This window comes from Tachypleus tridentatus, chromosome 7, assembly GCF_004210375.1.
Source record: "Tachypleus tridentatus isolate NWPU-2018 chromosome 7, ASM421037v1, whole genome shotgun sequence".
NCBI lineage: Eukaryota > Metazoa > Arthropoda > Merostomata > Xiphosura > Limulidae > Tachypleus > Tachypleus tridentatus.
In genome coordinates, this window is record NC_134831.1 from 123,605,096 (window position 1) to 123,749,274 (window position 144,179).

At 33.5% G+C, this 144,179-nt stretch overlaps 1 long non-coding RNA gene across 1 annotated transcript; it reads right to left on the reverse strand.

Annotated features, from left to right (window-relative positions):
* Window positions 1-47,631: 47,631 nt before the first annotated feature.
* On the reverse strand, window positions 47,632-114,791 carry LOC143258097 (uncharacterized). The gene is made up of 3 exons (XR_013032140.1): window positions 114,649-114,791; window positions 106,427-106,515; window positions 47,632-48,031 (listed from the first exon to the last, which is right to left on the reverse strand). It is a non-coding gene; the product is annotated as an uncharacterized LOC143258097 (long non-coding RNA).
* Window positions 114,792-144,179: the final 29,388 nt, after the last annotated feature.

Sequence of the window (144,179 nt, forward strand, 5' to 3'; positions counted from 1 at the left end):
GTTTTACTTTAAAAGATGATTGCCACTCACCTTCATTTGTTTCAACAAGAAACAGTTGCTAAGATACCAAGCCAGAAAGTGACCAATCCACAAAATTGTTCACCTCTTCTCTTGCTTCAGACGAGCTAACTCTCCAAGTTCTTTAAGACTAACATAAATTTAAACCTAAAACCCATTTACGTGTTTCTGGTCGGTGTATAATGTTATCGCTTATTTCTAATAACAGGCAATAATTAAAAGAAACAACAACATAATTCTAGTTTAAACTGTGTTATTATTACCCCTTGAAGCTAGCTTTTTTACAAACATTTGATCCTTGTTTAAAATGCTTTGTACACTATATAATTGCTGTCTTTATGGAGCCATCCCCTTTATAAATAGGTGGTGAAGGAGTAAAAATAGACTCAGGACACATAACATTAACACACAGATTCACAAAATAAACTACAGGGGGAGAACGTCACAACATGAGTAATAAAAAACATTCTGTAAATGTAAATAATGTATGTATGTCAGTGATGAAAATAATGCAAACGAAAACAAAGGGACGATAGAGTTCTACATAGATCACCCTTACCTTTAAATGTAATGATACACTGTGAAATGTTTACTTGAATTTAATATTATTGTAGTTGGAAGTTATATATTATTGACTGCTGGCATGTTATTTGTTTATGGTAATATCATGGTTATGCCAATGTCATGTAATTATGACCTGGGACTTACGTACAAGGAAAATCAAGTTTGAGTCAAAACATGTCTGATTATTATACACCGTTATAGGCTCTCGCATCAAGGTTGGTTGAATTACTCGACCGAGCAACCAATTTGTACTTGTGCATTTTTAAATATAACGTTAAATTCTACTATTTAAAGTCATGTAGAGATATTTTATTTACAACTGTATCATCCCTATATACTTGTTTGCATTCGTTTTGGCCCTGTTAACCCTACATAATTTTACATTTACAAAATGTTTATTATTACTTGTGTTAGTTATTAAACATCGTAGACGAAAACGTTTTTATTGTTTTGGATATTCGCGCAAAACTGCGCGAGGGCAATGTGCGATTGCTGTCTCTACGTTTGAACTGTTGAACTAGAGAGAATAAAGTTACTCAAAAAACACTTAACGCCAACCATTGGGAGTACATTAATTGAATAGTTGGATTTGACTACCCTCTTATAATCTATTCACTTTCCTAAACTGAGGAACGCGACTATTTTATATGTGTTTTTGCGCTAAGGATATGCCAAAAGTGGACGGACCTTCGGATCCCCAGACCGATAGGTCAACCACGCCATTAATCCACACTCAGCTTCAGCTTTATTCAGAATATTTATGACCTTAATAAAAACTAGTTTAGTAAAAAATAAGAGAAGCGACAGAGAGTTTTAAGTCAAAAACAAAAAGAAAAAATGTGCCTAAAGTCATAAAATTGCCTATTACTTGTTTTTGACCTTCATATATATTAAGTAAATGATATAGAAAAAGGCCCAACAACGCTCACTTCTGTGACTTTTACCACTCAAAAGTGAATTGACTATTATGACCTCTACCTTCAGAAATATAAGCCTTCTAACCAATCTTGGAATCTGCAACAGTTTTATAAATATTCACACAAACAAATAGATATAAATTGAACATTTAGATAACTACACTGAACTTTAAAGAAACAGTAAAACAAACGAATGAAAGCATATAATAGTATGATAACTCTGAACTTGTTTTAACAGATAAATTCTCTAATGGTTTCCGATGGAAACGAAAATGACTGTTGAAAGTCATTAATGTAGTTCTCTATAGGTATGAAATAACTGAGTACAATGTGAACATTTGAAGCAGACAAATTTCTATAAAATTATTCCAGCAAGGATGAAAGGTAATTGAGAACGTGTTTTTTTGAATTTCGCACAAAGCTACACGAAGGGTCTCTGTGAAAGCCATCACTACTTTAACAAAAACTAGAATGAAAACAGCTAGTCATGAACACCTACAGCCAACTCTTGGGCTCCTCTTATATCAACGAATAGTGGGATTAATCGTACATAATAACGCCCACATGGTTGAAAAAGCAAGCAGATTTGATGAACCTGTGACCCTCAGATTTTGAGTCGCGCGTCTTAACCATGTGACGATGCCGGACTCGTTGAGAGTAACTGTTGTGAAAACCACTTCAGTCTTCTGGAGGTACATAACGAGTCAATTCGATCAGTTCTTGCAAAGATATTAAACCTTTATAATAATAACTGCTCCACTAAGTTTGAAATAAAAAAGTACAATATCTTAGTTTGGTCTAAAAAATACAAACAAATTAATTAACAAAACTGTCGAAAATACTCTTTTGCGTGCCATTATACTAATTCCGATCTGTAATTTGGAAAGATTTTCTAAAGTTTTAAATTCATTAAATATGATTACTCGAATATTTCTCATTTTGGATGATTTATACGACGACTGATGAATAGCTGATAATGAAGAAAATTTGACACGAGTGAGTTGTGTAGTTTTTATTATCATTATTACGTAGTTCTGCTTTTCACCAGTATCAAATAAGGCCGTTAGGAGTTAGCTTTATTCTTCAAGTAAGAAAACAAAAAAATAAAATAAATAAAAGTGAAGGTATAAATGTCGCTTAAAACGAAATTAGGCAGGCGTTGCGATACCCTGAGGCAGGACACGTGAGCATAAATTCCGTAATTTGAATATATTTTTCATCAGGTTTGTTTCATGTGCGTGTGTTTGCGTATTTTAAAAAAATATATATATATTTTTACACTAAAACTGAAGGAGTGTTGTAAAGGGGATTCCCCCCACTACCCGAAAACGTAGTATCTCATAGAATATCAGAGAAATATGAAAATGTGGTGATTGAGACTTGGGACATGCATCTTAGATCTAATATGCAATTCAAACGTTTATAGTAATATCTAAAATAACTTTAACTGTGTAGGCACACTTTGATTTTTGTGTTAGAGGTCTGAAGTCTAAAGACATAGCGATATAAGAACTAGGGCAAAGAGCCGATAATTTCTGTGTTAGAGTAATGACTAGAAACTGAAAACATTAGAACAGTGCCAAGGACATAAATATATATATATATATATATAACCGTAGTAAGTTTTAAAAATTTGAGTTGCTTTCACAAACATCATGTGGATTGAAACAGTTTATTCCACCACTCATATTTATAGTGTGGATAAAATGTGATTTGAAGAAACGAAACTCGTCGTGTCCTTTTTATATCTACTCTATATGCAAAGCTAGATTTGAGAACTTTAATAATCTGCAATTGCTTGAAGAAATGGAGACGGCGTTTCGGTTTATGCAGTGAGCACTTAGTAGAGAAGACGAAACGTTATCTTTTTTTTCTTTCAACAGGCAATTTGTCCTGAATGGCTAAGCGGTTAGGATTCTCGGCTCTTAATCTGAGGGTCGCGGGTTCATATACCTGTCACATCAAATATGCTCATCTCTTCAGCCGTGAGGGCGTTATAATGTTACAGCAAATCCTACTATTTGTTGGTAAAAGAGTAGCCCAAGAGTTGGCGGTTGGTGGCGATGACTAGCTGCCTTTCCTCTGGTCTTACACTACTAAATTAGAAACGACTAGAGCAAATAACCCTATTGTAGTTTTCCGCGAAATTCAAAAACCAAACAAGCAAACAAATCTTTCAACAGGCAGTTGCAACCTATTAAATCTCTCAAACCTGCTGTGTTTATTCTGCTTGAAGTTTCACCACTGAAACTGAATGTCATTTACTTAAGAGTTCACACATGCTCGTACATTAACCAAAGTCAGATGGAAATTATGAAGAAATAGCACAATGTTGTAGGACAACTAACATTTTAACAACCTGTATAGATGTCTATTATGGTGACTATTGCTTCAGAATATAATATATACGTAGATAATACTTTTCACTTATAACGCCCCCCGCTAGTACAGCGGTATGTCTACGGATTTACAACGTAAAGTCAGGCGTTCGATTCCCTTCGGTGAGCTCAACAGATAGCGCGATGTGGCTTGAAAACACACACTCTTCACTTAAAACATTCTCAGTAGATTGACTCAAAACGTACATTTTATCTTTTTTTTATAGACCTGTGCAATTTATAATTGTTTCCTTTTTCAAGAATGTTTCATACCAGATTGACTACCCTAATTGTAATTGCCTCAGTTAATAGATAATGTTAAACTATTTATGTTTTCTACAGTTTGATGTTCCAACAGTGACTCAACTGTCCTTGACGGACAATTATCTATTAGAATTCAACGTATGGGTAAAAACATCCAAACTACATCCAGTAATAAAACAATATTCTACTAGTTTGTTGTAGACAAACAATACTCTACTAGTTTGTTGAAGACAAACAATATTCTACTAGTTAGGTGTAGACAAACAATACTCTACTAGTTTGTTGAAGACAAACAATATTCTACTAGTTTGTTGAAGACAAAGAATACTCTACTAGTTTGTTGAAGACAAACAATATTCTACTAGTTTGTTGTAGACAAACAATACTCTACTAGTTTGTTGAAGACAAACAATATTATACTAGTTAGGTGTAGACAAACAATACTCTACTAGTTTGTTGAAGACAAACAATACTCTACTAGTTTGTTGTAGACAAACAATACTTTACTAGTTTGTTGTAGACAAACAATACTACTAGTTTGTTGAAGGCAAACAATATTCTACTAGTTTGTTGTAGACAAACAATATTCTACACTTTTGTTGTAGACAAACAATACTCTACTAGTTTGTTGTAGACAAACAATATTCTACTAGTTTGTTGTGGACAAACAATAGTCTACTAGTTTGGTGTAGACAAACAATATTCTACTAGTTTGTTGTAGACAAACAATATTCTACACTTTTGTTGTAGACAAACAATACTCTACTAGTTTGTTGTAGACAAACAATATTCTACTAGTTTGTTGTGGACAAACAATAGTCTACTAGTTTGTGTAGACAAACAATAACCTACTAGTTTAATGTGGACTATTAAAAAGATATTTTTACGACATGTATGCGTGAGTCTGTGAGGGTGGTATTTTGGTACTTGGTCTTTAACTCAGAGGTAGCGCTCAATAAAGGCCCATTATTCATGGAGGAAGATCTTTACTGTATAATTTTTATCAGAGATGACAAGCTTTTCTTTGGGCTCGAAGAAGAAATGTTTATTTAAAAGCCCAGACGATGAAACTTGTATGATTCAATCATCAATCACAACTTTCATTTCCACAACAAATCATGGTATTAGAACAATACAAATAGTTTATTTAAATTTGATTGTTTGAGGCTGGTTTATTCCTATTGAGGGTTAATTATAAAATGAAAAGAAGTAAATAGAAAGACAAGCACATATTTTATTGTGAAGCTGGGTCACAGATGAGCTAATAAAATATGTTTTCTATAGAAATTTAGAACTTGTTTTTTGGGGGGATCTTCAGTATTGCCTTTCTATTTTGCTTCTCGCAGAGTTTTATTTTTGTTTCAATGATTAGACCTTGTAGTTTAGGTGCTCGAACCGAATTGCTTTCTGAGGATCGCACATTTTCCGCCGTGGGGGCATTATAATGTAACGATCAATCCCACTATTCGTTGGTAAAAGAGTAGCCCAAGAGTTAGCGGTGGGTGGTGACGACTAACTGCCTATCCTCTAGTCATACACTGCTAAATTAGAGATCCCTAGAGCAGATAGTCCGCGAGTAGCTTTGTACAAAATTAAAAAAGAAACCAAACCGAAACTGAATGATATATATCTGCAAGGTATGAGTAGATGAAGCTTCAAAATAGATGCGTTTTATGTTAGTGTAAATTATATTTGAATGTATTTTTGAACTATTGAAATTACATGTTTCTCATACACACAGTGCAGTACGCATACAAACATTCATGCACATATATATCTGTGTGTCTATTATTTGTTGAGAAAAAATGGCGAAATGGCAGTGACAGGAAGGAAGGGGAGTCCACTTGCCTGACCCTTAGTGATGGTAAAATTATTTACTCAAATTCGTGTGAGTTTCAGAGATATATTACTAATTACGCAAAAGGTTAAGTTCAGAAGTATTGCTTAAGGGAAAACATATATACTGTGATAATCGGACTAAAGCAGAGTAAAATTTGCTTGATAATATTGACTGGAAAGTAGAACTATTATGACAGTATTATATTAGAACTATTATGACAGTATTATATTAGAACTATTATGACACTATTATATTACAACTATTATGACACTATTATATTAGAACTATTATGACACTATTCTTTTATCAAGTACGAAATATCTGAAAGGCTCTACGAGTTATCTGTTAAACATTCGCGAAATTTTTGCCCTTTTCTCCAGCCACTAAAATTTTTTTGGGTTATATTAAATTTTCAATAACACTAATTTCATTTTAAGTTGGCCCCCAGTGGCACAGTGGCGTGTCTGTAAATGTATACTGCTAAGCTGGGCTTAGAATGACATTGTGGGCTGATGACAGATAGCCCTTGGTGTAGCATTGTGCTAATAACGAAAAACAAGTTTTGGATTTGTTCTATCAATTAGTTTTGAAGTTGTGTAAAATTTGTAGTTCTTAAAACGACAAATTAATTTCTATTAAAGAAGTTATTTTAAAGTCCCTGATGTGTTAGTTACCAATGTGGTGACTAATTTCATCTCTTGTCCAAATCGTACACTACTTGGGGTCACTTTGTGACATATTTTTGTCTCCTGTTCAAATTAAGTGCTTCTTCCCCCCCTTCCTTCCACCCCATAGGACGGTGAAAAACTAATCTACTGGTTTGAACAATCTGTTCAAACAAACTGAAGGTTATAGTTAACAATACGTGGAACCTGTTAATACGACAGACAAAAGATTTGAACATCATAGGAACACATAGCTCATCAGTTAACTATACCTAAAATGATGACATTATAGTTAACAATTCGTGGAATATTTTAACGGGACCAGGCAAAGAAAGAGAATGTTTACATCATGGGATTGGGAAGTACATTAGCTAGTGTCATCTTAAGTCGTCATAACACAGGTAACAATCCACAAAACCTGTCAGCGCCACCAACAAAAGAGGTAGAATTTTGACATCATGGGATTTGGTATCAGATTAACTAACTGCGTTTTAAGCAAGATCAACAGCATTTGGTAACTTTCATAAAATAAGATATATATCCCTAACATGACATGAATACTTTTGTAGCTTAAATATGGAGGAAATATGAAGAACTACAAGAACATATATTAAGCATCATTCATAACAGGGCGTGAACTTTCGACTGCATGAGTAACTAAGTTATATGATCATATGTAGAGAATTACCGTAGTAAACATAAGTTAAAAATAATGTACAGGTATGATATGCTTTCCTTCTATACCACAAAAGCTTTATGTAATCTTCGAAACTTAAATTGCAAAAAAAAAATAATAGTAATAGATACATTTGGTAAAGATGTTTTTCAGTAATAAATATAAGGTTCGAACCCTTCTTCAGATTTCTGCAGAACAGCAGTTGTACTAAATTTTATTAAATGAAATTGAATAGAAAAGAATAAACATCTACACAGCTCATCGGCTCTGTAAATGTCACGCTTCGACAATTTCCGCGAATTCTGTCACTTAATGATTTCAAAGTTTGTCTGCACAAAGATGGTTTCCATAGTAACCAACAGACCCGCCTCTGTCGTCAGTATGCTTTGGTCGATGTGAAACGCAGTCCAATCCGAAAGTTAGAATATCACACTACACTAAAGAATAGGGCGGGATTTATATCACACTCTTGATCGCCAAGTGGAACTGAGATATTTGAACATGACTGCTTGCTCAATAGAGTAAGTCAGCTTTCTTGTGGGTTTCCTTATTGAAAAGCAGGAAAAGTTTTGTTTTTTTTTATGTAACTGAAATGTTCTCTCTATAAAGAGACCGACAGAGGACACGGAAAAAGAGGTAAGTACAAAACAAAAACGAAATAAAAAATATTTATAGATTTCTTAATAGATGAAAAGATACATCTGTTTGCTATTTGTTACTTTAGGTAAGGCATACTTCTCTCAAGAGTTCTACCAATTTCGGGCTCCTAAACGAATCAAGAACCGTCAATGATTTCACCATTCCAAACCTATAATATCGTGGGTGAGTAGAAGTGATGTTTCCAGATGCACTCACTCTGATTCTCACTACCCTTCAGAATATCATGTGTAATACACAGAGTAAATAGGAAAAAAAATCTCGGACATATTTTGAAAGTAGACACATTTAACAGAATAAAAAAAAAAACCGTTATTTAAAGACAGCTGGTAGGTTTGGTTTGTTTTGAATTTCGCGCAAAGCTACACGAGAGCTATCTGCGTTAGCCGTTCCTAATTTTGAAGCATAAGACTAGAGGGAAGGCAACTAGTCATCACCACCCACCGCCAACTGTTGGGCTACTCTTTTACTAACGAATAGTGGGATTGACCTCACATTATAACGCCTCACGGCTGGAAAGGCGGGTATGTTTGGTGTGACTGAGATTCGAACCTGAAACCCTCAGATTACGAGTCGAGTATTTTAACCACCTGGCCATGCCCGAGCCTTGGGAGGTTAAGTTAGTCTATTTAATGTTATTTTGAAACACAGAAAGTTGTTATTCTAAACATGTCTAACAGCAAAACATGATAAATGTTGCGAGACTGGGTAAACCAAACTTTGGATCTGATAAAAGTCCTGTCCTAGGTGCATAAATAAAACTGCATAAATTACTAGAATTTTTGGAATGCATGAGAATGGTTAAAATAGATAAAATGTTATATATATATATGAAGTGTTACATACAAAACTCGTGTAAGTGTATATCTGTAATATAGATTGGCGAAATAGACCATTCCACTCACAAAGACGGCTTGGTATGGCTTGATGATCAGGGTAGTCAACTCACAATTTATAGGCTACGAGTTCGAACCTTCTCATTGAACGAATTCACTCTTTCTATCGTGAGGAGTGTTATAATCTGATGGCCAGCTAGGTGCAGTCGCTTTAGTCTATCACTTCTAAATTAGGGTTGGCTGGTCCAGACAGCCCTTGAGTAACTTTGAACCAAGTTTAATGAACAATTTACATAGGATTCGAAAATGCCCTCGTAGTTAATAAAATAAATACGGTTTACAAAAGTATGCTTTCATTTATTTGTATCGTATTTAGCGTATTAATTTTACGAAGTTTTCTATATGTTTTGAAAACAACGTATATTTCCGTAATTAGCGCACCTGAATTCACCGTCAAAAAGAAGTCTACCGCGTGTACATTTCTCGTTCTGAGAAACTTTTTCTGAACATGCGCATTGCTATTGACGCAATGAGACTTAATAGTGCCTTTCAGTTGCATTGACATTGGCTTATATCAGTAAATCTCTCGTAATATGAGAAAGCGCGAGATCTGTAAGCGCATATTTTCCTACAATTTTCTAACGTTCTTTGCCTGCAGGGTGTCTGATGAAGAATGAACGAAAAGGAATTGCTCTGTTAGTTAATATTCATGTGAGTTTATTCGATATATAATGAAATATATATGTGTATGTATATATTCAATTTCTTGTCCAGATGTTACCTGGTGATCGTGATAAGCTGTTTTCAATTTACAGCTAACTAAAAGATATGGACTAGAGCTTTAGATATATATATCATATTGTAGCGTTAACATTGTCCTAGAATTGTGAAAATAGGCTTTTGCTATATATTTTACAGAAACAAAAGTTACGAAATAATGGCAAACTTCCCAGTATTATAGCATATTAATCTCTTCCAACTGCGTAGATGGTTTTTGATAAAATAAGTTTTTTTTTAAATATTGCTTTCCAGATACGTCTCATTCTGTTAAGTACTTTTAAATAGCATGTGTAATTCGGTTCAAGTTAAACCCAGCAATGAAAAGGTCAACTTCAGGTGACTGACACCGATGTTTGAACTATCCACTAGTCATCATGGCGAGTTGTTATTACAATTTTGTTACAAGTCTTTTAAAACTTGTATTACATTACTTTCTGAAAATAGCCATAATGTCAAATAACTCAGAACCAGAACTGGAAAGGCCAACTTCAGATGACTAATGGTGGTTTTTTTAACTTACCTATTAGTCATTCTGGCGAGTTATGATAATTACATAACTGCTACAGAAAGTCCTTTTCGATTTGTATTACTGTAGTTTTTCTCTTACTGCTATAAACTGGGTGTAAACATTGGTTTTAATGCTATTTAGGTTTTATTTTACCTTAATTTCCTTTTATGAATTTCACTAAATTTACTTTAATTTTAACTTTTTAATGAATGTTTGGCGCAGATAGTCCAGCTGCTTTGTGCCATAAAACACTCAGAGGTCAAGTGTGTTAAGACGTTCGAGTCGTAATCCGAGAGTCGCGGGTTCGAACCCCGGTCGCACCAAACAAGCCCGCCCTTTCAGCCGTGAGGTGATTATAATGTGACGGTCAATCCCACTATTCGTTGGTAAATGAGTAGTCCAAGAGTTGGCGGAGGAGGGTGATGACTAACTGCCATCCCTCTAGTCTTACACTGTTAAATTATGGACGGCTAGCACAGATAACCCTCGAGTAGCTTTGCGCGAAATTAAAAACAAACAAACAAACCAGGGCAATTGAATCTTCTTGTGAAATGTGATATATTTCAGGACTAATACTGACTTTTTAAAAATAACAAAATAAGTTATAGGTCGTGAAAAGTAAGACACTGTAGATAATTACGTTTACAAGTCCAAGGGTATTTTTCTATTTATATTCAGCCTAAATTTTGACTGAGCTCCATGTCGAGTTTTGTGCGGGAATTATTTTTTGATATTAAAATAATTTATATTTTAGTACGAGCGTTGTCTTATATGAAGCAATTATTAGTCATAAAAGCCTGAACATTCGTATCTAAATACAAATATAATCTGTGTGTTTGGATGTAGGTAAATAATTTGTTAATTGTTTTTTTTTTTTTATTTCAGTTGAGCTTGTAGTTAAATGAACGTTAGATGGCGTTACATAACGTAGACAAGTATGGTTTGGTTTGGGAAATGAAAGTTAGTTTTGGTATAGATAGTGAATATTCATTATCTTATGCGTTAAACTAACTTTGACATGTATTTCTATTACTACAATAAACTCTACTCTTCTCACAGAGAAGTTTCTTTGTGTTTTTTTTAATTTCGCGCAAAGCTACACCAGGGCTATCTGTGCTAGTCGTCCCTAATTTAGCAGTGTAAGACTGAGGAAAAAGCAGCTAGTCATCATCACCCACCGCCAACTCTTGAGCTACTCTTTTACCAACGAATAGTGGGATTGATAGTAAAATAGTAATGCCATCACGGCTGAAAGGGGCGAGCGTGTTTGGTGTGACGGGGATTCGAACTCGAGACCTTCGGAAATAAGTATATAATCATGTAAATATATTTGTAATAGCTTTTAGCTCTTTGTAGTTTAAATTTACTTTTTATCACACAATACTTTATTCATAAAATAATCTTTAAATAAAATCTATTGATAGATTATAAAGTTTATATCATACACCTTTTCTCTTAAAGGTACCTAAAATATTATCCGATGAAAAATAATTCATTTTGATAAACATCAAATGAGAGTTACCATAGCGATTTGTATCCAAAGAAACTATGTGTTTATGACAGTGTTCCTACATCTATTCTCATCTTTTGTTCACATATCTCGTGTTTTCATATTCAAATTAAAAAAACAAGGATTTTTTTGTACATTATTTAATATTAAGTAAAGCTCATCAGAGATTTCGAGTCTCAGCTGATATACAACACAGTTTAGGAGTTTTTAGGAGTTGTTTATAAAATTCCGTCTAAAGTTAAGAGAAACGAGAGATCCGTTATGACGAGAAAATACACTCTGTGTTATGACATCCTAATTCGTGTTCCTCCAGGATATAAAATCTTTATCTGAACTATTTTGAGTGACGTACTTTATTACTAATATTTCATATTTTGTTAGTAGTTTAGCAAACATATCTGCATTTCTTTTTTAAAGAGAAGAGAGACTGAGTCAGATGTGTATACCTTAACATTCACGCAATATTTCATGGTGTTTGTGTGTTACGTAGCGGGAAGGTTCTTGCGTCTGTCGGCGTTGTCTAGGAAACGTTACAGAAACACTGCATTAGGAGCTGGCTTGAAATTACGTTTATATCGACTATCGCCACATTTAAAAAGATATTTCTTTACTAAAAATCGACATGTTGACACAAGTAAACCAAGATATAATGACTTAATATTGTTATCCCTTTCTGATTTTGTTTGAAAGTGTTTCAAAGTGTCTTCCAACAAAATCCCTTAATTCATAGTTGCCTAGCTTGATTTAATCAACACCCTTATTATACCAGTATGAAGCATGTTAACCGATGGATGTCCCCTTCCCCATTAGTATGGGGCACGTTAATATTATGTTTAACCGACAGATTTTTATTAAGCAGTTCCAGACGCACATATTAACAACAGCTGCTACAGAGGTTAGAAATGGCGGTTATAAAGAAGACAATATTTAAAACTTCATATTTCTACGCCCTGTAACCTTTGCTCATTTTGCTCTCGAAGAGTTTGTTTTGTTCTAAACTTCGCGCAAAGCTACACGAGGGCTATCTGTGCTGGCTGTCCCTAACTTAGCAGTGTAAGACTAGAGAGAAGGTAGCTAGTCATCACCACCCATTATCAGCTCTTGGGTTACTCTTTTACTAACAAATAGTGGGATTGACCGTCACGCTATCACGTTCCCACCTCTGAAAGGGCGAGCATGTTTGGTGCGACGGGGATTCGAACCCATGACTCTAGGATTACGAGTCGATCACCTAAACCACCTGAGCATCCCGAAGAAGAATTGTCCAATGCTCGAAAGTGTTTGACCTTACAGAGCGTTAGAAACTACTTCAACATTCTGGATTTCCCAGTAAGTTTTCGGACTTAGTAGATTTTCGCAAGTATTCGAAACACACATCGAGCATAAGACTATCGTATATTTATGACTGTACGTTCGTATCGTGATATCTTGTTATCATGGGTTCAGAACATATTTGTATTTGTGACCGTACATTTGTATGCGTGTGTTTTTCTTATAGCAAAGTCACATTGGGCTATCTGCTTTTAGCGTTGTAAATCCGTGGACATATCGCTGTACTAGCGGGGTACGTACCTTGATACATTGTTTAGTCAATATATTCTTTATTTCATGTTATTTCAGAGAACATTGAGCTTTGTAAGCGTTTTAAAGAACATTTTTATATGGCTCACATTACTAACATTTGCGCTTGAATTAATACGTGTTGAAAATGGAGACTGTTTTTTTTTACTTTAAACTGTTTAATTGTCTGCTTCCAACAACTATTGAACTAATTTTCAAAACCAGTTTTGATAATTTTCCTAGCTCACTTACTGTATCTCTTACTGTAGAATTCCCAACGTAAGCTATTAGTGAATTAGAATATGTTCAGCATAGCCAGTGTTTAGAGCACTCGCTTCGTCAGCTGGGAGTTTCGGGTTTGAGTCCCTGTCACACCAAACATTTTGCTCTTTCAGCCGTGGGGGCATTATAATGTAACAATTATTCTCACTATTCGTTGGTAAAAGAGCAGCCCAAGAGTTGGCGGTGGGTGGTGATGACTAGCTGCCTTCACTGTATTCTCACACTGCTAAATTAGGGACGGCTAGCTCAGAGAGCCATCGTGTTGCTTTGCACGAAATTCAAAAACAAACAAACAACTGAATTAGAATTCGATTCTAATTTCTATTTCAGTCTTATAAAATCTGAGATATGAGGTCAGTTCTTAACACTCCTACAAAAGTGGGCTCTAATAGGCCCCAGAGCAACTTGAAAGGTTATTAATATTAGGCTAATAATTTTGTATTTAAATGAAATTGCCATTTAAATCCATTAATGAATGGATTAACGAGATTCCCACTGTCCCTATCTACTATCTAGCGAAACCACAGCCAGGGGAGCGGGCTTGGAGAAATCAGGACTAGAAACGTCTTTTCGTAGGAGTGTTAAGCCTTTTTCCATGTGAATGAGCAAGTTTAAAGCTTTAAACATACGTAAAGATTAATACGAATCACGTGATTATGAAGATTATATATACTATTACAAATTGTATTTGATGCCAGTGGTACAGTGCAGTAATTTATCTAAGGTATCTTTCACTAAAAACGCATTACGTGGATTGAGTTTTCACATATACCGTAAATCCACTTAGAACGCATATCATTTTAAACAGATGTGTTTTAATGATAGAAAGGGATTGATACTGAATTTTAATAACAAGGATTTTTATCATTATTATTATACTGTAAACAATACCACACTGAATAAGTCATACACCCTATTCATAAATTACAACAGGAACTTCGGGCCTTCAATCTCCGTATCCAGGTTGTATTTGTACAATACATGAGCAAAAACTTCGTTTCCGTTGTTTAGTAACGAACACGTCTGTTGATTATGATTTCACCTTTAGTGTTTTCCTTTGTAATTTTAGACCTTAGAATATTCCATTTCGATGTTACATGTGGGCTAAATGACACACCAATAAACAAACACCTCTGGACACACCATTCTGAACACCACAACTATGGCCAAAATTACTAATGACAACATGAATAAAACTACATTTCTATTTGATGTTATTATAATTAGACTTCTTAAATATCAAATAAAATCACCTCAGTTCAGGCAGGTGATTTTAAAACAAATAGTAAAATGGCGTTTAGTTTGTTGGTTTCTACTGATCCAATGTCGTCTAGATTATTAGTGTGTACTGATCCAATGTCGTCTAGATTATTAATTTGTACTGATCCAATGTCGTCTAGATTATTAGTGTGTACTGATCCAATGTCGTCTAGATTATTAATTTGTACTGATCCAATGTCGTCTAGATTATTAATTTGTACTGATCCAATGTCGTCTAGATTATTAATTTGTACTGATCTAATGCCATCTAGATTATTAGTGTGTACTGATCAAATGTTATCCATTTTGTGCAATAAATAGTGAGATACCGTTTTGTTCATTAGTGTGTACTGATACAATGTCGTCTAGATTATTAGTTTATACTGTTCCAATATCGTATAGATTATTAATTTGTACTGGTCCAATGTTGTCCATTTTGTGCAATAAATAGTGAGATACCGTCTAGTCCATTAATTTGTACTTATCTAATGTCGTCCATTTTAAAGTTTTCATTAGTTACCGCTTTAGCAATTTTTTTTTTTCCAAATTATACTTGTTATAATATTGTATTGGTTACATTATTTTACTTGTTATAATATTGTATTGGTTATAGTATAATACTTCTTCTAATAGTATATTGGTTACAGTATTATACTTGTTATAATATTGTATTGGTTACATTATTATACTTGTTATAATATTATATTGGTTATAGTATTATACTTGTTATAATATTGTATTGGTTACATTATTATACTTGTTATAATATTATATTGGTTATAGTATTATACTTGTTATAATATTGTATTGGTTACAGTATTATACTTGTTATAATATTGTATTGGTTACAGTATTATACTTGTTATAATATTATATTGGTTACAGTATTATACTTGTTATAATATTATATTGGTTACAGTATTATACTTTTTATAATATTATATTGGTTACAGTATTATACTTGTTATAATATTGTATTGGTTAAAATATTATACTTGTTATAATATTATATTGGTTATAGTATTATACCTGTAATAATATCATATTGGTTGCAGTATTATACTTTTTTGGTTTGGTGTGGTTTTGAATTAGCACAAAGTAGCACAAAGCTACTCGAGGGCTATCTGCGCTAGTCGTCCCTAATGTAGCAGTGTAAGACTAGAGGGAAGGCAGCTAGTCATCACCACCTACCGCCAACTCTTGGGCTACTCTTTTACCAACGAATAGTGGGATTGACTGTACATTATAACGCCCCCACGGCTGAAAGGGCGAGCATGTTTGGCGCTATAGGGATGCGAACCTGCGACCCTCAGATTACTAGTCGTACGCCTTAACACGCTTGGCCATGCCGGGTCATTGTACTTGTTATAATATTATATCGGTTATAGTATTATACTTGTTATAATATTATATTGGTTTTTATTTAATTCTTTTTTTATCACTATTTAGAGTTTATGTAATTACAGTTTACAGAAATATATGTGTATTCATGTAACCCTTAGATATGTCTTTACCGTGAACATTTGAAAGAACTTTTGGATACGGTCATTTCACAATAGTTTTCACTTCACGAACACAGTATTGCAAATATAATTTCACTAGCTTGTTTGTACAGCGAAATGAAACGCTTTTCGATCAATGTTACTGTTTAAAGCAGTTTACGTGTTCATTAATCTATCGAAAGTGATTGGCTGTGAGTTGGGTGGATAACCAACCTGACGCGTCAGGCAGATGTTTGTCGGCGGAAGTTAGCCGAAGCTCGCCGAGTTTGTTCCAAGTAGTTTGAATGACTGCTACAACAGCTTTCTGTTTGCAGGCTCGTTGTATGAAGATAAATCTACATTTTGTTAACGCATTGTCATTCTCATCAGCACCGCCAGGGTCATTTTGTAATTGTACTAGGAGTAAAGCCGAAGTTTATTTGTGGACAGATAATGTAAGTATGAACTTAAGTCTGTATTTCTACGTATACATTAAAAAGGAAAGTTGCTTCTGATAGGACGAAGGTCTTTCCGTCTGAATGAACGAGAATTTCTGAGAAACCTGTTGTAGAGAAAAAAAAAAAAATGAAAGAACGTAAGAATATATATATATATATTATATATATACAAGATGGCGTAGAGGCTGTTATGCATTGTTTCATTCAGAAGATAATTTAACTTATAACGTCTTACATCTCAGGCTATTACAAGTTATAGAGCAGCTAATCCAACCCCATATGTCATTTCTTAATTCACGTCAGAGAACTGGGTACAGTTTCAGTATGAAACGTTTACTTGGTTATTAAATATCCACATATATTTTGCACTGGTTACAACTCACCTATATCAACTAAGTTTTTGTTGAATATCTGTTAACTGTGAAGTGAAAGATAAAAAATGTTTAGTTGGTTATTGTATAGAATTCTCTACAGACTTATATTCATTTTCGAATACAGATCAGAGGAAAACAGGTTCTATCAAAGACCTCTTGGAGGAAAATAGGTTGGTTTGTTTTTAATTTCGCACAAGTATTCGAGAGCTATCTGCGCGTTGTCATCGCACGAGTATTCGAGGGCTACCTGCGCGTCGTCTCCAATTTTGAAATCATTGACTATCGGAGCGGAAGCTAGTCAACACCACTAACCGTTGACCAACACATTATAACACCATCATGATTGAAAGGACGAACATGTTCATATACAGGATTCGAACCCGCGACTTTCACATAAACTCGGTATGTTCCACATCACGCATTCTGTGTGCTAAAACCAACATACAAATATATAAAGTCAGTACGTTGAACAATGTTAGATGATTGTAAGACTTATTTTATGAATTTTATGGAATTTAACTCATATAAATAACAAATCAGGTAAATATTTCGTAATCAATAATTCATTCGACACATTAGTTTATAAAATAAATGTTATTAGAATGCCAACGTGAGTAATACATTTAAAATACATAATATCTTTTAGAAAATTCAGTTTTTCTTGGACAATTAGAAACAAGTCTCTGACAACTCTAATATGATTATTTTCTCTATGTTGTTCTGCAAAGTGTACTTATAAGAGGTTTTTTTTATTTTATATAAGTTTACGTTCTGTTGCGAGAGTACTTACATGCTACATAAACGCCCTCTTAAGGTCGTTTTTTTATTTAGACTAGCCATCAGATATAGAAACAGAAATAAATATAAATCTCTGAAGATGTCTGTTACAATGAGCGAATAAATAATGTAAATATTCGAAATGTCAAAAAAAAATGACTCTTCCGGCAGGAACATCAGCGCCATGATGGTTAGGCTTAATGCGAGTATAATAAAAATAAATTTTGGAAAAGTAAAAACTTTCTTTGTTTAGGTTTTGTGCTTGAAATAATAAACTAATCGTTCTGATCCGGGTCGTGCATTGATAAGTAGTGTATGTGCAGCAAGTACTATGGTTAGTAAGAATTATTTTCCTTTTATTTGGATATCGTGGCACCCTTTAGTTAGTAGCAGAATGCGCACCGTATGAATTAGTTGATACTATCAAGTTGAGCAACGTCTATCTCCCTCACTATCTCTATTATACTCCTAACACATTTCAGGAACGTCTATGTTTAACTTAGATGGTGGATTGTGAACGAAGGCTGAACCCGAACCCTGCACGTTTGTTTCTCCAGGGTATTATTTCGTGGTAAATAAACTCAACAACCGTCTATTTTGATTCTCCAGAAGAAAAAAAAATCAGGATTTGTTTTCAACAGAACGATTTGTTATCATTTTTCTGTCCACGCGAAACTCTGACGTCTCGTGCACCTTATCGCCCACCCAACACCCATTTTTTCCCCCTCAAAATACTTGCTTTTGTTTGGGTCATTGATATAATGATAAAGTTTAGTACAAAGAGTAACCGGAGAAGTTGAGATTAATTCAGTGTCACACCTTAATTGAGTTCTAAACACATCATGTGTTATAGTTGTTGATCTGAATAAAAGAACTTGCAGAACCAAAAAACGGGACATATAATTCACAACGCCTAACTCTGTGCTACGTATATGTGCACCCCCCTGCTAATACAGCGGTAATTCTACGGATTTACAACGCTAAAATCAGGGGTTCTATTCCCCTCGGTGGGCTCAGCTGATGGCTCGATGTGGCTTTAATATTAAAAAAAACACACACACACCTACGTATTTGAAATATCATAACAAACAACATAGAATTTTTAACCATTAATGTTATACGATATCTTTAATGAAATAGACAGTAATTACTGATATCCAGACGCATTAGTATGTAATATTGATTTCACTGTTTAGGTATTTGGGACTTTAAAATGAACGCTCATGAATTACTGAATCCACGCAGTAAAATCATATTATTGTTTAAGGATGAGATAATTACGTTTTAAAACCGTAAGTTTATACTGGAGTGAAATACGTTGTTTGTTTTTTTTACTGAAACCTGGTAACATTATGTGCTCACGTTTATTGTTAGACTCTTCTAGCTTGAAAACAATTTCTCACTCAAAAGTCTTTGAAAAATTAAAAATGATAACGACCTGTTCCCAGAACGTATTTAAGACTAATAGGTCTGTAATTACTGGGGCGATTTTTATCACCTCCTTTGAAATTAGGAGTTACGCTAGTTAGCTTTCAATCCTCTGGTACCTGACCATTATTCAAGGACTGACAAAAAAAATGGTAGTGAGTGGCACACATATCCAACTATTAACCTCCTCAAAAACCCTCGAAGAAATAATATCTGAACTAGTTCAAGAAGGAATATCTTTTTAAATTCAACGATGGGAATTATTTATTTTCCGTATTCCAGAACTTCATTTTCCATCTTTAAATTTCAAAATATACACTTTGTTTTCTGACTTAAATTATCAACTAAATTCATATTTCAAAAATATTTGGTTTGTTTTGAATTTCACACAAACCTACAGGAAGGCTATCGTCCCTAACTTAGCAGTGTAAGACTAGAGGGAAGGCAACTAGTCGTCACCACCCACCGCCAACTCTTGGGCTGAGCTTTTACCAACTAATAGTGGGATTGACCGTGACGTTATAACATCCTCAATAGAACAAAGCATGTTAAAAACTACTTTCTGATTTCACAATACACTCCGATATGGTTTGACTTTAGAACAATAACTTTCAAATTAACTTAATTCACAAATGTGGAGACATCTAAGAGCAGTTAAATCGTATGTTTATTTATTAAAAATATATATCGACTGTAGATCAACTTATATTAGGACATTACAAACGTCAGAATACAAAAGCTATTTAGACGGCTTTGTGCCGGTCAACTGATACAGAATCTTCTATACAGAACGTTTATTGTGTTGATTTATTCTTTTGTAATATTTATTTGTTTTTGAATTTCACGCAAAGCTACACGAGAGCTATCTGCGCTAGTCGTCCCTAATGTTGCAGTGTAAGACTAGACGAAAGGCAGTTAGCCATTACTACCCACCGCCAAATCTTGGGCTTCTTTTTTATTAACGGATATTATAACGCCCCCACGGCTGAAAGGGCGAGCATATTTGCTGTGACGGGGATTCGAACCCGCAACCCTCAGATTACGAGTCGAGCGTACTAACCACGTGGCCGTTCTTTTGTAATGATATTATTTCAATATACATTAATGTTTCGAGTTTAATATACAGTTTTTCAAATAATGTAAATGTTATCTCGTTCTGACGATGTTTTACTTTGTCTATTTTATATTATTGAAGTCTAATGTAGGTGGAAAATTATTATTAATTTGTTTTATATGATAGCAATTATTATAAGTTACTATGAATGTTTTAAATCACTTTTCGCTTTAAACAACCCTATTCTTTATTTTAATGATGTAAAATAATATTTTGCAACTTCGTCGTTTTCTGTTACAAAAATGCTTTGTCGAATTCCATCTTTGGTTTGAATTTCGCTCATAGTTACACGAGGACTATCTGCGTTATCCGTCCATTTCGCGCAAAGCTACACGAGAGCTATCTGAGCTATTCGTTCCTAATTTATTAGTGAAAGACTAGAGGGAAGGCGGCTAGTCAACACTACCTACCATCAACTCTTTGGCTACTCTTTTATCAACTAATGGTGGGACGGTCCGTCACGTTATAACGGTCAAACGACTGAAAGGACGAACATTTTTGGTGAAGGAGGTTTGAATCAGTGACCCTAAAATTGCGAGTAGAGTTCTCTAACCACCTGGTCATTCCACATCTCGTTCCATCTTTCAAAACGTAGTCATTTTAGAAATAACTTACAACTTACAAACGGTAAACTGTCAGTTATTACCAGTTACTAGATAGAAGCCACTGAAAATATACGACAGAAACCATATTTCCTTTAGAAATGGTTAGGCGAGCAGTACTTTTAGAAATTTATTCTATGAAATATTGTGCATGTCTGCGGACTCACACCACTAGAATCCGGGTTTCGATATTCGTGGTGGGCAGAGCACAGATAGCTAGTTGTGCAGCTTTGTACTTAACTTCAAACAAACATATACCTTTAGAAATGAGATTGCATGCACATGTAGATATATGTTTGTATATCTTCTAGCTGTGAATACAAAAATTTATGGTTCGCATCCCGTTGCCGCGAAAAACTCATTCTACACCTTGGGGCAGTGGATGAGCTTCAGAAGTGAGGGGACCTTCATGTTGGCTAAACCACACACATGTATATTCATATTACATTTTATTTTTTAAGAAATATCTTGTTCATATATAAAGCTAGTTTCCTCCCCCATTTATTCAATGACATTTCTCAGTCCATTGGTAAGCAGGAATACTGTTGTTTGTAAGGTTCATTCTTTCTGCTGGTGGGCGCCCATCCTACACAAGTTAACAACACACCCATCCGCTCTTCTCTATTGTCCGTCAAGTTTTCCCGCTTCCCATGTTGTTCATCTTCCGGCAGGAACTTGCAGAATTAATTAGATATAACCAGCACGAACATTGTAACAGAAACCGGAGGCGATTTTTCTGATAAAATTTAAATTTTCGAATTGTTGATGAAACTACTTCGCATTTTTACGACTCAAATGTTGTTGGTTTTTGCTCAAACCGGTTTCGTTTGAGCCCTTAAACAAATCAAAACAATCAACCTGTCTGAACACGCTGTGTCTGCTGTGCATCTCAGTACTGAGCAGGTTAATCGGGCCTTAAAACTGTTACGTTATTATTTTTAAAATAGCTATTTGTTTCCCTCATGAGTTCATTATGGTACATTAACGTGAGAGATATAAGATATCATTTTGATTCGATGAATATTTATATGATTATTTTCAGACACCAACGTCATCTGTGTGGTGTTAAATTTCACGTTATATTACTGGGTAGACATGTAAAGTACACAGACTGTTCTCATGATCACTGACACACAACCAGGTAATAATTGAGAACCATAAGAAATTAGGTTTTGTGTTGAAAAGTGTAAAAGTGTAATGTATGGTAGTATAATATTACACAGTAGAAAAAGTAAACGTCTGTTTACATGGTAATAATATTACAATGAAAACTTGTCTGTTTACATGGTAATAATATTACAATGAAAACTTGTCTGTTATGTAATTAAAGAAAAAACAACACTGTTTGTATTTACATAAAAGTTGCTGTCTCTGTGTGTAAAGCTACACCGGTTAAATATCACATAACGTTTTTTGTTATTACAAGTTACAGAATTTATAATAAGTAAGTTTATTTTTCAGCACAGGTACGTCGTTTCGATCACTGGTACGATCATTCCCAAGTACGCAAGTTTTAGCAGTAAAGCAGGTTTTCTTAGTATTTAAATCAACATTCTAAAACTCTCTTGACTGAAATACGAAAATCTCCTTTGCCGGTACGATTTGTGTATTTCATAATGATCGTAACGTCTCACACCTTCTAAAAATAATCTTACTTACTCTAAAAGCTGTAAGTTGTAATAAAACGTTTTTAACCAGCAAGCAAACTGAAATGAAAACTGTATAACATTGTTGGTACTTGCATATAGAATGCTATGTATGTAGAGAACTACACGGATTAGGTGTTATGTATAATTATATAAATCTGCGTTTCGAATTCATATATTTTCGGAATGAATGCAAATCCACCCGTTTCTGACAGATGTGTGATTTTTATACACGTTATTGGATTTGAATAGACAATCTGCCCTAGAGTACATCAATTGAAAAAGCTAAAACACTTACAATCCTATGACTGTAATTATGATGCGTCACACCATTGTCCAGTCAAGGTTTATTTTGAGAATTTCTACTTAGTATGGTCCTCACGTCAGAAACTTTTCTCATTTCTATAGTGTATAACATTTTATTTATCTTCTGTTGTAACCTTTCACCTAAACAGTTCTTACTTTAAGTGGGCACTTCTGATTATAGTGATTAACTTAAAATAAAAGGATACAAAATCATGAAAACATTCCCATCTAATACCGTATGCATATGACTGATTTCTTTATTTTCTCTGATGGTAGGGTCGTAGTATCTGATTTGAAACAAAAGGAAAGGTCGACTGTGATTCATTAAGTAACATTATATATTATGTTTGAAATCTCTGTTCGTTCTAGACGTTTTCTGTAATAATTATGAAGAACTAGCAACGTGATATTACTATTTGTAATAATAAATATGTATAATATTATCACGTGTAAGGTTTAAAGTTTGTTATATCTGAAAAGGTGTGGTAAAGTTTCATATATTATGTTTATGTTTCAGAGAAATGTGTTTTTTTTGTAACGCCAGTTTTTTTTAATGAAATTAACATAAAGTAGTTTCTTAATCTCATAAGTTGTGGATTGGGTGTAGTTTGAAACACGTTAACCTCACGATGAATGTCAGAAGAGGAGGTTTTGTTGCAGATGGAAATCTTTTGTTTGACCTCTTCCATCCCAGCAACTCAAAAATGGTTTATGTTAGTTAGGTATATAAAGTGTTTATATATATATAAATTATTTAGATAATACGCGTGTAGCTAATTTGCTACTTGGACTAATCCACTAAATTAAAAGTAATATGCTACAAATTCCAGTCTTTAAAGGGCGGCTTAAACATTTTTGAGTCAATGGAGCGCCAGTAGGGTGGTAGTTTGTACAGACTTTCTTTAGTAGGTATGAAACGGAGATTTATTTTCACTCAATGTATGATTACAATTGTAATCGTTGAGTTAGGAAATATTGGATTGTGGGATATTGCACTAGAAGTTCCCTTTTCACTGAACATTATGGTATATAGTTGTTATTAATTTTGTCTTTGTGTAGGGTTCACTTGGTTCTTACCTGATTCAGCGATTAGCAGCAGTCATATGTTAAACATAGAAGTGGTCACGCTGAACAAAGGCTCTAAGATATGTGAAACAATGTTGCATATAAATATTTTCTATTTAACAATTTATTTTGGTTTGTTGGTTTTCCTTCCTTGTCAAAGATCGATTTATTTTTTACTTGACTTATCCTACAATCTGTTACGTGCTGTAGTCACTTGATACTCACGGGATATCACGTTATTTGAAAAAAAAAATTGAATAATTAAATTATATTTCATGACGAAGGATCTGATTTCTTATAACTTAGTTGGTACTTGTTTCCCTATTCCAACTGACTCTCATTCTGTGAAGATTGAGAGTCATGATCATTAAAATACACTCTTTGAGACAACGTAGAACTTATGGTGGAGAAGTGGAAGTTGTGGTTGACCACGTAGAAGTTACAGTGGAGAGGTAGACGTTGTGGTTCACCACGTAGAGTTTACGGTGAAGGAGTAGAAGTTGTGGTTGACCCCGTATAGTTTACGGTGGAGAAGTAGAAGTTGTGGTTGACCCGGTGGAGAAGTTTACGGTTTACGGTGAAGGAGTAGAAGTTGTGGTTGACCCCGTATAGTTTACGGTGGAGAAGTAGAAGTTGTGGTTGACCCCGTCTAGTTTACGGTGGAGAAGTAGAGGTTGTGGTTGATCACGTAGAGTTTACGGTGGAGCTATGGTTGAGAATAGGACAAGGAGAGAATCTCTCTCTCTTGGATCAAAAATTTTGGGCAGCCATGATGAGAGGTGTATTTACATTTTTGGTCAATAATCTTCAGAACTAAGAAGTTGACAAACAGAATATCTCTTTAGCAACTCGCCCAGTCTTCATTCCTTTCAGCATGCAGGGTCATGGGATGGTAAAGATAGATTTTGGTAATGAGAAAAAGCTCCTGAAGGACCATGGTAGTGAGTCATAGTCCTAGATAAGTCAGGGTATTGAGTGCAAGTTCTAGATAGGTCATAGTAATGAGTAGAAATCCTGACACTAAGTGGGTTTGTTTTCAATTTATCTCAGATATCAAGCTGATCGAAAGGAACATTGTCAGAGTCATTTAATGTGTTTTTATTGGCTACAGTATGTTTTCAGACAGGAATACAACACGTTTTCTGTATACTAATTTCAAGCTTGTCAAAGAACATGAAATCTACAACAAGATTCGATAAAACAAACTAGCAGTATTTTTATTTTGTAACAATATTTTTCACTGCTATTTTTACTTTTATTAACTGTATCGATTACAATGTTTGATAAACATATATGCATGCATATATTTTAAATACGTTTGTTTTGGGCTGTCTATGCTCTGTTGAATACTCAATAACCGAATTTTAGCGTTATAAATCCACTAACTTACTACTGCTCCACCTGGTAGTGGGCTTTACTATTTATATTTTATTTCTATGTATATATATATATATATTACAATACTGCCAACGACAATAGTACTCAATTGATGAAAGAGTGCATTGTAATCCTTATAGGTGAGAATATAAGAACAGTCTTAATTTTGCTATGTTCCTTTACAGGGTTGTTATTTCAGTCCTGGTCCATGTGAGTGGCTTATTACGATCATAATGCAGTATTTGTTTATTGGACTCCTTTACATTTATTGAGTAGGTGCTCGTAAGAATTCCACATGTGCATACAGAGCGAAAATGAAACATGTATGGTTGGTGGAGATTACACGAAAGAGTTTTAACGTCACCAGATGGGGCAACCATCGCCTTGTGTAAATCCTGTGGATTCTTGGAAATGTCAGAAGCATTTCCATATTGGCTTTGATTATGCTTTATTAGTACTTCTAGCATCAGAGGTCAAAGTGCAATTTAATATGGATGTGAAACTGCTTTATCCGCCAGCATTAATTTTACATGATAAATATGTGTCGATGCTGTTGTGTTGTACTATCTATGCTTTACACACCACAGGTATCGAAACCTGGATTCAAGCGTTGTAAGTCTTTAGAGACGTCGTTGTTCCACTGAGAGACATCCAGTACCCACCTGAAAAAAAAATCAAAACTAAATAAGAAAATTGTTATAATCTAATAATGTTTATTCATAGAATGGTCCTCACTTATTTAACGTATTTCATAAGGACAATGTTTTGAAATGTTCCACCAAGTGCTTACACATGTGTTAGGTTTATACTTTCTAAGAAGCTATTCATGTCTTGATTCTCTATCGGTAATTTTATTACTACAAATACCTCATTTGTAATGTGACAACGATGATATGTAGCTCTATACAGCACTCAGCTTTGAAAACATCAGTACAATCATGCTGAATATATTTTACATAGGTATTGTAGGTGTTTTCTTATAGCAAAGCCACATCGGGCTGTTTGCTGAATCCACCGAGTGAAATCAAACCGCTGATTTTAACGTTGTAAATCCACTGACTTACCGCTACACCAGCGGGAATATTTTTTTTATATATAAGAGGCTTTAGTATTTTTATTTTGATATAAAGTAACCAAAAAAATCAAGCAATAATTTGCCGTTTTTTACATATTAGCCAGTCAGAGTTTCCATAACGTGAACAAAGGCTTCAAATACAAAGTGTTGGACACTGTGAAAGAAACAAACACTTTTTATAACCTTTTCTTCGCCTCTTTTTAACGCCCAATAATATTTATGTGCTAGAAAAACAAGTTACCCCTTCTCTCCCCTTAAGTGGCTCAGCGGCAAGTCTGAGGGCTCACACCATTAAAAACCAAGCTTCGATACTCATGGTGGGCGCAGCACAAATGACGCATCTTTGATATGACATCAGGTAAGGATGTTTTAATTTAACAACTAAAGCAAGCTAAGCTGCGAGAGCAAGCTATTAGAATGATGTAAATCCCTTTTTATCTACTAGATAAAGACGAAAATACGTTCGTCTCTAACGGCTATATCTCGGCTGCAGTAGCGAGAGGCTACGTATCGTATCGACACGAAACGACGGCGCTCTCTGCCGCAGCAAGCAAGGTTGTGTTTCTAAAGTTCTCCCAGCCATCTTATATATATATTTAGAACCATGATGTCTGTCCGAGCGTTAGCCTCTCTGTCATTTGCGACGGCCACTTCTCGCGCTGCATTTGAAAAGCTGTGCACGCAGGCAAAGCCTCAACACTCACATTTGAAATGACGGGAGAACAGACATGATTAACGTTAATACAAAAGTTCATTACGTAAGCAGGATATTCTACACTAAACTAATATGATTTAAACACACTATTGTTCACATTTAAAATTGTGACGTAACTTAAACAATAAAACTGTAGGTGTACTGTAGGTTATTGTTGAGTTGCTCTTTGCATGACTGAAATACACAACAATTACTTTTAATGGTAAACAATATAAATATCTCACAGTTTTGTCTCTGACGAAACCAAGAATACAACACAATTGACGTTTTTACAGTCCATTAAATAATTTAAATTGGTAGATTAACTTAAACCTTTTCCATCACTGGGGACGGGTACTTTTGCTTGTACATACATAAAACGAACGATGCGCTTCTTTGGACATATAATTAGATTTGAAAGTAGGTTGGTAAATATTGTGATGAGTAATTAAACCTAATCGAGTTATCACGCGCCCCACACTTGTCAGTGCTCGCGCCCAAAAATCATAGTCATGTACTAAAATTTCCCATTAGGATGTGTTATGGTAACAGAACTATTATAGTACAATTAGGCAGTTAGTTGTACAAAGGATGTGTTGTGACAACAGAACTATTATAGTACAATTAGGCAGTTAGTTGTACAAAGGATGTGTTATGACAACAGAACTATTATAGTACAATTAGGTAGTTAGTCGTACAAAGGATGTGTTATGACAACAGAACTATTATAGTACAATTAGGTAGTTAGTTGTACAAAGGATGTGTTATGACAACAGAACTATTATAGTACAATTAGGTAGTTAGTTGTACAAAGGATGTGTTATGACAACAGAACTATTATGGTACAATTAGGCAGTTAGTTGTACAAAGGATGTGTTGTGACAACAGAACTATTATAGTACAATTAGGCAGTTAGTTGTACAAAGGATGTGTTATGACAACAGAACTATTATGGTACAATTAGGCAGTTAGTTGTACAAAGGATGTGTTATGACAACAGAACTATTATAGTACAATTAGGCAGTTAGTTGTACAAAGGATGTGTTATGACAACAGAACTATTATAGTACAATTAGGCAGTTAGTTGTACAAAGGATGTGTTATGGTAACAGAACTATTACAGTACAATTAGGCAGTTAGTTGTACAAAGGATGTGTTATGGTAACAGAACTATTATAGTACAATTAGGCAGTTAGTTGTACAAAGGATGTGTTATGGTAACAGAACTATTATAGTACAATTAGGCAGTTAGTTGTACAAAGGATGTGTTGCGGTAACAGAACTATTACAGTACAATTAGACAGTTAGTTGTACAAAGGATGTGTTATGGTAACAGAACTATTATGGTACAATTAGGTAGTTAGTTGTACAAAGGATGTGTTATGGTAACAGAACCATTATAGTACAATTAGGCAGTTAGTTGTACAAAAAGGATGTGTTATGGTAACAGAACCATTATAGCACAATTAGGCAGTTAGTTGTACAAAGGATGTGTTGCGGTAACAGAACCATTACAGCACAATTAGACAGTTAGTTGTACAAAGGATGTGTTATGGTAACAGAACCATTATGGCACAATTAGGCAGTTAGTTGTACAAATGAGGCAGGATGTGTTATGGTAACAGAACCATTATAGCACAATTAGGCAGTTAGTTGTACAAAGGATGTGTTATGGTAACAGAACTATTACAGTACAATTAGGCAGTTAGTTGTACAAAGGATGTGTTATGGTAACAGAACTATTATGGTACAATTAGACAGTTAGTTGTACAAAGAATGTGCTATGGTAACAGAACTATTATAGTACAATTAGGCAGTTAGTTGTACAAAGGATGTGTTATGGTAACAGAACTATTATGGTACAATTAGGTAGTTAGTTGTACAAAGGATGTGTTATGATCGCAGAACTATTACAGAACAATTAGGCAGTTAGTTGTACAAAGGATGTGTTATGGTAACAGAACTATTATAGTACAATTAGGTAGTTAGTTGTACAAAGGATGTGTTATGATCGCAGAACTATTACAGTACAATTAGGCAGTTAGTTGTACAAAGGATGTGTTATGGTAACAGAACTATTACAGTACAATTAGGTAGTTAGTTGTACAAAGGATGTGTTATGATCGCAGAACTATTACAGTACAATTAGGCAGTTAGTTGTACAAAGGATGTGTTATGGTAACAGAACTATTATAGTACAATTAGGCAGTTAGTTGTACAAAGGATGTGTTATGGTAACAGAACTATTATAGTACAATTAGGCAGTTAGTTGTACAAAGGATGTGTTATGGTAACAGAACTATTATAGTACAATTAGGTAGTTAGTTGTACAAAGGATGTGTTATGGTAACAGAACTATTATAGTACAATTAGGCAGTTAGTTGTACAAAGGATGTGTTATGGTAACAGAACTATTACAGTACAATTAGGCAGTTAGTTGTACAAAGGATGTGTTATGATCGCAGAACCATTACAGTACAATTAGGCAGTTAGTTGTACAAAGGATGTGTTATGGTAACAGAACTATTATAGTACAATTAGGCAGTTAGTTGTACAAAGGATGTGTTATGGTAACAGAACTATTATAGTACAATTAGGCAGTTAGTTGTACAAAGGATGTGTTATGGTAACAGAACTATTATAGTACAATTAGGCAGTTAGTTGTACAAAGGATGTGTTGCGGTAACAGAACTATTACAGTACAATTAGACAGTTAGTTGTACAAAGAATGTGTTATGACAACAGAACTATTATGGTACAATTAGACAGTTAGTTGTACAAAGAATGTGCTATGGTAACAGAACTATTATGGTACAATTAGGTAGTTAGTTGTACAAAGGATGTGTTATGATCGCAGAACTATTACAGAACAATTAGGCAGTTAGTTGTACAAAGGATGTGTTATGGTAACAGAACTATTATGGTACAATTAGGTAGTTAGTTGTACAAAGGATGTGTTGCGGTAACAGAACTATTACAGTACAATTAGACAGTTAGTTGTACAAAGGATGTGTTATGGTAACAGAACTATTATGGTACAATTAGGTAGTTAGTTGTACAAAGGATGTGTTATGATCGCAGAACTATTATAGTACAATTAGGCAGTTAGTTGTACAAAGGATGTGTTATGGTAACAGAACTATTACAGTACAATTAGGTAGTTAGTTGTACAAAGGATGTGTTATGATCGCAGAACTATTACAGTACAATTAGGCAGTTAGTTGTACAAAGGATGTGTTATGGTAACAGAACTATTATAGTACAATTAGGCAGTTAGTTGTACAAAGGATGTGTTATGGTAACAGAACTATTACAGTACAATTAGGTAGTTAGTTGTACAAAGGATGTGTTATGGTAACAGAACTATTATAGTACAATTAGACAGTTAGTCGTACAAAGGATGTGTTATGATCGCAGAACTGTTATAGTACAATTAGTTTCACAAATGATGTGTTATGATAACAGAATTATTATAGTACAATTAAGAAGTTACTTTTATAGAGGATGTGTTATGATAACAGAATTATTATAGTACAATTAAGAAGTTACTTTTATAGAGGATGTGTTATGGTACCATGGTAACAGAACTATTATAGTACAATTATTGGAGTTATGGGGTTGACATACCAACAGGCAAAAGAAAATTCAATATTTGCTTTATGAGTTTTCATGTAATATTTCGTAGTGATAGATTGATCTGTTTTCTTGTAATAATTGCTGCATGTATTTAATGTGCTATAGTAGCCCTTTGTAGGGCATATGACATGCCACTCATGAGATTCACATCTAGAACACGTGGCTGTTGATGGTAACTGGAAACTGTAACACATTAATAGGCTTAAAATGCTATACAACCTTTACTTTTTGAGTACTTTGTGTGCAATTTGTGACGCATTTTGATAAATGTTTACCAGTATAATCTTTCTGAGTGGCATTTGTAACCCAACGATACTTTTTGCTGCGCCCCCTTGAGATGTCACACCTGGAAACTTTATGCAAATTTTCCTTGGATGCTGTAAGATAACTGATATAACACAACATGAAACCTTTGTAATGGTTTGGTTTGTTTTGAATTTCGCGCAAAAACTACTAAAGGACTGTCTGCGCTAGCCGTCCCTAATTTAGCAGTGTAAGACTAGAGAGAAGGCAGCTAGTCATCACCCTCTATCCCCAATTCTTGGGCTACTCTTTTACCAACGAACAGTGGGATTGATCGTAACATTATAACGCCTCCATGGCTGAAAGGGCGAGCATGTTTGGTGTAACAGGGATTTGAACCCGCGACCCTCAGATTACGAATCGAGTGCCTTAACAACCTGGCCATGCCGGGGATCCTTTTCAAGGACTGTGAGAATGAGGGTGATATGTGATATGTGTATAGTTTGTTTTTTTTTTTTACTTTTTGTTTATTGGTTGTAGTGAGTTTATCATGTTCTTAAGCGGCAGTACTAACCGGTTCAGGTTTATTGTTTTGTAATAGTGATAAAAGTATGTAAGATGTATGTAGTTTTTCACTAGTAATTTATTTTAATTGGGCTGCCACAGTCTTAAATCACGCCAATGTGGGCGGGGCATGGCACTGTTCCATATATTCTATATGGCTAACGTTAAACGTTGACAAGTGTTTGAGACGGAAAACATCGACGCCGTAAAAAGAGTAGTGTACTCACCACATCTACTATGACGTTTATGAACGTCCCACTAGATGGCTTTTTTTCCAAAACTGACGTAACCTTACGGTTCGTAGTGTTTAACCTTACCCTACTTCTTAAACTTCTGACCAATCAAAGATATACTTACTTTAGTTCCTAACGTGGAATTTGCCATAAAAATCACAATGTTTGACTCTTGCCATTTATTTCAACATATATACAACTTTATCACAGTGGAAAGATAAAGTTTACGAGTCGCACGCCTTAACACGCTTGGCCATGCCGGGCCGCAGCTGTTTTGTTAAAAAGACACATCAGTTCTGTAACAAGTAGAAATAATGAAGTCAAGCATTTGGAGAGGCCCGGCATGGCCAAGCGCCTAAAGCGTGCGACTCGTAATCCGAGGGTCGCGGGTTCGCGCCCGCGTCGCGCTAAGACATGCTCGCCTTTTCAGTCGTGGGGGCATTATAATGTTACGGTCTATCCCACTATTCGTTGGTAAAAGAGTAGCCCAAGAGTTGGCGGTGGGTGGTGATGACTAGCTGCCTTCCCTCTCGTCTTACACTGCTAAATTATGGACGTCTAGCGCCGATAGCCCTCGAGTAGCTTTGTGCGAAATTCAAAAGCAAACAAAACAAACTTTCAGTGACAAAGAAACATAAATTATCCGAAGTTTCTCTTAGTTGGTTAGAGATGTTGCTAGCATCAGGGAGAATTGTTAAATAAACATCAAACAAACCAAACCAGTGACACTTACTTTGAAGTTATATTAACATTTACGTAAACATGCTGTGATGTGAAATAACACGTAGCTAAACGTTTTGGTTGCTTTTCAAATCTTTATCTGTGATGGCCTTAGAAGCACTGATTGATGGCTTTAGAAGCACTGATTGATGGCTTTAGAAACAGTGAATATGAAAATGTGTTTCCTATCTTGGTCACGACAAGACTGTGAATGAGGGACTGGCTTCTGTGAGAAAGTCAAGTCCTGAAACAGCTCAATGTGTGTGTACCTCATTAGAAAAACCTTCACCTGAACGTTAGTTTAAACAGACAAGATTGCAAAGATGCGATAATGTATTCTTATCAGCGCTGTTGATACTTGGAACCTGACTGGACCCTCAAGTACAGCAGAGAATAACAGATTCACCTCTTCTTCTTAACACTGCACTGAACTATTGACTTTCTTCATGAACCAATCAGATTCTACGAAAAGCGTTGTACGAACAGACTGCTGAATACAGGACATTCTCTGATGCAGGATTGAAAGTCCTTTTATGAGTGAAGTAAAGTTGTCATTAGCTATTTTACTTTGTAATGAAAAATGAAAATATTTCTCACTGTTTTACATAACAGATTTTTTTATCTATCTTGAACCCCATTAAATTATTTATTAAAATTACTGCAAGTTTCTTATTTTGTTTCTTTGTTTTATGAATTTCGCGTAACGCTACAAGAGGGTTATCTGAGCTAGCTGTCCTTGATATAGCAGTGTAAGACTTTAGGAAAGACAGCTAGTCATCACCACCCACCGCCAATTCTTGGGCTACTCTTTTACAAACGAATAGTGGGATTAACCGTCACATAATAACGCTTGAAAAGAAGATCATTTTTGGTGAGAAGGGGATTAGAATCCGCAATCCTGAGATTACGAGTCTAGCACCGTAACTACCGGACCAATTTCTTATCTCAAATGAAAACAGCATGCAACCATGATTTAACCTTTTATTCAGTGCATATTAATATGATTTTTGTTCTTGAAGAACATTAGAATAAATCATTGGTATCAAAGACATAATAATATAATATAATGTATAAGATTTATTTTTATTATATATATGTGTGTGAGTATTGGGACCGCTATACATCTTTCAGTCCCCATAATATAACGTCACAACATTCCAAATGCTCTATTTTATGTGAAATACGATCTGGAGTGGCTTAGTAGCTAACCTTCTAGATTGTGAATCCGAGGGATCATGGTTCGCGGTCTATTGCCACTAAATAACCCTCCGCACTTTTGGATTGTGGGTGCATTATACGAGTGACGGTTCACTGCCACTATTTGGTTGGTTCTACAGATGGCGGTAGGTGATGTTCAGCAACTCTGTTCTCTCTAACCTATCACTTCAAGACTAAAAACGGCTATGCGCAGAGAATGTCTGAAGCATACGAACCAAACATCATTTCAAATTTCCTTGTCCACAAATGATGACTGTATCAGTACTTCAAGTCTTCTTGTCCACAAGGTAAGACCTTTCAAGTCCTCTTGTGCCCTACTACAATATTCTAAGTGAATGAAGCATATCTTACTATGGATGCTAGAGTTAGGAGTCTCGTTAGCTTGGAGTCAAATAGGTAAGCAAATCGAAAATTTAACCTGTTGTGAAATAATAAGTAGATGGAAGAAATATATGCTCTCTTGTTTTCCTGAATGGTTGATGTCGTTGAGAAGGTAATATTATTCTAACTCGAAGCGTTCCCGTTCAGTGTGTTACATAGCAACGAGCAGTTAGTGTAAGTAATAATTAAAAAAATTCTAAGATAAGCTTGGTCCATTGCTTTTGGACTGGTGACGACATCATGCGAATAGTTCTTCCGGAAGTAAGATAAATTATTAGCGCATTCTTCAACGACAAGACAAAGGATAAGGGTGTGTTTTAAGCAACGTGGCTTCATATATTATCACGTCTCGCTCAACTACGGTAGAATAGATACGTTCCATCTACGACGTTTCGCACTGTGAGTACGGCGTATAGCTATCTTCTCAGAGTGTTTACGTTACACATGAGATACAGGCCAATTCAAAACATGTTCGTCAGGTGGGAAGCCTAATCCGTAGAAGAAATCGTTCCGTATCAGGTGCATGTCACGTCATTGCGATTTCTCGTGCTCTGGTGTATTTTCCCACTGAATGGTGTACCAGGTGCATGCTGGGACTTAATCGTTGGGTGAGTACTTTGAATAGCAGCGGGGTGTACAGCAAGTTGTTATATATTTTATCTGAAAGCAAGCGTACGACCGCTTCTATTTCTCTGTCCTGTCTACCGGGAAAAACGAGAATTTGAAAGAGGTTCAAGCAGTGACTAAGGGATAGTTATGGTTCATGTCACAAGGTGCAACTAAATAATTATGTTTATAACTTCATGACAAAAACTCCTTCCTCTTCCAAATATGTTTTAATAATATACGGAAGGCTTGACTTGGAATATTAACAGCGATAACATTTATACGCGTGTCGAGAATATTTTTTAAACAACGCTATGAAGACGAATATATTGTGGATAGATGAAATAAGAGCTGTTTTTGTTTCTTATTGTTGTATCAGAAGACAACAGATCTTCTGTTAATTTCCATAGGAGACTGGTCATTCCAGATATTGGTAAATGTATATTTTATTTTCATCTCCTCTGTAGTGTAATAAGTCATATTAGAATATGCTTGTTTGTTTGTTCTTTTTTAATTTCGCGCCGAGGAACACGAGAGCTATCTCCGCTAGCCGTCCCTAATTTAGCAGTGTAAGACTAGAGGGTCGGGGGTGCGAATCCATGTCACACCAAACATGCTTTCCGTTTGAGACGTGGAGGCGTTATCATGTGACGGTCAATCCCACTATTCGTTGGTAAGAGAGTAGCCCACGTGTTGGTGGTGGGTGGTGAGCTACCTTCCCTCTAGTCTTACATTGCTAAATTAGGGACCGCTAGCGCAATTAGCTCTCAAGTAGCTTCATGCGAAATTCAAAACGTAACCAAACCCTCTAGTCTTACACTGCTAAATAAGGATGGCTGCTGGCGAAGATAACTCTAGTGTAACTTTGCGCGAAATATAAATAAAATCCCAAAAACAGTTATTTGACTAGGCAGTTATAGACGAAGTCTGGAGTTGTCTTATACGCCACACTGTCACTTGGAGCAACTCTTCATAGTGGCTAAGTCGAAATACTTATAACCCTTTGAACCAGGTTTCAATACCCATGACTGTCACACCACAGGTAGCTCATTTTGCAGCTTTGTGATTAAAAACCAACAATAATCCAAACAATAAAATTTTAGGATTACTGCCTAATATTTCTCATCGTGAAATTACTCATAATTTACTCGCTATTTCTAATTTATAATAAATTTATGAATGCTCCCTTTACGACGTGGCAGAAGATGGACAGTTGATTTATGTGCATGTTTCTCTGAATTCTATATTATATAAAAAATTAATAAAACTCACGAAATTTTTAAGAGTCTTTTGCTAACATCTTTACCGGACATTTTCTAATCCCGAGTTCTTGTGTGGGATGATAGCGGGCCATTAGTTAGAGTGCCAGAACTGTGATTCTTAGTGCGCATTGTTCCGTGTTCGTTGTTGCCAAAACACAGTCCTCATTTTAGGGTCTGAGTGCGCTAAGGAACAAACCCTCAAATCCCATTATATGATTTATTTTTTAACTTCGCGCAAAGTTACAAGAGAGCCATTTGTATTTGTTCCTAATTTAGTAATAAAAGACTAGATGGATGGCAGCTAGTCATCACCACTCACCGCCAACTCTTGGGCTACTCTTTTTCCAACGAATAGTAGGATTGACCATCACATTATAGTGCCCTCACGGCTAAAATGGCGAACATGTTTGGTGTGACGGGGATTTGAACCTGCGACCCTCAAATTATGAGTCAAGTGCCCATTATACGATCAGACAAGGTTGGTCAAAGAGTTGATGGTGGGTGCTGTTGTCTAACCATTTTTGACGCAGTCTTACGGTTTTAAAGTTGTGGACGGTTACACGCAGGTAGTTGTGCATGAATTTCTGAAACAAACTATTTGTATATTTTAGTATTTGATTACCAATCGTATAAAATGTAAATTTATATATCTCTTCGAATAGCGTTGTAAAATATATCGACCCACACATAAAAAATGAGTTTTTATATAAGTGGGCCCAGCATGGTCTGGTGGTTAAAGCACTCGACTCGTAATCCGAGGGTCACAGGTTCGAATCCCCCTCACACCAAACATGCTCGCTCTTGCAGCCGTGGAGGCGTTATAATGTGACGGTCAGTCCCACTATTCGTTGGTAAAAGACAAGCCCAAGAGTGAGAGATGGGTGGTAATGACTAGCTGACTTCCCTCTAGTCTTACAGTGCTAAATTAGGGACGGCTAGCGCAGATATCCCTCGTGTAGCGTGGCGGGAATTTTGAAAACAAACACAAAACAAAAAAAAACTTATTTAAGTAGGCAAAACCATAACAAGAAATAAATAAACATAAAACTTCACGTGCTCATATTCCACGTATTGAATATTGCTACACCATTATGGCTGTACGGATCTTACACATTAGAGTATTCATACATTCTCAGTAGTTATGGGTCTAACGTTTTAATAAAAACGAAGTTAAAAATTATAATAATTATGTACGTGTTCTAACAAACGACCACTGAACACGTAACACGTTATTATCGCCGTGATTTCAGTACGTGCTGTGTATTGTTAATGTTTTTCCGTAGAATTTCTTGTTAGCAACTTTATTTTTTATCCAACGACCGGTTTCCTCAATGCTGTGTAAAGCCATTTGAACTTGTTACCGCGATTATGAAAAGTTCATAACTACTCAAAATTACTTTTTTCTCTCTCTTTAAAGTGATAATAATTCAAGTTTATTAAATGCACCTACAAGTGGCTTACGGTGTTCATTATGCAGCGAAAAAGAAACTTTTACTACTATGCGGTAGATGTCCAGGTGGTTAGGACGCCCGACTAGCAATCTGAAGGTGGCAGGTTCGAATCCCCGTCACTACAAACATAGTCGCCTTTTCAGCCGTAGAACGTTATAATTTACAGCCAATCCCCTTATTCGTTGGTTAAAGAGTTGGCGATGACTACTTGCCTTCCCTCTGGTTTTACACTGCTAAAGTAGGAATGGTCAGTGCAGATATCCTCGTGTAGTTTTGCGTGAAATTCAAAAACAAACGTCTTCCGCTGCTACAGTGGTAAGTCTTCGGATTTACAATACTAAAATCAGATATTCGACTCCCCTCGGTGGACACAGCAGAGAGTTCGATGCGGCTTTGCCACAAGAAGGACACCCAAACACAATAATATTTATTATTTACAAAATTCTTGAACTAAATTGTGTAAAAGTACAAGCTCATAGAATATAATTTATGTGTTAGTTTAGTAATTTTGTTTCATTTGATGTGGTTGTATGTGACTGGAAAAAGATGTTTAAGTTCTGGTTGGGAAAAGCAGAAAGACTTTGGCACCATTATAGTACCAACGTGGAATCCCATGTTAGATATACTAGTAAGGTTTAAAGGGTTAATTTTATATGGAAATCAGCTTAATTTCTTTCTCTTTATTATAGAAATTCGTAGACAATCAATCATTTTATCCGTAATGTACAACATAAACCGCTATCTGCTATGTTTGCCAGGGGGAATCGAACCTCTGATTTTTAAGCAGAATGTGTAGACAAGAGCTATCTCCGAAATGTTGTAATTATTATTTTTTTCATCTTAAGTGTTTTACAGTGTAATCCAAACGTCAGTTAGCTCATAGCGACGTCTACTTTTATTTATACTCGAATTATACACAAGTAAATGTAAAAATGTAAATAAGTGCTGCACAGAGACTGATAAAAAAAACCATGAATTTTTGTGCAGCTGATCAAATGTTTTACTTCACAGAAGAAATGTAATTGTGGGAGAATTAACTGTGAGACATGGATCTCAAAACGGCTGGTGTGGGTATTAACAATTTTACTAAAAAAGCAGAGAACAACGTTTCGACCTTCCTAGATCCCCCCAGTGGCTTAGCGGTATGTCTGTAGACTTACAGCGCTAAAAACCGGGTTTCGATACCCGTGGTGGGCAGAGCACAGATAGCCCACTGTGTAGCTTTGTGCTTAATTCGAAACAACCTTCCGAGGTCATCTTCAGGTTAACCTGAAGATCTTTGTTAAACACCACCCCTAGTGGCACAGCGGTATGTCTGCAGACTTCCAATTTTATAAATCGGATTTCAATACCCGTGGTTGGCAGAGCACAGATGTCTCATTGTGTAGGTTTGTTCATAACTACAAATAAACAAACCCACATGGCAATTTACACCAATTAATCCAGAGGCTTCCTTCTCATGCTGCCTTATGTAAGGTTGCCTATAGTTCTTTACAACTCATTTATCACATATTTTTACCCTATTTATTCAATTTGTTTTTTACTTAAAGGCTATTTGAACAAGATTTTCTCAAAGTAGTTATAATTTTACACTTTCTTTTGCAATTTCAAGAAAGTAGGCTTAATAGAAGAACAAAATAAATCAAAACTATTTCTCTGTGGTAATATATAAATGTAAACTGTACCATCACGGCAACATATTCAGTACTTATACTTATAGTTGACGAATTCCCAACCAATAGACGATGCAACGTCGTGACGGTAAACTTACGGTTGGAAATTTTTTTTCTATAGATAATTGTAAGAAATTATATTATCATAGCAAGAGTATTGAATAACTTAATGTCAAAGGATATATAGCATTGATAACAAACGGTGGTTCATGGAAGCCGAAAGATTCAGACAGCAGAACTTTTAGGACAGTAACAGTCTCTGAAGTTATACCTCAAACAGATTTAGAGCATCGCCTTCTTTTGGCAAATGAAAACTGTGATAATAGAAAAAAAATATTTGACTCAAAAGTCTATTGCAATGAAGATGGGCATATCTCTGTTAATGTTAACAGGATAAGAACTTAGAACCAGTAGATAATAAAGGCTTCCAAACGAACGGTTCTGGAGCTCTCAACCATACCTCGAAACCAAAGGTTTGTTTTCATAAGAAGGATGAATGAATGAATTTGTCTCACAACAATCGCATTCAACTATACATCTTCCAAGTCCCTTGATGCGGATTGGATACATGGTACGCTTAAAAGGGATATGTAAGATGACGTTCAAATACAGCAAAAGATCTGTAGAAAATATGTCAATTGATGGTCTCAAATTTACTTCGTCTCCTGTCACGGAATCTTCTATTCCGTATAACCCATATTCTGTATAACCCTAACCATTAAAATGAAGCTCGATAAGCGATGAAGAAAGAGGTTCCAAGGATTGCTCGTAACATGGCGTTTCGCCTTTATGAAAATGATGAATCATAATATAGTTCTTCTTTGTCGTTTTAATTTACCCTAAATAATCATGGCGAGTGAGTTAGTAAAGCGCTTTTAGAAACAAAAGAAACCCTCAGGAGTGTGGACCTGGAGTTCGTTAAAAGACACATGGAAATAAGGTATGTTAGTTACTATACTGCTAAGCCAACTAAGATGAGACTGAAATACTTTAATAGAAGTATCCTGAAGTATCATACAATGATGATGAAACGTGAAATCAGCGAAACGTTGTCTCTTTTTTCTTATCATATGGTAAATCGTGTTTGATGTATCAAGTTGAAATGTATATTTTAAGTTTCTAAATGCCTAAAAATCGTCAAAATTCACTCTCACAAAGTTGTATTGCCAACATGATTTATTTATGCACAGAACCTGTTTCGAATCAATATGTATACACTTTCGCGTCTCTGAAACGTCACTTTCTACAGCTATATTTTCTGAAGTCTTTGCGACTTTTGATGCTCTGCCTTTAGTAAACTGCGTGACCAGTAATACTTTGGGAACATCTGACGTCTATCATGGAGATCTGACTGAACTAAATTAACCTTTGATATTTTAGGTTGCGAATGTTCAGAATTTCGTCTCTAAATAAATATTTTCAGCATCTGCTGATTTTCTGTTCAGAGAGTTTATGAGTCAGTAAATATTTTCAATGACTCTACTTTTTGGTACATATGTTTGCGTGACTTTAATAAGCACCATTAGCAATTGTTGATGCTCTGTATAGAGAGTTGCGTTTAATAAGCACTGTTGGCAACTGTCGGTGCTCTGTTGCGTGACTCAGTGAATATTTTCACATATTAAGCTTTCTGCAGAGACGTTTGTTTTAAATACTTCTAGTGATTGCCAATGTTATTTTTGAAAATTTGTTTGATTTACGTAATACTTCTAAAACATATAATAATTTGCACCGTGAATTATCAAAATTATAACGAGGTTTTCAATAAGTGTTGATTATTTCACTAGAGATTATTATTACTAGCTGAGGCATGGAAAACATCTAGCTGCTGTGGAATTTCGGTGAAACTTATGGCTATAGTTATCTATTGATTAGGGTTACTTAACTTACGACCCCGGCATGGCCAGGTGGTTAAAGCACTCGACTCGTAGGCCGAGGGTCGCGGGTTCGAACCCCTGTCACACCAAAATGCTCGCCCTCTCAGTCGTAGAGACGTTATAATGTAACAGTCAATCACACTATTCGTTGGTAAAAGAGTAGCCCAAGAGTTGGAGGTGGGTGATGATGACTAGCTGCCTTCCCTCTAGATATCTCTCTTGTAGTTTTGCGCGAAATTCAAAACAAACCAAACTTAACTTAACTTGAGTAAGGAATTTATTTATGTCTCCTGAGATATAATGTAGTGCATGAACAAATAGGCAGATTTAGCGTGGAAAGGGGAGAAAACGGGTCACTCAAATGTTTTAAAGAGTTTAAAAGGTCCACTGTTCACTAATATTTTCTAACAAACAAATAATCTCACGCAAATCATTTAAATTCTTTGTGTTGAAAAAAATGTTCACATATTTTTTGGAAGAAGTCTCCCACCTACTCCGTATTTAGGACTGAAATTGGTTATTCTGTATGCATTGAGAGCCCAGCATGGCCAGGTGGTTAGGGCTCTCGACTCTTAATCTAAAGGGTCGAGGGTTTGAATCCCCCTCACACCAAACATGTTCGCTCTTTGAGTCGTGGGGAAGTTATAATGTGACGGTCAATCCCACTATTCGTTGGTAAAAGAGTAGCCCAAGAGTTTGTGCTGGGTGGTGATGACTAATTGACTTTTCTTTAGTCTTAAACTGCTAAATTAGGGACAGCTAGCGCAAATATCCTATACCTTTGTGCGAAATTCAAAAACTTACAAACAAATTGTGTGTTACGCTACCATAGAAATTAAGTTACAAAGACAACTTTCTGACAAATAAGACAGAAATTATATTTGACTAAAAACACATGAAATCAACTATTTCACAAACAGATGACGTAGTAACAAGTAAGGGTTATGAAGCCAAGGACTCGGGATTCAATACGCGAAGTGGCGGAATCTTACAGCGGCAGGGACGTTATAAAAGGACAGTCAGTCTCATTATTCGGTTCAAAGATCTGGACAAACCACTTCTGGCTGTGGGTGTTGCTGGCTAGCTGTTATTCTTCTGGTCATTTATTGAAAATATATTAACATCTATACCTAAGCCCTGAGAGTCTTAGCCTACTTTCGCTTAATGCGTCATTCAGGTAGAAAATTACATTGCTAATACCACAACAAATATGACATGGTAATGAATGTTTAACCATGACATGGTAAAAGTTATATAAAGGAAAAAAGATCTCCATCAAAGATCAACTGCTAAAAATAATGTTTAAGTAAGAACGAAGGAAATAGAAAATTCTTAATTTATTGTTTGTTTTTTTAATTTCGCGCAAAGCTACGCGATGGCTACCTGCGCTAGCCGTTCTCGATTTAGTAGTGTTGATTTAAAAGCAAGGCAGCTAGTCATGACCACACACCGCCAACTCCCTGACTACTCTTTTACCAACGAATAGTGGGATTGACTGTTGCATTGTGACGCTCTCATGGCTGAAAGAGTATGGTGTGATAGGAATTTCAATCTGCAACCCTCAGATTGCGATTCGAGCGTCCTAACCATTTGACCATAGAGGCCTAACGTAAGAGATTTGACAGTTGCAATGCAGAGAAATCCCGAATTGTAATCTCAATAAAGACCTATTTTTGCAACAAATTTAACTTGTCGATACGTAACGTCGACAATGAAAACTAAATGCACAGATTATTTGCTGTGTAAACTTAGTTTACTAGAGGGGAATATAGAGAATTCGAATATCGCATGTTTTTATCTTGTTTTATGTTATTTAAACTTTGGTACATACGACACGAAATGGTTTGGCTTTTATTCAGCCCTGAATCCTTTTTATGTTTCGTCCGTACTGATTTTTATCAGTTGATGCAACTTGGTGGATCACAAGTAAGTTTGAGGGTTTTTTTAACGCTAGAAACCAGGTTTCGAAACTTGCGGTGGATAGAACAAAGATAGTCCATTGTTCAGCTTTGCTATTAACAATGAACAAACAGACAAAAATAATTGATGTACCATTTTTGGGCTGGTCGTATAACAGTAAACGCTCAATACAACGGAAGGGACCTGAAGACGGAAGAATATACTGGATTGACTTCCATGTTTAATGAATATAGATACCAAATGTTTAACGCAGACAAAACTTGATGTAATTCATTTTAGTGGGGTCATTAAAGTTACCATCAACCACACTATTAATATAACCCTGATGATATTTTCTGTTGTGGAAACTGAACCCTGTTGTAATGATTGTGTTGTTACCGTTTAATGACGACAAAAGAAAATATGTGATGTTGAACTAGTTTCTGACAGCCAAATTACACCATCTTTAGCTGTTAAGTGCAGAAGTTTAGGCCCGGCATGGCCAAGCGTGCTAATGCGTGCGACTCGTAATCTGAGGGTCGCGGGTTCGCATCCCTGTCGCACCAAACATGCTCGCCCTTTCAGCCGTGGGGGCGTTATAATGTGACGGTCAATCCCACTATTCGTTGGTAAAACAGTAGCCCAAGAGTTGGCGGTGGGTGGTGATGACTAGCTGCCTTCCCTCTAGTCTTACACTTAGACTTAGACCCTAAATTAGGGACGGCTAGCACAGATAGCCCTCGAGTAGCTTTGTGCGAAATTCAAAAACAAACAAAAAAAAGAATGTGTTTGTGTGTGTTTTCGTATAGCAAAGCCACAAAAGGCTATCTGCTCAGCCCACCGAGTGGAATTGAACCCCTGATTTTAGCGTTGTAAATCCGAAGACATACCACTGTTCTAGCAGGGGGCACAAAAAAAAAGCAGAAATTTACTTACGTAGATATATATATATATATATATCCTGGTATCACTAAATATTAGATCGTTATATATATCCTGGTATCACTAAATATTAGATCGTTATATATATCCTGGTATCACTAAATATTAGATCGTTATATATATCCTGGTATCACTAAATATTAGATCGTTATATATATCCTGGTATCACTAAATATTAGATCGTTATATATATCCTGGTATCACTAAATATTAGATCGTTATATATATCCTGGTATCACTAAATATTAGATCGTTATATATATCCTGGTATCACTAAATATTAGATCGTTATATATATCCTGGTATCACTAAATATTAGATCGTTATATATATCCTGGTATCATATCTAAATATTAGATCGTTATATATATCCTGGTATCACTAAATATTAGATCGTTATATATATCCTGGTATCACTAAATATTAGATCGTTATATATATCCTGGTATCACTAAATATTAGATCGTTATATATATCCTGGTATCACTAAATATTAGATCGTTATATATATCCTGGTATCACTAAATATTAGATCGTTATATATATCCTGGTATCACTAAATATTAGATCGTTATATATATCCTGGTATCACTAAATATTAGATCGTTATATATATCCTGGTATCACTAAATATTAGATCGTTATATATATCCTGGTATCACTAAATATTAGATCGTTATATATATCCTGGTATCACTAAATATTAGGTCGTTATATATATCCTGGTATCACTAAATATTAGGTCGTTATCGACTCTTGATTGGATCAATTTGTTACGCTTTCTTTTTTACGTAAAAATGTTCAATATCAGATCTTTACTTTTTGAAACAAGAATGTTTCTCAAAGCATCACCTTTAACAAGCACCGAAGAAAGAAACAGACAAACAATTTTTACGTGACAAGCTATATCCCTCTCATACGGCTGAAGGACTATCACCTCAGTCCCTGGGTTACTTCTCGTTAAGTTCTAATAGTTTTATATGATCTATGAGATACTTAGATTACAGACATTTGGTAAATTGAAAAAAATCGCATTGAAATGTTGCAGACAAGGCGGCATTGTTGGAGATGTTTGAACGTGTTGTTTGAACTCCATTAATGACAGACGCTGAGGTACAACTAACATAAATTTTGTTCAGTTTACATTCAATTACATCGATACGAATCAAATATTTTCCACAAGAAACTGTGCTTTGATTTTTTTAAGAAACACGAGAAAACACAATAAAATTATTTGAGAACTTGAGGTAAAAAATAAAGATACTAACTTTTTAAGTTGACCTAAAAATCCAATGGCACAACGGAATGTCCGCGGGCATACAACGCCAGAAACCGCGTTTCGATACGTGTGATGGGCAGAGCACTATATGCAGCTTTGCGCTTGATTACAAACAAACAAACAATCGACATAAAAATATTTTTGAATTCGTTTCGGTTTTTCGAAAGTTTATCTTAGGTTTAATAGCTGATTAACTTCAAACCTTACGTCGATTTTAACTCTAATATATTTTTGTTTATTTTACTTGTGGTCTTGAAGAAAAGATAACTCCAGTAACGTTGAATTTTCGCACGAGTAGACACTTTAATAAAATTTGTGTGTGTTCAGAAGACAACATATGAAAAACAACATTTTCTTGGACCGTTTGGTTGAAGGGCACCTCGAGATCGAAAATAATCGAAATTACTGAGCTTTTAGAGACGATCTGTAAGCAGTTTATAAACTGATAGTACATAAATGGAAGTGACTCTGCACTTCTGCTTTTTACACACGTGCAGTCTTAACGTGCATTTCTCCCAGTTGAGATAATTCTCTAAATGTTCACATTCAGAATAAATATGTTTGCACAACAGTCTTCTCACAATCAACATTTTAACGACTTCGTGGTTGTTGTTTTTTTTCTTCCTAGTTTCGGTGTTTGTGTTCTAAGCCTAACACAGCCAAAAACCTCTGCAAGTCCTCTTTTATTCGAATCAGGTGCTATACTTAGCTGTATGTTTCTGTCTTAATGATTAATATATGGTACTAAAGTAACCAGCTGGATTACCACAATATTATCATCAGCTATGATATGTATTTCCACGAAGATTTTAAAACAGAATAGTTAAAAGAATGCCTTAAAAAAAGTTAACAAACACATAAAATCAAAAGGAGTGATTGTTAATCTGGCATTAATCAATCAGCTTTCGGTTGAAAAAATCTGACAAAGTGTAAGAGGACCCGTGAGAATGTTGTGGTTCTTAATCTGGCATTAATCTATCAGATTTCGGTTCAAAGAATCTGACAAAGTGTAAGAGGACCCGTGAGAGTGTTGTGATTGCTAATCTGCGTTAATCTATCGATTTATCTTCTTCTCCTCCAGTTGTGAAGTGATTCATTTTGACTTCAGACTGATGATAAACTTTCCAATACCGTTCTTCTATTTATTAACCTGCTGAGAGTTTATAACAATAAAAACATTGATTTAAGTGCACTTGTACTTTGCTACCTTGGAGGTTCTTCCAGCTGATACCGGAGCTGAACGAGTGCGGTAGAATGCAGTGAAGGTCTTTACTGGAACAATCACTTTTTTTTTAAGACAACATAAGTCGTTTAACGTATAGCTGAAGAAATGTTTTCCTTTCAGCGCAGCACGTGTGGTGGGACTCGAAATGGGTCGTTATATATCTAACGTCATATTTGTTGGTTTGGAAAACGCTTTAGTGGGAAGCTATAAATTTGTATTTTTATCCACTTTGTGCTATTAAAAAAAAATTTAAATCGAAAAGCTAAATTTGGTAGCGCCCTCTCGAGACTTACAGCTACAAACAGATATATCAACCCAAAATTAAATAAGTAAGATGGAAACGTACAGCTGATATTTACAAATTTGCAACACGTTTCACAGCCGTACAATAAAAAAAAAAAGAAAAAAGCAGAGTGAGTCGTATATTGTAGTTCAATATGTGATCGGGAACAAACCTTTGCACGTGAAAATATACCTTATACGTATCTTATTTTAGGGTTTTAAAATATAGTCATAAAATTAGTCATGAGTTTACTTATTTATTTCAAAACATTTTACGGATACGATAAAATTATGGGGAGAAAAAATTTAATACATAGAACGAACCGTGTCTAAATGTTTTAGTGGACAAATTCATTTATCCTCACGAGATAACACGATTTCCCTGCGAATCGTAAAGAAACAGATGAGCATAAGACTTTTAAATAAATGATACGAAAGTCTGCATTAACGTTCAGCTCAAAAAAATAAAAATAAAGTGAAAGGTAAGGTTTTGTTTATTTGTTGTTTTATAAATTTTGCGCAAAGCTAATCGAGGGTTATCTGCGCCAGCCGTCCCTAATTTAGCAGTGTAAGACTAGAGGGAAAGCAGCTAGTTATCACCACCCACCGTCAACTCTTGGGCTACTCTTTTATCAAAGAATAGTGGGATTGACCGTAACATAATAATGCCCTCACCGCTGAAAGGGCGAGCATGTTTGATGGGATGGGGATTCGAACCCACGACCCACAGAGTCGAGTGCCTTTACCACCTGGCCGTGCCGGGCAATTTTGCCGTAATGTCACACGTGTAAGGTTTCAAAGATGACATAATTTTGTCGAAACGTCACACGTTTCTAATGGACCGCTTAGTGAAGCCGTCTCTGAACTTTTATTCGGAAACGTTTGTTGATCATTAACGAAATGCCTTCTTTCAGTGACCTATTGCCACAACTCATGATTGCTGCAATGATTTTAATATTGAGGTTTCATTTGTTGTTGTTGTATTTTTTTTTTCCTGCTGGTGACCAACTGGACGTGTTTTGTTTCATTTATCCAAAGATTTTAATACATTTTAGCAATTTGTAACTCCGGTACTTAAAGCGCACATTCGCTGTTATAAAGAGAAACAGAGAAAGACCGTCTGGTTGGAGGAGCTGGTTTCTTTGTTGCTGTTAATGCTGTTAGAGAAACCGGTCATGGGGAGGAAGAAGGACTTCGTGAAATACATGATCAGACTAGATCCAGTCCGATTGGAAGTCACTACTGGTTGTGGTAGTTTCTCGCTGGCAATGGTCACGCAAGTTGTAAGGTAATAACAGGTTGCAAAAATGGTTGTTTTCTTCCTAGACCTAGCCATATGGCGCTCTTGGAGACAGAGAACGGTCCACGTGGATTAGCCTTTTCTTCATCCTTGCTGAGTTGGGTCCGAACCAGACGAACATCCATACTCTGTGTGAAACAAAAAATGAGCAATTAGCAATAGATGTTCTGACGTAATCAGACCCTGCTTTCTCGAAGGTAAGTCATAGAAAATATTCTATTTAAATATTATGGCGCTGCTGTAAATGCGGTTAAAGTGATATTGAACAGAGTTAAAGAAAATGTATTTATTACCTATAAAAATGTATGTGTTTTAGCTTTGGTGTAAAAATTCCTTTCTAAGATTATGTGTTTGAAGTACCGTCTTTTCACTTTATACAACCAATGAGTCAATTTTATTAGTTGTCATTAGTACACTCAAATTCAAAATTGTCAAATTTAGGGTTAATCTGAAATATTTACTCTGTAATAGTAACATGTCAAAGTTATGGCTGAACTGAATAATTTGCTCCGTAAAAGTAACATTTAATAGTTATGATTAAACCGAATAACTTACTGTGCAATAGTAACATGTCAAAGTTATGGTTGAACCGAATAATTTACTCCGTAAAAGTAACATTTAATAGTTATGATTAAACCGAATAATTTACTCTGTAATCGTTGTATTTAATATAAAACAAAAGAAAGAGATACTGTAAACAAACGTATTATTCCTTTTCATTGCTATAGCTTTTGCCTTTATGACACACCTATGATAAGACTTTTATGACTTAACCCTGATCAGTCCACAGATGACATTATTCGTAAAAGGAATCCTATCCTTGTACTACGAGATTTATGTTGGGACGTCTTTGGAGCTAATCTACGACCTCTCACTAAATATATCTTTTAAGGTACTTCATCGAAATTCTGACAGTTTAACTCCAGGAACTGTTGGGATTTGATTATACTTCCGAAAGACCATACAATTGGATCTAATACCATGGCAATAAAGTCATTTCTCGAAAACCCATGAAGCTCCAACTTATAATTATAGATCCATATCCCATAACCGGAAATAATGACCATATTCAATCGCCTCACTCTAAGCATGCCCTAAACCTCCAGACACGAACCCGTTGATTATTAGTATGATCAGGAAATAGTTTATCATTTACGAGGAGAAGAAGCCATAGATGTTGCAAGTAATTTTAGTGACCTCTGTGAAAGTTCAAACGTCAAGTGCACTGCAGAGACTTGTCTGTTCTACTTGGGCTGGGTGTCGCGAAGATTATTTTTTACTCTTTGTCCAATGATATCTATTATTAATGGTTTTATTGTTTGCTTGTTTTTTTTTTAATTTCCGCAAAGCTACGCGAAGGCTATCTGTGCTAGCTGTTCCTAGTTTAGGAGTTTAAGATTAGCGAGAAGGCTAATCACCACCCACCGCCAACTCTTAGGCTACTCTTTTACCAACGAATAGTGGGGTTGACCGTTACATTATAACAATCTCACGGTTGAAAAGAAGAGTATGTTTGGTGTGATCAGGACTCGAACCCGCGATCCTCAGAATACGAGTGAGGTCTTAATGGTCTTATTTTGCAGATGTTGATCATAACGTAGCTTAAATGACCTTCACGATCTTATCAGTGTTGTATACTGTGCAAATTATTTTTCTGAGAGCACTCCCTCAACTCGTCCTAGACACATTTGTGACGAAATGAATGGAAATTTCTCACTATATCGGTCTGCTTTAAAGCTTCGAAATTTGTTTTCTATCGAAAGTCTCCGTCAGTAATCAGCAGGCAACAGTGCCATATAATTAGACGAAGATAACACCGAAATCTGGACCTCCAACAAAATTACCACACGGTAACGCAGTCGCCGAAAATTTCCAACCTTTCAGTCTCGAGGGCGTTATTATGTGACGGTCAATTCCATGTGACGTTGGTTAAAGAGTAGCCTAAAAGTTGGCGGAGGATGATATTGACTAGTTTTCTTCCCTCTAGTTTATAACTACTAAATTAGAAACGGCTAGTGCATATAATCCTCATATAGCTTTGCGCCAAATTAAAGACCAATCAAACCAAAATATTATTATTATTGCGCCACTTGATTCTATGAAGGAACATAGGGCCGCAATCGCTTGCGGATTCATTAACAGGCTGTTTTTTTAAGTGAGCAGATTGTTAGCATACTGCACCACCCCCAACCAGGAAGAGAAACCTGAGCCGTCCCTAATTTTGCAGTGTGAGACTAGAGGGAAGGCAGCTAGTTATCACCACCAACCGCCAACTCTTGGGCTACTCTTTTACCAACGAATAGAGGGATTGACCGTAACATTATAACGCCCACACGGCTGAAAGGGCGAGCATGTTTAGCGCGACTGGGATGCGACTCGGCCATGCCGGGCACAACCAAAATATAGTAATAGGTATTTACAAAATGTTAGTAAATGAAGCCTCACAATGGATACGTTTTATGCCAGTGTAAATTATGTTAATTGGAAAAGAAATTAAATGCCATCGTTTGCTAGTTTGGTTCTCATCAGCGCTTCCAGTGATAATTTCATAAGGCTTACAAATAAGATAAATACAGTATTAAATTAATAAAAACAAAACGACATATTTCAAAAATTTGGAATTTCATCCTTAAACCGCGAATAAAAATAGATCAGTAACCACATACTTATAATAGTGTTGTTGTCTTTTGTTTGTTTACGCAAACATTTTAGCCACGGCTGAACGGTTCATTAAACGGTTTCGTATTTGTTTTTTTTTATCAAATACAAACTTTTAGCTCATAGCTCCATCATCTCTTGATCGATTTAAGATCTAATTACAGTTTTGGACTCAGGTGGTCAAACCCTTTCGGCTGATGTATTTGACCACGCCCAAATCTTATATATTAATTTAATCTAATCCTGCTTAAAATAATTTCAATCTGAGGGTTGAATAGCGAAGGTCGTAACGTGTAATAAAATTGAATCTGATATACATGCGCTCTAAGCTTGGTGTTGCTGGCGTGCCAAAATAATCTAAACCTGCTCAAAAGGTTTTCAAGTCCATAGCTATTGAAAATTCCCATTGTTTTCCGTTTACAATTACCTGATATGGTTTTGATGACAGTTTTGACTTTTAATAAACCACCATCTCAGTTGGCCTTTTAGTGACATCTAGTACATATATTATACATTTAACTATTCTTCAGTGATGTCGAGAAAACCCACTTGTAAAGAAATATATGCGTAAAAACGGCTCGTTTGGGCTGAGAAAATATTTTACGTAGAGGAGCGAACAACGTTTCGACCTTCTTCGGTCATCGCCAGGTTCACAAAGAAAGAAAGAGGTAACTGACCGGAAGCTGACCACATGTTTGAAAGGGGTTGTGTAACTGAGTGTTGGAATGTAGAGGGCGATGTTAGATGTTTGAATATATAATTTTATAGAATTTATTTTATTATTTTTAATATAGGTATAAAGGTGTTCCTTTATATTGGTTTATTTTGGGTTTGAGTTGTTGTATAAGTAAGGCTTCTTTAATTTTGCGTTTGTTTATGTTTGTTTCTTTATTTAGTATTTGAGTGTTTTCTATGGTTATGTTGTGTTTATTGGACTTGCAGTGTTCGAAAACGTGTGAAGGTGACTTTTTATGTTCTTTGAATCTGGTTTCCATTTTTCTACTTGTTTCTCCAATATATAAGTCGTGGCAGTTATCACATTGTATTTTATAAATAATGTCGGTGTGGTGTTTGTCAGTGTAGTTTTTACACAGTATAGACCTTATTTTGTGCCTGGTTTTTGAATAAATTTCATATTAACTGGAATTTCATATTTTCTTACTAGTTTTTGCCAAATGTTGGTTATATTTCTGCTGATGTCGGGAATATATGGTATACAGCAGTATATGGTTTCGTGTTTTTTTAATTCGTGAGATATATTTACTTTTGTTAGTTGATTTTGCTTTACATCCACCACGATACTGGTACAGATATGTAGATGACATTCCTTGGGACTCAGCACATGAAACAAAACAAAAACTCAACATTCTAAGAAACCAAATAAACACAGTCATAAAACAATGCTCACCAGATAAAATTAACGATGAATTAGACAAAATAAAACAATACTTCATCAACATCAATAAGTTTCCTCCACAAACCGTAGAAAACATTATACGCACACACCTAGACATAAAGCAAGAAGCAGCTGTATTTATTTCCGTTTTTAAAGATGATTACTGGCCAGCTGCTTAGTGCGCTCGAGTCGTAATCTAAGGGTCGCGGGTTCGAATCCGCGTCGCACCAACGATGCTTGCATTTCATCCGTGGGGGCGTTATAATGTGACGGTGATCCCCACTATTCATTGCTGAAAGAGTAGCCCAAGAGTTGGCGGTGGGTGGTGATAACTAGCTGCATTCCCTCTAGTTCTACATCTACTAAATTTGGGAGGGCAGTTACTCATCACCGCCCACACAACACTTGGGCTAATCTTTTCCAACGAATAGTGGGACTGACCGTCACTTTATAATGTTCTCACGGCGAGCATGTTTGGTGTGACGGGGATTCGAACCCGCGACCTTAAAAGGACGAGTCGAATAACTTAACCACCTGGCCATGCCAGGCCATTTCCTTTGTAGGTATTGTATCAACAAATGTTATCTTCTGGAGATTTGGGTTTGATCCCTGCGAAGAACACAGCGCAGATAACCCATTGTATATAATTTGGTACCTGATAATGAAACTAAGAGTATAAAATATTATACTAAATTTAAATGTAGTAAGATTTGAACAGCATTATTGCTAGCTTTATTATGTTTCATTTCAAATTACAAATATATTTTAAATACCTGGGATTAGTTCGTACTTTATATAAAGTTAAACATCAATTTTAAAGTCAGAAAGTAGACTTTGAAACTCTAAAAGCTTCTGGTCAACTGGTAAAATAATTATTAAACATTCTTTTATTAATATTAACTTAATAAAAAATGTGCTTTGTTTTTAAACTTTTTTAGATTTTGCTACAGAATTATTATTAGTGTCAGTAAGTTGGTCGCTTGATTTCGTATTGCAAAGTTGCATATTTGGTTATTTGCACTTTGATTTCTTTGAGTATTCCAATGCTAGGTTTTAGTATCATAGCTACAAAGACTTATGGTGACTCACCTACTGGGAAACATTAGTTTTAAGTGACATAAAAGAGGCTGTTATTTGCATATTAACTCAAATGCTTCATACGCGAAAAATAAGTAACTATTATGATAAAGTTTTTCAGTTGGCATTCTTATACAAACGATCAATAATTATTGGTCTTTGCCTTGGAATATTAATGTTTGTTTTCGTTTTTTGAATTTCGCGCAAAGCAACTCGAGGGCTATTTGCGCTAGCCGTCCCTAATTTAGCAGTGTAAGACTAGAGGGAAGACAGCTAGTCATCACCACCCACCGTCAACTCTTGGGCTACTCTTTTACTAACGAATAGTGAGATTGAACGTAACATTATAACGTCCCCACGGCTGAAATGGCGAGCATGTTTGGTGCGACCGCGATTCGAACCTGCGACCCTCGGATCGAGTCGAACGCCTTAACACGCTTGGCCATGCCGGGCCTACTATTAATGTTAACTGTCTAGTTAATTTTATTCAAGTAGCTCATAATAAGGCGCTATGCATTGTATAAAAATATTCAAATAAAACCAAAACCTCTGTGTTTTTAAGAACTTTTGTGCAGTGTTTACTTAAAAGTTACGACTTAGGTTCATTTGGAAAGCTTGTCTTTTTTTTCTATCAGCGTGTTTTGAAAAAAAAAGTGCTTTTTTCTGTCAACTAAGTAGCAAAAAAAAAAACATGAGCATAGATAACAAGATAACAAGCGAGAAAAATTAGCAAATATATGATTTTTTATTAGTTACTTAACAAATATATTTAAATGTTTAAGTGCTATATTGACAGTTCTTTTCCAAAATTGTGTAAAAATATTAATAGTAAGAACCACAGAGAAAAATTTCCTATTTGTTATTTTTTAACTGAGAAATGTTAAAAATATTGTGACCAGAAGTTCAAACACATTAATAAGAGGCAAAGCGATTATAAATTCAGAACACATCTTAAAGGATTGTTAGTCCTAAAGTGGTTCACAGGTGGACTTAAATATTCTTTTGAAGCGGGAAAAATAATTACTTTTATCAAGATTAAAGCTTGTAAGAGGGGAAGTTTCTTGCATTTACTCTTTAGGGACATGTATAATTTCTTTTAATTACAAGTTATTCGGACAGGTGCTTCATACAATTTTTTTTTTCATGAAAAACATCTCTGACCGTTGATGACGATTTGAAAGCTAGGCTTGAATTGAATGAAATTAGATGTGAACTTTACGTATTTTGTGGCAGGGAGAATTAGCGCCATTATAAAACAAAACAAGCCATGCCTTGCTGACCAAATTGTCTTCTATGCTTCGTAAACTGTGAGGTAAGAAGCATCAGTATCCTGCCACAGCTTTTCGAGATGTTCATTTATGAACTGTTGATATGTAGGAATTGAAATGTGCAACGTACAAAAGCTAAATAGATAGATGTCTATATCACAGTAATATCTCAGACTTGACATAACAGTCAGAAACTGGATAATAAGGCTTTCTTCAATCCAGAATTTTCATCACTAGTCGTCCATTCTACAGTTTCCAAAAACACACATAAGTATGGTAAACACAATGGACTGACCTTGTAGAAAGCACATCAGGACACAGACAGACTTTCAAGACAGCATGTCAGGACACATTTCAAATATTATTTCTGGCATGTTTTTAATCATAAAAGTAATTGTTTGTCAATTTAAACTGGAAACTCAGTGAAAGTGGACATTTTCGGATATTATTGCATCACGTCTGCCAATAGCACAGCTGTGTGTCTGCGGACTTACAACGCTACAAACTGGTGGTGGGCAAAGCGCAGACAGCCCATTATGTCGGTTTGTGCTTAATTACAAACAAGCAAACCGTAACACGTTTTTTTTTTATATTATAGTTTTACGGTTTCATGGTCAAGCACCGCAACAGGTCAAATATTGATTATCCGCATTTCAGAAGACTGGAGTCAACCATCTCTCGGTTTTTAGCTGTTAACGATGTTTGGCATCTTGTACATACTTTGACGTTACTAATTTATCTAGAGTAATTCTGTGTTTGTAGTGACCCTTGCAAGCTGGTCATCATGCTGGTTCTTTCTTGTCAACCCACCCAAAGAGACACGTATTACTAGACTGTGTAGAAAGATTCCAAGAAAAATAAAAGAAGGAAAAATATAATTAGTACACTCACATTGTCTTCCATTATGTAAAATACGATTTTCTTACGTATTTTAGTACGTGGTTTGATTTGTTTTGAATTTCGCCCAAAGCTACAAGAGGGTTATCTGTGCTAGCCGTTCTTAATTTAGCAGTGTAAGACTAGAGAGAAGGCAATCAGTCATCACCACCCACCCCTCTTGGGCTCTTTTACCAACGAATAATTGGATTGACCGTCGCATTGTAATGCCTTCACAGCTGAAAGTGGTAAGCATCTTTGGTGTGATGGGGATTCGAAACCGCGACCCTCAAATTACGAGTCAAGTGTCTTAACCGTCTGGCTATGCCGGGCCGTTCTAATGTCACTTAAAACTAAATTCTTGCTCATACTACGATGTTATGAATTTCAAAATATAAGAAGTCGTTTACGAGATCCATTTTTAAGTAGATTTGGTTTGAACTTGCACTGAAGTGAATACATTTTTATTTACCATTCTGAGGCGTCAGTTGAAAATCACCCAAAATATATATTTGCTGGGTGTATTTTCAGTATATCTCTAACCCATTATTTGCCAAAATTATTACGTATCCTGATTAACTGATTTTAATCACTTTATTTTGCTCGGTAATTAGAGTTCAAATATTGGCAATTTTATGTTAATAAATTAATTAATTTAATTAATTCAACTTTTTAGTTATGCGAAGTGTTAAGCTATGGTAATATACGAAACACTTAATAAGCTGACATTATGTTATTCACATTATAAGGACCTGTCTTTCTATAATGCTATGTAAAAAGGTTTTACTGTGTACACTGTATTCTGTAAAAATTACTTTTTGTTTCCATCGTTCCGGTCCGGCATGGTCAAGTGATTAAGGCACTCGACTCGTGATCTGAGGGTTGCGGGTTTGAATCCCCGTCACACCAAACATGCTCGCTCTTTCAGCCGTAAAAGCATTATAATGTGACGTTTAATCCCGTTATTCGTTGGTAAAATAGTAGCCCAAGAGTTGGCGGTGGGTGGTAATGACTAGCTGCCTTCCCTCTAGTCTTACACTGCTAAATTAGGGACGGCTAGCGCAGATAGCCCTCGAGTGGCTTTAAGCGAAATTCAAAAGCAAAACAAACATTACTCTGATATTGGGCATTTCTCCAACAAAATTTAAGAGCTTACATGACTGATTCCCGTGGTATTTAAACCATTGCATTTGGCAAAGTTTATTGAACCGCGTTAGATAATTTCTAGTCTAACCAAATCAGTGACTATTGTGAAGTATCTATCGCTTCCGTTGTTTTAATACGATATAGAAATAATTCCCAACATAATGATGTCACTCCTAACACCAGTGATAGTTATTTTTCAGAATAGTTCAAAGCATCTCGGTATATTTGAATATCGTTAACATGATATATAATTGTAGTTATTTTCTGTAGCTATTTAGTGCTACTTCCTTTCTTTTTTTTAGCAGTTACTCAATAATAATCGTAACATTTATCTCACTGGGTGTATTTTTTTTTGGTATTCATATTTGATTTTAAGTCTGCAAAAAATTCAGTCAGAAAATCTGGTCGTTTTAAAAGAAAAAATTAGTAAATTCATAAGAGTAAAAAACAAATAAAAGCTACAACAAACAAACAAAATAAAAATATAAGGTAATGAACTTTACGATCTGATTCGCACGTGCGAGAAATTTCGAGCAAAAGAAGGCACGTTTTACTCACGTAGTAAATGAAAAGCGTGATCTCAGCTTATCTGGTTCCATGATGAATTTCATGCACAGCGAGAAGCGCATAGTATGAATTTGTTGGGTAGATTTATTATTCATACAACAGTTTGACAAAAGATTATTTCGGGACTGTTCCATAATATAGTTATAGTGTAAAATAGAATAGTAAGTTTCAAATAATGCTTGGGTTTTTGAACTTAGGTTTTCTTATGATGCAAACCGAGTAATGTGTTTGCACATTAACGACAATAGACCTCTTCACAATAGATTTAGACGTGAGAAACCTCGTCACCAATAAACATGTTTTCAAGATGAACTTTTATGCTTGAAATCATCACTTGGCTTCGGTTTGTATTGTTAAACTATTTTTTTTATGAAAGAAGGGTTGTAGTTGTCCTCCGCTTGTACAGCAGTATGTCTACGGATTTACAACGCTAAAACCAAGGGTTCGATTCCTCTCAGTGAGCTCAGTAGATAACCCGCTGTGGTTTTTTTTTTATAAGAAAAACAAACAATTATAAAAGTTATATTTTATTTGTAACTTTAATTGATAAGTCGTTGCTCGTGTTCAAACATTATAATTAGTTAAATATCTTTTATTCAACTTTTCTGCTGGTACAGCGGTAAACCTGTGGATATACATTGCTAAAATCAGCGATTCGATTCCCCTGGGTGAACTCAGCTGATAACCGCTAGTGGCTTTTCTATAACAATTTTTATCCAAAACCTTCTATAAAAATATTCTCCAATGTTACATTTTTTTCTGCTTTAAAATACATTATTTGATATTCGTTTTCTTTTTTAAGTATATGAGAACACATCTCATGAAATGTTAACAGTGTGTCATCCAGAAAAAAGAGGAAATCCCCAATAGCCGCGGCACATGAAATTGTTTTAAACAGGATTAGAGTAGATTAATCTATAGGACCTCTTCTTTCTTTTTTAGTAGCTATATTTTTGTGTGACAGCAGTGCCAAGCGTGGGGTCGATTCCCTTGGGTGGACTCAGCAGATAGTCCGATGTGGCTTTGTTATAAGAAAACACTCACGCCATGCGTGGGTGCGAGCGTACACCCAGTTCGATTATATTACTCATCAAGATGTTTAGCGGTCAACACTCAGGTTGTTATTCTTTTGGGCAGGATTAGAGTAAATTACTCTATGAGATTTTGGGCGTGGTCAGACACATCGTTCGAAACGATTTGACCTCCTGAGTCCAAAACTGTAATTAGATCTCAAATCATTCAAGAGATGATGGAACAATTAGTCAAAGGCTTGAAGGGAAAAAAAACAAATGAACAAAAATTCAGAACCGTTCTATGAGCCGATATGCCGCGGCTGAAAATAACAAATTATTTCTAAGCACACCTTCTGGTGATTACAAGATTATTCGAGCATTTTATAAAATAATTGAATATGTTATTTCTTATACAAATAACATTTTTATATTCGCTAGTGGTTTCATAAAGATGTTAAACTTCTAAAAATTGAAATAATAATAATTGAGTATGATATTTTAATTTACTAATCTTTCTATTAAAAAAAACAGCCCGGCATGGCCAGGTGGTTAAGGCACTTGACTCGTAATCCGAGGGTCGTGATTTCGAATCCCTATCATCAAACATGTTCTCCCTTTCAGCCGTGGGGACGTTATAATGTGACATTCAATCTTACTATTCGTTGGTAAAAGAGGAGTTGAAGAGTTTATAGTGAGTGGTAATGACTAACTGCCTTCTCTCTAGTCTTACACTGCTAAATTAGGGACGGCTGGGACAGATAGCGAAAATTCAAAAACAAGCAAACGAAAATTTCCGGTTTTCATTCTGATATCATTCGGAGTTTTTTCTCAGCAAAGAGGTTATCGAGTTTTTCAGATTCTCTTCTTTGTTTGTTTTAGAATTTTCAAGCAGAGCTATACATTGCTGTCGCTAATTTCGATCTTGTAAACAAGAAGGAAAGCTTTGTTTGTTTGTTTTTTGAATTTCGCACAAAGCTACTCGAGGGCTATCTGTGCTAGCTGTCCCTAATTTAGCAGTGTAAGACTAGAGGGAAGGCAGCTAGTCATCACTACCCACCGCCAACTCTTGGACTACTCTTTTACCAACGAATAGTGGGATTGACCGCACATTATAACGTCCCCACGGCCTAAAGGGCGAGCATGTTTGATGCGACCGCGATTCGAACCCGCGACCCTCGGATTACGAGTCGAACGCCTTAACACGCTTGGCCATGTCGGTGCAGAAGGAAAGCAAGTACTTAACAGCATTGTCCGTCATCTCTTTGGCTACTCTTGTCTGATTGACTTATAAAATTTTACTCTCACTTTTATGGTGCACCCAAGACCAAAACTTGGAGAGCGTATTTTGATAATAACCGGACTCGAACCATAAACCTTAGGTTTCGCAGTTAAACCACAATAACCACTAGGACACATCATCTGGCATGTCTAATTCTAATAGTGTTTTAAGCGACAATTAATTATATTTATTCTGAGTCGCAGTGATTTGCAGAATTAATTTTGTTCGTTTTTAAGCAAAATTATGAATAAAAGGTATCTGTGTTGTGCTCGCCTTTATACCTACCGCTGAGCCGCTGTTGGGAGGGGCCCGGCATGGTTAAGTGGGTTAAGGTGTTAAACTCGTAATCTGAGGGTCGCGGTTCGACTCCCCGTTGCACCAAACCAGCTCGCCCTTTCAGCCGTGGGTACGTTATAATTTGACGGTCAATCCCACTATTCATTGGTAAAATAGTAGCTCAAGAATGCGGTGGGTGGTGATGACAAGCTGCCATCCCTTTAGTTTTACCCTGCTAAATTAGGGACGGCTAACGCAGATAGCCTTCGAGTAGCTTTGCGCGAAATTCAATACAAACAAACAAACTGTTGGGAGAACGGGGTGGACGGTAGAACAGAGTGAAAAATGAGTGATTCGATGGTTCTGAAATTCGTTCTTTGATGAAACCTAATTAATGTTCAACTGCCCGAGAACCTGTCTAGTGTTTTAATTCTTTTAGAAATTTTCTCAAGTTATATAAATAATTTCAGTAAATATCTACGTGTAAACTACACTTGGCCTTTTGATTATATAAAACACGGTATTGATAACTGAAAGCTTTTCCGAGGACATCATAAGCAGTCTAATAAGATTGGTGACTGTAAAGATACCCACGAATTATTGGTGCCTGCCGTTGAATATTGTGTCGACACTTAACTCAGGATTGATTAGTATATACACCCCGCGGCGCCGCTCACTCAAAGATTTGAGTGCAAAACATGTATTGTTAGAAGTCTTTGTACCACACAAGCTACGTTATGATATACATTATCTTTTAGTGCTTTCATTTTATACTACGTTTCGCATAACACGCTTGATTATGCTTGAGGGGTCGTGTGTTTTGAGCAGGAGCACGATATTAATACGTTTTAGAAGTACAAGTTGACGCCAACAGATTTTAACAAGACACGATTTATAAGCGCCCCCTCACTTGCTTTGTTATGCATCTATTACGTGGATATTCCGAGAAGCACAGCTAGTTAAGTTGTACGAAGACGGTTTGTTTGTTTTTAGATGTAAAACTATATAACAGACTCGTTGCACTGTGTACGCTGCGAACATCAAGCCCCGAATTTTAGTTTAAGTGCTGAAAAGAATTGGGAGAATATTAAATATGAATGTGAAACTTATGACAATCTGACACAAACTTGGGTTTATGTTCAGTGAAATTTTTATTTTTAGTATGTTAACAAACGTTCAAACGGAGATGCATTTATATTATTATTTCAATGGTTCTATACCCTTTCACTTATACCTTTAAAAATATTGTTTGTTAACATCCGTTCCCTATTCGTCATGGACGTGGTTACAAGTTCCTCTACGTCTGGCGTGGCCTATAGTAATTATTATGTCGGGCTATAGATCGGAAAGTGTGTGGTTCAATCCCCGCTGCTTCGCTGAACACACTCTGCGCTTTCTTTTAAGATTCGCCGCACTCGCCAGGGGGGATGCTGTGGACTACTCACCGCCCCTCTCATCAGCAACTCTAAATTAGAGAAGATTATACCTCAACCTCAGAGAATCTCTGACCTCATCTGCCCACATAGCCCATGTGTCGCAAAGAGTGCGGTTCAGTTTGAAAACAGCGAACAGATAACTAACACCAGTGGTAATTACGACCTGCTGCCGACTGTAAAAATAGTTTTAAGTACTACTGTTTTTTATGTTATGGCTCATACACGGATTGTATGTAAGCCTAACATCAGCCAAACACTTTTTACCATTTTTCCATAACATTGATTTAAGCTCTTGTTAATGACAGCTTCCAGAAAACCCGAATGTATTTTTACAAGGGACTCGCAAAAACAAGTATAATTTTAATAAATAAGTGTAAAGACGAAATTATGCAAAAACTGATATTTGACATGATGCACATACACTGTGTGATGATTTTTTTATGTATGATTTATTATTCCATCGTTATTCGAGCTATTCAAACACTTTCATTTGGTATAGTTTTTGGTAAGAGTCAAATTAGTTAACTGAAACGTATTTGCGACCAAGTTAGGCTTCGTAGGGTGTATTTTATATACATATCATATATAAATATAATAGCATAGAAATAACTGTTTCATCTTCTGTTATTTCTTCGAGTTCAGTGCGTAGGGCCCGGCATGGCCAAGTGGTTAGGGCACTCGACTCGTAATATTAGGGTTACGGGTTCGAATCCCCGTCATACCAAACGTGCTTGCCCTTTCAGCCGTGGAGACGTTGTAATGTTTCAATCAATCTCACTATTCTATAATAAAAGAGTAGCCTAAGAGTTGGCGGTGGGTGTTGACAACTAGCTACCTTCCCTCTAGTCTTACACTGCTAAATTAGGGACGGCTAGTACTGATAGCCCTCGTGTAGCTTGGCGCGAAATTAAAGAAAACAAAAAAAACAAGCAAACAAAACGATGAAGTGCAGACGGTCTGCTCATGTTGATATGAGAGGGTAGTTTGATTTTTAGGTTTTTTTATTTGATTTACAGTATTTTCGGCTCTAATTATTTTTATTTTGTATTAGCTGACGGACTGTATTAGAATAAAACAAATCGTTATTTAGATATGGTTACTAGCTTCGAATTATTTTCGATTTACGTTCCAAAACGATGTTTTTGGTTATCTTTGGTTCGGATATTTCGCAAAGAATAGAATTATTTTCTTACGTCTCGGAGAAGCGCCAACACTTTCTCTTAAGTATTTTTACTCAGAGCTATAAAACCCTTTTAATATCTTGCTCTTCTTATATATATATATATATACCTATATAGTTTTAACGTATTACTTATGTGATATGGTCCAGTTTCACTGTTAGCATTCAAATATCATGTTTCTTACATATGTATATTTTTTGCATAGTGCTTACGTGATACGACCTAGTTTTACCATTAATGACCGTATATCGCATTCATTATATATGTACAGTTTTCGTGTAGAATTTACGTGATATGAACCAGTTTCACCATTAGCGAAGTGTCGTGTTTACGTATATGCATACTTTTCGAGTCGTACGTTAGTGGCATGACCCAGTTTTATCGTTACGAGCACCACCTACAAGCGTTTACCATTACTTTTTATATAATTATTGGCTTTCGTGACGTATTCATTTGCAACTTTTTTTTATTGGAGGGTGAGATTTAATAAGCAGTGTATGTTTAAGATAATAATAGTAAAACCATGTTATATATTATACTATCGGTACTCTTTTGTTTTCTATTCATGACAGTTTTAGACGTATTAACATACGTTTTTATTTAACATGTTTATACTCGCACGTGATGTTTTTCTTCGCCCCCCAGTGGCTCAGCGGTATGTCTGCGGACTTACAATGCTAAAAACCGGGTTTCGATACCCGTGGTGGGCAGAGCACAGGTCGCCCATTGTGTAGCTTTGTGCTTAATTCAAAACAACAACTACTCGCACGACGTACAATGAAGTCATATATTGAGATCCACATAACACTTCTCAAAGCTATTGGTGATGTCATTCCATAAGATACAACCAGTACAGCTTGCTTTATTGTTGTGGAGTTATTTCAGCAAATGAAATAAAAATGTATTATCGTTTACTTAACCAGCCAAATTACTTAGGACTAATACATAAAATGTTTGCTTTAAATAAATCATTGTGACTTATTAGCAAAGCCTATTTTGTTGTTTTCCACATGTCGACAACGTTTTTTTTTTTCAATTTTTGTCTATTTCGTTGGTATTTTAGAATATCTAAAATCATTTTCATTTCAAAAGTATTATTAATCAAATAAACGATTTAATTTTTATTATAAACAACCTTAAATATATATATATATATATAATAACTTATTTATTTGAACCAACGTTTTGCTTTTGCGGCTTCATCAGGGTTAAAATAAATGTTTCTATCCTTACTTATTTCCTCAAAAAATCGCATAATAGGTATCTTAGTATTAAATCATAAAGAACTATTACACCAACAATAAATATCATTAGAAACAAATCAGAGAACATTGTTGCACAAACAATAAATCTTATTAGAAACAAATCAGAGAACATTGTTGCACTGACAGTAAATCTTATTAGAAACAAATCAGAGAACATTGTTGCACTGACAATAAATCTTATTAGAAACAAATCATAGAACATTGTTGCACTAACAATAAATCTTATTAGAAACAAATCAGAGAACATTGTTGCACTGACAATAAATCTTATTAGAAACAAATCAGAGAACACTGTTGCACTAACAATAAATCTTATTAGAAATAAATCAGAGAACATTGTTGCACTAACAATAAATCTTATTAGAAATAAATTATAGAACATTGTTGCACTAACAATAAATCTTATTAGAAATAAATTATAGAACATTGTTGCACTAACAATAAATCTCCACACGATACTTGTGTTGTTGTTTTTCACCTCACAAAGCAAAGATGTCTAATTTAGTGTAATTCCTACTTAGAATTTCAAACAGATCGTCCATAATGGAAATAGCGGTGTATTTAAGTGTTCGTGTCTGACTGAAGATGCGAAAATGGATGGCAAATGCAACAGATGAGTGGATTTGACTTTCTTCAAAAGGCGTCTTTGACGAGGAGCGTGAAAACAACTGTAATGGCTGACTTCGTCGCTTAGGTGTGTCCGTATCTGTCGTCTGGCCAGTTTCATACAAGTATTTTTTTCCTTCATAATAACATTTTTTTTTGTTTTTTTTTTTGCTTTTTCCTCTGGATAGCGTGCTCGTCATTGAAGCCGTATTCATCAATGACTGTAAGAAATCCATCACACGTTTACTTTATGTTGGTTGTCTTGCCACATTTTCGGTTTGTTATAAACAAATGACTTTTGTCAAGTTATCAAAGTATGGTTATTCATCGCCCATTGTAACACCGAAAAGTGCTCATTAAATCTCTAGCAATGGTCTTCTTTTTCACTGATAAGACTTGCCAAGAACTTTAGAGGTATCCTGTCTCAGTTTACTTTAGATTTTGCTTGCAAAGTAGGATTAACTACAATCTAAGTTATCTGCCATTCTCATATTGCATCTTCCATTGTTTTTCAATGATTCCTTAAGCCTTGTTGTTGAGTGAATAATGCTCACTTCAACGAATTAATTTTAATCAAAAGACGATCGCCGTTCCAAACAGCCTAGCAATAATAATTTATAGCTTTATTAATCACAAAGCTATACAATGGACTATACATGATCTGCTCACCACAGGTATCAAAACCCGGTTTCTAGCGTTCTAAGTTCGCTGACATACTGCTGTGCCTCTGGAGAGGTGGGCGAAATAATATTGAAATTATATTGAATGGACAGCAACTGACCGTTATACAAACACGAGTGTAGAGGATGACCTTTCGAAACGTCGTCCTCAACACACGTGCTTCTACAACAAGTAGTTGCTACCAATTTAATTTAGTTTCAACATTAATAATTTTCCTAAACAATCCATCAGAGATATAACGTTAAGTATCTGTCTTCTAACAGTCGTATCAAGTCCTCGCTTTTCTAATAACACGAAACTCTTTAGGAATTTCGATAATAGAATAAACAAAAGTTTCCTGTTAAGGATACATATATTTTTTTATCAGAATACGACGTTTAAAAACCGTTGTTAAAGTCCTCTCACAACATTTACAGAACACAATTAGTTTGGAAACGTCCCCCCCCCATTCGTAATCTGCCAATAGAACCTGTTTCTTTTCGAAGCGAATTTTACGTTCTTGAGATCCCGATAGCTAGCTTGGTTATGGTTCATTGAATATTGGAAACTCATTCCAGCGAGTAGCAAACATGCTAAGAATAGTTCGCACGAACTGTAGAGATCACGAAATGACGCCATGAACGTCATAACTCTGTTGTAACTAATCCTGCCTTGTCTCACAATAAACAGAACTATTGTAACATCGTGTAGTAACGTGTGTTCATTTCTAACATCTCACTGCCGTAATCTCCGAATACCAAATTTGATAATGAAATTACTTGAGTAGCTCAAATAACAAGTTTTGATTTCTTGAGTCTACGTTTGAAGTTTCTCTTTTAGATTGATTTTTAAGTCTAGTACTGTATTTGTTTCTCTGTGTGCCGTCGTAAACAGCGTAAATTTATTCCTCTTTAACATACGCAGTTTTCATCCTGAAAATATACAATGTCACACACAAAGTGCAAGAAAGCGTATAGGTTATTTTTCACTAAGAAGGTAAATCATGTACAAACAAGTCGCACATTTCTTCTAGATCACGCACATTTTTAACTTTAAAAGGTAAATCGTGTACAGAAACTTTGCACACGCGATCTCTAGGCCACGAACATTTTTAACTTTGAAGGTAAATTGTGTACAGAAACTTTGCACACGCGGTCCTTTAGGTCACGCACATTTTTCAGTCTGGGGGTAAATCATGTCACAGAAAAATCGTGTTTTCCTAAGTCACACATACACATCAATTCTGTACGAGTTAGAGTTATCAGATAGTGATCGTTGTTAACAATAATAAGGGCAAAGGATCACGAAGTCTTCAGTTTTTGGTTATGAATATATTTCATCTGATCCTAAATTTACTTATACCGTGCACATTCAACAGTTTTCATGTTCCGAACACGACTATTAAATGGAAGGTCATGATAACATATAAAGCACGAGAAAATAAACATTCAGTATTTTCTTCATCATAGCCTACAAGATCTCTTAAGCCTAACTATTAACTATTTTGTAATGCCTTATATACCAATTATTAACTGATTTTTTATTCTATGTTTCGACTACTGATCTGCTACTATTTTCAGGGAAATCCTGAGAAGAACATTACTTGGTAGAATCTCAAGATTCGACCCCGGGTTTTCTCGATAAAAGTCAAGTGAGTAATCGAAATGATCCAGGCCATCCTCCATCCACTAAGATCTTAAGTAACTTATTCAAATCCTATTGAGAAAGGGATATATCCAGGTACGTAAGTCATCTTGTATGTTGTTAATATTATTTTATTTCAGTATTATTCCAGTTTGTAGTATTGCTCTATTATCTAGAATGATGTGCTATTCCAGATGTGGAACACTATTACCGGATTTTATTGTTTGTTATACTCCTGAATTCATACTTTTGTCGATTCGTTTGTTTTAAAACTACATTGCAATCCATATTCACAGGAGATTCTGTAAATGGCATATTTTTCTTTTATAATTTAGGCTTTAGTATATTTTTTTTGTATGTACTAAATGTAATTATATATATCATCTGTGTGGCTTCAGAGAAATCTCTGACTTAAGATAATATAACTGTGTGTGTGTAATTTCCTTCCTGTTTATTGTAATTGTTCGTGTTGTGTGTGCATGTTTTCTTATAGCAGAGCCACGTCGGACTATCTGCTCAGTCCAGCGAGGGGAATAGAACCCCTGATTTTAGCGTCGTAAATCCGTAGACTTACCACTGTATCAGAGGAGAACTTTTCTTTCTCTTGTTATCCACTGTTAAATAAGTTTAAGTGACGTTTTTTCTTGTATATTTTTAGCATATTTAATTATTACAAATATTGTTTCTCCTGGAATCTAGAGAGATTATGACGCCAACGTTGACACTCGTGATGTGGTTTCATTTATAGTTGACGGAGTTTTCATCATATCTGTGGTTTTCCTATAAACTCCTGTGGTGTATGATTTGTGTGCCTTGACGACCATTTCATCAATTAATTAAGAGTTTTATTCTTTCTCTGTTTCCATTGTGAACTGTAACGCGTGATGTTTTGTGTTCGCATGGTTCATAAATTCTTTACATTTTACCTGTAGCTTGTGGCCGTATAACTAACTGCCATCTAGTTACTGAAACGATAATTAGTTACTAATTAACAATTAGCCTTAGGTAATGGTACGTACAGGCTGCAAACTGTGACAGCGGCTGATATATGATCACCATAATCGTACCGTAAGAAACTAATAGTTCATATCTTTAATAATGGGTGTAATAATAATATATCAGGTTTTTAAATATGAGTACACATAAAACGTGTTTACGAAAGAGACGTTTATGTGGTCGCTGTATATATATATGTATTAGTATTGTATGGTTATAAACATATGAATAATTATATTTCATTTTATAGAAATAAACAATCAAATGAATAAGTAAATAAATATAAGAAAAAAATATATATTTAAAAATAAAAACATTTCCATAAAACAAAAAATGGTGTTATTTTTATTCTACGGATTTACAACGCTAAAATCAACGGTTCGATCCCCTCGGTGGACTCAGCAGATAGTCCGATGTGGCTGTGCTATAAATAACACACACAGACTTCTTTCAAGTACTCATTTTTATTTTATTTCCTTTTCTACAACAATAAATCTAATTATATTACATCTAAGGTTTGGATAATCTGTGTAAACTTCACGCCATATTTCCTTTTGATATAATCTGTTTAAAAATATTTGTTAGCTTACTAAGGTAAATACAAATATACATATATATATGTATATATATATATATATCTAACAATAATTTTCAGATCTGTTATTTTGTATCGTTCGTGTTTCTTATTCTTCCAAGAGAAAAATCAACAATAGGTGGCGTTATCATTCGATAAAGTAAAGTTAAATACAAGCTGCATTTCGACATTTTTGGCAAAAAGCAGAGGTTTTGTTTGTTTCTGAATTTCGCGTATAGCTACACGAGAACCATCTGCGCTAGCCATCCCTAATTTAGCAGTGTAAGACTAGAGGAAAGGCAGCTAGTCATCACCACCAACTCTTGGGTTACTCTTTTATCAACGAATAGTGGGATTGACCATAACATTATAACGCCTCCACGGCTGAAAGAGCGAAAGTGTTTAGTATGACGGGGATTCGAACCCGCGACCCTCAAATTGCGAGTCGAGCGCTCCCGAACTACCTGGTCATGCCAAGCCAAAAGCCGACGTCAGAAGTTCTATTAAATAAGCCTTGTCCTGCAGCTTTAAAAATAAACTAGAAAATCCCCCATGACTTTGGTAATATTTTAACTTGTAACAAAGTTTTCACAGTGAAGTTAAGTGCATCGCTTAGACAAAGGGCATGAAACGTGAATGAATTACTTGTGTTATAATTGGTTTTAATACAAAACGTATATAAACCAGCTAGTTGAGTGAAAGAACTAATTGGTTTGATTGGAAACCATACAGTGATCGTAGTTCGTAGTAATGTCAATCTCGATAAGTCTAGGATTAAAAAACAAACAAAAACGTTTACACCCACCACCCATTCAATTTAGATATCTTACATAGATAATTCCCAACCTGGAATTCAGTTTAAGTCTACTAGCTTTTCTTTAATTTTTTTTTTTTTTTTTTGCTATTACGGACTGTTTTCTTTGAATTTTCTGACACATGAAGCGTCATTTTTAGAAAGAAAAAATTGTCTAGTTTCTCCCCTTGCCTTATACCAACAAAATTATCATTTGTTTGGCCTTGAGGGGTTAAGACTCCGTGAAATAACTCCACCCCCAAGACTTTTGATTTGTCCTGGAAATTTCCAAAGAGGCTTTTCAGTTATCGCTACACCCCTTAATTCGGTACAATACGCGTTTGTTTTCACTTAACAGCTGCCATTCATGGTCTTCTTTCTTTCAAGAAACAACACCAGAATCATATGTTTATTCTTTCATCAGGTTCTGATGAATCGAGACAAGCTTTTCAAGCTGTATCGTAGGATCAGTTATTCCATAAATACTTCAATTGTATTAGTTACAATCGTTCTTCAAGTATATCTTTCAAGATCAATCAAATAAATGGGTAGATTTAAAAAGAGGCACAGTGAAAGTTTATTTGTTTTTAAACTGCAATCAGTTATTTTCTGTTTGTCTTTGTGTATTTATAACAATTTCAGGATTTCGAACGACTGCAGGTAGCCATTACAGAATTCTCAAGAAATGGCGTCTTGAGAAAACCAACAACTCTTCTAAATTTGAGGTCGTGTGATGGAAGGAAAACAAAAACGGGGATAATCATATCTCGTGACGCCACCTGGAGGTTTTGGTTGTCACTTTTAATGGCACTGGAAGAATTCACGGCTTATGTTTAAATCCGTGAATTCTCTAGTGTTATAAAGAGTGGCGAGATATCACACTCAAATTAGGGTTAAAAGAAGTCTTCAAACCTATTAGATACTGTTGTAAAACAGATGATGTAAAACCTTTCCCGAGCGTTCTAAGGAAAGTTAAGGAATTGTCTTTAAACATGGAGAACCCAAGAAACTTGTTTTTTGGCCAAAGCAACGACTCGTACAAATAAGCAATATTTTCTTTAGAACGTTTTCGCTGGATTTCATTTGGCTTTGAGAACTAGACACAACATAGAGCACGTCTTGAGTCACAGAGCCCTTAGCGCCCTGAAACGTCAGTTACAATGAAGTCTCCCAGTGACTCAACGGTAAGTTTTTGTATTAATAACGCTGACATTTGGGGTTTAATCCCCACACGGACTCAGCACAGATATTCCATTGGATTGCTTTGCGCTGAAGTAATTTCAACAAGTTGTTGCTATTTATTTGTGAATTAAATATCGACACTATAAGGAATCTGACCAAAGGTATACCACTCATATAAGATGCTATAAGGAATCTGACTAAAGGTATACCACTCTTTTATATGATGCTGTAAGGAATCTGACTAAAGTTATACCACTCTTTCATATGAAATGGCTAGAATCATAATTGGAATGGCACTAATGCCTTTTTCTGGTGAAATATGGTTATTAACAAAGAGTGTTAGGCTTGTCTTATTTTGAAACACTGTGTTTTTGTAATCGTCCCTTATGGTTTTTCTGAGAATAACAGTGTTCAACAGTGTTTCAACATTGTTATTTCCGCCAATTTGAACCACAAGGGACCAATCAAAAAATATTGTATTAAAAATACGAGAAACCTAATGCTATTGTCTTACGACAATTATGAATGACAGAGTAATAGACTAGACTTTTTTAACTGATCCTAAATAACATTTTTATTGCATTAATACATTCAAACGTGAATGGATGTATGTCTTAATACTCCCACGTATATCATTTTATTTCATCTAAAAACGTGTTTTAGTCAGAGGTGGTTATTAGTGAAACGCGCCTTCGATAAAATGGCTTTTTAAAACAAAGCGGGCATTAAAATCGTATTTATAGGCAAAAAAGTTGAGTGAAATAATAAACACAGTTAAAGTGATGAAGAGGGGGCTTCTCTGTTGAATTCGTTCAAAACTGCTCCAGGGTGCGTCTACGGTAGCCGTCCCTGATTTAGAAGTGATAGACTGGAGGAAAGGTAATTCGTCAACATCGCCCGTCGCAAATTCTTGGACTATTCTTTTCCAGCGAATGGTGGAGCTGATCGCATCATTATAACGCCCCAACGGCTGAAAGATCGAACACGTTCAGTGATGGAATTCGAACCCGCGACTCACAGATTGTGAATAGAACTCTCTAACCGCCGACCATGCTAGCAAACAGGTAGGATATATGAATTAAGACAACAAGGTCTAGACGTTTCACACGTTGTGGTAAAACTCGGTACACCGTCATATCTACGTGTTCATGAATTGCAAACATTGAAACATCCGTTTTACACTGTTAGGGAATATTGTTAAAAAAGAATGTCTCATAATTAACTTAATACAAATCTACATTGATTTCGGAAAAACACAAAATTGGTGGTAATTAGAGCAAAAATGTAAAACTCGAAGGCACAATTAGAGTAATGATGTAAAACGCGAAGGCACAGTTAGAGTAATGATGTAAAACGCGAAGGCACAGTTAGAGTAATGATGTAAAACTCGAAGGCACAGAAAGCATGAAATGACACATAAATATATCTTTGAAATAATCTAAGACGTAGATAATGGATCATTTGGTTTATTTAACAGAAATCTAAGTAAATTATGTCTTTTAAAGCACTTGTACGTTATAAAAGTTAGCACTTGTTAATTATATTACGTTGAGATTTTAGCTGGATTGGGTAATTTGAATTAGATAATTCCAGAGTTCCTTATTAGATTTTAGAATGAACTACGCCTACGAACATAAACAAGTGAAAACAATGTTCGTGAGACATTAGTTTTTATATTATGTTTAATGATAAGTAAATAGTTAAGACATTAGTATTTATATTATGTTTAATGATAAGTAAATAGTTGAGACATTAGTATTTATATTATGTTTAATGATAAGTAAATAGTTGAGACATTAGTATTTATATTATGTTTAATGATAAGTAAATAGTTGAGACATTAGTATTTATATTATGTTTAATGATAAGTAAGTAGTTGAGACATTAGTATTTATATTATGTTTAATGATAAGTAAGTAGTTGAGACATTAGTATTTATATTATGTTTAATGATAAGTAAGTAGTTGAGACATTAGTATTTATATTATGTTTAATGATAAGTAAGTAGTTGAGACATTAGTATATTTATATGATACATTTAATGATAAGTAAGACATAGTTGAGACATTAGTATTTATATTATGTTTAATGATAAGTAAGTAGTTGAGACATTAGTATTTATATTATGTTTAATGATAAGTAAGTAGTTGAGACATTAGTATTTATATTATGTTTAATGATAAGTAAGTAGTTGAGACATTAGTATTTATATTATGTTTAATGATAAGTAAGTAGTTGAGACATTAGTATTTATATTATGTTTAATGATAAGTAAGTAGTTGAGACATTAGTATTTATATTATGTTTAATGATAAGTAAGTAGTTGAGACATTAGTATTTATATTATGTTTAATGATAAGTAAGTAGTTGAGACATTAGTATTTATATTATGTTTAATGATAAGTAAGTAGTTGAGACATTAGTATTTATATTATGTTTAATGATAAGTAAGTAGTTGAGACATTAGTATTTATATTATGTTTAATGATAAGTAAAGTAGTTGAGACATAGTATTTATATTATGTTTAATGATAAGTAAGTAGTTGAGACATTAGTATTTATATTATGTTTAATGATAAGTAAGTAGTTGAGACATTAGTATTTATATTACATTTAATGATAAGTAAGTAGTTGAGACATTAGTATTTATATTATTTATATTATGTTTAATGATAAGTAAGTAGTTGAGACATTAGTATTTATATTATGTTTAATGATAAGTAAGTAGTTGAGACATTAGTATTTATATTATGTTTAATGATAAGTAAGTAGTTGAGACATTAGTATTTATATTATGTTTAATGATAAGTAAGTAGTTGAGACATTAGTATTTATATTAGTTGTTTAATGATAAGTAAGTAGTTGAGACATTAGTATTTATATTATGTTTAATGATAAGTAAGTAGTTGAGACATAATATTATTTAAGATAAGTAAGTAGTTGAGACATTAGTATTTATATTATGTTTAATGATAAGTAAGTAGTTGAGACATTAGTATTTATATTATGTTTAATGATAAGTAATATTAGTTTAATGAGAAGTAGTTGAGACATTAGTATTTATATTATGTTTAATGATAAGTAAGTAGTTGAGACATTAGTATTTATATTATGTTTAATGATAAGTAAGTAGTTGAGACATTAGTATTTATATTATGTTTAATGATAAGTAAGTAGTTGAGACATTAGTATTTATATTATGTTTAATGATAAGTAAGTAGTTGAGACATTAGTATTTATATTATGTTTAATGATAAGTAAGTAGTTGAGACATTAGTATTTATATTATGTTTAATGATAAGTAAGTAGTTGAGACATTAGTATTTATATTATGTTTAATGATAAATGATAAGTAGTTGAGACATTAGTATTTATATTATGTTTAATGATAAGTAAGTAGTTGAGACATTAGTATTTATATTATGTTTAATTAGATAAGTAAGTAGTTGTTGTTGAGACATTAGTATTTATATTATGTTTAATGATAAGTAAGTAGTTGAGACATTAGTATTTATATTATGTTTAATGATAAGTAAGTAGTTGAGACATTAGTATTTATATTATGTTTAATGATAAGTAAGTAGTTGAGACATTAGTATTTATATTATGTTTAATGATAAGTAAGTAGTTGAGACATTAGTATTTATATTATGTTTAATGATAAGTAAGTAGTTGAGACATTAGTATTTATATTATGTTTAATGATAAGTAAGTAGTTGAGACATTAGTATTTATATTATGTTTAATGATAAGTAAGTAGTTGAGACATTAGTATTTATATTATGTTTAATGATAAGTAAGTAGTTGAGACATTAGTATTTATATTATGTTTAATGATAAGTAAGTAGTTGAGACATTAGTATTTATATTATGTTTAATGATAAGTAAGTAGTTGAGACATTAGTATTTATATTATGTTTAATGATAAGTAAGTAGTTGAGACATTAGTATTTATATTACATTTAATGATAAGTAAGTAGTTGAGACATTAGTATTTATATTATGTTTAATGATAAGTAAGTAGTTGAGACATTAGTATTTATATTATGTTTAATGATAAGTAAGTAGTTGAGACATTAGTATTTATATTATGTTTAATGATAAGTAAGTAGTTGAGACATTAGTATTTATATTACATTTAATGATAAGTAAGTAGTTGAGACATTAGTATTTATATTATGTTTAATGATAAGTAAGTAGTTGAGACATTAGTATTTATATTACATTTAATGATAAGTAAGTAGTTGAGACATTAGTATTTATATTACATTTAATGATAAGTAAGTAGTTGAGACATTAGTATTTATATTATGTTTAATGATAAGTAAGTAGTTGAGACATTAGTATTTATATTATGTTTAATGATAAGTAAATAGTTGAGACATTAGTATTATATATTATGATAAGTAAATAGTTGAACATTAGATTTAAGATAAGTAGTAGTTGAGACATTAGTATTTATATTATGTTTAATGATAAGTAAGTAGTTGAGACATTAGTATTTATATTATGTTTAATGATAAGTAAGTAGTTGAGACATTAGTATTTATATTACATTTAATGATAAGTAAGTAGTTGAGACATTAGTATTTATATTATGTTTAATGATAAGTAAGTAGTTGAGACATTAGTATTTATATTATGTTTAATGATAAGTAAGTAGTTGAGACATTAGTATTTATATTATGTTTAATGATAAGTAAGTAGTTGAGACATTAGTATTTATATTATGTTTAATGATAAGTAAGTAGTTGAGACATTAGTATTTATATTATGTTTAATGATAAGTATTTGAGACATTAGTATTTAATTATGAATGATAAGTAAGTAGTTGAGACATTAGTATTTATATTATGTTTAATGATAAGTAAGTAGTTGAGACATTAGTATTTATATTATGTTTAATGATAAGTAAGTAGTTGAGACATTAGTATTTATATTAATGATAAGTAAGTAGTTGAGACATTAGTATTTATATTATGTTTAATGATAAGTAAGTAGTTGAGACATTAGTATTTATATTATGTTTAATGATAAGTAAGTAGTTGAGACATTAGTATTTATATTATGTTTAATGATAAGTAAGTAGTTGAGACATTAGTATTTATATTATGTTTAATGATAAGTAAGTAGTTGAGACATTAGTATTTATATTATGTTTAATGATAAGTAAGTAGTTGAGACATTAGTATTTAATATAAGTAGTTGAGACATTAGTATTTATATTATGTTTAATGATAAGTAAGTAGTTGAGACATTAGTATTTATATTATGTTTAATGATAAGTAAGTAGTTGAGACATTAGTATTTATATTATGTTTAATGATAAGTAAGTAGTTGAGACATTAGTATTTATATTACATTTAATGATAAGTAAGTAGTTGAGACATTAGTATTTATATTACATTTAATGATAAGTAAATAGTTGAGACATTAGTATTTATATTATGTTTAGACATTAGTATTTATATATTATGTTTAATGATAAGTAAGTAGTTGAGACATTAGTATTTATATTACATTTAATGATAAGTAAGTAGTTGAGACATTAGTATTTATATTATGTTTAATGATAAGTAAGTAGTTGAGACATTAGTATTTATATTATGTTTAATGATAAGTAAGTAGTTGAGACATTAGTATTTATATTACATTTAATGATAAGTAAATAGTTGAGACATTAGTATTTATATTATGTTTAATGATAAGTAAATAGTTGAGACATTAGTATTTATATTATGTTTAATGATAAGTAAGTAGTTGAGACATTAGTATTTATATTATGTTTAATGATAAGTAAGTAGTTGAGACATTAGTATTTATATTACATTTAATGATAAGTAAGTAGTTGAGACATTAGTATTTATATTATGTTTAATGATAAGTAAGTAGTTGAGACATTAGTATTTATATTATGTTTAATGATAAGTAAGTAAGTAGTTGAGACATTAGTATTTATATTATGTTTAATGATAAGTAAGTAGTTGAGACATTAGTATTTATATTATGTTTAATGATAAGTAAGTAGTTGAGACATTAGTATTTATATTACATTTATATAAGTATGTTGAGACATTAATGATAAGATAAGTAAATAGTTGAGACATTAGTATTTATATTATGTTTAATGATAAGTAAGTAGTTGAGACATTAGTATTTATATTATGTTTAATGATAAGTAATGATAAGTAGTTGAGACATTAGTATTTATATTATGTTTAATGATAAGTAAGTAGTTGAGACATTAGTATTTATATTATGTTTAATGATAAGTAAGTAGTTGAGACATTAGTATTTATATTATGTTTAATGATAAGTAAGTAGTTGAGACATTAGTATTTATATTATGTTTAATGATAAGTAAGTAGTTGAGACATTAGTATTTATATTATGTTTAATGATAAGTAAGTAGTTGAGTTATTTATATTATGTTTAATGAGAAGTATTAGTATTTATATTAAGTAAGTAGATTAGTTGAGACATTAGTATTTATATTATGTTTAATGATAAGTAAGTAGTTGAGACATTAGTATTTATATTATTTTAATGATTAAATAGTGAGACATTAGTATTTATATTATGTTTAATGATAAGTGAGTTGAGACATTAGTATTTATATTATGTTTAATGATAAGTAAGTAGTTGAGACATTAGTATTTATATTATGTTTAATGATAAGTAAGTAGTTGAGACATTAGTATTTATATTATGAATGATAAGTAAGTAGTTGAGACATTAGTATTTATATTATGTTTAATGATAAGTAAGTAGTTGAGACATTAGTATTTATATTATGTTTAATGATAAGTAAGTAGTTGAGACATTAGTATTTATATTATGTTTAATGATAAGTAAATAGTTGAGACATTAGTATTTATATTATGTTTAATGATAAGTAAGTAGTTGAGACATTAGTATTTATATTATGTTTAATGATAAGTAAATAGTTGAGACATTAGTATTTATATTATGTTTTAATGATAAGTAAGTAGTTGAGACATTAGTATTTATATTATGTTTAATGATAAGTAATATTATGTAGTTGAGACATTAGTATTTATATTATGTTTAATGATAAGTAAATAGTTGAGACATTAGTATTTATATTATGTTTAATGATAAGTAAGTAGTTGAGACATTAGTATTTATATTATGTTTAATGATAAGTAAGTAGTTGAGACATTAGTATTTATATTATGTTTTAATGATAAGTAAATAGTTGAGACATTAGTATTTATATTATGTTTAATGATAAGTAAGTAGTTGAGACATTAGTATTTATATTATGTTTAATGATAAGTAAATAGTTGAGACATTAGTATTTATATTATGTTTAATGATAAGTAAATAGTTGAGACATTAGTATTTATATTATGTTTAATGATAAGTAAATAGTTGAGACATTAGTATTTATATTATGTTTAATGATAAGTAATAGTTGAGACATTAGTATTTATATTATGTTTAATGATAAGTAAGTAGTTGAGACATTAGTATTTATATTATGTTTAATGATAAGTAAGTAGTTGAGACATTAGATATAAGTAGTATTAGTATTTATATTATGTTTAATGAAGTAAGACATTAATTTATATTATGTTTAATGATAAGTTAGAGACATTAGTATTTATATTATGTTTAATGATAAGTAAGTAGTTGAGACATTAGTATTTATATTATGTTTAATGATAAGTAAGTAGTTGAGACATTAGTATTTATATTATGTTTAATGATAAGTAAGTAGTTGAGACATTAGTATTTATATTATGTTTAATGATAAGTAAGTAGTTGAGACATTAGTATTTATATTATGTTTAATGATAAGTAAAGACATAGTTGAGACATTAGTATTTATATTATGTTTAATGATAAGTAAGTAGTTGAGACATTAGTATTTATATTATGTTTAATGATAAGTAAGTAGTTGAGACATTAGTATTTATATTATGTTTAATGATAAGTAAGTAGTTGAGACATTAGTATTTATATTACATTTAATGATAAGTAAGTAGTTGAGACATTAGTATTTATATTATGTTTAATGATAAGTAAGTAGTTGAGACATTAGTATTTATATTATGTTTAATGATAAGTAAGTAGTTGAGACATTAGTATTTATATTATGTTTAATGATAAGTAAGTAGTTGAGACATTAGTATTTATATTATGTTTAATGATAAGTAAGAGACATAGTTGAGACATTAGTATTTATATTATGTTTAATGATAAGTAAGTAGTTGAGACATTAGTATTTATATTATGTTTAATGATAAGTAAGTAGTTGAGACATTAGTATTTATATTATGTTTAATGATAAGTAAGTAGTTGAGACATTAGTATTTATATTACATTTAATGATAAGTAAGTAGTTGAGACATTAGTATTTATATTATGTTTAATGATAAGTAAGTAGTTGAGACATTAGTATTTATATTATGTTTAATGATAAGTAAGTAGTTGAGACATTAGTATTTATATTATGTTTAATGATAAGTAAGTAGTTGAGACATTAGTATTTATATTATGTTTAATGATAAGTAAGTAGTTGAGACATTAGTATTTATATTATGTTTAATGATAAGTAAGTAGTTGAGACATTAGTATTTATATTATGTTTAATGATAAGTAAGTAGTTGAGACATTAGTATTTATATTATGTTTAATGATAAGTAAGTAGTTGAGACATTAGTATTTATATTATGTTTTAAGTAATGATAAGTAAATAGTTGAGACATTAGTATTTATATTACATTTAATGATAAGTAAGTAGTTGAGACATTAGTATTTATATTATGTTTAATGATAAGTAAGTAGTTGAGACATTAGTATTTATATTATGTTTAATGATAAGTAAGTAGTTGAGACATTAGTATTTATATTACATTTAATGATAAGTAAGTAGTTGAGACATTAGTATTTATATTATGTTTAATGATAAGTAAGTAGTTGAGACATTAGTATTTATATTATGTTTAATGATAAGTAAGTAGTTGAGACATTAGTATTTATATTATGTTTAATGATAAGTAAGTAGTTGAGACATTAGTATTTATATTATGTTTAATGATAAGTAAGTAGTTGAGACATTAGTATTTATATTATGTTTAATGATAAGTAAGTAGTTGAGACATTAGTATTTATATTAATGATAAGTAAGTAGTTGAGACATTAGTATTTATATTATGTAATGATAAGTAAGTAGTTGAGACATTAGTATTTATATTATGTTTAATGATAAGTAAGTAGTTGAGACATTAGTATTTATATTATGTTTAATGATAAGTAAGTAGTTGAGACATTAGTATTTATATTATGTTTAATGATAAGTAAGTAGTTGAGACATTAGTATTTATATTATGTTTAATGATAAGTAAGTAGTTGAGACATTAGTATTTATATTATGTTTAATGATAAGTAAGTAGTTGAGACATTAGTATTTATATTATGTTTAATGATAAGTAAGTAGTTGAGACATTAGTATTTATATTATGTTTAATGATAAGTAAGTAGTTGAGACATTAGTATTTATATTATGTTTAATGATAAGTAAGTAGTTGAGACATTAGTATTTATATTATGTTTAATGATAAGTAAGTAGTTGAGACATTAGTATTTATATTATGTTTAATGATAAGTAAGTAGTTGAGACATTAGTATTTATATTATGTTTAATGATAAGTAAGTAGTTGAGACATTAGTATTTATATTATGTTTAATGATAAGTAAGTAGTTGAGACATTAGTATTTATATTATGTTTAATGATAAGTAAGTAGTTGAGACATTAGTATTTATATTATGTTTAATGATAAGTAAGTAGTTGAGACATTAGTATTTATATTATGTTTAATGATAAGTAAGTAGTTGAGACATTAGTATTTATATTATGTTTAATGATAAGTAAGTAGTTGAGACATTAGTATTTATATTATGTTTAATGATAAGTAAGTAGTTGAGACATTAGTATTTATATTATGTTTAATGATAAGTAAGTAGTTGAGACATTAGTATTTATATTATGTTTAATGATAAGTAAGTAGTTGAGACATTAGTATTTATATTATGTTTAATGATAAGTAAGTAGTTGAGACATTAGTATTTATATTATGTTTAATGATAAGTAAGTAGTTGAGACATTAGTATTTATATTATGTTTAATGATAAGTAAGTAGTTGAGACATTAGTATTTATATTATGTTTAATGATAAGTAAGTAGTTGAGACATTAGTATTTATATTACATTTAATGATAAGTAAGTAGTTGAGACATTAGTATTTATATTATGTTTAATGATAAGTAAGTAGTTGAGACATTAGTATTTATATTATGTTTAATGATAAGTAAGTAGTTGAGACATTAGTATTTATATTACATTTAATGATATAAGTAAGTAGTTGAGACATTAGTATTTATATTATGTTTAATGATAAGTAAGTAGTTGAGACATTAGTATTTATATTATGTTTAATGATAAGTAAGTAGTTGAGACATTAATGTATTTATATTACATTTAATGATAAGTAAGTAGTTGAGACATTAGTATTTATATTATGTTTAATGATAAGTAAGTAGTTGAGACATTAGTATTTATATTATGTTTAATGATAAGTAAGTAGTTGAGACATTAGTATTTATATTATGTTTAATGATAAGTAAGTAGTTGAGACATTAGTATTTATATTATGTTTAATGATAAGTAAGTAGTTGAGACATTAGTATTTATATTATGTTTAATGATAAGTAAGTAGTTGAGACATTAGTATTTATATTATGTTTAATGATAAGTAAGTAGTTGAGACATTAGTATTTATATTATGTTTAATGATAAGTAAGTAGTTGAGACATTAGTATTTATATTATGTTTAATGATAAGTAAGTAGTTGAGACATTAGTATTTATATTATGTTTAATGATAAGTAAGTAGTTGAGACATTAGTATTTATATTATGTTTAATGATAAGTAAGTAGTTGAGACATTAGTATTTATATTATGTTTAATGATAAGTAAGTAGTTGAGACATTAGTATTTATATTATGTTTAATGATAAGTAAGTAGTTGAGACATTAGTATTTATATTATGTTTAATGATAAGTAAGTAGTTGAGACATTAGTATTTATATTAATGATTTAGTTGAATTAGATATATTATGTTTAATGATAAGTAGTAGTTGAGACATTAGTATTTATATTATGTTTAATGATAAGTAAGTAGTTGAGACATTAGTATTTATATTATGTTTAATGATAAGTAAGTAGTTGAGACATTAGTATTTATATTACATTTAATGATAAGTAAGTAGTTGAGACATTAGTATTTATATTATGTTTAATGATAAGTAAGTAGTTGAGACATTAGTATTTATATTACATTTAATGATAAGTAAGTAGTTGAGACATTAGTATTTATATTATGTTTAATGATAAGTAAGTAGTTGAGACATTAGTATTTATATTATGTTTAATGATAAGTAAGTAGTTGAGACATTAGTATTTATATTATGTTTAATGATAAGTAAATAGTTGAGACATTAGTATTTATATTACATTTAATGATAAGTAAATAGTTGAGACATTAGTATTTATATTATGTTTAATGATAAGTAAGTAGTTGAGACATTAGTATTTATATTATGTTTAATGATAAGTAAGTAGTTGAGACATTAGTATTTATATTATGTTTAATGATAAGTAAGTAGTTGAGACATTAGTATTTATATTACATTTAATGATAAGTAAATAGTTGAGACATTAGTATTTATATTATGTTTAATGATAAGTAAATAGTTGAGACATTAGTATTTATATTACATTTAATGATAAGTAAGTAGTTGAGACATTAGTATTTATATTATGTTTAATGATAAGTAAAAGTAGTTGAGACATTAGTATTTATATTATGTTTAATGATAAGTAAGTAGTTGAGACATTAGTATTTATATTATGTTTAATGATAAGTAAGTAGTTGAGACATTAGTATTTATATTATGTTTAATGATAAGTAAATAGTTGAGACATTAGTATTTATATTATGTTTAATGATAAGTAAGTAGTTGAGACATTAGTATTTATATTATGTTTAATGATAAGTAAATAGTTGAGACATTAGTATTTATATTACATTTAATGATAAGTAAGTAGTTGAGACATTAGTATTTATATATATGTTTAATGATAAGTAAATAGTTGAGACATTAGTATTTATATTACATTTAATGATAAGTAAGTAGTTGAGACATTAGTATTTATATTATGTTTAATGATAAGTAAGTAGTTGAGACATTAGTATTTATATTACATTTAATGATAAGTAAGTAGTTGAGACATTAGTATTTATATTATGTTTAATGATAAGTAAGTAGTTGAGACATTAGTATTTATATTACATTTAATGATAAGTAAGTAGTTGAGACATTAGTATTTATATTATGTTTAATGATAAGTAAGTAGTTGAGACATTAGTATTTATATTATGTTTAATGATAAGTAAGTAGTTGAGACATTAGTATTTATATTACATTTAATGATAAGTAAGTAGTTGAGACATTAGTATTTATATTATGTTTAATGATAAGTAAGTAGTTGAGACATTAGTATTTATATTACATTTAATGATAAGTAAATAGTTGAGACATTAGTATGTATATTATGTTTAATGATAAGTAAATAGTTGAGACATTAGTATTTATATTACATTTAATGATAAGTAAGTAGTTGAGACATTAGTATTTATATTATGTTTAATGATAAGTAAGTAGTTGAGACATTAGTATTTATATTATGTTTAATGATAAGTAAGTAGTTGAGACATTAGTATTTATATTACATTTAATGATAAGTAAATAGTTGAGACATTAGTATTTATATTACATTTAATGATAAGTAAATAGTTGAGACATTAGTATTTATATTACATTTAATGATAAGTAAATAGTTGAGACATTAGTATTTATATTATGTTTAATGATAAGTAAATAGTTGAGACATTAGTATTTATATTACATTTAATGATAAGTAAGTAGTTGAGACATTAGTATTTATATTATGTTTAATGATAAGTAAGTAGTTGAGACATTAGTATTTATATTATGTTTAATGATAAGTAAATAGTTGAGACATTAGTATTTATATTACATTTAATGATAAGTAAATAGTTGAGACATTAGTATTTATATTATGTTTAATGATAAGTAAATAGTTGAGACATTAGTATTTATATTATGTTTAATGATAAGTAAATAGTTGAGACATTAGTATTTATATTACATTTAATGATAAGTAAATAGTTGAGACATTAGTATTTATATTATGTTTAATGATAAGTAAATAGTTGAGACATTAGTATTTATATTATGTTTAATGATAAGTAAGTAGTTGAGACATTAGTATTTATATTACATTTAATGATAAGTAAATAGTTGAGACATTAGTATTTATATTACATTTAATGATAAGTAAATAGTTGAGACATTAGTATTTATATTATGTTTAATGATAAGTAAATAGTTGAGACATTAGTATTTATATTATGTTTAATGATAAGTAAGTAGTTGAGACATTAGTATTTATATTACATTTAATGATAAGTAAGTAGTTGAGACATTAGTATTTATATTACATTTAATGATAAGTAAGTAGTTGAGACATTAGTATGTATATTATGTTTAATGATAAGTAAGTAGTTGAGACATTAGTATTTATATTACATTTAATGATAAGTAAATAGTTGAGACATTAGTATGTATATTATGTTTAATGATAAGTAAGTAGTTGAGACATTAGTATTTATATTACATTTAATGATAAGTAAATAGTTGAGACATTAGTATTTATATTATGTTTAATGATAAGTAAATAGTTGAGACATTAGTATTTATATTACATTTAATGATAAGTAAGTAGTTGAGACATTAGTATTTATATTATGTTTAATGATAAGTAAGTAGTTGAGACATTAGTATTTATATTATGTTTAATGATAAGTAAATAGTTGAGACATTAGTATTTATATTACATTTAATGATAAGTAAATAGTTGAGACATTAGTATTTATATTACATTTAATGATAAGTAAATAGTTGAGCCATTAGTATTTATATTATGTTTAATGATAAGTAAATAGTTGAGACATTAGTATTTATATTATGTTTAATGATAAGTAAGTAGTTGAGACATTAGTATTTATATTATGTTTAATGATAAGTAAATAGTTGAGACATTAGTATTTATATTACATTTAATGATAAGTAAGTAGTTGAGACATTAGTATTTATATTACATTTAATGATAAGTAAATAGTTGAGACATTAGTATGTATATTATGTTTAATGATAAGTAAGTAGTTGAGACATTAGTGTGTATATTATGTTTAATGATAAGTAAATAGTTGTCAAGGGTTTACGTCATTGTTCGACACATCTTTGTTATGATTCAGTTTCTGTTTTTAATGCAAAAACTTTAGAAATCGTTTACATTACAAATTGCTTTCTTTCTCTTGATCATTAAGATACATTTTGAATTAAATATTGTTGGAATTACATCGTAGATCAGTGGAATCCAAACACGTTATATGTATCTTCTATTATATTTATATCAAATTGATTTCAAATTCTTCAGTTCAGTTCTTTATACACTAATATATATTTCAGAGTTTGTGTAGTCGTTCTCATGTAGGCTTATATTAACGTTTCGCATAATATAAAGTGTTATGAAATAACTTAGAATTAACGTGGATGTCTAATTACTTATTGATTAGTTTAATAGTAATATTGGATGTTGTAAACTTTAATATTCGACTGGATAAAATTTGAATATACGATACGTTTCTATAAAACTAACAGTAATATGAACTGTTAGGACGTAGGCCACGTTCTAATCAGTCAGGATTATATATTATCAGGCGAGTATTTTAAAAGTTAAAGTTTGCTGTGAGTAATAATATATACGTCGTATAATTGAACGTGGCTGGTGGTAATTTGTTGCTAAGTTACAGTTACCGTAGTAACATTTGTCTCCTTTCGAATGCACATGTATACTGCCAGCGAAACAGGTGCCACAAAACGCGAGAGGTTTTCGAATTAATAAAAGCGCTGAGCACTTTCAGAAAATGTAAAAGTTAATATAAATTTTGAAGTTTGTAATGAATGACATACTCGTGTTAATAATAAACAAAACACCTTGAAACGATTCTTCTTCTCTGTCACGTTTCAACGTGTGAGATAATTACAATGATTATATTTGTAACCAGCAGCCTGCTTTCGAACAGTGTAACACCACTGTTACAGTATGTCAGTCCAGGAATAGTCCATATTTTCCCGAAAGTTTGCCATTTCCGAGCGTTGACATGAAGGAAGTCAAACTTCGTTATCAATATTACCGAGGCCCGGCATGACCAGGTGGTTAAGGCGTGCGACTCGTAATCTGAGGGTCGCGGGTTCGAATCCCGTCACACCAAACATGCTCGCCTATTCAGCCGTGGGGGCGTTTTAATGTGACGTGTCAATCCCGCTATTCGTTGGTAAAAGAGTATCCCAAGAGTTGGCGGTGGGTGGTGATGACTAACTGCCTTTCCTCCAGCCTTACACTGCTAAATTAGGGACGGCTAGCGTAGTTATGCGCGAAATTGAAAAACGAACAAACAAAGAATATTACCGATGTCTTGTGCTTATCGTGTTTATAATTGTTACTTACACTTTGGGTAGCACAAATATGAAGCCGAAACTAGGCCTAGAAAACGTATAAATACACGCATACTTAAATTACATTACCTAAAGATACACAATTAAGGCAACTTTATGGACAAGACCGTGTTAATACCTCAATCCCAAGACATAGAAAACCAAGTTCTAGAATCGCTCATGCGCAAATATCGAGTTTTGACGACGTTATTGCGTTGTGCGGTTGGTTTATTAATCTGACATCATGTTAGTATATTACTTATGATATTCACAGTTTATTAATTACTCAAAACTTTACTTAATTAAAAAACCAAACGAAAGCCTCCATTAGTACAAATCAATTTCATTGGTCCTTTTATCTTTATTCCAACTACTTCCCTAGGTGAACTTCTTGCGCATCATCTACGTATGAAGCAGGGACTTATCATCACTGGATGATGTCATCAAAACCTGTCTATCTCATACCTAATACGAAAGACTATTCCGCGGAAGCCATTAGGTGAAATGGCAAGAAAATAGGTCTTTCTTTCACAATGGATTACATTGTACCAATCCACCACGCCTCTTCTTTTCGTTCACCGTCATGCTGTGAATCATTCAAATTCTGGGCTTGTCCACGTTTCTTGGAGAAATCAGCAATATATCTCGTTTTTTTTTAACCGACACCTGAATATGCACATAACGTTAAGATAAACGTTAGTGGACGCATATTTCATGTGAAGATCTAAACTGGTTTTATTTATGTACAAACGTTAGTTTAATATAAGTTCTGGAAGTTTTTTACTCATAAGTTTGGAAGGAAAATAGAATATATAACTGAAGTAAAATCGTAAGTTTTCTGCAATATATTTCCAGTTTGTTTCATGTTAAGTTATAGGATTTTTTTCAATAAATAATTTGGTGTTAGTTAACAACATAAGCCTGATTCTGTTGTGCGATTGTTTAAATTAATTGGGAAAAACTTACAGCTCACAAGTTAATCTAGTCCACACAGATTCAGTGGTTGTTCAAATAATTGGTGATATACATAATATCTCAACTACTAATGTCTCTAACTATAATTTTAAACGACAACTGTGGAATATATATTATTTATTTATTCAGTTAAAAATAATACAACTGTAAAATAATTATACAATAAATAAGTTATTAAAACATGAACCAGCCCTAAAATTACTTTTCGTGTTTTGGGGATCCATACACCACTGTCTTCAGGAAAATTGGTTTGTTTGTTTGGAAATCCGCGCAAAACTACATGAAGGCTATCTTCGCTAGCCGTCCATAATTTAATAGTGTAAGACTAGAGGGAAGGCAGCAAGTGATCACCACCTATCTCCAACTCTTGAGCTACTCTTTTACCAACAAATATTGGGGTTGACCGTCACATTATAAGCCTTCATGGTTGAAATGGTGAGTATGTGTGACGGGGATTTGAACCCGCGACCCTCAGATTGCGATTCGAGCTACCTAACCACCTGGCATGCTAGGCCATCTTCAGAAATACCGCCGAAACATGCAGTGTAATTTTAAGGCTGGTTTATTGTTTAAAATCTTAGTGTTGTCGTCCTTTTAAATGTATATATGTAGACTAAAGTATATTTCATATTCCAGCCGGCCTGAAGATCCCTGATGTTTAGTTAAAGACCTATTCGGTACAGAATATAGCAGATATGCTATAATGGTACTATCTCCATTGTTTTCACTCGTGAGTTTTATTGTAAACATTTAAAATTAAATTAGTCTGACATCTGCATCATAAAGTAGAGATAAAACGTCAGACTCTATAACTTATAACTGATTAATATAAAATCATGAAGTAAACAGATTGAGAAGACTTGTTCGTGAAAATCTTTTCTTTTTACACAATTTATTAGATATATTACTTTATAGAAAGTAATATTCAAATATTATTTCGAGTTACTCCATACACACTGCTGGCCAAAATCTTAAGGCCAATTAACAGGAAGAAAAAAATATGCATTTTGTGTTGTTAGACTCAACCACTTATTTGAGTAGAGCTTCGAAAGATGAAAATAAGAAAAGGGAAAATAAAAATAAAAAACTTTTTTAGCATTTAATAGGGAAAATGTGAACACTATGAAATTAGCCTAAATACTAGCTGGTCAAAAGTTTAAGATCATACCAAAAAGAAGTCCTAAACAAGGGAGGAAATGCCCAACAAGAAGTCTCGCTTTGACATGGTCGATATGAACGTTTGCAGAAGGCTGGCTGGAATGTTATTCCAAGTGGTGAAGATGGCTTCACGAAGATCATGCACTGTTTGGAATTAACGTCCATATCTATAGACTTCCCTTGCCATCCACCCCCAAACATTTTCAATGGGGTTTAGTTCGGGCGGTCCAACGCTGGATGGTCCAAAAGAATCACGTTATTTGCCATGAAAAAAGTCCTTTGTCCTGTGGGCATTGTGGATTGCAGCGTTGTCCTGCTGAAAGATCCAATCATTTCCACACAAGTGAGGGCCCTCAGTCAATAAGGATGCTCTCTCCAACATTCCAATGTAACCAGCTGCTGTTTGATGCCCCTGTATAACCTGAAGCTCCATTGTTCCATGGAAGGAGAAAGCACCCCAGATCATGATGGAACTTCCTCCACTGTGTTGTGTAGAAAATGTCTCTGGTGGGATATCCTTATCATGCCAGTAACGTTGGAAGCCATCTGGACCATCCAGGTTAATTTTTTTTTTCATCAGAGAACAAAACCTTCTTCCGCTTTTCTACGTTCCATGTTTGGTGCTTCTCAGCAAAGTTTAACTGAGCTGTTTTATGATGTGGAAGGAGGTGTGTGGCCTTTGAAGATGTTTACGATTTTTAAAGCCTTTCTCTCGTAGATGTCACCTTATTGTTCTTGAGCCGCATTTTGCGTCCATAAGGGCCTTAACCTGGCTAGATGATCGGCTGGTGTCTTGCCGGAAAACCCGTCGAATCCTCTTGCTCAACGCCGGCAAAATTTTATTGGGTCGACCACTTGAAATTCTTGTTCCGTATCTCTCAGGGTCTTTTAAGAAATTTCCAACAGCAGTTTTACTACTTCCAATCTCACCAGCGATGGCACGTTGAGAGAGACTTTGCTTTTGCAGCTCAACAATTCTGCCACGTTCAAACTCTGTCAAATTTTTATCCTTTCCCATGTTTTTATCCAATGTAACACAGGAGATGTTGACAATGCTAATGCTTGAACACAATTGACTAAATTTTGTTACGTGTTTATTGATTAATGTTTCGTTTCAGTAGCTTTTGACCAGCTCGTATTTAGACTAATTTCAGTGTTCACATTTTCCCTATTAAATACTAAAAAAGTTTTTTATTTTTATTTTTCCCTTTTCTTATTGTCATCTTTCGAAGCTCTACTCAAATAAGTGGCTGAGTCTAACAACGCAAAATGCATATTTTTTTTCTTTATGTTCATTGGTCTTAAGATTTTTGGCCAACAGTGTATCTTAAGGCTCGGCATAGCTAGATGGTTAAGGCACTCGACTCGTAATCCAAGGTCGCGGGTTCGAATCCTCGTCACACCAAAAATGTTTGCCCTTTCAGCCGTGGGGGCGTTATACAGTTACGGTTAATCCCACTATTCGTTGATAAAAGAGTAGCCCAAGAGTTGGCGGTAAGGGGTGATGACTAGCTGCTTTTCCTCTTGTCTTACCCTACTAAATTATGGACGGCTAGCGCAGATAGCCCTTGAGTAGCTTTGCGCAAAATGTTAACCAACCAGATATCTTGCTGCTCTTACGTCAGAGGCAATACACATTTTATTTATATATAGAGAGAGGGTTTTTATTTTCATATTCTTTTACTGTCGTTTAAAGATTCGTGTGTTTTGTTCAACATTAAACACTGAAAGACCGTGAGAAACTTATGACTTTTTGTACTTATTTAGCGGAATAATCAAGGATGGTGAGCAAAAGTGAAACCAAAAGTGACCCCGTTGTCCTTGGCACTGTAGAATTCACAGATATATATTTAAAGTCGTGGGTTCTCGGGTGTCAAAGATAAAGGATATGATGATACTTCGATACCAGAATCATAACGAACGACCATTTAGGAATACTTTAAGTGAAAGTATGTTCGCACTCCGAGATAAAAAATAGGACGAAAGTCTGTTTGATGTTAGAAGATCACATTGTGTGTCGAATGAGATGAAACCCATACAGAGACGGTGAGAATGGAATTGCAAATGATAAGAATGTAGCATTTAGAAATAAAATGTCTAAAACCTTACAACAACGACTCACACAACAAGCAAAAAAAACAACAACAACAAATATGGACGATAAAGGAAAAATACAACAACAACGATTCTTGAAACACACACTTTCCAGAAAACTTTCCTTGATCAGGGATAAATGTATGACGACATTGGAAATGATTTTTTATGGTTATGTTTAAAGCCAATCAAACATTTTAGTGGTTTCACTTATTTAGCATTTGAAAATACTGACATCTTCGACTTCGATCAGCTGACCCTAAGCCATCTCATAACGAGGACCCTAAGCCACTTCATAACGAGGACCCTATGCCATCTCATAACGAGAAGAAACAAAACAAAACTAGAACACTTTTTGAGAAACGGGTAAACCAGAAATATCTAAATGAATTTCATTATCTGATGAAGAAGAAAAATAGGTTGGAGGCACTGTGTTATTTCCCTCTTCTGTTCTTTGGCAGAAAAATAGATTGGAGGCACTGTGTTATTTCACTCTTCTGTTCTTTGGCACTAGCACATTTTCTTCTGTTCTTTTATTTACACAACAAACAAAAATAGTGTTAGTGTCAAGTAATATGAAGAGATGGACGACGTTATCCTTGTGTTGTTGAACACCCTACAGGTGAAAACAAGACTTAGAATTTACGATGTCACAAGAATTTCATCCACGACGGGAGATATTAATTATAGTGGAAACTGAGCACTTTAGCCTAATTTTCTTTATTTATTTTTTAATCACAAACTGTAGATAAAATGGTGAACGAAAGTTAAACGTCACTAACTATTTATTTCGCGTGCCAGCATACCTCAATTACGTAGTGATAGTTCTGTGTTACTTTGAAATTCGAAACAGTTGAAATAAGCATTTATGTAAGTGTAATGTCATGCAAGAGTCACGAGCTCCATTTTAACCTCGAGCTGTTAAGCAGTTTTATTACTTATTTACTAGAAATTTTCTTTTGAAAAAGGGGTCATTAGTTAAGTTTTTAAATATCTAAAGTATATATTAATTGCTTGGACTGTTGTTTTTATTAAATGATCAGTTTCCACTGCTGCCTGCCTTATATTTTCAAAGCATTCATTTTATAATCAAATTTTTCTTAACGGTTTAATTACAATGATTATAAATAACGATAACAATGTTTCAATATGTTATAGTTACTTTTTTAAGCCTGTTTTGCACGACAAGCATATCGAGTTCAAATATTAAGTAATTAGTGTTATTACTATTATTATTAGTGTAATACTAAAAACAAGGTTTTGAAAACTCCTCATGGGTGCAGCACAGGAAATACACTGTGGAAGTTTGCGGTTAGCCCGGCATGGCCAGGTGTTTAAGGCCCTCAACTCGCAACCTGAGGGTCGCGGGTTCGCATCTTCGTCACGCCAAACATGCTCGCCCTTTCAGTCGTGGGGGTGTTATTATGTGACGGTCCATTCCACCATTTGTTAGTAAAAGAGTTGACGGTGAGTGGTGATGACTAGCTGCCTTTCCTCTAGTCTTATGGCTCGGCATGGCCAGGTGGTTAAGAAACTCGACTCGTAATCCGGGGGTCGCGAGTTTGAATCCCCTTCACACCAAACATGCTCGCCCTTTAAGCCATGGGGACGTTATAATGTGACGGTCAATCCCATAATTAATTGGTGAAAGAGTAGCCTAAGAGTTGGCGGTAGGTGGTGATGACTAGCTGCTTTCCCTCTATTCTTACACTGCTAAATTAAGGACGGCTAACGCAGATTGCCCTCGTGTAGCTTTGCGCGAAATTCAAAACAAGCAAATAAACAACTTATCAGTTACCAACATTTTATTTTTTCAATTTAAGAGTCGAGATACTTTCCTCAGTGAAACTTTAAAACGTTAAATGTATTCTATTTTTACCAGATAGGTCAACGTGATTTATTTGCTAAAAGACTTGGCTTGGTCTCATTGTTGAAGCGCACCTATTGCCATGTTCTTTTAAGCATATTTCTGAAATGTTGGCGAGATTGAACCAAAATAACGCGTTTTGCATATCAGTGATATCAACCAGTCCACACCTATAAAATAAGTCTGTTATAACCGAGAGAGAAATAAGAAAAAATACGTACCTTGTAAAACGACTGTCAGTTCATCACACATGTACCTTTCACGATAAATATTGCATTCTTAGTGCATTGTACAGTAAAAATAATAACAACTACAAATGAACCTCAACTTTAAGGAAAGTAATTATTTTAACAGAAAGACAATAATCGACAACAAGAAGAAAATTGCATTTGTTTTCTGTAAGAAACAAATTTAAAGTAGCTTAGCATATTACAATTGTTTGCTACGAACAGAGATTTCATAAGCCAGATAAAACTCTGTACTTTTTACTGGTTTAATTGCTTATAAATTCATCTTAAGAGAAATTACAAACATAGTTATGACTTTAAAAGTATTTTATTATGAGAATGTTTAAGTAGGTAATTTTAACTGTAAATATATACGCAACGATAACTGAATACTGGCTGAACAAACTCATTACGTTTGATACACAGCGAACGTATTATATCAGTTCGTTGGAATTAATGACACAATGCATATGATGTAATAAAAGTAACTAGACACACCTGATTATGTACCTCATGTATTTATGTTAGAAATAAAGATAAAATACATTAACATGAAACTAAACAAATCTGATTACACAGATAATAGAATTACATTAGGCGTAAAGAAACAAAACATGTAATGTAAAGATGTAACTAGACGAACTTGATTATATATATCGCATATTTATAGTAGGAGTTCTTTTTAATTTTATATAGCAAAGTCACATCGGGCTATCTAGTGAGTTCACCTAGGTGAATCGAACCCCTAATTTTAGCGCTGTAAATCCGTAGACTTACCGCTGTACCAGCGGGCGGATGCTTTATTAGGCGTAAAGGAACAATACATTAACGTAAAAACGAAACCATTTTAAAAAACCTGATTGCACATACCATGAATTTATATTAGGAATAACGAGACAGTATACATAACTTAAACATATAATTAAACAAACCTGATTCCATACATCTCGTATTTATATTAGGGTAGCATTGGCCACACAAAACTAAAGGGATTATTAAGGTGCACAATAAATCGTGCACACACCTACTACGCACACATGAAATTATAGATTGAGAAAAACAAAACTGGATTATTAATAAACATATATTCCCTGAGCACAATGTTTTCTCGAAATAAATTTAGACAAATACGCTATTGTAATGCATCTAATATAATTATTACATACTAAGTGGATAAGAACCGGTTATGAAAACAAAAAGCAACGCTGTGTGCCTATTGTGCAAGCTTTTTAAGATCAGAACGTATCATGGAAAATTATGATAATTAAAAAATGAAATCTCGTTTTTAATAACATACTCTGAGTTTGAGAATATTGCAAATGCGCTGTGAAGACACATAAAACATAAGAAATAGGCTGTAGTTATAGGATTATATTTGTAATAATCATTTTAGGAGAACACTCACTAGATATTTACATTGGGCACAGAAAAGATAGTTCTAAAACACGGAACGTCTTTCATTGTTAGCAATCTAAACACCAATCAAAAAGTAACACGATTGTTTGTTTGTTCAGCAGAAAACTGCACAATAGGTTGTGTGCGCTTAAGCCCTTAGATGTGCCGCTGAACGACAGTTGTACCAAAAAAGTAACACGTTAATGTTTTATATTTTAACTCTGAATTATATTTTTTTCCTCTCTTCAAACATTTTCGTGTATTAGTTTAACATATTGAAATACATTTACCGTCAAATCCTACCTTAATTTTATAAAATGTTATTCGTATTTGAGGGTTTGTTTTGAATTTCGCGCACAGCTACACGAGGGCTATCTGCGCTAGTTGTCCCTGATAGAGCAGTGTAAGACTAAGAGGAAGGCAGCTGGTCATCAACACCCACCGCCAACTCTTGGGCTACTCTTTTACCAACGAGTAGTGGGACTGACCGTCACATTATAACGCCCCCACGGCTGAAAAGATGAGTAGTTTGGTATGACGGGTGTTCGAAACCGCGACCCTCGAGTCGAGTGCGTTATCCACCCTGGACATGCCAGAGCCTGTTCTTATTTGGAGAAAGATTAATTTGTAAAATAAAATTTCAGTCGGTAAAGTCATTGAGAAGAGAATGAGATGGTTGCAAGATTCTGGGAGAAAAACAACCACACGTAATGACTAGAATATAATGACTCTCGAGAGTTTTCAAATATTTATTGAAAACAACATCTAACATTTTATTAGAAGAATTTAGTAATGTATCTGAGAACGGTTAGTATGGGTATTAACATTCATACTGTTAAAACGTTTCGACCCTCCTAGGTCATCTTCAGGTTAACAAAAAGGGAGAGTTTGCGACTAACCGTTGCAGCAAACTCTTTCTTTGTTAAACTGACGATGACCTAGGAAGGTCTAAAAGTCGTACTCTGATTTATTAGTTTGTTTGTTTTTTGAATTTCGCACAAAGCTACTCGAGGGCTATCTGCGCTAGCCGTCCCTAATTTAGCAGTGTAAGACTAGAAGGAAGGCAGGTAGTCATCACCACCCACCGCCAACTCTTGGGCTACTCTTTTACCAACGAATAGTGGGATTGACCGTCACTTATAACGCCCCACGGCTGAAAGGACGAGCATGTTTGATGTGATATAGATTTATTAGTAAAACTGTTTATACCCATACCAACAATTCTGAGATACATTTTTTATTTCAAGTGGGTTTCTTGTCATCAACAGTAAGTTTAATAATAAACTGAATTTATTAATCATACCTTTGTCCGATATTTGAGGAACTTAGAATAAGTTAGTTTTAAAAGTTGTTGTTATTTGCTGTATATATCAGGGCGTTTATCCAGTGTTGTATTTTGTCATTATTTGTGGAGCACCTACATTATAATTTACAACCAAATATTTATAGAAATTCTATGGCATTTTCTTCATAACGTTTGTTTTTATTCCTCTGTTTATAAATAGACATTATAACAAAGGAATAAAGTTTTTAGAGCGGAAACAAAAAGTATAGAAGATAAAATAAGTTCTAGATACATATTGTAAAAGTTCTAAACAATAAAACATGTGACACAGTGTAAACTTTACTTCGCAAACACATAACCCATTTTTGTACCAAAACTACTCGTTAGAATAATATATTGTAGATTAACAACAACGGTGCGAACTGACGATACAATGGATTTCAATTATACAGGCCTGCGGTTTTAAATTTCATAGAAGTTAGGTTTTTCTGAGAGCCTATTTTTTACAAACTGGGAAGAAGGAAAAAACTTGTACTTAGATCAAATAATTATTTTGTTTACCACAATGAACATTTTTATTATTATATATTGGTTCTAGAACGACCGATAAGAGTCAGAAATTGCTCTAGAATATGTAAAAATTATAAAAACAAACAATCAAGAAATATTTATTTAAATATCCTTTATGAGTAGTTAACAAATAAACTGTTTGAATTCAAAATTTAAACTTCACTAATGGTTAATTATTTTGGTTTAATTGAAGACTTAGTGTAAAAGGTGTTGTGGTTTTGTGTATCAAATCAATAAGAAATTAGCAGTGATTAAACAAAGTAACATATTGATGAAATAAATGTTTAAGTAAAGAAATAAAGTTAATTAATTTAATTAAAATATAATAAGTTAATGATACCAGATTCATATGTTTATGTAGATCATCTAATCACTTATCATTACCACAAATGTATGTAGTTTTTTCTCAACACTTAATTTCTTTAAAACTACATAAAAGATGGTAACAACATCTCTCTCCTTGTGTGGAATATGAAATCCAAAACCTGTTCTCATAAACGATATAAACAGGACTCGAACACTTTTTGTCATAAACAGTGTAACTAATTTTTACGATGTCAGGGCATTGTGTGTGTTTTCTTATAGCAAAGCCACATCTGGCTATCAGCTGTGGCCACCGACTGGAATCGAACCGCTGATTTTTTAGCATTGTAAATCCGTAGACTTACCGCTGTACTAGCGGAGAAGGTTGGGGCTCAGGCCATTGAAATAAGAAACTTGTTGTCACCAAAAGCAATAACAGACTTTCAAAATGCACTGAATGTTTTGTAACATTTTTATTCATAAAACGTTATAGTTGAAACTGATTAAGGTACTTATGTATATTCCAACAACACAAAGCTTATAAGAACGAAAATGACTGTTTAAAAAAATTCTATAAAAGTTTCATGAATTTCTGAATTTGCAAAGGTTAATACACTTTATATAGATTAATTATCAAAGTCTAATTTTTTTTTGTCATTAGCTACTTGTTAACTGGTACAACTCGGTACTAGAGGGTTAACCATCTATGCTGGCGAATATTTGCATCGTACTTTTTACTGAAACTGAAAATTAACTTCAATATCTGGCTTTGAAACAAAGCCACGCGAAACATTTCCTTGGCATGCCAAGGTTAGATCACCAGGCTGCAATATATGGAAATTAGCCGTATGTAAATTGCCTCATCTCAAGTCTTTAGGAATTCCTGATAACCTAGAACGGGGTTCTCTGAACTAGTTTGGCGTCCTCACACTACGCGCTTATCCTTTGTAACTAAAGTCACATCCCAAAATAGTCTTTCCACCCTTCCGCACAACGCTAGAACCTAAACCATCCCTTACCAAAACAAGTATAACTTTTTATTTTAATACCATCGCTTCAAGACAGGTCTTACTAAGGTATCATATAAACCCGGGTATTCTATGTTATCCTAAATATATACTCCATTCAATTTACGTTTACTTCAGTTTCCCAACTTATCAGTAAAGTTTGTCAGTGTTAATGAACGATAATAACTCTTCTTAGAAGTGAGCTGAAAAGAGTAACACAGGTTCGACAAACACATGGAATTCTCAATTCATTACCTGTTTTCCTTGTAAACATTCCAGCAGTTTCTTTTAAAAGCAAGCAGTGAAAAAAAAAAAAAAAAAACAACACGTTAATACCGCTTTGATGGAGCAGGAGCACGTTTACACATGTTTTCTAGATATTGTAGAAACTCACCTACCTTTTTATAATTACCGTCCTTCTTATTTTTTCCCGCTCTTTTGTGCCATGATTTTGATTTGCAATATCTTTAATATGACCCCTCTGAAATTTTAGTTATAATATAATCATAACTTCCTTACTTTAATACCATTGGGCTAAGGTAATAATAGTCTTTCATAACGTACTGAATTATTATTTATTATCATTATTTATTTATACCATTGTTCTTTGCAAGATTTTATAGTTAAAATTAATTAACATAAAAAATAATCGCGCCTTTTAAAAGCTTTTTTTTTTTCGTTATAGGTTCTACTTTCTATCCACTGCTTGAAATAGAATTATTAGAAGTGATCTCTGTATAGTCTTTATACTGGATAAAAATCATTGTTAAACGTTTGTACAATAAACAACCTTACGTCTCCAGGTTTTGATATAGAAAAGTAATAGACATTTTATCTCGTCACCACTGACATCTGTATAATAAGATTTAGTGTTTGTGCATGTCTGTGTCATTTAATGCTTTCTAAACCTATGATCGCACCGGCTTCTAAATGGTACCAAACGAGCTGGTTCGGTCCCTACGCTTAACAAAAATAAAACACCCACCGCCCACTCCCTTTGTGGAACCCTGGCATTCCCCAGAAACCCTTTCTCCTAAACAGCTAAAGTAACCAACTTTTAGGCCCGGCATGGCCAAGCGTGTTAAGGCGTTCGACTCGTAATCCGAGGGTCCCGGGTTCGAACCCTGGTTGCACCAAACATGTCCGCCCTTTCAGCCGTGGGGGCGTTATAATGTGAGGGTTAATTCCACTATTCGTTGGTAAAAAGAGTAGTCCAAGAGTTGGCGGTGGGTGGTGATGACTAGCTGCCTTCCCTCTATTCTTATGGCTCGGCATGGCCAGGTGGTTAAGAAACTCGACTCGTAATCCGAGGGTCGCGAGTTTGAATCCCCTTCACACCAAACATGCTCGCCCTTTAAGCCATGGGGCGTTATAATGTGAGGGTTAATCCCACTATTCGTTGGTAAAAAGAGTAGTCCAAGAGTTGGCGGTGGGTGGTGATGACTAGCTGCCTTCCCTCTATTCTTATACTGCTAAATTAGGGACGGCTAGCGCAGATAGCCCTTAAGTAACTTTGCGCGAAATTCAAAAAACAAACAAACAAACAAACTAACTTTTAAATGGTGCCAAACAAATTGTGCAGACCTCAAGGTTTGCGCAAAAGTAAAACTCTTTAGAGAACCTGAATATTTCACGAAAACAAACTTTTTAGGGTATTTCCCAAAAGTGGATCCTAAATTTGGCATTGATTTGCATGACAGCATATGAACAAGTAGGCCTACTAGTACTGTTCGTAACTTGGTTAAAGAAATTAAACGTGAAGTATATGGCTGAAGATACAGAAACCACTTGCCCTGAAAAGTAATGATTTGCTATCTTGAACTGAGTCATTACATGTTCCATAACTCATACCGCGCTGTTACTTTTCCTACGATTCGTTTTAAAACATTTTCCTAAAATCGGACAAAGCTCGAGCTATTAAATGTGTACGCGTTAACAATTTTTAAAAATGAAAATTATTTGATAGTTTCTGAATTTACGATAAGCGTAGACAATTGCCTGTCATATGGTCCAAACAGCTGGAAAGAAAATTTTTGGTTGAATTATATGGAGAATGGACTCAAAAATAATAACATATAACAGACTTTAGGAACGTTACAGCAGCAAACAAACAAAAGAACTCCTGAGGGCTTTGGTTCTTTGGCATTTCATATGTTCTTCTCGCTGAGCTAGCCTCCCACTTCTTTACGGATTTTATTTGCAAAAAAGTGAGTAGCAATCACTTAAATATACGATAATCATATATTGTATGAGATCAAAATCATTTGTAATATGCTTCTGAAAGACATTAAAACTGAGCTTTACAATAAATGTAAGATGTGGTTGCAAAACTTATACTCAACCAGCCCTTGCTGTGAAAGCACAGATGTGTTTACAATAAACTTAAAATTTGGTTGTAAAACTCATTCTCAACCAGTCCTCGCTCTGAAAACACAGATGTGTTTACAATAAACTTAAGATGTAGTTTAAAACTCATTCTCAACCAGTCCTCGCTCTGAAAACACAGATGTGTTTACAATAAACTTAAGATGTAGTTTAAAACTCATTCTCAACCAGTCCTCGCTCTGAAAACACAGATGTGTTTACAATAAACTTAAGATGTAGTTTAAAACTCATTCTCAACCAGTCCTCGCTCTGAAAACACAGATGTGTTTACAATAAACTTAAGATGTAGTTTAAAACTCATTCTCAACCAGTCCTCGCTCTGAAAACACAGATGTGTTTACAATAAACTTAAGATGTAGTTTAAAACTCATTCTCAACCAGTCCTCGCTCTGAAAACACAGATGTGTTTACAATAAACTTAAGATGTAGTTTAAAACTCATTCTCAACCAGTCCTCGCTCTGAAAACACAGATGTGTTTACAATAAACTTAAGATGTGGTTGCAAAACTCATTCTCAACCAGTCCTCGCTCTGAAAACACAGATGTGTAAAAACATTATTGAAAGGAAACATCGGCTTATTTGAAAGTCAAATTTATTATGTTCTCACCTGTTTTAATAATGTACTAACTTCATTAAATAGTCTTCCATCACATATAATTGTTATTCATCAAAAACCTTTATGATTTACGAGAAGCATTTTACGATATATTAAGAACATATTAAATATTTTCAATATTTTGTTAAATACCTCTCAATACAGAGTTGTTAAACAGGATGAAGTGTATATTTATTCAATGTAATACGTGCTGCCACTACAATACTTAATACACACTGAATAATTAATTGTTATTTAATGTAATACGTGCTGCCACTACAATTGTAATACATATTGAATAATTAATTGTTATTCGATGTAATACGCGCTGCCACTACAATTTTAATACATACTGAATAATTAATTGTTATTCAATGTAATACGTACTGCCACTACAATTTTAATACATACTGAATAATTAATTGTTATTCAATGTAATACGTGCTGCCACTACAATTTTAATACATACTGAATAATTAATTGTTATTCAATGTAATACGCGCTGCCACTACAATTTTAATACATACTGAATAATTAATTGTTATTCAATGTAATACGTGCTGCCACTACAATTTTAATACATACTGAATAATTAATTGTTATTCAATGTAATACGTACTGCCACTACAATTTTAATACATACTGAATAATTAATTGTTATTCAATGTAATACGTGCTGCCACTACAATTTTAATACATACTGAATAATTAATTGTTATTCAATGTAATACGCGCTGCCACTACAATTTTAATACATACTGAATAATTAATTGTTATTCAATGTAATACGTGCTGCCACTACAATTTTAATACATACTGAATAATTAATTGTTATTCAATGTAATACGTACTGCCACTACAATTTTAATACATACTGAATAATTAATTGTTATTCAATGTAATACGTGCTGCCACTACAATTTTAATACATACTGAATAATTAATTGTTATTCAATGTAATACGTACTGCCACTACAATTTTAATACATATTGAATAATTAATTGTTATTCAATGTAATACGTGCTGCCACTACAATATTTTGATAACAACAATAACAGTCTTCAGTGCACCCATGACATTTTTCACAAAAGAAAGTTCATTACTCGAAAAATTTGGCTCTCCAGCGGTGAGTCCGCAAAACTAAAACGCTAAAATCCGGGTTTGGATATCCGTGAGGGGCAGTTCGCAGATAGCCCATTGTGTAGATTTGTGCTTAACAACAATCGAAATATTTTATGAATATTTTGCTATGAATGCTTAGATCTCTGTGGGTGAGTAAAGCTTTCCTATAACAAATTTCTTAGCTTTTAATTAATTAAATTCAAATTATTTACTCGTCATGAACATTAATCTTTCCAACTTGCGAAGTGTTTAACAAAGGAAATAGAAGAAGGCGGTTTCGATATGTGTATTTTTCATGTTCTAAGTATGTTTTGAAGTATTTTTGTTTGAAACCTACTATTGAAGCCACGAGTGACAATCTTATTGTGGCTTCATTCACTTGTGGCCCTATTATCATGCATCTTCGACTCGACACACCATATACATCACTAGATGCTGGAAATAATGTCTTTGCTTCTAGCTTATTATTCTTTTACAGAATTTATTCAGACAACTGTATCATCGATATTTGTGGCACTTGTAGAATATTTTTTTTAAAAAACATTTTCAAACGTGTAATTTTTTCTGAATGGATTTCTGAGCGACCTCTAGTGGTTTTATCGTCTTCGACCAATGACAAAATTGGATAGAATGTCGTTCGTACTGCAACTCGTCTTCGTGGTTAGGGGTCCGGCTTGACCAGGTAGTTAAGGCATTCGTCTCGTAATCTGAGGGTCACAGGTTCAAATCCCCGTCACACCAAACATGCTCGCCATATCACCCGTGAGGGCGTTATTCGTTGGTAAAAGAGCAGCCCAAGTGTTTGTGGTGGGTGGTGATAACTAGCTGCCTTCCCTCTGGTCTTTCACTGCTAAATTAGGTAAAACTAGCGCAAAATTCAAAACAAACCAAATTATTATTCGAAGGATGTGTTTTGGTGTTAACTTACACATGTTGCCAAAGGATTACGTGCGAATGTGATATACAGATTCAATCCAAATGGGCTCAGTGGCACTGAGGTACACTACTCTTTCCTGGTCAAACAAGATGATTAAATATGACTTTCCGACAGGTGATTATTGTGTTAAAAGCTAATATCCTTTTTCTGTCAGAATCTAAATACAGCAATATGGAGTGAATGCTATCATAACGATATTTAAATATATTCTGCAAGATCCCTATCGCAATAAAAGTACCAAACAACCCAGTTATTACCAATTTCTTAATGTAAAGCTACACAATGAACTATCCGCATTCTGTCCACTGCGGGTAACTGAATTTCAGATTTTTGCGTTGTAAGTCTATAAACTTTCTGCTGACCAACTAGGGAATCAGAAAACCCCACTACAAGAGCTTTTATACAACACACTATTCCCCTAATATTTTTCAGTCCATGTGCGGAATGAATTTTTTTTTATGTGTAACAGTTTCAAGGCAACGTGCGGAATATGCGCTACCATTTCTTTGTCTGTGTGTAGGGACGGATAATTTTTATACCATCAACTCTATTGAACAATTAGGATTCTTTGCAATGTTAGCAGTTGGTTATTCGGACTTTAGGCCTAGCGACGGTCAGAGTTATGAAGGCGGTGTTGAGACTCCTCACCATTAATGAGGATTTGCAAGGCGGGGAAATATTAAGTGCGCGTGAATTGATTGGTTGTTGTACAACTACGTAGCTTGAACAGTGCGCACTAGTGGAAAAACCATAGTGTGGTCAACAGCCTCACAGGTCTTTCACCGTAAGTTCATCCTTCCCGTTACTGCAGAAAAGTTAAAGATTTACTAGTCTTATAAATCCCACATTGTTTTCAAATAATTCTCAAAGTTTTTCTTTTTCAATGACAAAGGTAACGGTTTAAAACAACAACAAAAACTGGAGTTAAATTGACCTGCCGTAAACCACTTTGTTCTATGTAACAGAAAGCTCTAGCTAGCATCCACCTGGCCCGGTATGGAAAGGTAGTTAAGGCACTAGACTCGTAATCCGAGGGTCGCTATAATGTGACAGTTAATTCCACTATTCGTTAGTAAAAGAGTAGCCCAAGAGTTGACGGTGGGTGGTGATGACTAGCTGCCTTCCCTCTAGTCTTACACTGCTAAATTAGGGACGGCTAGCGCAGATAGCCCTCGAGTAGCTTTGCGCGAACTTCAAAACAAACAAACAAACTTGGGTCTTCTTGTTGAACTGTGAACAATTATAACTTCAGCAACAGTCTCTTTCCCAGAAATGTGTATCTTTGTCTATATGTATATATTGACACGTGTGTCCCAAATATTGCGGAAGGTATGACAACAAAACCATGTTAATGGCTTTTATGTATATTGTTACCCGCTAGTACAGCGATAAGTCAACAGATTTACAACGCTATAATTACTGGTTCGATTCTCTTCAATGGACTCGACAGAAAGCTCGCTGTGGCTTTGCTGTAAGAAAACATACACACACGCTCTATTTCAGTCACAAGCGGAGATATTGTTATCAATAGGCCCTATATCTTTTAAAGAACTGAATTATTATATCGTGTGTGTGAAGTCAAAATAAATAAAACTTTTGCATTCAGAGGGTTAATTTTTATTTATCGAAGGAAGTGACCCATGTAAATAAAGTATTCAGTATTACTTGACCTGGAAACAGTGCTTTGAAATCACACGTGCATGAGTAATTACACCATTCATAACATTCTAGTTTAGCGCGTTTCTTTCGAAACCAAACGTTGAATTAAATTATAAAATAAATAAAAAATTCGGGCATTGGTTAAATATATTGTGATAGTTGAGAATAAAATGTTGTTTTCAGACTCTAAGAAAAACAAAAAGCCAGGAGAGAGGCTATGAATTGTTTGGTTTCGAATTTTGCGCAAAGCTACTCGAGGGCTATCTGCGTTAGCCGTCTCTAATTTAGCAGTGTAAGACTAGAGAGAAGGCAGCTAGTCATCACTACCCACCTCCAACTCTTGGGCTACTCTTTTATCAATGAATAGTAATATTAACCGTCACATTATAACGCCTCTACGGCTGAAAGGACGAGCATGTTTGCTGTGACAGGGATTCAAACCCGCGACCCTCAGATTAAGAATCGAGCGCCTGATATATATATATATCAGAATATCTGTGTGATTAAGTAATACAATCAAAAAAAAATTCTTTCACCCACAATGAGGCTATTATATTGTAATGTTAAACGTGCCTGGGGCCTAACATGGCCAGGTGGTTGAGGCATTCGACTTGTAGTATGAGGGCCGCAGGCTCGAATCCCCGTCACATGCTCGCTCTTTTAGCTGTGGGGGCGTTATAATGTGACAGGCGGTCTCACTATTCGTTAGTAAAAGAGTAGTTGAAGAGTTGGCAGTTGATGGCGATGATTAGCTGCTTTCCCTCTAGTCTTACACTGCTAAATTAGGGACGGCTAGCGCAGATAGTCTTCGTGTAGCTTTGCGCAAAATTCAAAAGAAAAAACAAACCCGTTTAGACCAATCATTTGAATGCAATATGATTTTAAAAAAATAACTTTGTCAGCTCTAATTTCACAGGGTGTTTTGGATAGAATTATTGACTCAGTTTTGGCAAAAATCTATACATACTGTTCTGTGCTGATGTTGTTGTCTACATGCATATCGTAGTTATTGAGTAAATGCCAGAATATTAACAGATAAGGTAGCGTAGGAGCTGACAAAGATGTGCGAGTTATTATTATGGTCTGTATAAGTTGCTTTGAGCATTTGTTCGTCGAAACATACGTACACACCTGTTTTGTATAAAAGGGTGTGCTTACGTTATAATCGTTTTCGAAACAGGTTAAAGCTTTGCTCAGATAATTTCTCTGTGCTGAGTGTAGGGTCATGCCTCGTTACGTGTCAGAAGTTATAAGGTGTCAAATTGTTCAACTGTTCAGAAATGGTATGAAGGAAACGGACGTTACGAGAACAGTAAGGTACCTCCCAGTGCACTGTATGAAGAGATTCGAAACGCCATCCAACTAGGGGAGAGTCTACTGGTAGACACGACAAAACAACTGCCCGAGATGACCGTGTTTTGATCTGGTTAAGAGGGCCAAGGATGAAAGACGTTCTGCAACATCTTAAGACAGAAATGGCCTGAACACATCCATTTCAGTGTATTAAAAAAATAGTGAATAGGAAACTGACCAAACAAGGTTATTTTGCAAAAAAGAGCTATCTAAATATACATATTAATCAGCATTTACCACCGTCACGATGTTACTTGAGCCAGACAGTAAGGGAACTTACAATTAGGGTACTGGCGAAATATCATCTTTTAAGATGAGTCCTGTCTCTGGCTTATAAAAGCTAATGGTAGGATTCGTGCTCGTCATTTACTTGGAGAACGAGTGGGGAAGACTGTCTTTCACACAGAAAACGCGTAGGTGGTGGTGCAGTACATGTTTGGGCAGCTATTCATTACGATGGAAAACTGCTCTTCTTATCCCCCAGATAAACGTCAAAAGCACCTCCTACATATATCCCATGGAGACAATATTTCTGTCATATGTTATGGGAAGGATTGGCAATAACCTTGTGTCCAAGGATGACAATGCCACTGCCCACAGTGTGAATATTTTATAGGATTATCTCGAAACCAGAAGGACGTGACACGATTTTCACCACACTGAAAAACTGTTTGGCAGAACTGAGCCGGAAAATTGCTCATCACGACCCTAAGCCAGTTACTGTAGCTGAGTTTCAGCGCCTTCTAGTGACAAGTTGGGATGAAATCACAATTTACATCATTAACCTTATCGACAACATGTGACGTCACCTTACAAAAGTTATTAGAGTACGAGGAGAACCAATCACGCACTGAATGTTTAATATGAACTGATATAAGGCTGAAGACGCTTTCTATAATAATTATATGTTATATTTTATCATTAGATATGTTTTGGTAAGGCTTTACTGTCACAGGTAAGATTCTGAATTACATATCTTTCTACAAGTGTGTCATAAAATTGTTTGATGTTCTAATAAATCATTCATGATGTCCATATAATTACATACGTAGATGTTTAATGTAACGTATGCTTCTCTTTTCAGTTTGACATTGCTACGTATATTTGCATTCCATTTCAATAATAATGACTTATTTATTACAAAAATGTAGTTAAGACTGAAAGTTGATAGAGTATATCAGCCTTTGATTATTTGCTTCTGTCAATTCTTCCATTGTCTATCTACATTTGAATAAAGATAAAGACTTGAATAAAGATAAAGGTAGTTAAAATTAAAACACTAGAAGTATGTGCTCGATATTTAGTTTGTTTCAACGCACAATCACATTTGGATATCTGCTGTGTCGAACTCGGAGAATCGAACCTCGAATTTTATCATTAAAAGCCCGTAAATATACCACTCTCTCACTGGAGGGACGTATGTGTTAGTACAGTTCACAGAGCAGCGGTTTCTTTTCTTTTTTTTTCAGTGATTGGTAATGACTATTAACATGTTGAACCTCATTAAATATTTAGACGTATCAGAAACAAAATACAAGGGAAGAAATACAAGGAAATACAAGACTGTCAAACTACATTTTGGATCAATTTGGGGTGTAATTTTGATAGAGCTTTTAAATTAATACCTCGTGAGAAGTTTATAATATTTTCAGTTATTCGTATTTAGCAAAATTAAATAATTAGAATAAGCCTGAAAAGATCTTATATGAATATATATTTGAAAAGTCAAATTATGCTGTATACATCCAGACTATGTTGGTCGCAATTATAACAACGATCATAAGAAAATAAAAGTGAAAACTGAGCTCTCAAAAGCGAAAATTAAAAATATTTTTCATATGAAAAATACAAATATCATAATGGTTAGCAAAAACTAAGACTAAAAACCCATAAAACAAATTATCAAAAATGATTCATTTTCGCTGCGTAACGTTATAATTACAGTCCATTTCACTTGTCAGAAAAATACAAAAGATATAATTAAGGAATAATATGTGTTGTGTTTCTTAGAGCAAGGACACACCTGAGTATCTGGTGTGTTTCCCGAGGGGAAGAGAACCACTGAGTGGAGGGATGGAAATCCGAAGAATTTACCGTTGTCTCACCAGAGGACTGAAAAAACACAAACGAATGATGAAGAAAGGTTACATTTTGAAATTAGGTGAGATGGTTATCATCAGCTAGCTTTATATTGATGCTTAGTTTTACGATTTCATTTACTTTTAGCCTCTTTGCAATATAAAAAATCTACTAAATATTTATTCCATGCCAGCACATACCCTAGAAATCCTCTCACGTTTAATGAATTTCAACTTATTTTGAATATCTTTTTAAACCTACATTATAAATTGCTTATAGCATTAAACCCGGGATAAATCTTCCTTGTACTATTTCTATTTTGGCAAAACCATTGTTAACAACACATTTACAGCGATAATAGGAGCCTTCCCATGCCTAAATAAAACAAATTACACAGTTTTGTCTGTCCTGAAAATGCGCGCGAAGCTTACTATGAAACGCACGATGTAAACAAAAGGCGAATGGAAGTATAATTTAGTAGCTACTAAGCTACACAATGGGCTATCTGTGCTCTGCCCACCAGGGGTATCGAAATCCGGTTTTTAGCGTTGTAAGTCCGCAGACATACCGCTGAGCCACTGGAGGCCGATATAATTTTATAAAGCTAAATACACATGGTAATATAATTAATTAATTATTATTATTGCTACTTATTAAAATTATATGTACGTGAGGCCAAAATATAGGAGATTAAAAGGAACTAATAACGGTTGTTTTTAATTTCGCGCAAAGCTACACGAGGGCTATCAGCGTTAACCGTCTCTAATTTAGCAGTGCAAGACTAGATGAAAGGCAGCTAGTCATCACCACCCACCGCCAACTCTTGGGCTACTCTTTTACCAAAGAATAGTGGGATTGACCTTCACTTTATAATACCCCTACAGAAGAAAGGGCGAACATGTTTCTTGCGATGGGGATTCGAACCCGCGCCCCTCAGATTACGAGTCGAACACCTTAGCCCAGCTGACCATGCTTGGTCTGAAAGAAAATGAAGTAAGAACATCCACTGTTGAAAAATGTATTCATTAAGTCAGAATTTTCAGATATATATTATCATGATAGGGACGAAAGCATGAAACTTGAGAGACATTAAAACGTGAGGGAAATAATGTTAATACATTGCTATAAAACTGTGCATCATAGGTTGGAAACTACTCAGTGAAATGCGGTTGAATTTGAGAAATTCTAAAAATATACAGTGTGTCCGAGAAATGAATACACCATACATGAAGTTAGCTAAGTTTATTGTTATTTGAGATAACAACAAAAATTCAATATAAATAGAAGTAGTAGGTTTGTAACTTTTGTATTCTTTAGCCAAAATTTTTAATTGTTTTTTGATGAACCAACTGTTACTTGAAATTTGTATCTACAAATGTAACAATAGTTCTTTATTGAATACCTCCAGAAACTATTGGCTTGTTACAAAGACAGCTGTCCTCCAACAGAATGGAGAACCAGCCTACTTTGCTAGAATTGTTAGTGTTTTTAAATCAAACCTTTCCAGAGCGTTGGATTGGTATGGGAGGACAGGTCAAATGACCTATTCATTTGCCCGATTTAAACCCTTTAGATTTTCATCTCTGGGGCGTTTTGAAAACCAAGTCTACCTAAATAAACCAAACGAAAAAAACCTCGAAGAACTGAAACATCGGATTTGCTACATTATCTATCCTTACTGCTGAGGGTCGCGGGTTCGCATCCCCGTCGCGCCAAATATGCTCGCCCTTTCAGCTAGCACAGATAGCCCTCGAGTAGCTTTGTGCGAAATTCAAAAAAACAAGCAAACAAACTATACTGCTGTGTCGGAAAATGCTTATCAGAATTAGATTAATTATAGCGAATGATGGAAGACATGCAGAAGTCCATTAATTATTGAAACTAGAACCTACAAACCTACTAATTGTATTTGGTGTTATCTCAAATAACAATAAAGTTATTAAACTTTATTTTTGTATATTCATTTTCGGACACTCGGCACTAGTCGACATCAACGATGAATCCTGTGCTTCCTAAACCTGGTAACGAGAGTTGACAAACAAATGTTTTCCATGACATATACATCGGAAACGTAATTAAAAACATTCCACTGACACAAATAACAGGGTGACGCATACCTTTAGAAATATGGGCTAATAAGTTTAACCAAGCAAAATAACGAGAATTCAATATTAAACCACAGTATATGTATGTACACAAAAACAAACACTTTTCAAAAAACATTGTTTTTCAAACAATGGACTATTCTTTTATAATACAAACTAAGCAACTTATAAGTCTCGTTCTAAGTGAGAAATGACTGTCATACTTTCTGCCATTGTTTTTACCATGCCATACGTGACAATGTTGAAATAATGGCAGTCATCAAAGACACAAACGGGGATTTACAGAATATACCATATAAACACGTTGTAAGAAAATACTTGTAAATGTTTTGAGATAAAATAGAAGTCATTTAAAAAAGAAAAACTTCACCTTCTTTCTTAATACTTCTGTCATAAAAAATATTTAAACTTATTAATAAGTCGTTCATGGCTACAAAATATTGTTGCGACTACAAATGATTCAAAATCACGAGACTGCGCAATCACAGCCACTAACATTAACCACCTTCGTAATTCTTTTGTATAACGAAACCTAATAATAGAAGTCAATACGTGGTTAATTCATAGAGTTTCAAAATCCAATGTCTTACCTAATCGTGTTTACAGTTGATTGGAAAATAAAAGTTTAGTCTGTAGTCGGAAAAACCATAAATGTTGAACTTTATGCTGTGAAAACGAGGGATAATAAAGTTTTGAATGGTTTGTAAAAGACAAGATGGATTCTCTATCATAAAATTATTTCAGTTACACTTGTCCCGGTTATCAGGCCTCAGTTAATACGTATACAAATCATGATCTAATGAACCGTCATATAATCTGCGATACAAATGGTTCGTGAAAACAAATACAATGATTACAGAAGTCGATACACTTATTTCTATACCAGCTAAGTCTGGAAACGTGGTGTGTTGAGATATATTAACATTTTTAAAGAGACATTTAATGAAGACGACATTTTTTCTGTTTCTAAATACATATATATATATATGTTGTAAAAGTGATTTCAATGGTCTATATTTTATTCATTACGGCTATACTATCAAATACAGTCTTGTACGTTTCAAACAGAAGACTTATTTTTTACTCTGGTTACACTCTTCTACACAATGAAATTCCTCTGTTGCACGAACTGTAAAACAACATGGCAACACAACAAGCTTTCTAATTGACTTCAGACTCAAGTCCCTTAACAATACGTTTTAGCTTTATTAGAAACCGAACACTTCGTTCTGTTGTCTGTCTACTGTTTACTGGTTTTTAAAGCTTACAGATAAAAAAAGGAATCTCTCAGTTGATAAAAATTTCCGTGCATCATTAGTTCAGTCTTATTTCTGTACGTGGTATTTCAATCATGAACTTTTATTTTTATATATGGACAGGTTGGTAAGAGAAGGGATCACAAGGGTAGGTGGTTAGGTCGGTCGACTTGGGTCGTAAGTTCGAAACCCATAGTCACATATTTTTGCCCTTTAAGCTGTGGATGAGTTATAATGTGACAACCAATAACACTATTAATAGGTAAAAAGAGTAACTTAGGAATTGGTTAGCTCTGGATGTACAGTGTGGTAACCAGCTATATTCTTTCCAGTGAATTACTTCAGAATTAGGAACGGCCGGCACAGTTAGTTAGTTTTTTGCGAAAAAAAATAACAACAAACAAACACGTGCAGAGAATGAAAGGTCACACACATTGGTAAAGTCAAATGCCATTTTAAAACATTAGCCTAGTAAACTCCTCGCACTTAATAATTAGATGATGAAGAAACCACAAGGCATAACATCACCAACTGACCGCTTTATCATCACCACAGACCTTCTCAGTAAAAGACACTTTCTAATCGCAAAATATTTTCATTTCCTATTCCAATTTATTTTGTATAATTTTATTTTGTTACTAATTCTTTATAGAGTTCTTCTTCTAAGTTATTATTCATATTTAATTTTTATATTTGATTGATTATACGATAAGTTTATTCCGAGACGTTCATCTCGATAAATAAAATGTTTTTCTATTAGCCATCAGCTTTGTCTTCATCGGTAGACCTTGTTTTCCTCCTTATAGATTTATCGCATATGACTCGTCACACTCTTAAAGCGTTGTTTCTAGGACATCCTTAGTGCCTTTAGTTAGTTAAGAGGATACAAGACACCTTGTAAGAGCACTCTTTAAATGCTGGCGGAAGTCATGCGAGCATGTGGACCATTCCATTTACTATATTTTCAAGAAATGTGTCCTTTTCGTCCTTTAGACTAAAATTAAGATCAATTGTACCAGAATATGGCAGCGAAAGGGATATGATCCCTATGATATATGACCCTAATGGTACCATTCTGTAGAATCTAACTAGAAGTATCTTCACGATTCTTTGTTTCTATCCACACTATACTTCAACCACTTCCATAAAGTTACATTCCTGTATAATAATACTATATAGTTGTCTATCTAGTTTTAGATTCTTTCCACACGGTTCTGTATCCGGTACATAAGACGTCGGTGGAGAATACTGTTCTTCACCTACTAGTCAAGTGGAGATGTTTTGCGGCAATGGGAGTCTATGCTATGTTTCAAACTTGTAAAGTGAACTCTTAATTGTTTGTCAAAACTACAGCTCAAATTTGTAACGTCAGCTGCTAACTGTCTGCCTAGCCTACAGTTCAAACTTGTAAATTCAACTCATAATTGTTTGTCTACCCTCCAGTTCAAACTTGTAAAGTCAGCTCCTAACTGTTTGTGTACCCTATAGTTCAAACTTGTAAAGTCAGCTCCTAACTGTTTGTGTACCCTATAGTTCAAACTTGTAAAGTCAGCTCCTAACTGTTTGTGTACCCTATAGTTCAAACTTGTAAAGTCAGCTCCTAAATGTTTGTCTCTTGACACTCATCAAGTTACAACTGAAAAATATTCAACTGAACTTTAGAGTAAGTATTTTTCAGTTGCAACAAAACAGAAACGAAAGATAGAGTTGTTTGATTGCGCTATGAATGATGGTCTGCTTTGTCCAGGTCTTCGATGAACTTTAATCATTAGTTCCGAATCGGTATCACATGAAATGTTGTGACACTCGTAGACAATACGCAAGAGCTTTCTGTGATTGGTCAGTTTATATTGATGTGATCGTTCTCTATGTACGAAAAGCATTCACATATCTTTCTTGATATTTAGTTGAAGTTCGCGAACAGCCAAAAGCATCTTAAAAAAATTGTGATTCATTTTAAAATGACATTTAAGACAAAAGGTGAGTTTAAGTGAAACCATCCCAAGTCGGAAAGTTTGTTTTGTTTGTTTTTTGGAATTTCGCGCAAAGAAGCTACACGAGGACTATCTGCGCTACCCGTCCCTAATTTTGCAGTGTAAGACTATAGGGAAGGCAGCTAGTCATCACCACCCACCGCCAACTCTTGGGCTACTCTTTTACCAACGAACAGTAGGATTGACCGTGACATTATAACGCCCCCACGGTCGAAAGGGGGAGCATGTTTGGTGCGACGGGGATTCGAACCCGCGACCCCCAGATTACGAGTCGAATGCCTTAACCCACCTGGCCTTGCCGGGCCTACTCTAAAGGACGAACTGTTTATATTTCAGATCACATGACTCGCCATCAGGTTCCTATGACAGGACGTTTCGGTTTGTCATTTTTAAAGTAGTGTACATTGCGATAGTTTTTATTTGTTTATACAATGTACGACTTAAGGCAGACACACAAAACATTCTATACAGTTGGGAGTAAAGAATTTCTACAATTATGTCTAATGACGAGACCAAAGATAAACAAATTAGAAGGGCTAAAAAGATTTCCAGTAAAACGGCACAGACCCATAAAATTAATAACCATAGGTATTACTAAAGCCTAGACAATCCAACGAGCAGAATTACTGAAACCAACAGAAAAAGCTTTGGAAGGTTAACAAAGATATATCCCTATGATTACCACACATATCCCATGTAAGTTTCAACCTATTCAGTGAAATCCAACTTAAAGTACTGGAATATTAAAATAATATCGAAATCTTATGAACAAAAACTAAACCAATAAAAACACGAATAATAATCAGTTGAAAACAGAAAAATAAGTTTAGAAACATTTAACACGTTCCAGGTTTAAGGAAGAACATTTACTGTGACACATACGACGGGGCACACGTTAGAACCCCCCCCCCCCCAACAAACAAACAAACAAACGGGAATGTGATCACTTCTACATTAGGAAAGACAATCAAAGTTAGTACGAACAGGAACTGCAGATATGAAAATCGTGTGTTATTGCATAACGTGTTGTAACTACCAGTAAATTTACATCTGTTGAAACTGAAAGAAACTGTGTAAGAAAACACGAATCCATTGATGACAAATTCAGGATACAGCAATACTTACGTGGGTGGACATTTGGACATTTTTTTAATATGAAAAATGGTTTTAAACAATGAACCAGAGCGAAAGGCTTAATATTTCATAAAATTATATGAACCAGTTGTTGGCTCTTCTAGTGACAGAATCCGCCTTACATTAAATACAGAACTGAAAGTGTTGTCTAGTTAACCCGAAAAAATTATTCTTATATATATACAGAGAGTACCAAAAGTGTATTTTTATATAAGTTAAGCTCGGCATGGCCAAGCGTGTTAAGGCGTTCGATTCGTAAACCGATGGTCGCGGGTTCAAATCCCGGTCGCACCAAACATGGTCGCCCTCCCAGCCGTGGGGTTGTTATAATATGACGGTCAATCCCACTATTCGTTGGTAAAAGAGTAGCCCAAGAGTTGGCGGTGGGTGGTGATGACTAGCTGCCTTCCCCCTAGTCTTACACTACTAAATTAGGGACGGCTAGCCCTCGAGTAGCTTTGTGCGAAATTAAAAAAAAACAAACAAACAATTATATAAGTTGTGTTATATCATTAAAAAGTAGTTGCCTTTTCCGACTCTAAATATTTATACACTCACATCATAAGAATGTGTTCGTATTGGAGATTGGAGTTTCGAAGGCGAATGTATCGCTCATCTCAAATGGGTTAAAAAAAACTATGGGTAAAGTATCCAGGATCAGCTGGTAAAAGATTTTCAACAAGTTGTACCCCGATCATGGTAGCCTAAATGTGACGTCTTGTAACAGGTGAAATGTCACACCTTGTTTACAATGGCTGGGACACGATTTGTTACTGTCTAGTTCTGGATAGTCCCAGATCTCCAGGTAAAAGTCATTCCCGTGTCTCAGGCAACGTAATCAATAAGGATGTCTTTCTGGGGAAAAGCGGTGTTATCTAAGAATTACGGGCTTTAAACAATATGTCGTCGTTTACATAAAACTATATTTACTATAGCACTGGTTCTTTCTCAGAGTGTGGTTTTTCTAATATTTGCTAAGAATGTGTTGGTGTTCAGTCATTCATATTATTCGAAACTAATCTTAGAAAGAAAAACTCAGTTTAAATAAGTAAATTTAGCTAGGGTTTTGCAAGCGCGAAAACTGTTTGAATGATGAGCAAAATATTGTACTTTTAATTTTTGGAAATGCTTTCATCACATACTGATTCCAATAACGCACACCTGGAGACTGAATTTAATGTTCCTATTATTCACTGAGAGTATGAATAGTCCAAGTAACCGAAAGCAGTGCCTATGGATTTCTGTGTGATTTTAATTATGAAGACGGGCGCTAAAAATTAATTGTCCTGGTGTATTAAATGACTTATGGAAAGCATTGGGGGAAGTGTGGTGCGTTTGTGACATGACAGTCTTATGATGGAGACTATTGTAATGAAACTACAGTGTTGCACGGTCGTCTGTTAAAGTATTAATATCACCCTGTGTCGTAACTAAGCAACAATAATATATTTTCCTTGCATTCTTACTTGAAGGTTATGTGTCGTAAAGGCTTTCTTTGTTTTTTAAACATTTGTTATTATTATTAAATGAAGTTATTCCGAAATAGTAATTTGTATCTTAAAATATAAACTAACCCGAATAAGTGTTTTTAATTCCTTTACTTTCAGATTAATTTGTTTAAACTTAACCGAATCCAAAACTACTACACGTATTATTGTGTTTTACTCTAAAACCAACCTAAATCCCAACTAACTATTCAATGCTTGTCGACCGACCGTCACACCTGGTCAACTGGACAAATGAGCGACTTCCTGAAAAGTTCTCTCGACTACAACGTGACTCAGATCTGCATGGCGCCACAGACTGTCGGTGTATGCACACTGTCGGCCTATACGAAGTGCGTACGCTTTGGCGGTTCGCATAATATTTACAATACAGAGATGCAGCCACACCTAACTTTTATGTGCGCAATAATACATTAAATACATACGTACCGCAACTACATTGGATGTAAGACACGCAATCAGTCATCACACACCCATAACAGTGATTCATAACTTCGTAAATTTGTGAATGAACGATCTTAGTAAACTATACTATTAGTGTACACATATTATGAATTCTTTCCTCCGAAACCAACAGAGAGAGAGTACTAAAGAATACCAGTCCAAAGTAATATTGTTACCAATGTTCGTATAAATGTATTCAATAGTAACCAAACCTTTAAATGTTGAGGTTTGAAAACCAAAATCTGTCGCAGTATTTGAGATCAACTGGTTCCTAACGTTTAGTCAGCTTTCAGCGTCTAAACCTTTAATGTAAAATTAAGTATATCTATATAACGTTTCTTTTTTTTATCTCGTTGTCCAGTTCTTACATCCAGTTCAAATGTCAAGTTCTGATAACAAACGAAAGGAATCTTTTAAACCTTATTTTTACACTTCAACTGACAAGATCTGTTAATAATACAAAAACATATTTTAAACCTGAATTTGAACGAAAGCCGTCTTTCATATCTTATTCTGCAGCTCAGTTGTTGAGTTCTGAAATTGAAAAAAAAAAAAGGCCTCTTGAGCAGCGACATTGTGGGAGATAAAAGATATATACAAAACGCAATTTTAAGCGCTTTTGGTTTGTTTTGTTTTTTCATTCACAATGGGTAAACTAGGAAGAAAGTGATGGGGAAACATCATGTCCAGTTAACGTTATCTTCAACGGTAATCAAGTCTGTTAATAAAACACTGACGTCGAAAATATAACCGTTGTAATGAAGATGAGGTTTTATAATAAAATCACTGCTAGGATTATTCTACGTACTTGATATTTCAAACGTCTTCTATGTTTCATGAAAACCGGTGTTTGATACCTACATCTCTCTCTTAACGAACACTTGAAAACTTTAGTCACACAAGCTAAATAGCTGATACTAGAAGCTCACAAACTGCATTTTGTGAACAAAAAGTTAGAATTAATACTGAAAGCTCGCAGGTTACATTTTGTATACAAAAAGTTAGAACTAATACTGAAAGCTCGCAGGTTACATTTTGTGTACAAAAAGTTAGAACTAATAGTGAAAGCTCGCAGGTTACATTTTGTGGAACCTATCTAGTTGTTACACGTATAATAAACAGTAATCTTAAACATTCAAAATGTCTTATTTCAGGATATTTGGAATATTCACAGCGCATCATTCCAACCACTACTGAGATAATCAAATATAACTCGTCTAATATCAGGTCATCCCACAAGTAATGACCGAAAATTTAATACAGAACGTTCATCATAATTTCTGTCTTTGTAGAAAGCTTTAATGACTACAATATGTAGTAGGACATAAATAAAAATGTTCAGACAAATAACAGAAACTAACCCAACTCCACTTTTTTCAGATCATTAATCAAATAAACCCTTATGAGGATGATTGTGTCTGAGGAACACATTAGGTATATAATGCTTTATGAGTTTAAAAACGGTAATAGTATAGCAGAAACTACATGAAACATTCAAGGTGTTTATGGTGCAGAGTTTCTCGAAGAAAGAAAATGTCGAAGGTGGTTACAGAAGTTCAGATCATGTGAGTACAGCTTAAGTGATGTGCCACGTTCAGGTTGTCCTGCTGAGTTTAATGATGACTTCCTGCTGGCTGCACTTGATGAAGATTGTGCTGTAGCAGTTGAAGAACTAGCATAGAAGCTTAATTCAACCCATTCAACAGTTCACCATCATCTGCAACAGTTTGGAAAGGTGTCAAAACTTGGAAAATGGGTTCCCCATGACTTAACAGAAGCCAACTTTAAAGCAAGAGCGGAAATTTGCACTTTCGTGAATGTAGCTCACCTTTATTTGGACAGGATAGTGATTACAGATGAAAAATGGATATATTATAAAAATGTTAAGCACTGCAGACAATGGCTCAGTGCAGGTATACTGGCTAAAGCACAGTCTAAAATAAACCTCTACCATAGGGAAGTCTTTTTTAAGTATTTGGTGGGATATTGTTGGTGTGATCCACTTTGAGTTGCTGCCATTCAATGTAATGATTAAACCAGACTCTGTTGTCAACAGTTAGAGTGACTGAATGTTGCATCCAAAGAAAAGAGGCCTGCTTTGATCAATCATAAAGGTGTTGTGTTACACCAGGATAATGCACGCCCCACACAGAAAGGATCATATCTACAAAGATTGAAGAGCTAGACTGGAAAAACTTCCTCATCCTCCTTATTCTCCAGACCTTGCCCCATCTGATTATAACCTATTCCGAGGTTTGCAGAACTACCTTGATGGAAAAGAGCTTGGAACACATGAAGATGTCAAAACTGCCCTCTCTACATTCTTTCCCTCCAAGCCCCAAGAATTTTATGGAAGTGACATTTAGAAGCTTGTGAATCATAGGCAGGAAGTAATTAATAATAATGTAACATTGATTAAATAACATTAAAAGCATTTGAAATCCTTTAACGTTTTCTGAACCTAAAATCGGACATTACTTAAGGCAAAACCTGATATATTTCGCGTACTGGCTAAAATAAACTCGAACCTCAACTTTCAATTTCTCCATGTGCTAATTACTGAATTTCTTATTTCTGGCTTAAGACAACACACGCGTTTATCCTTTTTATATGTTTACTTGTATTAGTTTTGAATATATCCAAAACCTCTTATTGTCACATCAATAAAGGCCCTGTGGTTGGCGTTCGGTACGCGAAACCAAAGATTGGTGGTTCTGAGGCCCGTTACTACGAAAAAGTGTATTCCTCAATTTGAAGAGCTATAAAATTACGGTCATATCCCATGTTATATTATATATTGATTTCAATACATTTCTAAATATATATATATGTAACTTATATTGTTAAATATGTTTTGCGTAACTCTCACCTGATCTCTAAATGTGTAGAAGATTCTCGAGTCAATAATGAAATGAATCAACAATGAACTATACATGTATATAATACTAGTGATTGCCAGTATTGTTACCAAATGAACTTTCGAGAACCTCTCCTTGAAGCTTAGATAAGGTCACCAATGCAACGCGGAGGGACAGTTTAAGAATATTGTGAATCAACTACAATCAGTATTGTATAAATCCCTGAAGCTATAATTGTGATAAACGCTTATCAATCACAAAATTACAGATATCTGATTAGAAATATTAACAGATTGCGAACATTTCAAACCGTTTAACTTCAGACGATATTATTTCTACGAGGACATTAGATATCTTATTGTAACAAGTCAGTCTGTAACCGGCGTGAAGTCAACCAAGAATAGAGCTAGCTAGCATTTCCGTCAAGTGATGTACACTTGTATATCAACATAGAATTAATTCGCTTATCGTGAACCGTCGATAAAATATTTAGTCGCAGACCAGATAGAAGACTAAGTATTCAGTGATGTCGAGAAAACCCACTTGTAAAGAAATATATATGCAAAAACGGCTCGTTTGGGTTGAGAAAATATTTTACATAGAAGAGCGAACAACGTTTCGACCTACTTCGGTCATCGTCAGGTTCACAAAGAAAGAGGTAACTGACCGGAAGCTGACCACATGTTTGAAAGGTTTTGAGTGTCGGAATGTAGAGGGTGGTGTTCGATGTTTGAACATATAATTATATTTATATTAATATAGGTATAAAGGTGTTCCTTTATATTGGTTTATTTTAGGTTTAAGTTGTTGTATAAGTAAAGCTTCTTTAATTTTGCGTTTGTTTATGTTTGTTTCTTTATTTAATATTTGGGCGTTTTCTATGGTTATGTTGTGTTTATTTGACTTGCAGTGTTCGAAACGTGTGAAGGTGACTTTTTATGTTCTTTGAATCTGGTTTCCATTTTTCTACTTGTTTCTCCAATATAGAAGTCGTGGCAGTTATTACATTGTATTTTATAAATAATGTTGGTGTGGTGTTTGTCAGTGTAGTTTTTACATAGTATAGACCTCAGTTTTGTGCCTGGTTTTTGAATAAATTTGGTATTAACTGGAATGTCATATTTTGTTACTAGTTTTTGCCAAATGTTGGTTATTTGTTTGCTGATGTCGGGAATATATCGTATGCAGCAGTATATGGTTTCGTGATTTTTTGATTCGTGAGATATATTTACTTTTGTTGGTTGATTTTGCTTTCTGTCTGGTTGTGTGCGTATAATGTTTTCTACGGTTTGTGGAGGAAACTTATTGATGTTGATGAAGTATTGTTTTATTTTGTGTAATTCATCGTTTATTTTATCTGGTGAGCATAGTTTTATGGTTGCCTTTATTTGGTTTCTTAGTATGTTGAGTTTTTGTTTTGTTTCATGTGCTGAGTCCCAAGGAATGTATAGTCCAGTATGGGTGATTTTTCGGTGGATTTCTGTTTTGAATTGTGTGTCGGTTCTTGTAATTTTGAGATTAAAAAATGGTATTTGATTGCTTTCTTCCTGTTCACATGTGAAGTTAATGTTGGGATGTATAGAGTTAATGTGATTGAAAAAATTAAGTATGTGTTCTGTAGATTTGAATCCCACAACCGTGTCATCTACATATCTGTACCAGTATAGTGGTGGATGTAATGCTGTGTTAATTGCTTGTGTTTCAACTTGTGTCATAACAGTATTGGCTAGAACTGGTGATACTGGGTTGCCCATGCTTAGGCCATTTGTTTATATATAGTTTGGTTGTATATATGCCGTTTTTGCATATATAAGACTAAGTATTGTTCGTAAGCTAGTAAAATCTTTGTACATAAATTATCATTTATAATAATCATTATTATAAGCTGTATTATTGTTTGTATATTGGAATATATTTGTGTTAAGAAAGGAAATTGTGTGTAGTAATCTCGTTGGCAAATATCGTGAATTTGATACATTTGGACATGCAAGTATCTTCTATATTAAAATTAAAATCCCCAGCTAGTTGAAAACGTAATACGCAGCATAATAAATTGGAAGCTATTCCGAGATAAATTATAATTCGGATAAATTAGCCGAAGATATTATGTGTGAATTGTTTAAATGAAAGTTTAAGTTGTGAAACTCATTTCTTATCGACTCTCTTTCCCTTTTCTCTTTGAGAGAACATTTCGGTCTAGCAGCACAGGTCTTCATTCGATGAAGACAGGCGCTAGTAGTCGAAATATTGTTTCCAAAAGATAGTTTTGTGACACAGATATCAGGAATTTATTACGTTTTATATCGAATGCATCATAAAAATATTTGTACGTAGCCGCCAGGTCTTTTGGATGTGACCTACATTTAAGCATAGTTTTTAATTATCAACACCCTTTAAAAAACATGAGACATATTTCGTGATTCCTATACTTGTACGTAGCTGCTGTAGCTAAAATGAAACTGGCCTCTTCGAGTTTTACCGATTACAATAAACCGTGTGCAATTCTAACCAATCACGTCTTGGAATTTTAATGCTTTCTTTGTTCTTGTTATTTGTAGACATTAAAAGATGTTTTAAGAGTTTCAAGCACACTCTTTTGATCTCATTCACCCAACAGACCAGAAAAACCCACTTTACAAGCTAAATTCACAAGATTAAATCTGGTGAATCACTACCCTTCATTAAAAGTTACTATTAAATCTGGTGAATCACTACCCTTCATTAAAAGTTACTAAGTTGCATAAATCTCGATTCGGCCCGACATGGCCAAGCGCGTTAAGGCGTGCGACTCGTAATCTGAAGGTCGCGGGTTCGCATCTGCGTCGCGCCAAACATGCTCGCCCTCCCAGTCGTGGGGGCGTTATAATATGACGGTCAATCCCACTATTCGTTGGTAAAAGAGTAGTCCAAGAGTTGGCGATGGGTGGTGATGACTAGCTGCCTTCCCTCTGGTCTTACACTGCTAAATTAGGGACGGCTAGCACAGATAGCCCTTGAGTAGCTTTGTGCGAAATTAAAACCAAACCACATACAAACAAACAAACAATAAATCTCGATTCAAAATTACAGAAAAAAAGAAAGTCTTCACATGACAAAAAGAAATCGAAAATGTAATTCAAGTGTGATAAGTATATCCTACTTCATGGCGTTTGTTCATTAAAAATCTGAGGGTTTTTTGGTAAAGAAACTGAATCCAAGAAAAACAGTGCGCACGAAATTAACACGTTTTGTTTTTTTTACTTAAATGACATATTATTTTAGAGACAAACAGTTTAGTGACAAAAGTCATTAACACTCAACTTATTTACATGTTTGTTTAATATTGTTTATTGATTTTTACGTTTTTCTTCCTACAGAACTCATAGTAACGAACTGACCACAATGGTCAATAAACTCGGTCGTTTTCTTTGTAAAATTCATAAGACATTCTAGTAGTAAGCACATTGTTCAAGGTGTAACCAGTAAAGTCATAGACATATATAAACTTAGTGCGTTAAATATAACTATTATGCCCTATAGAGGCACAGTGGTACTTCTGCGGACCTACAACGCCAGAAACCGAGTTTCCGTATTTGTGGTGGGCAGAGTGCAAATAGCTCATTTTGGAGCTACTTGCTTAACTACAAACAAACAAATACATTTATCCTGAAAACTGATAGGTCAGTACTCATGCTGAAGAGTTACGCGCAATTGCTTTATTGTCTTGAAATTTTGGCGTGCCCGACAGTAATATCTGTACGCTGAATTCGAAAGTGGTATCCATTTTTCTCCATAAAATACACAGTTTTTACAAAACGTCACATATACTTTTATATAATTGAATAACTTTCATTAAAATCGGGTCACATTTTGTTATGCTTCAACTGTTGACAACCACTGGCTATAGATTTCCCTACACCAATCCCGAAGTCAGAGTTCTACTGACTGTTCTAGAACCCACGAGAAACATCCCGCTAGTATATAAACGCTTAAGAGACTTTATTTCACGTCATTTCTGGATAGTGTTTGTTTGTACGTGCATTAAGACATTATATTTTTCCTTTTCAATATTATTTATTTGTCGCTATGGCAACAAGAGGTTGTGTAAAAGACTTAAACATATTCAATTATTTTTGTGGCAAATATTTGCACATTTGATCTACGTAAGAGTTTTTACTTTCTTTCCGATTTGTAAAACATCCTTACATGATATAAAAAGATGAAGTAGTAATTTAGAAAGTTACGTAACTAAACTATGGAAAATCTATTATTAAAACCAGAACGACTTTTATGAAGTTTAAATTTGCAGGCCTGTGGTGTTGTCTTCATAGAAAACCTAACAAACATTGTTTAGTACATACAAAAACGCTGGTACAGCGCTAAGTCTACGAATTTACAACGTTAAAATCAGAGGTTCAATTTTCTTTCAGTGGACTCAGCAGATAGCCCGATGTGGCTTTGCTATAACAAAACACACACACAAACTGGTGGATTCTGACACTCGTCAGCCAATTAAACAATGAATTCTGACACTCGTCAGCCAATTAAACAATGGATCCTGACATTCATCAGCCAATTAAACAATGGATTCTGACATTCATCAGCCAATTAAACAATGAATTCTGACATTCATCAGCCAAGTAAACAATGAATTCTGACATTCATCAGCCAATTAAACAATGGATTCTGACATTCATCAGCCAATTAAACAATGAATTCTGACATTCATCAGCCAATTAAACAATGAATTCTGACATTCATCAGCCAATTAAACAATGAATTCTGACATTCATCAGCCAATTAAACAATGAATTCTGACATTCATCAGCCAATTAAACAATGGGTTCTGACATTCATCAGCCAATTGAACAATGAATTCTGACATTCATCAGCCAATTAAACAATGGATTCTGACATTCATCAGCCAATTAAACAATGGATTCTGACATTCATCAGCCAATTAAACAATGAATTCTGACATTCATCAGCCAATTAAACAATGAATTCTGACATTCATCAGCCAATTAAACAATGGATTCTGACATTCATCAGGCAATTAAACAATGAATTCTGACATTCATCAGCCAATTGAACAAAACATCAAATCATTTACTACACAAATTATATTGTTTCTTGATAACTATGAATTTATTTGGTCAGATATCATGATGAAAACGGTATTGATTTGTGTGCTGTTAAACAGAGAGCTACACAGTTTTGCTATATTCATTGTGAGTATCGAAATCCACTTTCTCGTGTTTTTTTTTAGCGTTATAAGCTTTAACACTTGCCACAGTGAGAAGGGAGCGTTGGTTAGCTGATTAACCACACGTACTATATACATTACTTACCTTCTGTGACATATTCTGCCAGTGGCTCATCGCCAAGTCTGAAGGCTTATAACGCAAAAACTGGGTTTCGATACCCGTGCTGGGAAGAACACACATAGCTCTTTATGTAGCTTTTTGCTTAACAAATTAGTGATCATAAATACATTACTGGCCACACACACATTAGTGACCATACATATATTAGTGGTCACACACACATTAGTGACCACACACACATTACTGGCCACACACACATGAGTTGCCACACATACATTAGTGACCATACATACATTACTGGCCAGACACATACATTAGTGACCATACATTATCCTCTTAAAGAACATCCGTTACGTGATACAGAATATTATTTCCAACAGCATTAACCCTTGTAGATTATATTGAGCTGTGTTTCCTTTAGTTATAGTTATTATTACAGTTAACTACATATCATTTTAAATAACATTATAGTTAACAGAGTGGCTGACGACTTTGACACCTGTTGAGGTAAAAAGAAAATTCAGGGCTTTACTTTAATTAACTGTTTCACATTACTCTCCTAAGACTAGCCAGTCATTAAACTGAAAGATCAAATATTACCATTTACCAGTTACGTTTACTGATTATTCCACATACTCGCATACTAAATATATGTGCGTAAATGTCAGATAACTAAACAATATTCGTTATTTTTTCTTTACTATTACCTTATCTTTTTATATATTACAATTTCGATTAACACGTCATTCCTATATTAGCGAGTGCATCTCTGAATATTCGTATACCCTTAATGGCAGAAATAAGTTTCGAGAATCACGGATTTAGCACAAATAATAAATCACATAAAGTGCTTATTTTCTTGTCCACAGGGCAGAACGTAACACAGTGGTTTGTGTGTTCAGGCCGTGATTATTCATATACTTGACGGCTTGTTGACCCCAAACTTCCTCGGCACTCTGGAGCCATGGACTCGCCATAGGTGTGAAGGTCAAATCCTACTTGTCAGTAGGACAAAAGTAGCCCAAGAGTTCAACAGTAACTAGTTTCCTTGCCTCTGGCTTATCAACTCAAAATAACTAACGATTATGCAGAGACAATTATTTGTAAAGTTCTGTGCAAAATAGTAAACCAGTTTTTTTTCATTGTGTTCACACCAGGCGAATCAGATTTTCTAGACAATGGGAAAAGTTATGTTTTAGAAGTGAGCATTCCAACATATTTGTTGTGCATAAAGATTGAAATCATTGAACACTTCGAAAAAAAATACACTTGTATTGATATCAGAATTAAAATCATTGAACACTTCAAAAAAATACACTAGTATTGATATCAGAATTAAAATCATTGAACACTTCAAAAAATACACTAGTATTGATATCAGAATTAAAATCATTGAACACTTCAAAAAATACACTAGTATTGATATCAGAATTAAAATCATTGAACACTTCAAAAAATACACTAGTATTGATATCAGAATTAAAATTATTGAACACTTCAAAAAATACACTAGTATTGATATCGGAATTAAAATCATTGAACACTTCAAAAAATACACTAAGTACTGATATCAGAATTAAAATCATTGAACACTTCAAAAAATACACTAGTATTGATATAAGAATTAAAATAATTGAACACTTCAAAAAATACACTAGTATTGATATCAGAATTAAAATCATTGAACACTTCAAAAAATACACTGGTATTGATATCGGAATTAAAATCATTGAACACTTCAAAAAATACACTAAGTACTGATATCAGAACTAAAATCATTGAATACTTCAAAAAATACACTAGTATTGATATCAGAATTAAAATCATTGAACACTTCAAAAAATACACTAGTATTGATATCAGAATTAAAATCATTGAACACTTCAAAAAAATACACTAGTATTGATATCAGAATTAAAATTATTGAACACTTCAAAAAATACACTAGTATTGATATCAGAATTAAAATCATTGAACACTTCAAAAAATACACTAGTATTGATATCAGAATTAAAATTATTGAACACTTCAAAAATACACTAGTATTGATATCAGAATTAAAATCATTGAACACTTCAAAAAATACACTAGTATTGATATCAGAATTAAAATCGTTGAACACTTCAAAAAAATACACTAGTATTGATATCAGAATTAAAATCATTGAACACTTCAAAAAAATACACTGGTATTGATATCGGAATTAAAATCATTGAACACTTCAAAAAATACACTAAGTACTGATATCAGAACTAAAATCATTGAATACATCAAAAATACACTAGTATTGATATCAGAATTAAAATCATTGAACACTTCAAAAAATACACTAGTATTGATATCAGAATTAAAATCATTGAACACTTCAAAAAATACACTAGTATTGATATCAGAATTAAAATTATTGAACACTTCAAAAAATACACTAGTATTGATATCAGAATTAAAATCATTGAACACTTCAAAAATACACTAGTATTGATATCAGAATTAAAATTATTGAACACTTCAAAAAAATACACTAGTATTGATATCAGAATTAAAATCGTTGAACACTTCAAAAAATACACTAGTATTGATATCAGAATTAAAATCATTGAACACTTCAAAAATACACTAGTATTGATATCAGAATTAAAATTATTGAACACTTCAAAAAATACACTAGTATTGATATCAGAATTAAAATTATTGAACACTTCAAAAAATACACTAGTATTGATATCAGAATTAAAATCATTGAACACTTCAAAAAATACACTAGTATTGATATCAGAATTAAAATCGTTGAACACTTCAAAAAATACACTAATATTGATATCAGAATTAAGATCATTGAAACCTTCTAATAAAAATACACTAATTACTGATATGAGAACTAAAATCATTGAAACCTTCTACTAAAAATACACTAAGTATTGATATCAGAACTAAAATCATTGAAACCTTCTAATAAAAATACACTAAGAATTGACAGCTGAACTAAAATCATTGAAAACTTCTACTAAAAATACACTAAGTATTGATATCAGAACTAAAATCATTGAAACCTTCTACTAAAAATACACTAATTACTGATATGAGAACTAAAATCATTGAAACCTTCTACTAAAAATACACTAAGTATTAACAGCTGAACTAAAATCATTGAAAACTTCTACTAAAAAAAATACACTAAGTATTGATATCAGAACTAAAATAATTGAAACCTTCTACTAAAAATACACTAATTACTGATATGAGAACTAAAATCATTGAAACCTTCTACTAAAAATACACTAAGTATTGATATCAGAACTAAAATCATTGAAACCTTCTAATAAAAATACACTAAGAATTGACAGCTGAACTAAAATCATTGAAAACTTCTACTAAAAATACACTAAGTATTGATATCAGAACTAAAATCATTGAAACCTTCTACTAAAAATACACTAATTACTGATATGAGAACTAAAATCATTGAAACCTTCTACTAAAAATACACTAAGTATTAACAGCTGAACTAAAATCATTGAAAACTTCTACTAAAAATACACTAAGTATTGATATCAGAACTAAAATAATTGAAACCTTCTACTAAAAATACACTAATTACTGATATGAGAACTAAAATAATTGAAACCTTCTACTAAAAATACACTAAGTATTGATATCAGAATTAAAATCATTGAACACTTCAAAAAATACACTAGTATTGATATCAGAATTAAAATTATTGAACACTTCAAAAAATACACTAGTATTGATATCAGAATTAAAATTATTGAACACTTCAAAAAATACACTAGTATTGATATCAGAATTAAAATTATTGAACACTTCAAAAATACACTAGTATTGATATCAGAATTAAAATCATTGAACACTTCAAAAAATACACTAGTATTGATATCAGAATTAAAATCGTTGAACACTTCAAAAAATACACTAGTATTGATATCAGAATTAAAATCATTGAACACTTCAAAAAATACACTGGTATTGATATCGGAATTAAAATCATTGAACACTTCAAAAAATACACTAAGTACTGATATCAGAACTAAAATCATTGAATACATCAAAAAATACACTAGTATTGATATCAGAATTAAAATCATTGAACACTTCAAAAAATACACTAGTATTGATATCAGAATTAAAATCATTGAACACTTCAAAAAATACACTAGTATTGATATCAGAATTAAAATTATTGAACACTTCAAAAAATACACTAGTATTGATATCAGAATTAAAATCATTGAACACTTCAAAAATACACTAGTATTGATATCAGAATTAAAATTATTGAACACTTCAAAAAAATACACTAGTATTGATATCAGAATTAAAATCGTTGAACACTTCAAAAAATACACTAGTATTGATATCAGAATTAAAATCATTGAACACTTCAAAAAATACACTAGTATTGATATCAGAATTAAAATTATTGAACACTTCAAAAAATACACTAGTATTGATATCAGAATTAAAATTATTGAACACTTCAAAAAATACACTAGTATTGATATCAGAATTAAAATCATTGAACACTTCAAAAAATACACTAGTATTGATATCAGAATTAAAATCGTTGAACACTTCAAAAAATACACTAGTATTGATATCAGAATTAAGATCATTGAAACCTTCTAATAAAAATACACTAAGAATTGACAGCTGAACTAAAATCATTGAAAACTTCTACTAAAAATACACTAAGTATTGATATCAGAACTAAAATCATTGAAACCTTCTAATAAAAATACACTAATTACTGATATGAGAACTAAAATCATTGAAAACTTCTACTAAAAATACACTAAGTATTGATATCAGAACTAAAATCATTGAAACCTTCTAATAAAAATACACTAAGAATTGACAGCTGAACTAAAATCATTGAAAACTTCTACTAAAAATACACTAAGTATTGATATCAGAACTAAAATCATTGAAACCTTCTACTAAAAATACACTAATTACTGATATGAGAACTAAAATCATTGAAACCTTCTACTAAAAATACACTAAGTATTAACAGCTGAACTAAAATCATTGAAAACTTCTACTAAAAATACACTAAGTATTGATATCAGAACTAAAATAATTGAAACCTTCTACTAAAAATACACTAATTACTGATATGAGAACTAAAATAATTGAAACCTTCTACTAAAAATACACTAAGTATTGATATCAGAATTAAAATCATTGAACACTTCAAAAAATACACTAGTATTGATATCAGAATTAAAATTATTGAACACTTCAAAAAATACACTAGTATTGATATCAGAATTAAAATTATTGAACACTTCAAAAAATACACTAGTATTGATATCAGAATTAAAATCATTGAACACTTCAAAAAATACACTAGTATTGATATCAGAATTAAAATCGTTAAACACTTCAAAAAATACACTAGTATTGATATCAGAATTAAGATCATTGAAACCTTCTAATAAAAATACACTAAGAATTGACAGCTGAACTAAAATCATTGAAAACTTCTACTAAAAATACACTAAGTATTGATATCAGAACTAAAATCATTGAAACCTTCTAATAAAAATACACTAATTACTGATATGAGAACTAAAATCATTGAAACCTTCTACTAAAAATACACTAAGTATTGATATCAGAACTAAAATCATTGAAACCTTCTAATAAAAATACACTAAGAATTGACAGCTGAACTAAAATCATTGAAAACTTCTACTAAAAATACACTAAGTATTGATATCAGAACTAAAATCATTGAAACCTTCTACTAAAAATACACTAATTACTGATATGAGAACTAAAATCATTGAAACCTTCTACTAAAAATACACTAAGTATTAACAGCTGAACTAAAATCATTGAAAACTTCTACTAAAAATACACTAAGTATTGATATCAGAACTAAAATCATTGAAACCTTCTACTAAAAATACACTAATTACTGATATGAGAACTAAAATAATTGAAACCTTCTACTAAAAATACACTAAGTATTGATATCAGAAATAAAATCATTAAAAGCTTCTAATAAAAATACACTAAGTATTGATATCAGAATTAAAATCATTGAACACTTCAAAAAATACACTAGTATTGATATCAGAATTAAAATTATTGAACACTTCAAAAATACACTAGTATTGATATCAGAATTAAAATTATTGAACACTTCAAAAAATACACTAGTATTGATATCAGAATTAAAATCATTGAACACTTCAAAAAATACACTAGTATTGATATCAGAATTAAAATCGTTGAACACTTCAAAAAATACACTAGTATTGATATCAGAATTAAGATCATTGAAACCTTCTAATAAAAATACACTAAGAATTGACAGGTGAACTAAAATCATTGAAAACTTCTACTAAAAATACACTAAGTATTGATATCAGAACTAAAATCATTGAAACCTTCTAATAAAAATACACTAATTACTGATATGAGAACTAAAATCATTGAAACCTTCTACTAAAAATACACTAAGTATTGATATCAGAACTAAAATCATTGAAACCTTCTACTAAAAATACACTAAGAATTGACAGCTGAACTAAAATCATTGAAAACTTCTACTAAAAATACACTAAGTATTGATATCAGAACTAAAATCATTGAAACCTTCTACTAAAAATACACTAATTACTGATATGAGAACTAAAATCATTGAAACCTTCTACTAAAAATACACTAAGTATTAACAGCTGAACTAAAATCATTGAAAACTTCTACTAAAAATACACTAAGTATTGATATCAGAACTAAAATAATTGAAACCTTCTACTAAAAATACACTAATTACTGATATGAGAACTAAAATAATTGAAACCTTCTACTAAAAATACACTAAGTATTGATATCAGAAATAAAATCATTAAAAGCTTCTAATAAAAATACACTAAGTATTGATATCAGAACTAAAATCATTAAAAGCTTCTAATAAAAATACACTAAGTATTGATGTCAGAACTAAAATCATTGAATACTTATAATAAAAAAGCACACTAAGTATTGCATTTAGACTACAGATTATTTTTAAAATACCATACACACACAATAAATATATATATATACATGAATAATGTTAAACCATAACTAAAATATACAGGTTACAAATGTCTTGAATTATCATCTGAATGCCTTCGCTGTTAACAGTATAATTCTGTTACAATCCCAACAATACGTTATGTTATGTTCGGTCACCAACATTACCAAATTATCTTCATAGGTACGGTTAGAAGTCAAACAACAATAATAAAATATGTCAGACATTATAACCGATGACATTTAAAGTACTATCTAACTAACTACTAGAAGTCTGCTGCTTTGATGAACGTTTATGTTTGAGAAACTTGCCTGATTTATTATGTTCTTAGAATTATCATATTTAGAAATACTGTTTTGGTTAACATTATAAACTAAAACAATTGCAGAATGTATACTGAGGCTAGTGTTTTAATATATTTATTGCATGGCGAGCTTTATATAATGTAATTTCAACTAGTGACAAAAGACGAACATTATCTTTAACAAGAGGTCAAAAGCGATGTCAAAAATAAATATAAAGAACGAACAGTTCAATTTATTGAACATGCTGGATGAGGTATAGCTAAATTAATGGGATAGAGAAACGTATTGAACAGCTGTGTATGTTTATCACGTAGTTTACACTGACCAACAATCTGTTTATCATCTCCTCACGTAAACGATAAAATGAAGAAAATGCCTGTTTATGACGACAGAGTGCGTACCTTCAAACTCTAATAATATATTTTGAAAACTAAATAATACGAACGACCAACCCGCCTGATAACATAACTCGTCGCATTTTGATCAACGGTTGGAATCAAATAACAATTACTGTGTGTGTATACTGTAACCTGATGTATTTCTGGAGTATTGTTGTTGCTAGTTAACCACAATGCCGCACAATGGGCTATCTGTGATCTGCCCTACATAGGTGTCGAAACCCAGTTTCTAGCATTGTAAGTCCGTAGACACACCGCTGAAATATTAATACCTATATAAATCGATACAATTCTAAATAACCCAGCGCTTTCGAAATGTGTGCCTTTCTTTTGCAGTGGTAACACAGTTTATTTCTGAACAAAAAAGTTTTACCCTTCGAAAGCGCTCGGGTTATAGAATTTTTATCCGTTTTGTACCGAAACTTCTTGAACCTACGTATTTTTATGACACCATGAATGTATATTTAATGCTTTGTTATTTTACAACTAGACATTGTATTACACTGATAACCAAATAAATGTATTAAAATACGGTTTACTGACACCCAAGAATAAAACGTGTCATGCTGTCCATACGTTGTCAGATAATATTAGTTCAAAATCACCAAGAGAAAATAAATAATCCCCCGCAGTGGCACAGCGACATGTCTCTGGATTTACAACGTTAGAAATCGGGTTTCAATACCTATGGCACATAGAGGACAGATAGCCTATTGTGTAGCTTTGTGCTTAATTTCAAACAAACAAGAAGGTAAATCTCTCGCCTGTTTCGATAATTCTCTATAGATGGCAGCACAAAAGCTGCCTCTTTGAATTGTTTGATCTTGACGTTTATGTGTGAGTGTGATTTTCTTATAGCAAAGCCATTCCGGGCTGTCTGCTGAGTCTACCGAGGGGAATCGAACCCCTGATTTTAGAGTTGTAGATCCGTAGACATTCCTTATGTTCTGATTTGCACGGAAAAGATACGGATATTAAGTCACAAAGTTTTCCTTTGTCTGTTAGCTGCTGAGTATGTATTCCAAGACGTGATTAATGTCTGTCATGCTCAAATGTTTCTGACTTATTTTCTGCCGTCATTGAAACACGCGTATGTGACTCCGTTCATAATATTCATGATGACGTGTACATTTTCTGACTAGTTTCTGACAATATTAACACAATTAAAATTCATGTTCTTGGTTTGTTATTTGTTTTTTAATTTGATTACTTTCACAAATTTCCTCTTTTCTCTGTTTCTTGGCGGATGGCAGATCGAAGAATTCAAAGTTCGAGACGTGATGTCGTTGAACATTCCCAATGCTTTCAACTGTGAGCGCATTGTATAAATGACGATAAGAAGCTAATATTTCGTCCAAAGAGTCGGACGAAGTTTTCTTTCTTATTATTAGGCCCGGCATGGCCAGGTGGTCAAGGTACTCGACTCGTAATCTGAGGGTCGCGAGTTCGAATCCCCGTAACATCAAACATGCTCGCCCTTTCAGCCGTGGGGGCGTTATAATGTGACGATCAGTCCCACTATTTGTTGGTAAAATAGTAGCCCAAGAGTAGACAGTGGGTGGCGATGACTAGCTGCCTTCCCTCTAGTCTTACACTGCAAAATTAGGGACTGCTATCAGAGATAGCCCTCGTGAAGCTTGGCGCGAAAGTCGAAAACAAGCAAACACAATGAGAATTTGTAATAACATTAACACACATCAGAACGTGTTCCCTTTTATCACGATAGCATACGACGTCATTACATTTTATACCCAGTAAACCTTATCAAGACATATTCGTACAAAGTAATTAACCGCTTTATGACTTTCTAAAATGCTACAGTTAATCTCAACACATTTTATTTTGTTCAGATTATTAAATTACATTTCATTCTTCTTGCTTTTCGCTAAGCTATTTTCTGTTGCTTAAACTCTTATGTGCAAACATCCCTTCAGATGCCAGAACTTTAACGAAAAATTAGCCACACAAAAAAATGTAAATAAAAATACAATCAAAACGTTTGTTTGTAATTAAACACAAAGCTAAACAACGGGCTATCTGTGCTCTCCCCACCACTGGTATCGAAACCTGGTTCGTAACGGTGTGACATGCCGCTGTGCCACTGGGGGGAGCGCTGTCAACACTTTGGTTAATCTCATTAGTTTCATGTGAGTACTACCTGTATTGAGAGTACATGTGAGTACTTCCTGTGTTGAGAGTACATGTGAGTACTACCTGTATTGAGAGTACATGTGAGTACTTCCTGTGTTGAGAGTACATGTGAGTACTTCCTGTGTTGAGAGTACATGTGAGTACTACCTGTATTGAGAGTACATGTTAGAACTACCTGTATAGAGAGTACATGTGAGTACTACCTGTGTTGAGAGTACGTGAGTACTACCTGTATTGAAAGTACATGTCAGTACTACCTGTATCGAAAGTGCATGTGAGAACTACCTGTATTGAGAGAAAATGTGAATACTACTTCTATTGAGAGTACATGTCAGTACTACCTGTATCGAAAGTGCATGTGAGAACTACCTGTATTGAGAGTACATGTGAATACTACTTCTATTGAGAGTACATGTCAGTACTACCTGTATTGAGAGTACATGTGAGTACTACCTGTATTGAGAGTACATGTGAATACTACCTGTATTGAGAATACGTGTTAGAACTACCTGTATTGAGAGTACATGTGAGTACTACCTGTATCGAGAGTACACGTGAGAAGTACCTGTATTGAGAGTACATGTGAGAACTACCTGTATTGAGAGTACATATGAGTACTACCTGTAGTGAGAGTACATGTCAGTACTACCTGTATTGAGAGTACATGTGAATACTACTTGTATTGAGAGTACATGTGAGTATTACCTGTATCGAGAGTACATGTGAGAAGTACCTGTATTGAGAGTACATGTGAGAAGTACCTGTATTGAGAGTACATGTGAATACTACTTGTATTGAGAGTACATGTGAGTACTACCTGTATCGAGAGTACATGTGAGAAGTACCTGTATTGAGAGTACATGTGAGAAGTACCTGTATTGAGAGTACATGTGAGTGCTACCTGTATCGAGAGTACATGTGAGTACTACCTGTATCGAGAGTACATGTGAGTACTACCTGTGTTGAGAGTACATGTGAATACTACCTGTATTGAGAATACGTGTTAGAACTACCTGTATTGAGAGTACATGTCTTTAATATGTTTCACTGCCATTCCACTTCAAGTTTTCTCGGGGTACTCCCATTTACCCCCACATGAAAATTCTTTTTCTTAGGATTTATTGATCCCAGCCCTAAAAAGAGGCCAGTTAGAACGCATCATAATCATCACCAAATTTTTAGTATCAAAATTCCAGACAATTTATATCATGAGTTTCAACTCGGCTGACGTACTGTTTGCGTCTCTCTGATCGTCTCATCTCTCTTCGCACATTTACGTCAAAGAAACCTTCAAGCTGATGTGAATGGGATGCTGAGCATCTCGCGCAGTCTTCGATCTCTCTCCAACTCGATGACCTCCTCCGCAGCTGATTCCGACGCTCCTCAAACAGTCAAACAAATATGTTAAGTTCGGGGTCATCTGTGACCACCACTCCAGACTAATAAATATTTAGCCACTCAAGTTCAGTTCACCAGTCTCGTAATCCGTTGACAAATTTTCTCTCGTTGCGTGTGGGGTGAAGAGACACAGTAGTTTCTGGCCGCCCCTGGGTGTTTTTTGTTTCCCTTCGGGGAACGAAATAATAAGTTAACCTAAATACCTATCCAGTCTCAATCCAATCCACTTCAATCACGTGTTCATCTCAGCTTTGGTCCTCCGTGTATTTGACATGGAAAGACAGTTGTTTTTTTTTTGTTATCCAAACTGTGTTGGTTGTTTCTTTACACTGAGCGTTGAAACAGACAAAAGGGCGGTGTAATACGTCGCATCCCTCCTGGTAAAGTGTGTGTTTTCATACAGCAAAACCACATGGGGCTGAGTCCACCGAGGGGATTCGGACTCCTGTTCTAGTAAAGAACTATGACCCGAATTGAACTTATAATTATTATTCCCAATTTTGTTTATCGCGACCTCTTTTAAAACCAACTTTGTCTCTTTCTGCTCTCGTTGATTGAAAACAGGAAATTTATTGCACATGGTAACAGTTTTACCACACGAGTACTTACAATAAGATTGTTACTAACTGATATAAATCGTTATTGTAATATCCCTTATAAAGAATGTTTCATTGTAAAAACTTGTGTACTTGATAACAATCGCACCAGTAATCGAAACGTTCTAAAATGTAGTCTTACTTGGTATAAAAACTTTAAACAGTAATAAAATATACTTTATCACTGAGTAAACTAAAACAAAACTATTGTCGTAGCTAGTAGCCTATACGACTACCTCAGCCTAAATATTTGTTGCTAGGACATAATAATAATAACTTATTTTTTATGAAATGAATATCATTTAGTGTAATACCAATTTTTTAAATTTGTCGAAATGATTTAAAACTATTAATTAATGGGTTATATGCATAAAATCATATTGATTTAACTTGCAAAACATCCTGGAGCCTGTTCTTTACTTCTACGATTACAGGAATACCTATACGTGTTTTTGTACATAACCATTGAATGTTCCACACTTATTAGTTTCAAGTATGTTATGAAAGTGACAGCCAAACTCTACTATTCGATTAAATTAGGCAACTTAATTTGTTGTTGGGATAATGGCTAGCCTGTCTTCGCTGTGGTCTGTCAGCTTAAAACTAGGGATGGCTAACAGTGACAGCCTTGGCGTGCGCGAATTTCCCCAACAAGCAAAATTATTTCTTTCAAATGCAGTGTGCTTAACGCTGCTCTTCCATCAGTGAAGAAAATAGTCTATATTAGCATCTTCTTAGCATCAGTGTGTGTGAATCTATGATGCAAAATTAACTTGAAACATTTCTGGCATTGCAAGGTGGTTAGGGCGCCGACTCGTAATCTGAAGGTCGCGGATTCGAATACCCGTTACACCAAACGTGCTCGCCTTTTAAGCCGTGGGGGCATTGTATAGTGACGATCAATCCCACTATTCGTTGATAAAAGAGTAGTTCACGAGTTGACAGTGGGTGGTGATGACTAGCTGCCTTCCCTCTAATCTTACACTGCTAAATTAAGGACGGCTAGCGCAGGTAGCCCGCGTGTAGCTTTGCGCGAAATTCAAAAATAAGCAAACAAACAATAACTTGAACAATAAATAAGGTGAAATATTTCTTTTAACAAAATAATATAAAATACAACTTAAAAAAATCTAAAAATGGATCTGATCAGAAATAATATTATCTCTCCAAGGATTGAGAGCTCTTTATAATTTGGAATCAGAGAAATGTAACACGATATAATGGAAATCTTATCCCGCAACCTATTTAACTTACGCTGTAAAGCCAACATAATAATTTTAATATCAAATTTGAATAAAAGAGCTTTAAAAGATAACTATTTTAGCCTAGAAAAAAATATTAAAAAATCACACATTCTATAAAAAAAACGTGGCTAGAGTGTTACAAAAGTAAAATGCTATAATCTGGAAAAAATGAACACGTACACTAATCATATTGTAGCGACTTAGACCGCATGTTTCTGGTTTTAAATTAGGAAAGATGCATCTCGTGACAGAGTAATATAAATGCTGAAATACGTGAAAAACCTAGATTACTACCAAGATATATAAGACTGACAAAGTTTTATGTTTCATTGTATATATTTGAAATGTTTTTGTTTTCTTTATGCGAAACCAGTTTTGGTTTACAAATAAACTGGGTTTTCGTAATTTATGTTTCGGTGTTTTTAAATTCCAAACTATATTTCTAGCATCAACATCTTCTGGCTTGTTCTAAAGGAAGAACAGTAAAGGAAGACAATATGGGGGGAATAAACACAAAGTTGAGGCATATTAATTATTTTACAACTTAAAGGTGTTACTTATAAGATGTGGAACAGCAAATCTTAAGGAACGATGTGTCATATTTCTGAGATCTAACCTTAAAAGGGAAATGTGACGTCTGAGATCTTTGCTCAACTTTCTTTTGAAAATAAGTTTTAGTTGACTTAAAGTGTAGGGCCCCGGCATGGCCAGGTGGGTTAAGGCGTGCGACTCGTAATCTGAGGGTCGCGGGTTCGCATCCCCGTCGCACCAAACGTGCTCGCTTTTTCAGCCGTGGAGGCGTTACAATGTGACGGTCAATCCCACTATTCGTTGGTAAAAGAGTAGCTCAAGAGTTAGCGGTGGGTGTGATAACTAGCTGCCTTCCCTCTAGTCTTACCCTGCTAAATTATGGACGGCTAGCGCAGATAGCCCTCGAGTAGCTTTTCGCGAAATTAAAAAAAACAAAACAAACTTAAAGTGTAATAAATATTAAGAGTTAATTGAATATTTTTACAAATATAATATAAGGGTTATTGAACGCAACCATTTACTAACGAAAAAGTCCACTAACTACACAACTTGAACACGGTCAGTCATATATGGTACAATGTTTTTTCATATGAGAATGATACTTTGCACCGCCTAAGAAATTATTTATTTTTCAGATATAAAGCGTTAAAGATCGTTTTGAAGTTAAACACAAATCTACACAGTGGTCTAGCTATGCTCTGCTCACCCCGAGCATCGAAACCTGGTTTATAATATTGTAGGTCCGCAGACATAGCGCTCTGTACAAAACAATAAAATACATTTTGTTTATTTACTTGTTTTTGCACAATTTTGCACAAAGCTATACGAGAGCTATCTGTGCTAGCCGTCTCTAATTTAGCAGTGTAAGACTAGAGGGAAGGCAGCTAGTTATCACCACCCACCGCTTATTCTTGGGCTACTCTTTTACCAACGAATAGTGGGATTGACCGTAACATAATAACGCTTTCACGTTTGAAGGGGTGAGCATGTCTGGTGTGACATGGATTCGAACCCGGGACCCTCAGTATTACGAGTCGCGTGCCTTATCCACCTTGCCCAAAACACATTTAAAATTAATGTAAGAGTGACATTGACTTCATAGACGAATTGACGAGTAAAGTCAATGAAAAATACAAAAAATATATTTCTCTTCGCCCCTTTTTCGTCAGTTTTCAAATCCTCCAATAAATCACTCATCGCACTAAGAAATATTTCGATGGGAGTTAAACTGTGCGAGATTGTTTAATATGGGGTACCACTTGTCAGTAAAATAACATACTTAATATACAGCCGGTAGTTACAATATACCACTAGATGAAACTAAGAAAATATTTCTACGCGGTCTAAGTGATCTTTCCTAGTAACAAAATCTCACCGTTTAACAGTAACATACATTCGAACGTATACACTTGTTTGTTTTTCTTATAGCAAAGCCACAGCAGGTTATCTGCTCAGCCCACCGAGGGGAATCGAACCCCTGATTTTAGCGTTGTAAATCCGTAGACTTACCGCTGTACTAGCGGGGGACTCGAACGTATACATCCAGAAATCAAAAGATTATTCGTTACGGATTACAGATGTCATTTTAAATTGGTTTTATAAATATCATTAATAGGCTTTTATAATTTGGATTATAAAAAAAATACTTTTTTTTTATATGGTTCTGTAGTCCGGTTTATAAAAAGCATTTCGCTTACAACTATTATCTTTAACTGGTTCTATCATCAGGTACAATAAATATCTTAAACTGATTCTATGATAAGATTCATATTGTACAACGTATATCCTCCTTCTTGACTAAGTGTATGACTACTACAAGTATTAACATTACTTACACTTAATGCGATTATCTGACACCCCTGATGGTCAAATTGGGATTTCTTCCGTCTTTGTTTTTTAATAGAAAATCTTTATATAAAAACTGAATTGTCTCAACAGCTTGCAAACTAACACTCGCGGTATATTTTATAAATTTAAAGTAAAACATAACGACTTAATAAAAAATAGTTATAAATTATTAGTTCTAATGCAGCACAATTTTTTTTATTTTTACTAAAACAAATATACAGTAAGTTTTATTTTATCCAGTGACACAGCAGTGTGTCTGAGGATTCATACTGCTAAAACCGGGTTTCGATACCTGTTGGGGACATAGCACAGTGTAGCTTTGTACATAATTCTCAATAAAATAATTATTTCGGTTTTTACAACTAAAAGTTTATTACGTTAAATTAGCAGAATGCTTGGATATCAAAGCTTTACATGGTGATTCCATCTTATAAGAAATAATATACTTATAATTTAATTTTCTATTTGTTAGATTGATTGTAGCTAATGGTTTATCCGAAGTTATCCAAACAAATGTAGCAATTCATATAAAAAATTATTTTATATAGAAATTCTTAGCAAGTTAATCAGATAAGATTAAAATGTGAACATTGTTATTATCAAATATATTAAACTGTGTGTGTGTTTTATGATAGTAAAGCCACAATGGACTATCTGCTGAGTCCACTGAGAGGAATCGAACCCCTTATTTTAGCGTTGTAAATCCGAAGACTTACCGCTGTACCAGAGGAGGGATTATTAATCTCAATCAGGTAGGATTGTTATTATAAAAATGTATTAAAAATATTGAAACTTTAGACAGAGATTCGATGTTATTGTTAATATATCTGTGTATTTGTTATCGTTTCCACTGACACTCAGATACGCTTGTAAATAAATACGTGATTCCAAACCAAAAGGACTTTTACCTCTTTCAAAGGTAATCAAACATATAATAAATAAGAGAGGTACGTTGTCAGCCTTTGTATTAAAGAACCAAACAATCACTGGGTGTACTAGGCAAAAAAAAAGGTTATGACCTATGGGCCTAGACCTGTAGGCACAATTAGTGCGAGCCAGCTTCCTTTCCTCCGGGGCGATATAATCGGAAGAAGGGGGTGAAAGGTCAGGAGACTCGTTGGATAAGTCCAGACAACATTATCAGAATATTCGATAACCTACACTTCCTGCCTTTCAGACTTCGTTAACACCTGCTGGCCGATGTGCGTTGTTTTCTAATTATGCGGTGCCTCAAACTTCATTCGTCAGCCAGACGGCGTGGTTGAGTCGGTCATTGGAATTGCTTGGTGAGACGGCAGGCCGGTGGATATCAAGAAATGATAGATGGTCTAGCTAACAGGATACAAACCAGGTATTATACTCACGTCTCATTGATCATACTTATCGATTTTTATTGCACATCATACAAATAAATTATGTATCCTACGATGAAGGAGGCTACATCCAATACCAAGTATTCATTACTACCTGCGTCAGCAGAGTCAACGTTTTTCATACATGAGTGGTGGAAAAACACTCATGTGAATAGGTTTACAGCGTTACGATGATATCAAACGAGCAAATAAATTTCAATTCAGTTAGAAAGATAAACAAATATACAGGCAGGCAGTCAGAGATATAGGTGGAGTGTAATTTTTAACTGAAAAAAAACATTAGACGGTTTGTACTAAAGAACATCCTGTAATATTACCTGTCGGTGTATCTCTTATATCACGTTAAAAAAACAACATTAGACGGTTTATACTAATGAACTTCCTGTAATATTATCTGTCGGTGTATCTCTTATATCACGTTAAAAAAACAACATTAGACGGTTTGTACTAATGAACTTCCTGTAATATTATCTGTCGGTGTATCTCTTATATCACGTTAAAAAAACAACATTAGACGGTTTGTACTAATGAACTTCCTTTAATATTACCTGTCGGTGTATCTCTTATATCACGTTAAAAATACAACATTAGACGGTTGTACTAATGAACTTCCTTTAATATTAGCTGTCGGTGTATCTCTTATATCACGTTAAAAAAACAACATTAGACGGTTTGTACTAATGAACTTCCTTTATATTACCTGTCGGTGTATCTCTTATATCACGTTAAAAATACAACATTAGACGGTTTGTACTAATGAACTTCCTTTAATATTACCTGTCGGTGTATCTCTTATATCACGTCAAAAAAACAACATCAGACGGTTTGTACTAATGAACTTCCTTTAATATTACCTGTCGGTGTATCTCTTATATCACGTTAAAAAAACAACATTAGACGGTTTGTACTAATGAACTTCCTTTAATATTAGCTGTCGGTGTATCTCTTATACCACGTTAAAAAAACAACATTAGACGGTTTGTACTAATGAACTTCCTTTAATATTAGCTGTCGGTGTATCTCTTATATCACGTTAAGAAAACAACATTAAACGGTTTGTACTAATGAACTTCCTTTAATATTACCTGTCGGTGTATCTCTTATATCACGTTAAGAAAACAACATTAAACGGTTTGTACTAATGAACTTCCTTTAATATTACCTGTCGGTGTATCTCTTATATCACGTTAAGAAAACAACATTAAACGGTTTGTACTAATGAACTTCCTTTAATATTACCTGTCGGTGTATCTCTTATATCACGTTAAAAAAACAGCATTAGACGGTTTGTACTAATGAACTTCCTTTAATATTACCTGTCGGTGTATCTCTTATATCACGTTAAAAAAACAACATTAGACGGTTTGTACTAATGAACTTCCTGTAATATTATCTGTCGGTGTATCTCTTATATCACGTTAAAAAAACAACATTAGACGGTTTGTACTAATGAACTTCCTTTAATATTACCTGTCGGTGTATCTCTTATATCACGTTAAAAATACAACATTAGACGGTTGTACTAATGAACTTCCTTTAATATTAGCTGTCGGTGTATCTCTTATATCACGTTAAAAAAACAACATTAGACGGTTTGTACTAATGAACTTCCTTTATATTACCTGTCGGTGTATCTCTTATATCACGTTAAAAATACAACATTAGACGGTTTGTACTAATGAACTTCCTTTAATATTACCTGTCGGTGTATCTCTTATATCACGTCAAAAAAACAACATCAGACGGTTTGTACTAATGAACTTCCTTTAATATTACCTGTCGGTGTATCTCTTATATCACGTTAAAAAAACAACATTAGACGGTTTGTACTAATGAACTTCCTTTAATATTAGCTGTCGGTGTATCTCTTATACCACGTTAAAAAAACAACATTAGACGGTTTGTACTAATGAACTTCCTTTAATATTAGCTGTCGGTGTATCTCTTATATCACGTTAAGAAAACAACATTAAACGGTTTGTACTAATGAACTTCCTTTAATATTACCTGTCGGTGTATCTCTTATATCACGTTAAGAAAACAACATTAAACGGTTTGTACTAATGAACTTCCTTTAATATTACCTGTCGGTGTATCTCTTATATCACGTTAAGAAAACAACATTAAACGGTTTGTACTAATGAACTTCCTTTAATATTACCTGTCGGTGTATCTCTTATATCACGTTAAAAAAACAGCATTAGACGGTTTGTACTAATGAACTTCCTTTAATATTACCTGTCGGTGTATCTCTTATATCACGTTAAAAAAACAACATTAGACGGTTTGTACTAATGAACTTCCTTTAATATTAGCTGTCGGTGTATCTCTTATATCACGTTAAGAAAACAACATTAAACGGTTTGTACTAATGAACTTCCTTTAATATTACCTGTCGGTGTATCTCTTATATCACGTTAAAAATACAACATTAGACGGTTTGTACTAATGAACTTCCTTTAATATTAGCTGTCGGTGTATCTCTTATATCACGTTAAGAAAACAACATTAAACGGTTTGTACTAATGAACTTCCTTTAATATTACCTGTCGGTGTATCTCTTATATCACGTTAAAAAAACAGCATTAGACGGTTTGTACTAATGAACTTCCTTTAATATTACCTGTCGGTGTATCTCTTATATCACGTTAAAAAAACAACATTAGACGGTTTGTACTAATGAACTTCCTTTAATATTAGCTGTCGGTGTATCTCTTATATCACGTTAAGAAAACAACATTAAACGGTTTGTACTAATGAACTTCCTTTAATATTACCTGTCGGTGTATCTCTTATATCACGTTAAAAATACAACATTAGACGGTTTGTACTAATGAACTTCCTTTAATATTAGCTGTCGGTGTATCTCTTATATCACGTTAAGAAAACAACATTAAACGGTTTGTACTAATGAACTTCCTTTAATATTACCTGTCGGTGTATCTCTTATATCACGTTAAAAATACAACATTAGACGGTTTGTACTAATGAACTTCCTTCTGTCGGTGTATCTCTTATATCTCGTTAAAAAACAACATTAGACGGTTTGTACTAATGAACTTCCTTTAATATTACCTGTCGGTGTATCTCTTATATCACGTTAAAAAAACAACATTAGACGGTTTGTACTAATGAACTTCCTTTAATATTACCTGTAGATGTATCTCTTATATCACGTTAAAAATACAACATTAGACGGTTTGTACCAATGAACTTCCTTCTTTCGGTGTATCTCTTATATCTCGTTAAAAAACAACATTAGACGGTTTGTACTAATGAACTTCCTTTAATGTTACCTGTCGGTGTATCTCTTATATCTCGTTAAAAAACAACATTAGACAGTTTGTACTAATGAACTTCCTTTAATATTACCTGTCGGTGTATATCTTATATCACGTTAAAAAAACAACATTAGACGGTTTGTAGTAATGAACTTTCTTTAATATTACCTGTCGGTGTATATCTTATATCACGTTAAAAAAACAACATTAGACGGTTTGTACTAATGAACTTCCTTTAATATTACCTGTCGGTGTATCTCTTATATCACGTTAAAAATACAACATTAGACGGTTTGTACTAATGAACTTCCTTTAATATTACCTGTCGGTGTATCTCTTATATCTCGTTAAAAAACAACATTAGACGGTTTGTACTAATGAACTTCCTTTAATGTTACCTGTCGATGTATCTCTTATATCACGTTAAAAATACAACATTAGACGGTTTGTACTAATGAGCTTCCTTTAATATTACCTGTCGGTGTATCTCTTATATCACGTTAAAAATACAACATTAGATAGTTTGTACTAATGAACTTCCTTTAATATTACCTGTCGGTGTATCTCTTATATCACGTTAAAAATACAACATTAGACGGTTTGTACCAATGAACTTCCTTCTTTCGGTGTATCTCTTATATCACGTTAAAAAACAGCATTAGACGGATTGTACTAATGAGCTTCCTTTAATATTACCTGTCGGTGTATCTCTTATATCACGTTAAAAAAACAACATTAGACTGTTTGTACTAATGAACTTCCTTTAATGTTACCTGTCGGTGTATCTCTTATATCACGTTAAAAAAAGCAAAGTTTTTTAAGTAAAAAAGTAAATTTTCAGTATAATTACTCTAGTAGACTATATTTCAATTATTCATCATCTAACGTAAAAAATGACATTAAGTTCTGTCATAATAAGGAA